The sequence below is a fragment of the Typopeltis vanoorti genome, chromosome 5 (assembly GCF_054136105.1).
Source record: "Typopeltis vanoorti isolate ZY-2024b chromosome 5, IOZ_Tvanoo_1.0, whole genome shotgun sequence".
In the NCBI taxonomy this organism is placed as follows: domain Eukaryota; kingdom Metazoa; phylum Arthropoda; class Arachnida; order Uropygi; family Thelyphonidae; genus Typopeltis; species Typopeltis vanoorti.
The window spans coordinates 64,577,655-64,681,011 of record NC_143553.1 but is presented as its reverse complement, the minus strand read 5'-3'; the positions used below and the strand labels follow the sequence as shown (position 1 = coordinate 64,681,011).

Genomic DNA, 103,357 nt, shown 5'->3' with positions numbered 1-103,357 from the left:
GAAGATTGGGATAGGGGGAAGCCGCCCTTCTCCATCACAGATAGCTTGCCCTTACCTATCAGTAATTTAAGTAGGCATGCAGAGAGAAAATATGACAGACCATTCCCTCCAACTCGTAGTTCCCAACTCTAACATTGCACGTTATTATTGTCTGAAAATAGTGTGGATACTACAGTTGATTTTTTAAGTTAAAATTAAAATCCTGATTTTTCCGAGAAAAAAAAAAAACGTATTTATGCCAAAGGTCGACTAACTCGAGAACCAGTCGAATAATAGGTTATTCTACTGGTTGAATAATAGTCGAACTTATAACGGACTTTCTTTGGGCGCGCTAGCGTTCTGGATACAAACCATTTCCACATAGCTACACAAGTCTATGAACCATTAATTCTTTTATCTTTCTTTATAGTTACTTACATTAACTATCTAATAATGACACATTATTAGTAAAGAACTGTTCTTGAATTCAAATATAAGGATTTTCAGTCTAAAATTAAGAGAGGGAGAGAAACTATTTTCTTTAGTGGCCTTCACCATTTAATGTGGGAGTTGTCATCTAGGAAAAATTCAGTATGCGAATTTTCGTTCTTCGTGTACAGTTCTTACGTGAATGACCCCAGCAATGCTTTGAGTGGAATCTCTATGTGTGATGCCATTGTTTTATGGTATAAGTACGGGTGTGGGAAAAGGAGCCGAAAACAAAAGGCCTGCTCTGACTGGGAATGACAGCTGGAATAAGATGTTGAAGTATTGTTGTAAAGTCACCAGACTTCCTGTACATATTTCAATGGTTAACGTTTCCTTTAAATTAGCATCTACACCACTCTCTTCTTTGAGTTATCACCAACGTCTAACCTGGAACTCAGTGCCTGGCTATGACCGCTTCTGTCCAAAGTAACAAGCTTCCATCAATGATATTTTCAACAATTGCCATCCGAAGTTATTTAAAGTTTTTATTTTGTTTACATTAATTTTTTGCCGCCTTTTCAACCAATGGGTATTTCTACTATTATACTACTTTTCTGCCTTTTGTTTGCAATTTGCTATAAAAGAAGGATAGGCTAAATATAATTTATATTTGGTTTTCTTTTGTTCTGATAATAAACCTTACTTTTATATTGAAGCAAGCTTTCTTTCTTTCTTTTTTTTTTTTAATTCATAATATGATTATAAAAAAAAACGAAAAAAATTGTATTTTTGAGTTAATTTTTTAGTTTTAGGTTGCAATTTTTAAAAATATTCTCATTAAGAGTTGTAGTAAGGCGCTGTTAGATATGAGATTATATAAAATTTGATAACTCAATAATTTAAAATCCTATGAATGCTCGCTTTATGCTCACTCAAAATTGAATTCGCCACTAGAGGGATACTATTACTTATCTCATGAAGTTATTCTTGTTAGGCAGTGCGATTCCCCTAATACATAACAATTATAAATGTTTTTTGTTTCATTTTCTTAAGAGTAAATATTTGTATTCAATATGAATAAGAATGGAAAATATTTATTATAACTAAGCATCGAAGTCCATTGTTTAGGATTCTATTATATATTTATAGAAGCCCCCCAAAGCAAGGATTTCAATACTATAGGTTATTTATTTCTCCACGAGGAACACGCACACACGTGAGGATGCAAAATCCATTGTATATAGGAACCGTGAGCAGGCATAGGCATTAGTATTGCTTTGTTTGAAATACCATTCTTACATTTCCTGTGGAAGGTAACGTGCTTTTTTAGAACGTTTTCGCTTTATTATTATCATTTGCATTGTTTTAATGTATTTCTAGAATTCTCCCTCTCGAATCAATAATTTTAGTGTGACTTTTTAAATATAAATAAATTTAAGGAATTTTTTTCGCCCCATTTCAGGTGTTTGTCGTGGTATCTCTGTTTATAATGGAGTTATACTTGTTACGTACTCTCATGCAGGAAAGTACTCGTTGATCAATCTTTCTTCTAAACCCTTAGCTCTACCCGCGTTCTTGACGCGAGCACCACGCCTGCTGCGCGTTGTTCTCTCGTCCAATCAGCACTCGACGAGAGTTCATGCGTAGATGATGTTGACTACGGACCCTCGTTTCACTTAGGTGCACTGTAATCCGTGAATTACTGAGGCTGTTTACGCTCGGCGTCTGCAGAACAGCCCAGTTTGTTTACTATGGTCCGTACGTCCTGAGGACCAGTTGAACTACCTCGCTTCCCCTCCTAACTTCCCTTTACCTTTCATCAGCTTGGCCGTCTTCCTTCATATTTACTATTTTACTTGCCTTTCATCTTTCTATAGTACGGTAACACCAGCATTGTAATAATGGCCGACGACAAGAAATACTCTGAGTCACTACTAGACGAACAGCAGGGAACAAAGGTGGAAGGTCAAAATAATGTTGTGAAGCAAGATGACGATGTCGTTTGTCTTAAGCCAAAGATGGGACTTATGAATGGCATTACAGTTATAGTTGGCAGTATAATTGGCTCTGGCATTTTTGTTTCTCCGAAGGGAGTTTTAAAGGGAACAGGGAGTGTTGGAATGTCGCTTGTGGTGTGGGTGGTATCTGGTATCTTCTCTATGGTCGGTGCTTACTGTTATGCCGAGTTAGGATGCATGATCACCAAGACTGGAGCTGACTATGCGTATATTATGGAATCTTTCGGACCTTTTGTTGCATTTCTTCGTTTGTGGGTGGAATGCATGATTGTACGACCATGTTCCCAAGCTATTGTAGCCCTCACCTTCTCTTTTTATGTCATGAGACCTATGTATCCTGACTGTGATCCGCCTGATGAGGCCGTTCGCTTCCTGGCTTGTCTCTGCATATGTAAGTCATGTTCATTCACTGTGTATGTTATTCTGTAGCAATACTAAAACAAATTGGTTGGATGTTTGTATTGGTGTGTAAGGAAGAGAGAAATCAGATGAATATTTTTTTCCCTCAATGTTTGTTACAATTGAAAAAAAAAAGTTTTAAATTACTTTTACTTCTAAAAATGATATTAGTCAATGAATTCTTTTTTTTTTTTTTTAGCGAGTTGCCTTTTGGTATCGATCTCATTGAAATAATGATATCGAACTGGGCTGATAAATCTACCGCATAATTCTACTGTGCACGCATATTCTTTGTTATTACAGCTGTTCGGCATTAGTCTGCTGTGACCATTTTTTTTTCAACGACTGCTGTTTGCCAACACTTGAGTAATGTTCTTGGCTGCAGATTATGTGTTCTTTGGCAACTGCGGTGCATGAGCAAAAAATAAAGATGATGAAGTTGAAGTGAACAGCCGTTAAGTCATATACCTACATTTTGTTTTAAAATTTTTGAATGAATTCATCCTGTGGGTTAGGTAGGTATGTTGCAAACCATGGCTACGTCCTGGGTCCATATCCGTTTCTCCTTCTTTTTTTTTTCCCTGACGCAAGGCTCTGCTAGAATACAGTCAATTCAATAACAGTTTGACAGTTTTATTTCTTTATAAAATACAAATGATATTATATTTTGTAGACTAGAGCTATATAAAATCTATTTTATTTTCTATTTATATTCCTTAACATTAAAATTTCTTAAACAATTCCTTGATATTTAGAACGTTATGCCTCTTGAAAAGAAAAAAAAAATTACTTCGTCCCTGCTAAGCTGTGTTAATCTATTTACATGAAATTGGAATGTTGTTACTTAGAGTTTATGTTATTTAAGGAGTAAAGCCAATCTGGATGTCAAAGAGGAGTCTCCGCCTTACAATGAAGAGACCGTGAACTTGAACCCACCGTGACGACTCTGAATATGTTTGATTGGTAGATGATTTTCATTGCGTGGTGTGACATGACATGACAGTCGTCACCACTACCTGCTTACTGGACGCCCGAAGGATCAGAAAAAAAAATCATGTTCGAAACACACAATTGAGCAGATGTGTTGTTCATTTGTTTGGATCAAAAAATCTATTGATAATTAAGAATATAAGTCCAAGAGATTTGAGAGTTATCATTTCTGCAGAAAGACAGACAGACACACACCTTAAGCTCTCTGTGTGGTATTATCACCAGTATACTTCCTGATCAACAGGAAGCAGACGTGAAATAAAAGGAAAATCATTCGCATGCTTAGAAGTAGTGTGGCCACATTTGTTTTGCTTTATACGATCATCAAGCGACTGATTTTAAAATGGAGCTATAAAAGTCTAATACTTGTTTGAAGAAATCTTTTGCATTAAAACTATTCCACTTTCTGAAGTCTGTATTATAGAAAACAAAAATAAATTCCATGATGATACTTTTTCATATATTTAAAATATACAAGCAGAGCTACTGCAACAACACTATTATGAAATATGTTACATCTCGGCAACTTGTTGAGTTTTTAGGTATTTGTTCATTTATTTATTTTATATGAAACTCACCTCTGAATGGTTTTGTACATCTGTCGCACATTTACTAGCATGAATGGCCTAAGGGTTAGATAATCCAATTTTCCTGTTCTAGAGCACAAATAGAACTTTTTCAAGCCACTTCAGGTGTCCACTAAGCAAGTTGGTGGTTGTGATTTCACACACAAGGAGATGAAAATCGTCTTAAGACTTAAAGACTTTTACATATCACAGTGGGATTTGAATTTACAACCTGTTGGACAGGTTGACAGTAGATACATTATCCACTCGGTCAACAGGGACTTTTTAAAATTTTTTTTTTTAAGAATTTACAGTTCTATTACAAGTATCACTTTTTAGGATGCTTTTGACTCCATCCGAAATGCGTCGTAGCATATGAATTCTCAATTAAATATTAAATATTATTATTTTTAATTAGCACCTTATCGCTGGCAGTCTACTCATTAAAGATTTTTTTTGAAAATCGTACTTAAGAAAAATTGGAAACATAGGTATATTTTAAAGCCAGTTCTCCAGTAATTAGGGAGGTGATCTCACACTTGGTGATGTAATAACCCATAAATCTGAATCTTACATATAGATTTCTGGGTCAGTTTGACTGCCGTGAGAAAGGAAACCAGCTTCAAACTGATTTCAAAAGTCCTTGTAAGTATGGAAGGAGCACATCCAAAATGTGTTATTTTATCTATAAGTGATACATGAAATACTTGAAAGGAATCGACTTGAGTTCTATGGCAGTAGTGAAAAAGAAGAACATAAATGAAAATTACTAGTTATTGCCTCTTGAATTCATCTATCATCTATGACAATGTCTAGATTTGAAGCTTCTACGAGAGCCAAAATATTTAATTTTTAAAAAGTTTTGTAGTTTTCAAAATACCGTCCAAGACCAGTTTAAAACTGAGTGTATGTTAATTCCATATACTGACCGTGAAAACGGAAATTGTCTTTATTCCTTATCCCAAAGCAGATATATGGTCTCTCTCTCTCTCTCTCCAAATCTTTCTTAAATGATCCAATAAATAATATGTAAAGACAATAAGGTTGCTGCGGGCAATACCGTAACATTTTAATCCCTCCACGTGTACTATTACTGGTCAATAGGATACTTCTCATTTGACACATACAAAATTCGAATCCCATGTAAGACGCGAGAAAGTTTTCATGTTGTTTCAAGCGAAATAGAGAGCTAATCTGGGTTGGTGGTAGCGCGTGTTTTATCTTTTGCAAACAGGTCCTTAAATCCCAAATGAAATCACTGATACTGGCTTTAGCTTTCTGCTCTGATCTAAAATCATTAACCCGCACCTTGTCTTTTGAACACAGAAGATGATAATATAATGCGGAAGTTGTAGGTGAAGAGGAAAAACGGCTGTTATCTTTTCTATGAAAAATATTGGGAAGGAAGGGACAGCAGCATATTAAAGTTCAGCAAATTTCAAGGTCATGTTAGACTTCGGATCGTTTTTCTATCCGTTAAGCTTCTTTTAATATATTATTACTTAAGTATGTCGCCTCTTTAAGAATGCATCTTTTAATATGCACTCAACGCATATTAAAAGATAGGCGTTGAAATCCCGTATGGAATGTCAATAATCTTTAGTGGAAGTGGAAGGTCAGTTAGCCGATCTCATACCAGAGGTTCTTGCTGAAACTCTGGTTTTTCACAACCAGACAGGAGAATACATCCAATTTACGTATAAGAATATATATATATATATTTAGGTGTAGGGTTAACTATCTTATTTTTAGGATCCTGAAAATGGTTACTGAAGTCAATCGTTGTAGGGTCGTGAGCCTTAAAAGTCTGTATGCACCGCAGATTATTATTCAAATATATTGTTATGGGCATCTTTTCTATTTCATTACTTCCATATAACTATGGAAAGGAAATTTCTTCGTGATTGTGGATATAAAGTTTATTGTTTTACATAAAATGCAACAAAGGATGCTTAACTTTTTACCAATAATACATTAGCCATTTCAAAGTAATTACACACCAAATGTTTAATACGAGCCATTAAATCATAAATTTCGGTAATTTTGAATTAAACTTTTGGCCAAAAGTAAGTTTTTAACTTACTAAGTACGAAGGTACACTTGAAAGTATTCTTCTTATTATTATTTAATTATTTTAATATACGTTTTATTTGTTATGTATTGTTCATTTATTAAAACCTTGTATGCTTATCCATTTTGTTAAATTAGTTTAACAAAGTGATGGAGACTTGATCGCGTCAGCCGTTTTTGTCTGTTAGTAAGCGGAGTGTCATTTTTAAATTTTATTTTAACCTTGACAAAATACGAATTTCGGTAGCTACTTTCTTCTTCATTTGCTCGCTCTGTATATTAATCCTTTTTTCATTGATTGAAAATTCTATCTTATTTTGCTAATGAGAGAGAGAGAGAGAGAGAGAGAGAGAGAGGGATGACACATTCTTCCTGTCCTCTTTAATTAATAAACCGTGGAGTGCTCAGCATTCCAATCTTCAAGGTCATCTAACTTACATCAAAATGCCGATCTGCATGCTTATTCTGTGGATGGATGAAGGGGAGAAATGCTTGGGATTACGTCTGGGCGGTCTATGCCTTTTCATTCATTTTATTATATAATAAAATATAATAAATTTATAATACGATGTTAGTATTATAAATTTATTATATTTTATTATTGGTATTATATGTATATTTTTTTAATTGGTATTATTCAATCTAACTGATGTCACACAAGGAACAATATGAAAGGATTTCGAGTGTATGAAACAAAACAAAATCGTTCAAGGTCGAATGCTTCACTCGGCTATAGTATAGTAATCCTGATTAACAAATGCGCTATTAGAATTTCATGCTTTCTAATAGGCAGTAGATCCGCGACTTCAGGCTACTAGAAATTACTTTAAATTGCTTTAAAGTATACCTACTTTTAGTCGGGAAAGTCTGCAAAAGGTGTTACGGAGGTGAGGATATCTATAGAAGAAAGGCATGCAGTTTCACCTTTTTGTGACCAGCATATTAACATTAAAAGAATGAAAAAAAAAACTTTATACAAACAGAATTCAATTATTGATTTATTATATTATTTAAATAAATCAGTATTATTTTAAACAATTAATTTTAATAATTATTAAAATTATTAATAATTATTATTTTAAAATAATTAAATGACACCCTTTTATGGATTCATATCCGTGCCTACATTCGTACACTTCCTTCGTATACTTCAGATTAAGGTGGTGGCATTTTCTAGATATTTCTATGAACAGATACGTCAGAAGTTTCATCTAATTAATTCCTTCCCTTCTACCCTTAATCGGTTAAAACAGATAACTACTAGTCATCTGAATCGCTAAGATCACAGAAGAAAACTTTCTGTATTCGTTTAAATATCTCTGAGATAATTGTTGCACTTTCATGATTTTACATCCCTCTAATTTAGAAAAAAAAAAAAAAAACTCTTTCTCCAAATTGCTGTATTAAATTTCTAATAATTCTGCATGCCTCTCAGTAGCACACGATGACTCGAGTCATCGGCCTTTTTTTCTCCCCACCCCTACTCTCCCATCACATCCGGAGTGTTTTCAGTGGATATAGACCTTGTTTGTTAATCGGGAAGTTATATTGCTCTGATTTATTATAATATATTTATATTTGTGAACTGGAACTATTTCATTTGTAATAATGAAATTTTTTCCTGAGAAAGCTAATAGCTATATTTTTTTTACGAAAACCAGTGGTTTAGTAGAGGCCGTTTATTTATTTCTCTATTTTTTCGCTTCGATGTAATCTTGGAGGGGGAAAAAATACACTGCAATCGTAATACAGTGATTTTTAACTGCCACGCTTTACCAGGTGTCTTTCCGTTACTGGCCGGTGACCTCCAAACTGGTGTTTTTACAGCAGTTGGCGCAGTGCACATGTGCAGCGCGTGGAGCTTATCCCGGACGTGAAATGGAGTTATAACAGGAAGAGGCACAGTAGTAGTTACTATATTTCTTGTATTGGGTAAAGGATATTGCGAGGTAAAATTTATATGATGCAGAAGATATATTTAATGGTTATTGTTTTATAGTGGTTCGTGTTTGCCATTCATTCCGAGGCGCTTCCTACTGCAGTCCGGTTATTTAATGCATTTAATAGAATACTGCAAATTTCTTCGTCAAACTTTATGGAACACATCGATCAGTATATTCATCTATATACAGACACACACAGCCTCTAAAGGGGGGACGAAGATTTAAATATGTGGAATTCCCTTCAAATAAGAAGGCCATGGGAAGCCCACATGTTTAAACACGCTCATTTTTTTTTACATGTAACCCGGCTTCGCACTCCATCAATGACAACATATTTATTGATTTGTTATCGAAACGTATTTGATCAAATTGCAAGTTTTTTTTTTTTTTCAGTCACAACGAAGAAATTTAAAAGCAAACGTACATTGTAAAAAAAAAAAATCATTGCATTATAATCGGAAAAGACAAATTTACAATCCATGTTTTTTTATTATTATTATTATTAGCAGGAGACACTTCGGAGATTTAAATAAGGAGCTTGTAAATAAAATGAAAGGGGGGGGATGCTGGAGTCAGAATGAAAAATAAATATAAAACATTCCTACAAAAATTTGTTAAATATTGAAATATTTTATTTCAATTTTTAGGCCATCAAATTATTAGGAAATAAGGAAGTGAATGTCTGAAATAAGTCGTACGCATTTCATATCAATGAAAAATATCTTGCCTTGGAGAGAGAGAGAGAGAGAGAGAGAGAGAGAGAGAGAGAGAGAGAGAGAGAGAGAGATTGGTTCGGACGCAATGAAAAGATTAAATATATGCTACATCATGTCGCCAGTGGTGAAAAGAAAGACCAAAGTAGGAGAATAATAAACTTCAGATTTCTCTTCACAGCAAGAGGGAAAAGTGAATTATTGCATATAAGTTAAAACAACAACAGCAAAAAAAAAAAAAAAATTGGAGGACCACGAAAATCTGATGTTTAAAGAAGCGAAAATGGAACACATCTCGAACACATTCGGCAAATATCTGATGACCATTTCAGTTCTGAACCAACATGTTTGAGATGGAACTTCTTTCTACGAAAGGAATTGGAAGAAGAAATTCAACGAACTTTAATTTTTATGACCGAACGGAGTTTTCAATTGAAAACACCCCAAGAGTGATGCATGATTTTTAAGAAGGAACTGACTCAAATCTGCTCGAAGATCTCATTTTTAGATATTTTATTGTTTTCAAAATTGTCATGCAAATGAATCGTCGATTGTTCTTCCATTTACATCTGCGAGCTAATCTAATTTACATCTATCTCGTTCCAGCTATTTTACTTCATTGTCGCTGGCCTGAGTGGGTGACTAAATGGCTGTGTGACTAATACTGCATACTGTTTTGAAATCCCATGAAAGAGCAACATAAAACCCGATTTTCCGGGAGAAAAAAAAATCTTTCACCTCACAGTTTTGATTGAAAAGACCTGATAAAGGTTCCTCACCTTATAGACGGGACTTGGTTGGAAAGACCCATTCGAACCTGGATCTTTCCAACCAAGGATTCGTCTATATCAACTGATCTACGGAGGCTCGCTACTATACCGGAGAATTATTATAGAAAACACCCCAAGAGTGATGCATGATTTTTAAGAAGGAACTGACTCAAATCTGCTCGAAGATCTCATTTTTAGATATTTTATTGTTTTCAAAATTGTCATGCAAATGAATCGTCGATTGTTCTTCCATTTACATCTGCGAGCTAATCTAATTTACATCTATCTCGTTCCAGCTATTTTACTTCATTGTCGCTGGCCTGAGTGGGTGACTAAATGGCTGTGTGACTAATACTGCATACTGTTTTGAAATCCCATGAAAGAGCAACATAAAACCCGATTTTCCGGGAGAAAAAAAAATCTTTCACCTCACAGTTTTGATTGAAAAGACCTGATAAAGGTTCCTCACCTTATAGACGGGACTTGGTTGGAAAGACCCATTCGAACCTGGATCTTTCCAACCAAGGATTCGTCTATATCAACTGATCTACGGAGGCTCGCTACTATACCGGAGAATTATTATAGAAAACACCCCAAGAGTGATGCATGATTTTTAAGAAGGAACTGACTCAAATCTGCTCGAAGATCTCATTTTTAGATATTTTATTGTTTTCAAAATTGTCATGCAAATGAATCGTCGATTGTTCTTCCATTTACATCTGCGAGCTAATCTAATTTACATCTATCTCGTTCCAGCTATTTTACTTCATTGTCGCTGGCCTGAGTGGGTGACTAAATGGCTGTGTGACTAATACTGCATACTGTTTTGAAATCCCATGAAAGAGCAACATAAAACCCGATTTTCCGGGAGAAAAAAAAATCTTTCACCTCACAGTTTTGATTGAAAAGACCTGATAAAGGTTCCTCACCTTATAGACGGGACTTGGTTGGAAAGACTCATTCGAACCTGGATCTTTCCAACCAAGGATTCGTCTATATCAACTGATCTACGGAGGCTCGCTACTATACCGGAGAATTATTATAGAACAAATAGCTTTCCTGTTTTCTTCTCTGCCCAATGATTTTCTATGTCTGTAGATATGCGTGTTTACAGAACCGGTTTGCCTGTTTTGAGTAGAGAAAAACCAGAGTTTACAGTCGAAAACCCTCGACTTCCATGTAAGATTGGCTAACTCATTTTCTGATTGAAAAGTTCTTCGCGTCAAAGACGAGTTAGAATCTTTGTACAGGCTAGGTCTTTGTAATGAACGGGTGCCTCCAAAACCAACTGAGCTACAAAGGTTCTAATAAACGAGGCAAAAGTAAAAAAGGATGCGACATTCATAAAAGTATTGTTCCATGGCTGCTTGTAAGTATTATATTGGAGAAATGTTAATAGTAAGCAGCCGCTGGTTTATAAATGCATTAAGAATAATTATTAGGAACATATGATTTCGGTAGTTATTGATAGAGATTAGATGATATCGACTGTTGCAGAGATGATTATTATATGTAGTTAGTAATAATGTTTTACTTATTACGAATTTATACTGTATATTGAATAGTATCTAAATAAGACATCTACAATTTACTTTGAAGAGACCAAAAGCGGGACATTTGTGTCGCGTCCAAATGGCAGTCATGCTTACTGGTCTCCTGCCAAAGCTATTGGCCGTAAGTTTTGTTCAACCCGATTTTCACTTCTTTTGTACTTTTCTGACAGTACTGCATCATTAACTACATGTTTCAGCCAATTTCCTGGCTGCTTAGTTTTCCTCCATTTCTTGCACTGAAAATCTCGGTAAATACCCTCATATCAATCCAAATTTACAATATTCAATCCCTTTCATTTTTTTTCAGAAAAGATCTTTTCTAAACTAGATACCAAAAAATCTTCAGCTTCTGAAGACATTTCTTCAATTACTCTTAAGTTTGTGTTAAGGAGTAAACTCATTTTTCTTGTCTCTTTTCCTCCCCTCTCTACTATCGTATTCCACTGGTATTTTTTCTTAATCTCAGAAATTAACACATATTCAAAGGATTGTTTAAGCAAGGAACAAATCTTTATCACCAAATTACTGGGCAACTGCACTCTTTTCAATTCTTTCTAAAGTAACGAAGAAACCCATTAACACTCATCTTCTACGTTCCCAACTAAACCTCTCAACTAATAAACGATCGCAAGTAGCCATTTCCCCATTGCCATCCAGCAGGGGATCTTTTTGCTTATATTACCCACCCTTTCGACAAATGTGATGGAAATGTTTGGAAAAATCCAAATGACTCTTTTCTAAGGCATTTCATGGTCAAACCACGACTTTGCAATGAATGTTAATGCAGCCACAGATCTCTTAAACGCCCACTCTTCCTTCCAATGATCCTCTCCAGTTGAACTGCATATCTCACTATTCCAAAACTCTGTTTTGCTGATGACAGTAGATTGCACTCTTCTTTTTTATTCGAGAAACTTTGCATTAAACATTTTAAGCAAAACTTCTCGGCTCTGTTTTACGCTTACGCGTAGATTCGTATCCTTACCACGCAGATTTTGAAACCAAATTCGAAAGGATAGGATAATTAATCTTAATTGCTGTAGTGTCCTGTGTTTGTATATCGATGTTCTGTGAGATTAAAAAACCGACTTTCATGCAGAAAAATCTTGTTACTTCCTTATGAAACCGGATAATTCATCTTCAGATGAAAAGTCGTGATAAAGGCTCTTCCTTCTATTCTGGATTCGAACCCAATTCTTTTCAGTCAAAGGGCATCGTCAGAACTGACTGAGCTGCGGAAGCAACCTACTTCTATCCCTCGAAATTCTGATATGAAACTCTTCAATGCCATTCTGACATTCATTACAACTCCATTGTTTAATTTCTTGCGAAAAGAACCGTTTTCTCCAAAGATTTCTTTTGATAACACCAAAATGTGAAAAGATGAAATTTCTTTTCTTGTAATAACTCTTATCCCCCCAAAACCTAGTTTGGATATAATATATCATAAATATTTGTTTCTTCAGAATTGTAGTAGGTTTCTTCTCTGTAGCTCTAGGCGTTACTTTACCTTTTGAAAAACTATAATCTCCATATAAATCACAACTCCAACCATTGAATGCTGTTCTCACATTTGGGATGGTGTCACAAAATGCTTCATAAAATCCTCCACCTGGCATAGAAGAAAAAACGAAGCTGATTATTGATCTATCTCACAAATTAACCACTTTCATGCAGATTCACTTTCTGCTGTCTGTATTATTTATTTATTTTTTATAAGTGTTTCCATGATCACTTATTCTTTAGCACTGGCATCAGTAATTTCTCTTCAGATTATAAATCTCTTTCTCTCTCTCTCTCTCTCTCCTGAAAAAGCTTTGATTAATTGATAGCTTGAGCTCTCTATCAGTGGGATAAGAGACAGATCCACCAATCTATCTTCAGAAAGTTAGATACTACCGAAGGAGTTACTTTAGCAGTAGTGGGAATTGTTCTCATAGACATCCCTGGGTCCTCTCATGGTGAAGTTGTCTTCAGTTGTATTTGATCATAGATGATTTAATGGTTTGAAGTTGTACTTGAATGGCTTATGCAAACGTAAATATGCACAAGACAAATAAACGTGCCATGTAGAGATAATAAAATGGATGAAGAGATAATAATAAAAATATTAAAAATAAATAAGTAATACGAAAATTAATAATGAAAAAGATGCAATAAAAGTTATAAAATGAGAGAAATAGAAGGAAGATAGGTTAAGCTATGAATGTGAATTTTCCCACGGCAATCAGCCATGCTATTAAGAAGTAGGGATGGGATGGGGAGAATCCAAATTATGAAAATGTTTCGTCGGCCCACTATAGTGACAACATACAGATCTACCATTGTGTGTGTGTGTGTGTGTGTGTGTGTGTGTGTGTGTGTGTGTGTGTGTGTGTGTGTGTGTGTGTGTGTGTGTGTGTGTGTGTGTGTGTGTGTGTGTGCGCGTGTGTGTGTGTGTTAAAGCCAAAATTAATGCCGCATGTGGGCGCCACACAACACACGGGTCAACAGGTAGGATCAAGAGGAAAAGTAATATGCTGATATTCTTTTTCAGGAGTTGGAGATTGTTAGTCCTTGGGGAATACTTCATGAAGAGGGCTATATTAGAGAAAATGAAACGAATGATGAAGAGAGTAATAGTTTCGGCGGTTCAGTAAGTAATTAAGCTATAAATAGATATTGGACAGCTGTTCGCTTATTGTAAGTTTAGAAGAAATGGGGGATAAGTGGAAATATCTGTAGAAAATACATAAAGGCAGAAATAAAAATAAAAAGTAAGACTTGAATGCGAAAAGATGTTTTTTTAAGAGGATAATGCTACAGAAGTCATGTATTCCCACCAAGAAAGGAACGCCAATATTGGTAAGAAAAACTAAAGAGAGAGAGAGAGAGAGAGAGAGAGAGAGAACATCCTCCACTATTACAAGTAGTAAACAGCATGGAAAAAAATGGCAGTCCAGTTACAAAAAGTAAATGGCAGACCATAAGATCGTAATTTGTTGAGAAGTCCTAAGTGCAGTGGCATAAGCTTCTCCTTTAACATGGCATATGTGCAGAGGAGGCCAATAACTGTGTATTTTCTCTGGCTATTTGAACAGCAAGCACGTTTACTTTCTGAATGATCCCCCCCCCCCCACACACACACGAGGGAAGTTTCGAAAATAATATTTCCATTGTGATAATAACCATGCAAAAGAAATATAAAAGATGAAATAAAAATAATAGTTTGCAATCTCTACTTCATCTCTCTCTCTCTCCTTTTTCAGTATATTTCTCCAAGTTTTTCAAAGCCATTATAACAAATATCTTCTAGTTGTTAACTATTTTTTCAGATCTGCTTTGGCCTGTCTGTCGTTTTCAAAATTGATACCTTTCGGATGTGTCTTTAATTTAATTGAGGAATAACTAAAAGTCCGATAGCGCTAACTCCTGGCGGATATTTCACATTCTGAAATAATGTTCTTCAATAGTCGTTGAAGTCATCTTCGTTTTCTTCAACTTCGTTAAAAGCCTTCGACAGCTATCATAGCCGAAAGTAACCTGAAGAGTTGTACTACGATGATTTGAAAAACTTGTTACATAGTGGGGAGATTATATTGAGGAACAGTGTATAAAAATAAAATAGAGACATCAAATTATCTTTTGTCTACTGAATATATGGGATTCGCATTGCACCACAATCACTTCTAAAACACCCAGTTCTTCATATTTTCCTCCTGTTTCGTTTTCATAAATTTTCACATTCATGGTCCAATTTATTTTCACACTAAGCAAAAGAGAAGGGACTATCCCAACAATTTAGGCAAACTACTGCGAACATCAAGATCTCTATGTTAAAGAGAACTGGACAATCTGACGAACTCCGCTACGCATGAAAGCAGAAGCATCATTCTTAGCTTCAGCCAATAAACCAGATTTGTTTATATGAATCAAGAGGTACGATCCTGCAAATATTCTTCAAGAGCTACACAGGCCTTGTTTTAAAATTGCATTGAAAGATAGACTCTACTGTGGAAATGGTATTTGCATCCACAGCGCTTCCCCTTCCGAAGAAAGACTTATAAATTCAATTCTAGTCACCGACTAGAGTTTTTTAAAATCTTTCTTCTACCGGTTCCCGAGTTAGTTGATCTCTGGTACTGGCAAGTAAGGTATTCATCAGGAAATTCGAGTTTTTAGTCCGGCAAATCAAGAAACCTTAGAACTCGACCTTAGAACTCACACTATTTTCGATAATAATATATAGTATTAGGACCGCGAGATGGCGTTAGTTGTCTAATGGTGATTGACTGCCCACCAGTCTTCAAAAGTTACTTAGTTACTAAGCCTATCCTACTTCCTTTGGAGAATAAAAGGCGTTAGAGGACTTATTTTGTTTTTATTTATTTTGGTTTATAACAGAATTTTAAGCACAACTCAATGTCACCATTATTAGTTAAAATTAGAAATCTTCGTTAAATCTGCAGTCTAAAGAATTGTTGAGAAACAGTATTTATTTTCAACATTTCACAGAAAATTACATTGCTGTGAAATGTTGAAATTCGATATCCGTATCAAAAATGAAGATGGCGCATACTTTTCTTGAAGAAATCAGAAATGTTCTTCATTTGGCTTTAATTAATTTATAAACCAAAGGAGAGAAGATTCAAAATACTTTATTTTTGCACATATAGGTGAGGCGAGTTAATATAAAACGATGGGTGATTGAAGTGCTCGTTTCCTCAACTCGTTGGTATTTGAGGTATTTTTATTGCATGGGTTCTGCCATATTCGAGCATATAGGTCAATAGGGTTTCAAGACGGATGGAGAGAGAGAGACGAGACCCAAGTATGAAAAGCGGGCGAAAACTCAAGAATGGCGATCGATAAATCGTTTTGTTGTGGATGTCAGAAGCGAGGCGTGTTTTCATCTCAGGTTACGACAGGTGATTAGATACGACTGTTCAACACTTTAGAAGGGTTGTATGTCGTGAAATTTCACCAGAGGTGAGTGAGTGAGTGAGTGACTGAAGAGAACTTATGCTGCACTTAAGAAATATACTTCAGCAGAATATTCAATTGTTTTGAGTGGAAATGTGAACAATTTTCATTAACGTCATTTGAATGGCCGTGAAAACATTATGCAGATGTTCATGATATAAAGTAGAAATGCGAGAAGCCAGTTTTAGTATTCAAATTAGATTTAGTATTAGTATTGATGATTTAGTATTGATTGATTATATATATATATATATATATATATATTAAAAGCTGTTTCTTTGTGCTTATTCAAGAGGTAGTAACGATGGCACATCATATCGTTTCCCCCCACTTTCCGCATAGTTTCAATAGGATACAGTATATGCCCCTTTAACTTCAAGAAAATAATTTTATATTAAACTGGGGTCTCACATAAAACTTTTCTAAAGCATTAGACAAAAAAGTGTTATTCATTTGAAGTCAGTTTTTGTTTAATTCTCTAAAGATAGCACCAAGATGTCATTGAAAAATTCTTTCAATTTTATTGGATAATAATAGGAAAAGTAGAATTCTCATACAATTTGCTACTACTTTTTGGTTTCTTCAAAAGAAATAAAACACGCAACATTTAAATGTACAGTATGTGCATATTTTACTTATTTTGGAATTCTAGTATTTATTATGCATGTTTACATATCTTCGCTGTTTGCATTCATTTTACAAAATCTACAAAATACATATATGTTTAAAAAGTTCCATTTGTAAATTCTACTCTCGAAAATACATTGAATCTGCTTGTACATGATAATTCATTTCATTATCTTGGTTTACTGATGCTGATAATAATGATTCCTTGTCAAGTTTTAGGTTGCCTGAAAGTAGTTTTGACCTCTTTGACCACATTCTTTGGGTACACCACATGCAACTTCTTCGCAACATGTCATCTTTGAATCATATCCTATAATAATCATCACACTATAATGAGGCAGCCAAAATTTTAACTGAGCTTCTTATTTATTTAAAAGAAAAACTAGCAAAAAAACAACAACAGATCTTATCATTTGTGCTTTATCTCCAACAGAAAACGTCCTGAATAGAAAGAAGTTCATTTTAACAAAGCATCTGCTCCATTCAGAAAATTAGTCATGGAATATTAGAACTCCTCCTGCCTCGATTTCATCATTCCATTTTGATCCAACAGGATAAAGAGATTACACACATCTAAAAGCGTTCAGATCTTTTGAGTTTCATGTAAACACATTTGTGCTATTAATTAACATGATTAAGTATCTAAATTTTATATAATTAAATTTTATATCATCAAGCCGTTACATTCTTAACAATCGATTAACACATCTTAAGTCACTGAACCGACTGTTTAAGTCGGGTCAGTGACTTAAGATGTGTTAATCGATTATACAAGAGTGTAAAACGTGAACATGAACTTTGAAAACGTAAAATATTTTACAGTTATCTTACGTATGTAAAGGTTTCAAATAAAAATTCATCACTTAATTAATGGAAGGAATATGTACTTCCTATACTATGCAGTAAAATTCACTCGAGAGAAAGCTGATGCTACATTCAGCTGTGGTTGTTAATGCGTTATATACCCACTAGGTGGCCAAGGTATCATCTTACGTAGCGGAAATTTTAGACAATGCAATTCAGTTATGGTTCCTAAAGGGCAGACGAGTATTATGTTAATCGTTGTATGAAATCAAGAAAAGATAGAACAAAACCTTTCCCACTATCCTCCTTTACGTGATGCAGACACTCTTGTTTTATTGTTATTTCTGTGACCTTTTGTCTCGTGTTGTGTAATTTACTCAAAGATGAACTGACATAGGTAACCAGGCATAGCTGCTCGAATAACCTACACAATATGAGACTTTTGAGGAGGAATTTTCATGTAGATATTTATGAAGTTTTTCCTTCTGTTAATGAATATATTGCATTTAGAAAAAAATGCAGTTTTATGATGCTACAATCTTTTTAGGGCAATTAAAAAAAAAGAATGACTGATAAAAAATCTATAATAAATATGAACCTTTAAAGAAAATGTCTTTGATATTTTCTTTACCCCCCGACAGAATTTCCACTATTTATTCATCTGCTTCTGAAATGTTACGATACTTCCTTAAAATATGTAGTGGTAGTACAAATATTAAAGTTATCAGTGCATCAAATACTCTGATGAGATGATTTATATGGTCCTAATAAACAGGTATTATTATTATTAGCACATTGCTTATAAAAAATAACTTGTAGTATACACATTTGTCCGATCCCTAAAAGAACTACTTTATCATTTTTATTTCAAAAGCAGTTCGTATTTTTTTTTAATAAAGTAGACAAATCAAATGAATATAATTCAAGAGGGTAATATTAAATTATTACAACGTATAAACTTTATTTAAAAATTATGAAGAAAAGATGCCATTGTACCTTACCTTATGCATACCACCAGAAAACTTTTTTCTGGTGGAAATGCGAAAAATGACAAGTCAAGGAGCAGAAAACGATTCTTTCTAGTAATATACATGTTTAAGTAATTTAAAGTAACACTCAAATGCCAAATATATTAAGGACATCTCGTTCCTAAATGGGATCTGCCAGTAACACGCGATAGGTAAGACATAGGAGGTCACAGTAGGTACAAATAGGCAGTGGTAGTATCTGCGTTCAAGTGTAGATAATAGTAGAAAAAAGGTTGAGAGCGATTTCAAAAGGAAACTTTTTGAATGGTCACCTGCAAAAGACCTGGATATATGGTGCGATAAACGTAACAGACAGACGAAATAACAACAGGGTTATAAAGTCCAATAGATTTTCTATATTTGGTCAAAAGACTGAGTGATACAACCACTGATGGAGAGAGAGAGTATGAACTCATCATAAACCTACACTCTCAGTTGGAGTATCACAGAAGACAACCATTGAGAGTCCCACATAAGCCAACAAAACTCTTGTTTTCGTGAAGTATCTTCGGCTACAGTAGTCACAGAAATATTTCAAAACGGGGGACCGGAGATGATCACATAAACGAATGAGCCCATCAACTCTTCATTGCACATGAAATAATGTTTAATAAATTATTTTATTAATGAATGCGTCTGGGCGGTTAGCCTAGTGGCTGTGCGCTTCGCAACCATTTGCCTGGGGAAGGAGTGTCCTAGGTTCGATTCCCGTCGGTGACGTGAGGAGCTGAAGGATCTTCCTCAGCCATAGCCAAGTTAGCCGGTCTTGGGCGTGGACAGTAGGGTTTTCCCCAGTTATTCTGGGGGTTTTTCATCTCGCAAAGCAGGCAAACCGGCCTTGGGAACTCAACACTACAGGACATAGGATACACCGGGGCGTAGGGCTGACCACCTTATCCTGTGAACGGTTCCGATAATTAACAAACCCTCGACACCGCAAGGTAAAAGAGGGTAAAATGAAGATGAGATGAGATTAATGAATTCCAGTGTTTTGGTTCTGTTATTCCATTTAGATATCCCCTTGAAATATAAATCAACCTAGGTCACAAAATTCAGAATATCATTGCCTTACACTAACAATTATATCTGGTTTTCCTATCCAAACTTCAATAGCGATGGGCATAGGTTATGCCCTCCCCTCCCCCTGATTTATTCCTACAGTTAACTGTGCTGTTCACTCCTCCCTACCACAGACATAGCGTATCTTCATGCCCTGACCTCTGTAGAGTGCTGTTCAGTACTGCTATAACGGCAGTCTCCGACAAGTTCTACCGATTATTTCTGCACACCGCTTAGTCGCTATAAGAAGCCTCGCGTTGATTACTGGTGTTCGGAAAAACCAGGACAACGGAGGATATGGTTGCTATGGTAACATTTCAAGAAGTCACTAAACTGCGGAAGAGGGGGTTCTCGACTAATGGTCGTAGAAACGACGCCACACCTTAGAAAGGTTTTTAGTGCTAATAGCAGTGCGTTTAAAAGCTTTTCCTTTAACAAGCGAGCCATGGATAACTATTTTACTATTTATAGATTAAATTAAATGATTCGATTATTTCCAGAAAGTAGAATGATAAAATAGGTAAATATTATATATTTTCTCATCGTTATCTCGTAACTAACTTCCCCAAAGCAGTAAGGTTTTAGAGATGTAGCTAGTGCTAACTGCTATTTTTACTCATTTGTTTTATTTATTAAAGGTAAATTGCTTCCTTAAAGACAAATAAGCTAGTAAAATACATTATAGAAGTTTTTACGTTAACTTTTCCATCCAATGCTAACTATTCTCTTTAACGTCTCACTGGTATATAAGTGGTTAATTTCATGGTTTCTAAATAGGAAAGCATGCCGATTCATTTCTTTTTACATTCTTTTTATATAAGTAAGAGCTAAACATTTTAACTCCAGCTATATTAACAGAATATGACCGGAGTTCTTTCAGTGGACTTCGAACCATCTTACAAAGTTATTTCCAGATACAATGCCTTAACTTTAAACGTGAATCAGAAATCACGATCTGCATAATCTAATCTTTATATTAAGCCTTCAAATGTAGCTTTACATACTTCGATTATAATATTTCACGCGTTTAACTTCTCATATACCAATTACCACGGAGGAGTAAAATTCCATGATCGTATGGTTTCTGATTTCTCTCTTGTTGCGTATCATCGTACTTTTGTGTTGACCTTCGCTCAGTTAGGCATCAGTAATAGCCACATTTTTGTTCTTGGGTTCATTTATCATTTCTTTTTTTTTTTTTTTTTTTTTTTTTAATATTTGATTATATTGCAGTATGAACAGGTTTTGTTCTAGGAGATTGCAGACGCTATATAATGCAAATAAATAACACACATAAATAAATTACACATACACGTATATATAAAAGAACAAGCAATTCATCATCATCAGTTTCCTGATATGTATCCTCAAGTGGTGTACTGAGAATAAGCTCTTGTGTACTAATAATCCAACAGTTCTATGAAGCGTATCATTATTACTACTATTTTAATATAGAGTATTGTTTAACATGTTTTTTTCATATGATAGGAAAACGACAAGATTTTATAAATAGTGACACATTTGTCACCATTAAGGGCACCATGTCCTTTGAATTTTGGTACCCGATTAGAGCTAACAATTCTCGATGGAGCTATTAAGGCCCTGCCTCTGGAACTTTGATATTTCTCCCTCCGTTTGCATAATATTCGCGAGTGTCACTCTTATTATTACATCATATCTCCTGATTTAATTTCGCTCATCACCGAAGCGTGGCAATAACATTCGCAAACTGCAGTTTCGTAAACGTTTTGTTTCGTATCGGTTTTTGGATTCCATAAATGTGCTGCTGTTATCATGCCCAGCTCGACCGCTATAGCCTATTTTTAGTGAATGCTTATTTTCATATAACAAAATAATAAAACGATATATATTAGTATAATATCAGATAATTAAGTACTTACGTGATTACAACAACCTGCTATTATAATAAAAGGAATCATAATTTACACTAAAAGCAATAGGTTTCATACCTATAATGCTTATCAATTATTCACTGAGTAACGAATCACAATCACTGAGTAACAAGTAACGAATTATTAAATTAAAATTTCATCTTCTAACCTCAAGAAATTCTTTCCACTGACAATGGCGTTCATATTTTTGCAGTATCTTCAAGTTATTTTAGTTACAGTATTTCATAAGCTGAAGCATAATGTATTGTTATATCTTGGTTCTTATTCGCTTCACTCATTACCCCATTCTTTTCTCTGGCAATACAGTAATATGATCTCCTCTGAAGGCGTAACTTTTAAACGGAAAATTTTGAATTTTCCAAATTGTATTTTGATTGCTAACCAAGTATTTAAAAAAGAGCAGTAGTTATTTTTTTAATGTTCTAGAACACCTTTTGACATTTTTTAAAAAAAAATTAGTATTATTACGTTTCCTGATAGTGTTTTTATATAATATTAATACACTCGGTGACCGAAATATTAGAGACATTCCCAAGCCAAATTAAGATTTCATGTAACACATGAGGCAAGTGATTAACACCACGTAGACGGTAGGTTGCCTTTAGGAGACAGGATTACGTTCTTGTGTGTTCTCATGACTTCACATGATAGTGCAAACAAATGGGCCAGCAAGATTATCTTCGGAAATGCTGTCCAGGTGGCCATCCTAGCAGGGCAACAATTCCGAAATGTGTGATAAACAGAAATCATTAAGTAAGTGTTGTGCGTATACGGCTGAAACAACTAATCGACAAAAGAGGTAGACTAAAGATAGACAGAATCCTAATGTTCAACAGATGTCGCAAAGCTTTAGCCAGCTGGTATCATTATTATATTTTTTTTTTTGAGGGGGGGGGATTATGATATGCGTAAAATGAGATAAAAATTGCTCCGAATTCTAGTCTACGTTGCAAAGAACTTCAATTTCTGGATATAATAAATTTATGCTTTCATTTTATATCAATCATCTTGGAGAATCCTGTTTCAAATTAGTTCATCTATTTGCTATTGTATTTACATTAGTCTGTTGTAGTGGGACACCCTCTAAACTTGTGAATTTAAAAAGCCTACTATTTGTGAAAATTACATAATACAGATATGTAATTGCCTACTGGGTATATGATGGCCGCATGGTTAGCGTAGTCTCTTTCCAACAACAGGCTGTGGATTCGAATCCGACTGTAAACATGTATGTTTGGGATTGTCTTTAGATCTTCAAAATGGCCAGTGTGAGACCAACCTTCCACTCAGTGGAAGACTGAAGTGGCTTAAAAAAGTTCAGTGTTTGGTGTCTAGAACAGGGTTTCCGGACTATGCAAAAAATAAAGAAAATACAAAAAACATATATAATTAATAAAAATAGAATAAATAAAAATATATATAGAATAGAAAAAATATAATAAAAATAGAAGAATAAAAATCTTTATCCAATTTCGTGAGTGGAAATCGCATAAAAATAAATATAAACATTTGGAAACGCTTGTACAAAGGTAATCGACAAAGCTTATTGCTTTAGGATCCGAACAGTTTTCAGTCATCGAAGTTCGTTTGCAATTTCATTATAATGATTGCTTGTTTTTATGATATTATAAAGAACAAACTGGTTTTAGCATACAGAAGTACCTCCACGAAGTCTGTAAATCTATTGGGGAGTCAACTTCTTTTTTTTTTCTTCCACTTCTTTAAGTTTAAGGCTAAAGTTAAGCTGGCGATTTCCATATTAAATAAAGAATTTACATAAATCACCAGAAATAAAATTATATATTTATGGCGTAAAAAGATCATTTTATTAATTAAAAAGTGAAATGTTAACTTATTCTAGACATAAGTATTTATTAAATATTTCATTCACATAATATTGATGGACGAACTGAACTTCATTCAATCAGGTCTTCTGACTTTTGTCAACTGCTGGGATGTGAAGTGGTCGACCTGGGTTCAGGATATCTTTACGTATGGAAAGCTATTGGCTTTGGCTACTATAATTATCACTGGCATAGTGCAGCTAGGATTTGGTGAGTATTTTATTCGTTTAAACTTCACCTTTTTTCACTCTAATTTCGCTAGTGATTTGAGAATTATTATACAGCAGTTTGTAAGTGAATCCTACCACGAAAGATTGTAAACCAATCGTGCATTATTGCCATGGGTGGATCTGATTTGATCCTCAATCCACCCATGGCCCTAATGCCAGCTTATTTGTCATATATATTGTATCACAATCAACTTATAAATTTATTATAACTACATTATAAAATAAAAACTATGAATTTGAAGGCATTGTTCTTTCTTAGGAGACATCACTGGGAAAATAATCCTAAGAAGGGTTCTTAAAAAAAAAGCATGCATTCAACTTTGTAACATTAATATCGATTTTTTCAAAATCATTTTGGATGGAAAATAAAATATAAATGTATTTTGTTGTATCATCAATACTTAACGTGGTGTGCATGCTTGATATATTGAGTGTAAGGATGTTATATTATAGAATTCCATTGTTGTTCTTCTTAAATTGTAAATTGTTTTCTTATGAAACTAAAATTAGGCACATGGTTTCGCTAAATTGCGATTAGATTCTCTCTAAAATAATCCGATAAATGACAACTCTTAGAAAGAGAGAGAGCGAGAGCTGTCAATTTTGTTATCTTATAGACAACAGAACAGTAGAGTTAGTTAAAAAAAAAAAACTAACTCTACCGTTTAGTAGACTGCTCTCTTGTCTGAAAACTTTCCCAAAGTTAATTATTTGTTTTACTCCTGATGTCTTCAACTACACGATGGTTGAAGACACGTCGCGGCTGTTTTCATTTATACCGCCAGCTTCCTGAAAGTTGAGCTATAAATAAGCTACTTAATTGGCAACGGGAAACACCTACTCATGACGTCATTAAGCCCACTTCACTGATGTCCACTTCCTGATGAATCATATGAGGTCTAAGAGCATCAGCGCGTCTATTACGACTCTAAATTACAACTATTGGTGTCAGGCGAATCAATTCACGCTAGCAGTTCCAGTACGTCAGCAAAACCAGATCTGGAAAATAAGAACTAATTCATTACGTCATTTACCCCTTGAAAGCTACTTATCTGTTACGAACAAGAGTCATGCAGAGAAGAGAGATCGTTCCTAAAACAAAGCACATTTAGTTTACAAAATGAAGATCAAAATGTTTCAAAGAACTTTTTTTTTTTTAAAAAAAAAACGTATTTAATATGAAATTGTTTAAATACTTTATCTTAGAAGAATAAATAAGTTATGTAAATTTTTATAAGTTTTATGCAACTTATATTGAAGCAGCTGAGTGCATACTCTTTGTAATTGCACTGTATTATTTAAAAATTAAACGAACTATTTTTTTTTTAAGTTTAAGTGCTTTTATTGATACAACATTTTATTGTTGGCCCATGCACCAATATTCAGTATCGACAAATGCACTTTGATTGAAAACACCTATGTCCCTTCTGCATTGAGAAGAATCTTTGTAAGGGCTTTTCAACAAAAGAGGATCGATTCACCGTTGATGGATTTCCAAATTTTCCAGAAAACAATCGATGAATCATCATTTAAAGCCTCATATAGTTACTTCTGTTGTAATTCCAAATAATAATAATAATAATTCGTTCTTCTGTTACTTAAAAACATATCTAATAGTTGTTTTTTGTAAATGGTATTTTAAAATTTCTGTTACGGCTTAATACCCTTAGGCTGTATCAATCATACCAGATACAAAAGCTGGGTAGGTCAAAGAAAGCCTGAAACCATCTCATGTACAGTGGAATTTTTATAGGCATTTTAAGGCAATAAGTTACTGATGTTGGACACAGATAGAAAGGTCTTTATTGTAAAAATAACCTGAGAACACACATGTCTTAACTGCCTTAGACATAATGCTAAATAATCCCCAACAGTTTCAGCAGGGTAGACGTCGAATGTCTCTTGCAATATTAAGCTTTTAGGTTTTGCCAATGCCACGCAGTTTTCTTTCTTTTTCATATTTTCCCAAAAAAAAATGTTGGAGTTAAAGTAGTTTGCTGACTATCACTGAAACTTAATCAACATTCAAAGGCGGAGTCTGACTGTCGGCAATGCGGCACTTAGAGAGGTTATGCTAAAAGATCCGTTATAAAGTACACTGTAAATGTCGTAGAGTCACTAATATAGAACTAGTCTTAAAACATCAAGTCAGGGGAGAAATAAAACCGTAAGATATGAGTATTTAATATATTATTGTTTGTTCTCTAATTAAGAATCGCTGTAATACCTTTATTCGTTATTTAAATATCTTCCATATTTCATATATAAGGAGAAGATTATTTCAAAAATATGAAATTTCCATAAATCATTAGCCCAAATGATCAAAATCGGGATAATCAGGAATCTTCCGGAGTAAGTATGGAAAAACGGAACAACCCTTACGATAGCCAACGAGACTATTATAATGCTGTTAATGACATTATGAATTGCAAGAATTTATAAATGTTGTATTCAAGATAGAAATAGCACCTTTCTTTTAATAATATAATATGACTTGCCTTATTTTTTTATCTAAAGTTTATAAAATCATGTTCATAATGAAAACCTAGTCAGTTTTTATTTCATGTTAATCATCCTTTTTTCGTCTTTTGATCCTGAGCACTCAGTATCAGAAGGACGTAAAATTCACAAATCTATTTTAATATATGAGAAATTGGAGCATAGGCCGCTTTGTTCCAGTTTAATCATTTAAGTTTTCTTATCTTCAATATGAGTTACAAACAGGAAATCGCACGAAATTGTTTTTAACTTCAAAATATGAATATAATTGTGAACAAAAAGGAGAATCTATATAAAGAACGAATGAAAAAATCACAAATAAAAATCCAGTTACTCAGTTCATAAACAATGATATTAAAAATACTTTCCTCTTTAGATAAATTTCTCAAGAATTTTGAATCAAGTTTTTAAAAACTCGAGTATCACCGAAAGATTTTTTTTGATCCCATTTAATCAGCTTATTAATTTATGAGATGTTGCCTTCCTGGAATCTTTTGGAGAATTTCTCATTCTTATGAACTGCAAAGGATGAGTTTACCATTACTCTGTTTGTTTAGTTCTTAGTTTTATAAGACACGTTTAAAATTGATCTCCTTCCGCCTTTCCAGCAGTCACGTTTAAATGCTATTTTTGTGATAAAATTTTGTAGTGAGAAACTAGAGACAATCGAATATTTTGGTGCAGACTGTTGGCTTCGGTTCAACCCAGACAGCAAATGGAGTTCATCGATCTGCGGATCATACATTGCGTGCTCGCTTCACAAAGAGTATCTTGCTTATTTTGGTGAACTGCAAAATATTTTATATGAGCAAAAATCTCTAGGAAGAAAATTATTCTGCTACCAAGAGCTCTCAGGAGCCAGGTGTTTGAGGTCTGTGACGACACAATGTCTGTGATATGCTCTTAAGTTTTTTTTTTTTTACTCTTTAGAGATGAAAATAATTATAAACGATGTTGCTTATCTTTACTATTTAGAAAACAATCATGCAAATTTCTAATGTACAGAAATCGTTTAATGTTTATCCGAGTTCTTATAAGGCTTGAACATTAACCAAATTATTTTTATCCATCGACCAGCAATACTATCTTATTCCATTGCATATTATATATGTGTCCTGTTTACCATTAAGTATATTTGTAATAGAGAGGCCTTTATGTACAACTGCAGTATTTGAATGACATATTCATTGATTTTTCACTTTCTTTCTCTTCATCAAGAAATCTCTAGTGCTCGTGGCATATTAACAGATGCGTCAAATACTCCAAATCTATAGGACTTTTACGAGAGACAATAATTATTAATATTTAAAAAAATAATCTAGAATATAATACAGAACAAAAATATGATAACTTCACATAAAATGGTAAACTATGCTTTGTTTACATTTCTTCTTAAAATTTGCCGTCAACAACTTTAAATCACAGTAATCGTTTGTAGCCAGTTGTACAGCTGTTTACTTTTGTATAAATGCGCGTAGAACCATATTCTAATAAGAAAAATAATAAAATAAGTAGACTAATTCAAATGATACAAGAACATTGTTAAGTGTAGATCAATATTCAGACCAATAATAGCACATCAATATGTAAACGTGGACGTTCCTTCAAGTGGGTAATTTATTGGTTTGGCCTACATATTTTTACTGCTTTTTTCAAGTGAATTGTTAAATATATAACTAAACCGCTACCTTGAGGTTTTTGTCATATATTTAACACGCGTTTCATTCAGTACCTGACGCAATTTTACAGATGCGGTTCTTATCAAAGCAATTTCATCTATCAAGTGCACCGGATGACATATCATGGCGTTACTATGGTTACAGATAATGACGCAATACCAATGACGATTCGATTCCCAAACTTGGCTGTTTGCCAATGTAAGTTGTAAATTTAACTTTTAATATAAGGGAGTAGATTTCTCTTTTCACACATCAAAATGAATATTTACTGCAGAGTCGTTTAAATGATTATTATTTAAATCATGAGGAAAGTTAAAAATACATTTTGATTTACTATGTGTTTGAAATGATGCACTGCGTTTTACTTGATAATGACCTCTAAGATATTTCTAATTGTTTAGAACTTGATTATTATTTAAATTTTTGGCAAACGTATAATTCTATATCGTACCACGTGTTTACTGTAAAAACAGTCGTTTTCTGCTGACCTTAGAGAGTGTACTGTTGCTTTGAATACAATTCATTGGTTACATAAATGAATTATTTTTCATAACTGTTAGAAGAAACCATATATATATATATATATATATATATATATTTTGTATCGATTTTTCTGAGTGAGGGCATTTAAAACAGGTTTATTCTGCCAGGAAAACTCTACTTAGCTGAAATAGTGTCGTTAAAAATATAGAAATCACGTTTTCAACTGTGCAACATTCTTGTTTTCCAGTATAGCTGCACTAATGAATCCATATTTCCATTTAACTGCTTTACATGTCGTCAAAATTTGACATTTTAACAACATTCATACAGAGCGCATACATACAGCATTACCCACTTATTCAACATCATGATTGTCACATAAATGCTTTAGTTCATGGTGGGGAGGGGATTTTATTCACTCTAAACTATTTGCGCAATTACTTTCACTTGTTAAAACAAGAAGGCAGATGGACATACTCTGCATAAAGTTTTGTTTTTCCCTTCGTAATATCCTTTCTACTTTATTATAGTATTTTTCTGCAATCAGTTGACATCACTGTCATGATCCTTTTAGCTTAAACAGTTTTCCACTTGAATGAGTCGACTGCAACCTTGCAATATATCTGTCACAATTGCCTTGCCCAATCATTGGTTTGGCAAGGCAGTGTGACATTTGTATTTCTTTTATTGCGTTCATAGTTCTTTCTGTACTGGATGAGGAAGCAATCAACCAGAGGGTTAAAAGAAAAAAAAAAGAAAAAAAAATATGCCATCACTATCACCAGTTGACATAATTTCTGGTTGATTCTGTTTAGCAAACAAACAAAAATAATAATAAATGTTTCTTCCATCACCTAGATCCTTTTCCCAGTTATGTAACTTAAAGAAAATGATGTATAGTGAGCTTATTAATACATTGAATTGGTTCAATGTATTAATAAGCTCACTATACATCATTGGTTCAATGTATCAATGTATTAATATACATTCAATTTACTATACACACTTAGGTGACTGCATGTAGCACTCATTTTACTCTAGAAAAGCCTTAACTACTGGGACATGGACTCCACAAGGTGTCAAAAACTTTCTACATGAATATTTTATCAGGTGAATTCAACTACATCCTTCAACTCCTTCAGGATTGCTGCGGATCCTTATTATGAAAACTTTCTTATCCCACAGACGAGGCAGAGGATCCCCCCCATGATCAAAAAACCTTTACCTTCACACTCCTGGTACTTTTTCTGAAAGATCTGTGTCTTCAGATATGACGTAACCATTACGAAATGAAAAAAAAAAAGAACAGTGATTGGCAACAGAACTTAGTAGGAATAGCATACATTTATTATACCAACATTAAATTATGTGGCATCAAACGTTTGTCTGCAAACGTTCCCCATAACACCATCTGTAGCATTGACAGTCAGCGCGATGTGCCCATTAATCCATTCTCTGTACTTTCTTTTCAATTGGCACAAGAGGAACGTAGTGTATTTCGATATACTCCTTTGCAGGTCACTATGTCACTGCACCACTACCATTTGTCGGATGGTGGTCCGTCTATTATGTTCTTTTAACCCTCCTTCGTCTTCTCACATTACCACCATGGCAAACTATTTTCTGTACACCCCACACACTGTTGGGCACGAACGATAGACAATGAAGGCGCTTTCCATTATACTTACACCGACATGTCCGAAGACGATCGGGTTGTGGTCCGTATACCATTTTTTTCCTCATTATTACATTGAACGCGAACGTATACAATTCTTCAGGATTTACCTACCTGTTTTATATAGTATGAATGTACCCGCGACACCGTCTTACAAAACAGTTGATCCCAGGGATTACGGTGATATATCTAATAAACTGGAGCCTCTGCAATGCAGTCGGTTGACATTTGCCCTGCTGATGGAAAGACATGAGTTCGAATCCTGTCTGGCACACGAGTAACCTTTATAAGGTCTTTTACAGCTGAAGGTGAATTGCGGGTCTCATGTGGAAGTGGCTGGGTTATTCCTTCGAGAAGGCCAATTTTTCATCTCGCGAAACAGAAAAACCAGCCAGTAAATATATGCAGTTAACAGACTGATCTCATATCTTAGTGTCAGCCAAACCAGGTGGGTCTATAACTGACAGTATTATGAATATTATGGATCATCACGAATAATACGCATGCGTGTGTTACTTAGTATACACTCTTGACATTCGAATGTGAAATTTTATTATTGTTATGTGAGAAGATCTTAAAAAGAAAACGGATATCTTATAGTAGACACGATTAAGTTTCAATAGACATTTTTAAAACTGATGACCAGGTTCATTTTAAGTCCAACGAGAGATTAATGGTTTCTATTTTAGGAACTTCTTCCGTCTCAGCGAACATTCTCTTCTCTTCTCTGATGACTTGCAGCTGACAATGGATGAAAATTTGTTTTCCAAACATTCAATGACAGCTTTCTCCAATCTTCTACTAGCCAGAATCGTAACCAACGTTCTATCTGACGTCATTTCTTAGTGCGTTACCCTTGACGGAGTATGTTGCGTCATTTAAATCTAGCCATGTTTATTGGCTCAAGGTTCAGTTCTGTTCCATGACGTCAAAGTTACCTCCATGAAAAAGATGATGACATAAAGAGAGACGAGGAGAGTCTGGATCATTATTTGGCATTCTGCCAAAATATTTGCGTCTTCTTCGTACTTGTAAATAAAAATCGACTATTCATAGACAATACTTACAGAAAAAAAGTAAAGAAATGAAAGGTATTTTTATTATAATTTATAGGCCAATGTAAATTTCGAAGATCAAACTAAAATTTTCTGCTGTTTTAAATGCAGAATTAAAAAAATGTAACTATACTCATTATTTCAGAATTCAATTTTTAAAATTAAACCAAAATTTATTTTAAACATTGTCACTTTTTGCTTCAATTTTACCTCTTTCTGACAATACCGGTTCTTCGAAATTTCGTCTTCTCTTTTCATTTGATCTTCGAAAGTCTGCAGACTTTAGACCATCAAAGTTGATTTTTTTTTTATTTAATTTAAAATCTGGAGTTTTTTGATCGTCAAAAAATTAGGAAATGATCTGATTATACAAGAAAATATATTTGATTAAAGTATTAAACACACACACACACACACACACACACACACACAAATGCAGAGAACAACGAAGAAAGCAAATACAAAATCTCAAAATATTAATGATAAGAATAATAACAGGAATGGTGAGTACATAATTGTCTTCTTCAATAAGTCGCTTTCGACTTGCGTGGGTCGACTGTACATTAGATGTCTATTTATGTGCACTAGCCAGTAGGATCGGAGATGTCACCGGAATACTTATTTATTGCGTCTGCAAGGCTGTGTGTTTTGGGATAGATGTACGTGTGGTTGCCGTATAAAGTGGCGCCTTCAATGACACTCTTGACGAAATGACTCCACCAAGAATACATATTTAATAATGATCAATGATTAAGAAACAATTACGAATTTTTACAAAATTCATCACGAATGATCAGAATAAGTCATCAAAAGGTATTTTAAATAATGGAATTAGTATGCAGTGATGTCATCATTATCACAATTGAACATTGATTTTTGTGCGTGTGTGTGTGTGTGTTGCTCTTGTAAAATGCTTAAGCATCTATTACATTTGTCTTGTTGCGATCAAGGCAGTAACGGGGGGGGTGAATAGCGTTTTTAGAATCACAACTAATGTTTATCTGACGCAATTCCTCAGCATATTACAGTGTTGTGTGATCACGTGAATATCGCACTTCGGTTAAAGCTGTTGTAACGAAGGTAGTATACCCATCAATTATACTAGACAACGTTGCAGTAGTGACGTCATATAAAAATGATGAAATCGCAGAAGCAATTTAGTCATATTTAAATCGGAATGGAATTTTGATTCTTGAATTATTAGTTGTATAAAATAATTCATTACATGTAGCTAATAAACAGGAGTACTATAGCACAGTAGATATGTAGTAGTTAAGAAAAAAAATCCATCTCACGTTTGGTTTGTGTGGATATCACGAAAAAGAAAATAAATAAAAGTTAATAAATAACTTGATGCTAAAATTTACTTACTAATAGAAATGGATTCGCTGTTAATATTCTTTATATACTGAAAGTGCTAGTCTGTACTTCAAATATTATATATATATATATTTGAAGTACAGACTATATATATATATATAATTAAAAACAAACAAATGTTAATGAGTATTATTGAGGATAATGGCAATTTATGGTTCTCATCTAGCTGTATTGACAATGTTTTTGTTTTACAGGACACTACGAACATTTCAACTTTGATGACTCAGAAACCGACATTACGAAGATCGCATTATCTTTCTACTCGGGGTTGTTTGCTTATAATGGGTGGTAAGTACTCCTAGTCATTCACAAAGAAAAGTTTTTGACTACTAGTCCGAAACACGTCATTCTTCAACCATTAATGTCATTCCCAGACATTAATGGTTAACAGCTTTCATTATTAGCTTGATTAATTTCGTATGTTACTCAAGAACTTAAATGACCACGTGACACGTCATCAATCCGAGATTGGCTGTACAACCAATGACCACAGTTTGTCTCCTGATGTCAATAGTACCTAATGTTTATTAAATAGGTTAATAATAATTGTTTGTAATTTGAACAGCGGAGTTTAGCTAGTCATTCTTATGTGTCGCTGCTATTACGGCATAATAAAAATTCGTTTACGAAATTTTTTACGTGCAAGAGTGAACTGGCCATAAATTAAGGCCATATTGATTCATAGTACAAATTTGTACCATCTAGATCGCTTTCCTAATTATTTAATACAATTTTTCTTTTAATTTCATTTAGTCTTAGTTAAGCCATTGTAATTGTAGTTTTCATCTCCTTTTACTGGAATTTCTCTAAGAAATAGACAGTCTGTTTACGAAATAACAATCTGAATACACCAAAAATATATCAATCTGCTAAAGTGCGCATTTTATTAAATGCCTTCGTTTATCGATTGTTCTGCGAGAAGACGGACTGTTTCTTATAGCAGAAATGCTGAAAACCTTTCTGAAAATTTTGAATAGTTTAAAATTCAATCATATGAATGGGATCGTTTATATTGTATAAAAACAAGGCACTACTTCTGTACAAACACATTATCAGCGTCTTCGGAGACTATGGGCTGCTGTTGGATCAAAATGTCGCTCCCCTGACGATGTTTCACAACTCCTTATTTACTGCATTCGCTTCCGTGGTGAAGTCAACCCTGTTTACGCGCTTCCTCCCGCGTGGGCGAATATCAATACACGACCTTTGATGTTGGCACGATGATAGAATTGAGAAGCGGGGGATGTTTTGCCCAGATTGACCGCTTGTGTTTGATACTTGTGCGTGGTCGTTGTGATTTATGCTTTTTCATTTATCGTCAAAGAATTCTATTAAAATGAAATGAAGTTCCACGTTTGTTGGCTCATCTTTTCCAAAAAAATTATGCGCATATATCACTCTATATAGGAATTTTCAGGGCTTTTTAAATAAAGTTAAAATTAGGGTGCCTAAAATGCTTACTTTGAAATATTGTGTAAGTATCATTACATTGCTAAGCTGAGACACATTTCAGAAAGCCAGGTATTAACTATTTTTCATCGACACACACACACACACACACACACACACACACACACACACACACACACACACACACACACACACACACACACACACACACACACACACACACACACACAAATGCCTAGTATTCCCCTCGATAAACAGATTCTTCCCATTGGCTGTTTTAAGAGACAGAATTGTTCGTACTAAGGGCTTTTGAGAATTAACTTGAAAAGATACCAGTAATTGAATTCCAGTGCTAAGTTTAATCTACGTAATTAAACTCTCATTCCTCTGGTTAAGTGACAATTCTGGTTGCTTAGATGATTAAAACTGTCTGTTAAGAGGAGAAGGGAAAAGGCGTTCTAGAGATATCTTTGATTTCAGTACGAGACAGATGATTTATTATTGATGTTGCTATGGATACGTTAGCGCCAGAGATATCATTTTGGGTCAACGGAAACAGATAGTTTTGGTGCGATTTATTCCCTCTGACGCATGCTGTCTCGTGTGTTTATTCGCTCGCTCGCCTACGTCCTCCCTAGGTAAGTAGTGTCAGATGAATAGTAAGCTTTCAATTTGCCCATATCTAGAGAGAGGCCTCAAGTTAGAGATGCAGAGAAAGTCAATTAATGAGACAATAATTCGATGTGTCTTCTTCAGAACAGAACTAGAATACTTGATGATGGCACAACGGGTTTCTTCTTATGACCTTACAAGCAATGGATTTTATTTCATTAGTAGTCGTTTTCTCTTTTTACTTAGGTGGCTTGTTTTTATTTTTGTACATGCTGGACAGGCGGTTGTCATGAAATAATTTCTTTGGGGAACAGGAAACTGATAATCTTGGCGCTTCTTATCGTCTAAGTGTTTGTCGTATTCCCTTTATGGATAACTAAACGAATTATTTGTTATAGAAGCCAAGGAAGTGACTAATGTGAATAAAAGTGTCTAAACTTTGAAAGAACTAAAGAATCATGTACTAAAGGCTAATACCGGTAACTTTTTTTTTGGGGGGGGGGATTTACATAAAAAATAATAAACAATAAATAAAAGAAATATTTGAAAAATGCTAAAGATGACTGCCACTTCTCTTGAATTTTTATTCTACAGAACTTTCTAGATACATGACCGAAATAAATATTAAATGTTTGCATTAAAATAAAATGCAATGTTAATATGAGTATTTGATTTAATTGACGTCATTTGAACATTATTTACAATAACACCTAAATAGATATGAAGGTGTGATTATGTTTTGAATTTTTTTTCCCTGTTTATCCTTCTTAGTATAAGAGCTGCAAATTGGGCGGAGGGAATACTTTGGGGAAGTAGTCAAGAAAAAATAGTTGATATTCATTAACAGAAAGTGAAAATAAGTTAGCATATCTGAAATGAGACCAGAAGATCTAGATGCTGGAATTATCTAAAATAAATACATGGTAAAAGGGAAAAAAACGAAGACATGATTTTAAAAAATAAGAAAATAAACGTTCATCTATAGTATCCATACTCACAAAATGTTTTATTGAAATAAAAATTGTTTTGTTCAAATTTTAATAAGTTGGAATATTCGATTAGCTTTCAAATAACAATATTATGGATTGCTTTAATCTACCATGACGTAATTATAAAATATTACTACCTCCAACTCTAAGACAGAACGTGTTCTAACATCTGAACTCATGAGTGCTTCTACCAGCAAGTTAAATTTTTTACTGTTTATTTGCTTTACTAAAAATACTTCACACTTGTTATTTATGCTTGAAGACCAACACTACGAACATCCGGTACTCCTGACATCGGATATACCGTTGTGTATAAACCTTTAGGAAACCTCCAGTATTAATGATCTGGAGGCTTCGCTTAAGTTTCACATGCTATTCACTTCTACTTTTCAGAAGTTGAACCATAGGAATACTGATATAATCTCATCCAATGCTGAAATTATTAAAATATTTTCGCGCAGAGAATTTATCATTTTTCATAAATTTATCAAAAAAATATAAATTTCTCGAAATGTAACATTGAAGTTAAGATAGTTTATTCATTTCTTTTGGCAAATAATTTTCTCTCTGTATTTTCATTCAATATTTTTGGGGTAAATGATTTTGTATATTGTTATTATTTTTTTATATTTTTTTATAGGAACTATTTAAACTTCGTTATTGAGGAACTTAAAGACCCTCACAGGTAAGTGCATATTCAGGACTTGTAATTAGAACAAAATTCATTTATCTGACATTCTATAATGCATGAAATATAATCCCTTCCTCTATCTCTCTCTCTCCACCACCCCCTTTCTCTCTCCAGATGTACGCATGAAATATTTTAGACTCTCCATGATAATTTTTTTACTTTAATATTTATTTTTATTTTAAAAAGAACTCAATTTCTATTTTCCTTTTTACGTAAATTCAAAAATTTCAATTACTTTTGGGGAATTTTAGGAAAAGTCAGATTTGGGAACTGACTGGAGTCGGTTCCCAAATCTGTTAAGGTTGTATACTCGTAAAGATAGACTAGATCGTGTAACATAAAAGAAAACAAAAAAAAAGAATAATCTATTATTATGTGTAATGTCAAAATTTTTCCCTTTTTCAGAAATTTGCCAAGAGCCATATTTATTTCGTGTGTCCTCGTAACAGTTGTGTACACGATGACTATCGTAGCATTCCATACAACTCTTTCGGTTCAAGAAGTGCTCGGAGCCGAAGCTGTGGCTGTGGTAAGTAGTTGTTTAGATATCTTTTGATACTTTTTTTCCTCCTAGTGGATGACATTTTCATCCGCTAAAAATTAGCTGAAGGAACAATTCTCCATATTTACGATAGGATCTGTATATATTTATTATACGTAACTGTCATTGTTAGCGTTGATTATTTCACAAATATGGCGAATCTTCCTTGCTGTTAATGTTCAGAAAATAATCATCCGCAAAGGTTTTCTTTTACTTTACTCCACAATGTTACGATGTTTTTTTTTTTCGTGCTGTATTTTATATTGTGTTAAAGTTAAGCCTTATTTTTTATTTTGCGAATCGACTAAAACTTATATTATGAACTGTAAATTCAGATTTGAAATTAAGTACTTAATATAATAATTGAAATGTAATTAAAAAATAATTTAAGTGCTTAAGTTAAATTAAGCTGCAATGAATATTTAGATAATTCTCACAGAATTAACAAATCTCCAAAGTAAATGGATAACAAACTAAGAATATATAATTTTTATATATTCCTATTAATCTTATATATTGTTAGTCAATGCACACACACACACACACACATTAAATCAACATTATTATATGGCTGAAGCGTGGACAGTAAGAGAAAGAGATAAGAAAAGTATCACTGCCTTAGAAATGAAATAGATGAGAAGAGCCCCAGGTTATTCAAGACTAGATAAAAAAGAGAAATGAAGGCATATTGAGAGAACTGAATCAAACACCAATAATGGAAACCATAGAGAAATACAGAACCAAATGGAAAGAGCATCTAGAACGAATGGCATATGATGGAATACCCAGGAAGATGATGAACTACAAATCAAAGGGTCGAAGAGACAAAGTCAGAACCGATGAAACGCTCGGCCGAGACAGAAACAGGCTACCTGGCCTAGATTCGTGAAAGGAGGAAGATAATTTAAATGTTTTATGTTAAGACTAGTGTATTTTGACTGTAAAGAGTCAAAATACACGAGAGTCACTGCAGTAAACAGATATTACTTTCAGTTTTTTTTATGTTGCTCCCCCCCACCTACCCCACGAAAGGTTGTTTGCAAACCTATAGTACGTTTTGTGCCGTGAGTGAGCTAAGGATTCCCCCCCCTATTTTTTTTATCAAGTTTATATATTTCTATTTTTTAAATTTATTTCTTACAAGTCCTAACCTTTATTTCTAACCTTGCTCTAAAGACCAAACATGTAGCTCTTTCAAGCCTTTAATATACTGGTCGGTGGCCTCACATCAGGCGATGAAATTCATCTCCCACTTAAAGACATCACAAACATCCATTCTCATGGCGGTATTCGAACCCCAATCTATTGTAGAAGAGTGGATACGCTAACTACTTGGCCAGTTGATCATTACGAGCCTGTGATTTCAGATTTTGTTGGCTTCAATACCACTGATAACAGATGATTTTTTGTTCCTTCCCTTGTATGCCAGTTAATTGATTTGAATAATTATTATGACATTAGATAGAATATATTTTATTTTCTCTATTTGAAATCATTATCCTCTTATAAGTATTATTTTCGTCATAGGTGTTTCATTAAAAACTCGGAACCTTATTAATGTTTTCTTCAAACAGATATTTGCAGAACGTCTCTACGGATGGATGGCATGGATCGTACCTGTCTTTGTAGCCATGTCAACCTTTGGCGGTGTTAATGGAATTCTTTTTACTTCTTCACGGTAAGTTCAATGTTAGACAACGATTCAGCAAAACGAGATAAAATTTCTTAATCTTAATTACTTATTAATATTAAATTCACCTTCTTTCCTAATTTCAAAATATTTTAGCGGATTAGAAGTGCCTTCGTAAAGGCCTGTGCGATTCCAAATGATTATAAGTTTAATAGTATTTCCGGAGGGGCAACAAATCAATCGACTCATGGCAGAAGATAAACTTCTCCAATTCACTTTGTAGCTACAGACTGATGCAGTATCTCTGAGTTAAGTTTAAAGATTTTCGCCACGTTAAGGAGATTTCAGTTTAGCAAACTGGCTTCTCAGTTTGTTATGGTTGATTCTGAAACAATACTTCAAATTTGATTTCATTGCAATCCACAATCTGTTGTTATCCACGCAATCAAAAGCTTTCTTATAATGAGTAAAACAGATGAATATTTCCTTCTCAAATTCTCTTGTTCTTTCCAAAATCCATCTCATTTTGCTACCTGGTCTCTAGTTCTTTTACCTCTCCTAAAGCCTGCCGTGGAATTTCTCTATTCATATATGGCTCCAGCCTTTGCTGGAATCACTTTCAGCATAACTTTACTTGCAAGTGAAATTAAATTGATGATTTAATAAGAATTATAGTAATTCTTACAATATCTGGGATTAGATTATTTTAGAAATTGGGATGAATATTGATGTTTTCCAATCTCTAGGTCAGTATGTTTTCTATCAAATCTGTTGACAAATTTCAGTTAATATATTCACTATTTCATCCGCAGCTGCTCTCAACAATTCTAATGACACTCCATCAGCTTCAAGAACTTTTTCTTTTGGCAGCAGTTTCTATTGCTGATATCACTCACTTCGTTTTTTTATTATTATGGGTTACTCACAAATTCTCCTTCAGCATTATTATCTTTTTTATACAAATCCTCTACATACTCTTTCCATCTTTTTTTTTTTTTAGAAAATACTTTTTTAATAGTTCGCTGACATATTATCATTCAAACTTATCTTCTACCATATTTTAACAACTCATGCTGGTATTTTGTCCCTTCCACTGTTTTTCTAAGTTTTTTTTTAATGTTTTCTATTTTTTCTGTTTCTATATCTTCATTTACTTTCAAATTTTCAGAAGTTGTTTTTTCTTCAACCTTTTACTCTTTAGTGAATTGCTCTTCTCAGCATTTTTTTTTTGTTTAATTAAAGGAAGATTTTTATACTCACATAATTGTTGTTGGATTTCTAATCAATGTATTTGCTTTTCCTTTTATTTCTTTGTATCTTAAAATCGTATTCGAGCTGTTTTGAATAATCATCTCATAATTCTCATTTTATTTCACAGATGTTACTGGACTCGTTAGAACTTTTATATCTCTTATTCTTTTGTGTTACACTTTTCTTCAGAGCATAATTCATTATTTTCAAATGTGAAGGCTAATTTAGTTAATTTTCACTTCCGATAAATTTCAATTGCTTACTACAATAGAAGACAACGTTAATTGCTTCTAATTTGTAGCAAATGAATGTCCATTACTACTATGAGAATATTGACATCTTATTATAAGAATAAGAATTTTAATTATTTTCATAGTCTCCGTCAAGAGAATTAATTAAAATACATCGACCCTTTACTAAGAAGTATTTCAAGAACATTTCGGAGTTTGGATTTCATACTGAACTTTAAAATCAGCATCGAAACTTTCAAAAGATTTCATCAGAACTTTAAAATTACAGATTACTGTCTTAATTTCAACTAAGTAATCAATCGCTCCTTGATTAGTCCAGTTCACACTTTCTGATGAGACAATACACGCATTAGTCCATCAGCCAGCATGATCTGCGCATTTGGAAGAAAGAGTAATAGTTTGGAGTCTAATAATGGAATAGCGTTTCTAGAAATCAATGATTGGTAAGTTTTTTAGAAAGTCACATGACACGCATACATTTACTGGCTTTCCATTTTGAATGAAAAAAAAAAAGTAATGTATTTTCCTTTCTTCGATATAAAGTAGTTTCGATGTCTGTGTTGGAAAAAGAAAAGTATTCATAGGTGAATGGTATCCTAAACAGAATTTCTTTATTTCTTTAATGTCCATTAACTTTTTCAGTGACTGCTCTTTCTATATTATGCCGTTAGAGAAAGTACTTGCTTGTACATTATGCTTCATTAGTCTGCAAGAGTTCTCTATTGAAACTTCAAAACATATAACCTGACAATTATTTGAACTCTACTTTGTCTCTTGACTTCAGTACTTTAATTTTTATGAGGGTACCACCGGAAAAAAAATCCTGTCTTATCCTTGAAATGAACCTGAAATTATGTGATCATAAATGCAGTCTTAAGTTCTTTAAAACGATGCTAGAAGTTATAAAATGGCGTTGGAAGTTATAATATTGTGCCTGGAAGATGGAAAACATGCTCATTATGTGTTCATTCTTGTCTTTAAATGTCAAAAGGATCCCTTGAGCTTAAGCTCCTTGCTTGGATGTGATACTCCACCGAGGCTAATAATTAAATAGAAAATGAGACGAAATGAGCTGCACAAAAATTTCTTAAATGTTTCCTGCATGGCAATTTCCTTTATTATTTTAACTCTAGAATTCATGCTCAGCTTTTATGAAATCTTTATTAAAATAGTTTACATATGAAATAATGTAATTATTTATTTTCGATTATCGGTAACGAATTTAATTCATTACCGATAATCAATAATGATTATCGATTATCGGTAATGAATTTAGTTTACATTATTTTCCTGTATCGTTTCCACTTATTTATTAATTACAGTCAAACAGAAAAAAAAAGAAACATTTCATTAAAATTCAAATAGAAAGTTAACATAGAAAATTGCCTTTTCTATATTAATCTGTTTTTTATATTTTATGTTCTGATACGTCTTCATACTCATGATTTGCAAAATCTAAAAAATAGTTCACTCATAATTTTAATAATTTTACAAAATAAGAAAATATTCATATTTTATTATATTCTGCATTGGTTTGTTTAATTTGTTGATAATCAGTGTTCAAGTGAAGGATGTGTGTGTGTGTGTGTGTGTGTGTGTGTGTGTGTGTGTGTGTGTGTGTGTGTGTGTGTGTGTGTGTGTGGGACGGGAGGGTTCCTCAATCTAGTGGTTGGTGACGTAGCAATGCTGCTTTACTAGGGGAATTATTGTAAAATAAAGTGGTTTCACGTTGCTTTCCTTGTCCAATAGCATTCTACGTCTGCTAATGTGTGTTTTGAGGGATCTGATTCGCTGAGGTACGAAAAACCCGAATTTCCGGGAGGAAAAAACCTTACAACTTTCGTATGAGACCAGTTAATTCATCTTTGATTGAAAAAGCCCTGATAAAGGTTTTTGGCGCCATAGATGGGGGTTTGAACGCAGGTTTTTCCAACGAAAGGGCCCTGTCAAAACCAACAGACACTCTAAGTGAAGGATCGTTCCTCATATTAATCATGGCTTCCAAACGGTGGACTTCGTAAAAAAGGACGACTAGCATATTATTCAGCACTTCAAAATAAATGAAGAAATATTTGGCAGTGGCGCTTCAAGCGCCCCCCCCCCTCTTCAAGAAAAAGTTAAATGTAGTACACAGTTATATACTTAAAAGATATATATACTTAATGCTGTTTCCTACTACATTGTGGAAAAGGCTTTCTTCTTTTATATAAAATCAAGATACAGAAACCATCTGGACGCGGAACCTGGTTTAAAGCTATGAGTAATTCAACATGAATTCACACTAATCCTGTTACTAAGATGTAAAATGCTTGAAAAGATTATGTGTTCTATTTTCTTGTTGCATCGCTTAACTTATTTTTTGTAATAGTTCTTCAACTGTTTTTCAATATGTTGACAAAAGTTATTTTCCTGATTATTATTATTTTATTCGTAATCTTAGTGCTAAAAGAAAAACAAACGTTTCAAATAAAGTCTTCATTTATCTCTGCGTTAAAAGATCAAGGGTTACGGCAGTAACTAAACCAAATGCTGTAGCGAGTCATTCCTATTCCGACCATTATTCAGGCCAATCGATTTGCTGTGACTGAAGTTCTAAGTTGAATATTATCGGTCTGCCACTTTTATTCAACAGAGGTATCCAGTGTTAATTGTTTCTCCTGTTACTGAAAGGTGCCTTAAGAAAATTAGCTTCATCGGACTAAAATAAAGAGGATGCTTCTAATTAAGGGTGCGTTTTGTCCTTCGACTAAATTCTGAATATGCTTATTTCTTGCGTTGTTTATGTTCCTACGGAATTTCAGCCCCATCGGACAAAAACGAAGGGGATAAATGTAAGGGCAGGGAGGGGATCGCATTTTTCTTGACACCCTTCTGAAAATTTCTACCAGATTTGGAATACAGCGGTTTCTGACATGTCTTAAGGTCCACCGTAAAATTCAACCCAGTCGGACCAAATGTGAACGGAGTTGTTAGGAGAAGAGATGAAGAGTTCTCGTCCTTTCTAGACATGTCTGCAGCTTTAATACTTCAACCGATTTTGACTAATTTTGGAATATAGTTGTTTCTTACATTGCTGAAAGCCCATCCCTCCCCCTATAATCTTAGAGTCTAAGTCTTAGACCAAAATGAATGGAAAGAGAGAGAAAGGGGGGGGGGAAGTAAAATGCCACAAACACCTCAACAAGCCGCATCACTCAATCTATTATGTAGACCAGTTATCCCTGTTTTACTTAATTTATCTAAAATATATAAGTGACATTTCATGTGTAAAGCGAATACTGAAAAAAAATCAGTGGGATGGCTATTATACTAACAGATAAACAACAGTGATGTAATAATTATGTAAAAATAATGTTAATAAAACATCCATTTTTACACTTCAATCAACCGCCTGCTGTTTTCAGTATACTTGGCTCACTTTTTTTTAGGTGTGAGATCACTTTATGAGATCATTTATAAACGTATATGGAAAAACAATATTTACTTATTCACTTCAGCCCTTTAAGAAACGTAGAAAGAACATTCTATATTCAAAGTGTTAAACAAGTCACTTTTATTAATATATTATCCCGATGAGCACGCACGCACACATACACGCGCGCGCAAATAATTGCTAATACAACTGCATCTTGATTTTTAATGTATAAATATAGCTTTTATTACAATAATATTGCTGGTATTCCGTATATGTTATATTTAATATATCACCTCTTGCTGTAAATTATTTCTTACTATTATACACGTGTAGGTTATTCTATGCTGGAGCAGAACAAGGTCAAATGCCAGAAATATTAGCCATGATTCAAGTGTCCCACATGACCCCAGCACCTGCAGTTCTGTTTGTGGTAAGTACTAACTAAATAAGTTGTTTCCTTTATAGCACGGGTGGCCAAACTTTTAGACGTTGGGGGGGGGGGGGGGGGGGCTACTTACCTAGTGAAAATATCTCTGCGGGCGATATTATAAGGCAATAAATATAACAAAAAAAAGAGAAAATTTATTGTTTATAACTTTATTAAAAAAATAATAACAATAAAAATACAAAAAAACTAAATAAAATTATACAAACAAAATTGAATATTTTAACTTAATTGGACGATATCTGACATTGCATAGATGCAGCTAAGCGATCATAATCTGGATCGTACGAACTTAAAGAAATTCGTAAACACGATTCCAGATGTTGATCACTTAACTGCGATCTATGCTTTGTCTTAATAGCATTCATACATGAGAATGCCGATTCGCACAAATAAGTTGATCCAAAAAATGCGCTAAAATAAGCGGCGATTCTCCAAATATTTGGATATTTACTTTTGTGGATCAACTTCCAAAAACTATTATTTGAAGCAATTGATTTGAGGTGGATATCGCATTTCATTTTCATAATTTCTTCTTCCAAATCTACTCTATTTGTGTCGAGAAATTCATTCAATTTTGAAGCTGTATTCTCAACATTAATATTTTCATTTGAAGGGATATGATAAAAAAGTAGCGATATCATCGAGCTTACTGATTCCTACAAATCTTACCTCAAATTCGATTAAAAAGTCTTATGCTTTCAGCGTGTTAAAGGTGACGTTTTGTATATCCCTTGATTGGTCGGCCAAATTTTTAAAATGTTTCAATTCGTACCACATTAATTGTATTTCAAGCATGTTTAATTTTCCCTTGAATGATTTTAAGGAGCTTATCATATCAATGATTGTTTTATTTTTTCCTTGTAATTCTAAGTTTAGGTTATTTAATTCTTCTGTAATGTCACAGAAAAAGGCGAGGTCAAGGCCATTCTTTATCATTTAATTTTGGATGTGAATCATCTCTGTTTTTCGAAAACGAATTTATTTCTGGAAGAAGTTATCTGAATCTTGCTAAAAATGTGGTGTGGCTTAACCATCTTAGGTCAGTATATAACAATAATTCACTATGCTCACTCTCGCATTCTTTTAGCAAGCCCGAAATTGACGACGCAGCAAGCTATTTGATCTTATTGAATTAACAATTTTGAAAGCAACATTCATAACATGATTGAATTTCAGTACTTTTGAACACAAGGCCTGCTGATGGATGATGCAATGATAGTCCACAAAACTTGGTATATCTTCATCGTTTTTACAAAGAGTGACGAAACCGATTTTATTACCTACCATTACAGGCGCTCCGTCCGTAGTTATCGACACTAACAAATTGGAAAACTTGTACGTACAATGTAATTCTTAAATAAATCATAGATATATTGACCTCTTGTTCGTCCTTGAATTGGAATAATGGCTAATAATTCTTCTGTGGCCAACATATCCTCAAAAACCATTCGAATAAAAATAGATAATTGTGCAGTACCAGCGTAATCAGTACATTCGTCAAACTGTAGTGACAAAAAATTGCACTTGCTTATGTTTTCATGCAGAATCTCTTCAAGGTTCCGGCTGGTTTCTTCTGCTCTACGCATGATTGTGTTTCGTGATAATGACATATTGTTAATAGCAGTTATTATTTCTGATTTATTCTTAAAATTTTGAAATAATATTTCACCAGCTTTGATGAAGGCTTCCTTCCATAATTCTCCATCTTGAAACGGCTTATTACGTTTAATTAAAGTTTCAGCAACTTTGAATGACGCAATTGTAGCAGCCTTTTCGTCTGTATTGTACTTGACGAAAATATTTTGTTGTGCTGTCAGTAGTGTCTTCATTTGATGTACCTTTGCTTTTCTTAAAGCCCCTGTGGATAATCTTCTTCGTAGTTTTTATGAACAGTTCGATAGTGTTTTTCAACGTTTGCTTTTTTCGGTAAAGCCACATTCGCGTTGCAAATTATACATACGCATTTGTCTTTCATCATAATAAAGAAAAAATCTTCTCCCCATTCTTTTGATAGTGATAAGTTTTTATTTTTTTCACACTTGTTCTTGGCTTACTCATTGTTATACTTAATTGTTTTTTTTTTATTTTTTAACAATACTAATTACTTGCAGGCGTAGACTTCTGTGGCTAATTGGTTCAAAAGATATATTTCGGTAATTACACCACATTTTTTTTTATTATTCAGTTATATAAACACTGAAATAATAGTTCCCGACAAGTTTCGTAAATCGTAGGATTTACATCTTCAGGGTGTAAATAGTATAACTTAAAGTTTAAACAAGAGAATTAATAAATACAAATCATAACCGTCTAGCTATTCATAAAACTCAAATAACAGAATGCAGATATAAAACGTTATTGACGTTGAACAATACTCGACGATGTCACGTGTTCTTGTTCTCGTTCATACAGTCCGAGCTCAGATTGAGGTAGATTTTTTATTAGACTGACCACACTTGATGGAGAATTAAACCTTGATTTTTATTGCATTGGGTTGGGTTTTTTAGCGTATTAGCAGCTTCTTTAAATTTTCTTATATAACTGTTGTTTTTTATGTATGACATCGTCGTTTTTTGCCACAGTACATCGTGTCCAGTGGAAGTGGTATGGAAAGCAAGACCAGTTTTTTGTTCTCTTTTGTATTGTATGTCTTTTTGGTGTTCAGCCATGCGTATTTCTCCAAATTTTCCTGTCTGTCCTACATAGCAAATCCCGCAAGAGCAATGGATTTTGTAGACTCCTGGTTTTTTAAGAGGATGATGAGGTGGTTTTAAAAATTTAAAGAAGCTGCTAATATACTAAAAAACCCAACCCAATGCAATAAAAATCAAGGTTTAATTCTCCATCAAGTGTGGTCAGCTCTAATAAAAAATCTACCTCAATCTGAGCTCGGACTGTATGAACGAGAACAAGAACACGTGACATCGTCCAGTACTGTACTGGCGCAAAACAAGAAGTTGTGCGCCAGTTTTTCTTGGCAAATAAGACAAGTTGGAAGACCATCTGAGTTCGAGATAAACGCGAAAGATCCAGTCCATTCAGTTTTAAAGTCACGATGCTCATCTGCTGATTTTCTTTAGTTTTTTCTTCATAGCCATGTTGAAAAGCACCCTAAACAATATATTTTATTTAACACGTTATATAAATACATTATATAAAAAGAAAATAAAAAGAACTAAGTGATTATTCAAAATAATAAATGACAATAATTCGAAAATATAATAAAAATAAATCTCACCAGTAACACGCTTTATTCTAACAGTTGCACGTGAAATAAAATACCCCGCGGTAAATCGCGACCGTCAACGTATTTAAATATAATAAAACCAATATTATATAAAAAAATCAGCTAACACCTTTTTATTCCCGTATATAGGGAGTAGGCGAGGCCATTTAGCCCTATCTAACTTTTGGAGACTGAGTGGGCAGTTCAATCTCCACTGGCAGCAATCAGAGATAGCTGGCCCAAAGCTATCACTAATTAAGCGGCACGCAGTAAAGAGAGACGGCTCAACAAGTGCCGCCATCTCGTGGTCCTTAACCCTAACACAATATATTTAATGTCTGAAATAATGTGGGTTCTACGGTCGATTTTCTTGAGTTTACGGGACGAAAAATACGAGTTACCGGGAGAAAAAACCCGCTTGCCCGTGCCAGAGGTCAACTAACTCGGGAACCGGTCGAAAAAAAGGCTTAGAAAAATTTCCTCTAGTAGACGACTAGATTCCAAACAAAGTCTTCCTTTGTGTGGTCAAGCGCCGTGGTATGCAAACGTCACGGCGCTTGACCACACAAAGGAAGACTTTGTTTGGAATCTAGTCGTCTACTAGAGGTATATATATAATAATAATTTCCTTTATAATAATAGTAATAATAATAATAATAATAATAATAATAATTGCCAGGCACCATAATGCAGTTTCTGGATGCACCCAGCCAAAAGAGAATACTAAGTTGCAGAAACAGCAAAGCGACACGGACTCCGCTTTCACATTTCGCCATTGCCAACGTTGCCTTGCCCGGTAGAGGGCGCCCGTACTCTCGCTTATTAGTCACTTTGTTGCTCTGCAAATGACCTCAGATGTCGAGGCATCCTAAAACCTAATCATAATTAGTCACTTTGTTTGGCTGCCCTGCCTACCATGTTCTCAAGCATCCTCTCCACTCCCTCTGTATACCCCCTCCACGCTCGCTTTCCCCTCTCTGACATCGCTCATCTTGGTGCCACGAAGTTTCGCGAGACCTATAAAACAAATGAAATCACCATTATGCGAATAAGATCCTTTAAAAATTTCATAAATGAAACTATGATAGTTTTATTTTCATTTTCAATTTTACTTCAGAGACATATGTACGTACTTAAAGAGCCGCATGTGGCTCGCGAGCCGCAGTTTATCGAACCCTGGTCTAGCCTATTAAATACTGATAATAACATGGCGGTAGAAATAATACTCTGTACTTTCTCTGCTGAAGCTAACTTAATATCTCGTAAAATTCTTAAACATATTCTCCCATCAGTAATTCTGCCATTAACCTAAATTAATTGAGGTGCTTCGAACGTATTTGTAAGTACTGAATCCAAATCTGCTATCCAAAAAATTCAATATAAGGATGTTCAGATATGTGCACTTTTGGAATATATTTTTAAAAAATGTTAGTGGTAATACCAACATTTTAAAATTATCGTTAAATTATTATTATTATTATTATTATTATTATTATTACTCATCAGTGGTACAAATAGACCTTGATGATCTATGACTGGCTAAATGTCATTGGCTTTCCTAACTTTAATTTATTAAGATTTTTAAGATTGTTAGTTCAATGCCTATTGAATATGGTGTTTTCTCTGTAAACTGCGCTTATTCTCATGGCTGGTTTGTCTGCTTGTGAAAAACCTGATTTTCCTAGAGAGAATAATCCGAAACTTCCGTTATGAGACCGAGATTTATTATTATGAAATAACATCTAATTATTAGTAATTGATTACAATGAATTAATTATTGCATTGCCTATATAGCTGTTGTGACTGTTCAGACATATAGTTGGAATTTGATAATGAATGGAGGCATCGCTTGAACGTGTATAAACAACGTATTACATCTTGGAATTCTAAAGCATAAACTTAGTTTGTTAAAATTATCACTGGCACTCAATCTTCTTTCAATTTCTCGTTTCTTTAATTCCTTATTGCGTCGCATTTAAAAGTTACGGAGTCCGTAACTTTGTCATGGGAGTAAGTTGTTTACAAGTGTTAAGAATGACACAAGGACATTAGTCACAATGTAAGAATTTCAGAGCTACGTGGATGAGAAATAGGGATCCAAAATAAAAGGTGAGCTTCTCATTATTTCTACACATCTTGTAAAGTTTATTTGACTCAATGGACTCAGAGATTAGGAAAGAACCAAACGATCCTCTAAATAGATTGTTATTTCTACTTAACTAATGTGTCCGGATTCAGCCTAACAAATAATGCTGATTCAACAATCCACAGCTGAATGGACCGGTGCCAAAACAACCAAGTGAAACATCATAAACATTGAATTCCATTCTTTTAAAAGAAATACGCCATGCAAGTGCACTCGCACTGTGTAGCGTGACTCATCAGCCCAATGGTACTTTTCGCCATTGCTGCAATCATTGTATTCATGCTTTTCACTATGCTAGCATTTATTGGAGATGATAGGAGACGACAGTACAGTCTTATGAATGACTTCTCAAGCATTCATACTTATGTAGTGGCTTTGATTGTCATCGGTTCATCAGCGTGAGTCCACATATTGCTCTACGAATCCCTATTTAGTCCTATATATTATTGATCCCTATTCATTTTTATATATGCAAGTTAATTCAGAGGTTTCTCTTATAGAATTAAACGAAACATGATTGCCATTATGATCAGTTGCTTATTCTGCATTTTTATTTGATTTTTTTTTTTATTTGCAGTATTTCTCAACATATCTAATATCAGCAAGTAATATTCTATGATATTCTATTCTCTCTGTACGTGTCTATGAAATCCAATGAATGAATTCAGAAGTATTTAGATATTTGTTGCGCTTGTAGCTGCTATCAGGAACATACTTTCCTCAACAGTAGGAACTATTCATTTACAACAGTTGCTATGACAACTCAAGTTAATTTTAATTATGCTTGCTTCGGTTTAAATGAACTACTAAAGTGGGGTTTTCTTTTACTTAATGATGTGCAGTAGGCAGTTGCAGTTTATTTTGTGAAGCCTGTTCTTGATTGCAACTGCACGTGAAGACATAATTTCTTCATTGATTTGTTTGATTCGAAATTAAATAGAGTACTTCGAATCACTAGAAAATGAATTATTATTATTTTTTCATGCAGTTCATTTGTACAATAGTATTTTCAACAAATATTCATTTATTTGTTTGATTTATAGCGTACTCAGAATCAACAGAAAACGAATTACTTCCCCCCCCCCCCCCGATAACAGCGTTATTGTTACCATGGATGGTTTTGGTTTAATAGTTTCGTATCGACAACACTGGCATTATTCCTTTGCAATGATTCATGACTACAATTTTTGTTGCTAACATTAAGCAAGAGAGCAGAACCGATCCTACAAACTCAGTCTATTCATTCTTAAGGCTGATGTCTCAAAGCCAGAGTCATTCCCGAAATGTTAGTGGAAGGTTATGGCTATTTGAAATTACGCAAGCAACCAAAACTATGCAGTCAGTGTGTTTTGTCTGCTAACTGTATGTGTTCTTCTATCTGGTTTGCTATTCTATGGGAGGAAAAATCCTGTTACATTTGCATGAGATCGACCAACTCAAGGTTAACCGAGACAATGAGAGTTTTGTTGGCATGTATAGATAGGGAGATTGCCTCGCTTCACTAATACGTGAAGCGAGGCAATCTCCCTATCTATACATATTAATTAATCTGTTACTAGTAAATAACAGATTAATTAATCAGATGATTTCCATTAGTGCATCTCATTTTCTTAAAACCTTACTGGATAAAGTATAACTCAGAAACACTCATAAGCTGATATGTAGAAATTTTACTATTAATGTAATCTTCTGATCCATGTTAAAACTGGAAAAATGGTTAAACTATGAAATGATCAGAAAAGTAAAGGATACTTAGAATGTGTTCATATTGTGACGTGGATAAGAACTGTTCTTTCATGAAGTTCGGAGTTATACAACTTAAGACAAGTGCTAACCGAATGGACCAAAGGAAAAAGGGAATCTAAAAATCAAATCAAGTGGAATTCTCTGAAATAGGAAAATGATCCAATTATATCCACATGTATTATATTTATGCAATCTAAATGTTAATCGAAAATAAATATTAAAAACTACTTCATTATTAGTTGAATAAGTATAAATAACTTCGTGTGCTAAATGCTGAAATCATTTTATTGAATAAGATTTGAGGTAAGATGTCCTGCAGCTATACAGTGCCGTTTTCATACTTAAATTATTATTTTTTAGTGTAATAATTGTTTAGGAAGATAATTCCGTCTTAGATTTTGATACTTTTCTCCCCTTCATCAAACCATGAAAAAGAAGAGACTCAAGAAAAAAAAGAAAAGAAAAACGTGATTCTTTAAACTCGTGTTGCAATTCAGTACTTTATGTGCTACAAGAGTATAAACAAGTTCTGTGACTTAAGATTTTTGTTTGCCTTTATAGCATTCTACATTATTGTTTTACAGCCCATTGCCCATTGATAATGTTTGACAATGTTTATTATTCTCATCACATATACATAATATTTTAAATATACAATTCAAGTATACCATCAACGTTTTCTGTTGGTTTTTACATTTATTTTGGTTGATTGTTTGTTATAAACAAATAAAAATACTTTCCTTATATATATAAATAGGGTAAATTACATTATCAGATAGTTTTTTTTTCAATGTCTACACAAATGTTTAAAATAAGTTAGTGAGTTTTTACAATATTTTATTTTATTTTATTTTATTTATGTGTAACCAAAGGCCGTAGCCATACTGGTTACTAGAAAATTAAATTTGCGTGATACAGTCACTGCAAAATCCAGTGACTGTATCTATGAGGCTCACATAACATAATATATATTTGTCGTAATATATTGGAATCATAATTGGACATGATATATAAGTTATATTTATCTCTTGTAATATACGTTTAAAATAAATGTCAGCATTATTCAGTCCCATGACATAGTCTTTCAATCTTTTTCTGAAAGCATATTCTCAGGCTATTGATTTGATTTCATTTGGAAGTTTTTGTAGCTGCTTGTTGCTAGGTGTTCAAAGGATTCATGAAAAATTTCTTTTTTTGCCTTGGGTACTACCAGCAAGTTCCAGCCAAAGCGTAAACCATAGTCTATCTTATATACTGAAAAGCTTACAGCGTTCTTTCTTACATATAATATATAATCATAGAGATAGTTTCTGTAATAGCAAAATATTATGAATGGCAAACAAATCGTTGGTTGAATGTGCGAAATCAGTAATGGCTATAGCTGTAATTATTCTGTTTTATATTCATATCAAATATTATTGTAGCAATCTCCACACCGACAAGTGATACCGCCATCAAAAAAAAAAAAAAAAATCAGCTAACGCCTTTTTTTATTCCCGTATACGGGAGTAGGCGAGGCCATTTAGCCCTATCTAACTTTTGGAGACTGAGTGGGCAGTTCAATCTCCACTGGTACCCAATCAGAGACAGATGGCCCAAGGCTATCACTAATTAAGCGGTACGCAGTGAAGAGAGACGGCTCAAATGTGCCGCCATCTCGTGGTCTCTAACCCTAACACAATATATTTAATGTCTGAAATAATGTGGGTTCTACGGTCGATTTTCTTGAGTTTACAGGACGAAAAACCCGAGTTTCCGGGAGGAAAAACCTGCTTGCCCGTGCCAGAGATCGACTAACTCGGGAACCGGTCGAAAAAAGGCTTAGAAAAATTTCCTCTAGTCGCCGACTAGACTCGAAACCAAGTCTTCCTTCGTGCGGCCAAGCGCGGCGGTGTGCAAACGCCACATCCGCTGAGCTACACAGGCTCCACTGAGCTACACAGGCTCCGGCATATATTCCATAAATTCCATAGTGAGGAATTTACCGAAGAATAGCATAAGCATCTTAAGAATGTTGCATTTACAAATTTTTTAACATAATATATTCTGTTAATTACGAACCTCAACTAATTTGTTAAAAATGGGATGTTGGAGTTCCATTTCAGATTTTTATCGATATGGAGACCCAAACATTTGACTGATTTTGTGTTTTTGACTAAGCTATAGTAGTTACAATTGTAGATATCACTATATTTTGTAAAGTGCATCTCGTTTTATCGGTATTAATTTTAAGACCTTCTTGTTAAACCACTTATTTAGTTTCAGCATGAATGATATATGCACGTAAACACAAGAAAGATATTTAATTAACCAAATATTTCGGTCTGGAAATAGCAGACGATCCTCAGTGGTATTATAAGAACAATTTTAAAAAAATACAAGCTAAAATACTAACAATAGATCGTTAAAAATAGAACACGCCGCGTGATGTTATATCACTAAGTATGAAACGGAATATTTTGAAGTAGAGACATGATTGGGGAAAAAAATTAATGAGTAATCTTGATTACACTTTCCCAGATTTTTGATATAGATATACAGTCATTACGATACAGGTTGGGACGATGGAGCAGGGCCTCCACGCTTTCCTTGAACAAACGTTCGAACCTATAACGGGATCTATGTAAGAGGCGAGTCAGTTTCAATCCCGTGTTGAGCCAATCCAGACTTTTCAGGTTTGTTGTGAATGATTTTCTATATCCTCAAGGGTCGTTTCGGTGTATACTAATGCTGTATCATTAGCAAACGATATCATTTTGCCAAAAAGTTTGTATTTACACAGATCATTAACATATATTACAAATAGGATGGTCGAAGCAACGAACCTTGCTGGACTCCGTATTTTATTAATTAAAAGAAACACACTTATTAACCACAGTGAAAATTATTTAATTGTAAATATTTCATCCTAAGTATCTTAGGACATCATCAGTACAGTAGTTTAAAACAATAATAGGAATAACATACAGTTAGGGCGCATGATTACAATAGAATCTCATTAAACGTGAGTAACGTATTACAGAAGTAAAAAAAAAAAAATATATATATATATATATAGCCGAGAAGAGGACATGACTGGAAAGGGCGCTCGCTCGTGTTCTACTGTAAGATTGATTGGGAACGCACTACTAATTTATATATATGCAAGGATGAATTTGAAAGAAGAATCATCAAATCAAAAGAAATAGTTCTGGACCCTTCACACTTGAACAACAATCTAAGCTAAAATTTGCCTGATTCCCATAGCGCAGTAATCCAGTACTGGCGCTCTAAAATTAGCTGTCGCACATATTCAACTCATGCCAACGGTAGCACGCGGTCACCTATTCAAATATGACTGTTACTATTCTACTTCTTTTTATTAAGCTGGAAAGCCCATGTTTTTTACCTTGTTATTTTTATAAGTCTTATGTTATTTCTTTCTCACCTGAAGAAGTCGGAGCACCGATGAAACTAGTCGTGATTTATTAAAGGTTTTTGTTATACTTTCTTGGGTTCTAGTCAGTTAAATTAATTTTATAAATGTAGACATCCCGAGTAAATCCTAATTTCAATAATATATATATATATATATATATATATATATATATATATATATTTAACACAATTTTGTATGACAATTTCCCATACTTTAGGAATAGTAAGAACGTCGTGTTGCGGTTTAAGTTTGGTCTGTGTAGTAGGGCTTCAGAACTTTCTTTGTATAAACGTTCATGTTTATATAAAGATCTATGTAAAAGTTTAGACTTTTCCCAATGGATCCTATGGTTTGGATTTTCAATTTCGTGTTGAGAGAGGCCAGATTTCTGCGGTTTAAAAAGTGTGTTTCATAATTAAAAGAAACGTGTGTTTCTTTTAATTATGATCTCACCACAGGTTTCGTTATTTAAAAAAGTTTTATTCCGTATTTTATTATTTTTATTGCGCTATTGAATGTGCCGTAGCTGGTATATTATTTTCTATTATTCAGATAGATAATTGAATTTTTTATTTTATTTATTTATTCGTATGGAGTTTCCTTCCCCCCCGTCCCTAGTGGGACGAGTTGAGCCCCCTCATGGGAGGTTAAGTATTTATTACTGTAGATCCGTGTGTGTTCACGAGGCGAGTTTGCCTGCTTGCTGGATGAAAAACCCCAGATAAACTGGAGAGAAAAACCCTGCTGTCCACGCCCAAGACTGGCTAACTTGGCTATGGCTGAGGAAGATCCTTAAGCTCCTCACGTCGTCGACGAGAATCGAACCTAGGACACTCCTTCCCCAGGCATATGGTTGCGAAGCCACTAGGCTAACCGCACGGAAAGTTAATTAAAATGAAGGAGTGATTGCTAATCTTCCTTCAATTCAATACACAGAACATATGTCATCTTCCTCAGCTGAAATGTTATAATTTAGAGTGATGATCACGTTGAAGTCAGCATTAACAACTACATACAGAACGTGTATATAGAATTTCCCTGTTCAGATAATCGATGAAATCTGAAGAAATGAGATAAGATTTTGAAACATCTGTTAGGAGTATTTCAATATCTGAAGTGGATGTTCACCGTACATATTGACAACGACATCAAATATTTACTAAGCCGTTAAATTATCTTAATAATATGTGTTTGTTGGTAGAAAAGTTTTGGTTTTTATATACAAAGATGACTTCATAATCTTAGAGGGAAATCACAGTACTGCAATCTGAATTCGAGTGTGTGTGTGTGTGTGTGTGTGTGTGTGTGTGTGTGTGTGTGTGTGTGTGTGTGTGTGTGTGTGTGTGTGTGTGTGTGTGTGTGTGTAAGAAAAGTAAACAACTCTGCTAATCAATAATATGTTTGTGATTTTAGATCTTATCTTGAAGTTTATCTTATCTTACATATGCCATTGTGTACCAGAGAAAAAGAGTCCTATCTAAACTCGATTTCGCTCTCTCTGTGGTCGTACCATGTAATCAGAAACATTCTCCAACCGCATTATCGATATCGATACGGTTGGAGAATGTTCCTGCTCCAATACTACATTATCACATGATGATAATCTTGTGACTACTACAAATATGGTTATCACGTGGTGATAAACATGTTTGTAGATCCATGTTCCTGTAGAGCCAAGGTAGAGGACATTGAGGAGACCAGCGGGGAGTGCTGTACCAATCTGGCACCGAGGTGAAATGTAGTCCTTTTCTTGATGCATTTGACGATCGAATGCCTACAACATCCAATGTAAAAATGCCAGCCAGGTTAGAGTGGTTAACGTACCAGCTCTTCAACCAACCAAACATCCCTGCCGTACGGGTACGGATGTTTTGTGATTGTCTTTAGGTGGAAGACAAATTTAACCCACTTATGAGAGCACCCTAGCTTATTGGAAATGGCTTGAAAAGTTCCATGTTTGATCTCTTGATCAGGGTTTTAGGACTATGTAAAATTATATTTATTTTGCGTTTAATGAAACATACAAATTTCTTGGACTGCCCAATGTACTAATGCATCATACTATAAACACTTCATTGGCCTGTTGAAACATTTCATCTAATTTCCAAATAAATATTTATGGACTAATTCAGAATAAAAGGCTATTACTTCCTTTATCCCATATTTGAAAGATGCAGTGAAAGAGAAGACGAAATCAATTTATGTCAAGAAGCAAACAAAGTTTTCCCCATTAAACTTAAAATAGTTTCGTAGTTTCGGTAATATGCGGGAAATCATAATCATTAACACGATCTCTTTCATTACTTTGTATCTCTTAAGAATGATGTTCCTTTCTAGTATGATAATAAAGACATTTAAAAATTCCATTCTTTGTTTACTTAATAAAGTTATATTTTTCTGTCATAATTGTTGACACTTATGACTAAAGCAACGAATCCAGTTGCTTGTAAAGCAACTGGATTCGTTCTGTAGTATTTTACTGATAATTTTTTATTATAACAGACTCATTACATTTCCGTGAAATGGAATAAATGGTGGATAACTATAATATATATTGATACAAAGATAATTACTTTTGGATTTTGTTTTTCTTCCCTTGTAGGCATTACTTTCCCTCATCTACTTGTGCTCTAGTGATATTTATGCCCTCATTAACTACGTTGGGTTCGCTACGTGGCTAGCGATAGGCCTGGCAGTAGCATGTTTACCATATTTTAGGTGGAAACGGCCAGATCTTCCACGTCCTATTAAGGTAAGCTAACTAATCTCCATGATCTGAGATATATAAATAACGAGACTTAAAAATGAGTTGATTCACTTTATCTGCTTCTTTGTTTACAGCTGCACAGTAAATTCGTATATTTATCCTAGAAATAATTCTCGACAGTTTGAGCGCCATCTATCGGACAGCTAGCAAAGCATAATGGAAAATAAAATATATTAATATTTCTCTTAGTGTAGATTGCTGGTTTATTATTATTATTATTATTATTATTATTATTATTATTATTATTATTATTATTATTATTATTATTATTATTATTAAGGTGTACAGTTTTGATATCATCATAATGCTAAATATTTTAATTTTAAATGAAATTTATCTAGTATGTTTTTACTTGTAATTAGAAAAAAATACAAGAATAATAAGAAACGATATGCTATTATATTGTTAATGTATTGTACACAATGACGCGTTACAGTGAACTACTCAGGCGATTTAAAACCATTTGTGGTATTATTTGAACAGTGGAGTCGGAAATGCTCGGAATTAAATCATTCTTTAGGGGGAAAACATGTGAAGATTAATTCACTCATTAATGATAAGAAAACCCAAGGGGGAGAGTCCTCGGATACCACTTGATGCATCTGTATATGTGTCCCTGACCAGGAAAATAGAAATCTCGCATCCAGTATGGTTTCCGTATCCTTAATAACAACTTGATCCCAAGTGACTTGGGTTTTAATTATGCGCGAAAGACAGCTGGAAAATCTGAAGCCAATACCAGGGCAATAATGGCGTCATATGTTTTAGTGTTAAGAATTAGGTTAGGGGAATTAGGGTACCGTGGATGTCAGATAATCCTGTAGTCGTGCTTTATAGACCCAACATAAAACTTTTTAAAACCACTTCAGACCCCCCAGTAAGCCAAGTAGTGGTCTCATGTTGAGCGATGAAATTTATCACAATCATCTTCCTCCCACCGAGTTCGAGCCGACACTTGAAAACCGGAGTGGAAGAATAATAGGTACATTATCTTGATAGCAACGGTTTTGTGCACGAATAGAAATGTAACATATGTATGTGACTGACTTATTACTTAAAATACATACATCTCCCGATATCAGTGGACTAAGTCTATTATACTGTAATACTCTCGTTTCTGCTCCCCCCCACCATCATATTGTTCCATTCTCTTTCATAATTCGTACAAGTGATATCGCTTTTTTAGTTTTATTTGAATTACAAGGACGACATCTGTTGACGATTATATATTAGACATCGATGAAATGAGTTTGAATACGAATTAATTCTCGGTATTTTGAGCGGCATCAGACAGCTAGAAAAGCATAATGGAAAATGAATCAGTTTTAGAATTCCAGTCATAATTCATCACAACATGAAAAAAAAAAATTATGACTGAAATTCTGAAACTGAAGGCATGCATTTTTCTTATCGTCGTGTATTTGAATTCTATTACAGTAATTAATTATACAGAGCATAATTGTGGATCAGCCGTGATTTTTATATCTAATATTAGTTTACTTCAATATTGTTTATTTATTCCAAATCTTTAAGAATGTTAGTCTCTCTCTCTCTCTCTCTCTATCTCTCTCTCCGATACTTAAATATGAAGAAAACAAGGAAGTTACTATTAAATAATGAATTTTACGAAAATAATGAATTATTAATTTCATCGTCCGGTGTAAGACCACCACCCGCTTATGGGAGACCTGAAGTGGCTCGAAAAAGTTCCTTTAAATAAATTTTTAAAAAAATACAAAAAATATATAAAATTGATAAAAATGAAAAAGAAACCCTTATTCTAAACCCACGGTACAAAAACGCACTTTAGATTTGCAAATAACCTTTCGTGAGTGGGAGCAACATAAAAAAAATTACTTTGTTTCAAAGAAGCCACTGTAGGTCATTAACTGTTTATTCTTTTCCCAGTGAAATGCTTATCTGATGATTCCCAAATATTACTTATTATTTTTCTTAATGATAATTTTATGCGATACGTCAGGAGGAGTTTGGACATGCCATAAACAAGAATTGCTTTATTATGATAGTTGATCTCGGTGTTTTTTCGTAACCGTGGACTATTAATGGTTTCAATGTTTATTAGATTTTCTCTTCAGAACAATTCTGTTTTCTAGACGCATATAAAAAGAGTGTTTATACATCTAAAATTATATATGTAATGCTTTCGTATAACCAAGGAATTATTTTGTATTCTAAACAGTGGTCAAAGTAAAAGTTTGTCTCTTTTGATATTTAGATTGATCCTCTAGCAAGACTGAAGTTTAATCTCTCATACCTCTGTGTTTTCCATATTCTTCAGTGCATTAAAGTGCATAGCAATTAAAACTTACAAACTATTCGTACTCATTACCGTTTTCTATTTTTATCGTCATCATCTTCATCAAATTGCTGATATGTACCCTTATGAGTATTCGGGATATTATGATAGTACTATATGAAAAGTTTGCACCGTTAGTAACTTCCGATCGAAAGTTTTTTCCTCCGTCAGCAACCCGATAATGTCAGATCTTATATTTCGGTGTTCGAAGGAACTTTCTAACTGCATCAATCCATTGAAAGTTTGGCTGTTCTCTGGATCGTTTTCCCGGCATCTTGTTAGCAAAGTTAGCAAAACACTTGTTTTGCTAATCTTTCCTTTCCCATTCTGCTTAACTGATAGCTCTGCTAACACATTCCTGAAGGCTAACAGTGTCAAGTTCTTTCCTAATATCCCTCGTTTTGATATGATACTGGAATTGTTTCCAGCTGTTCGCTCCTTTAATCCTTTTCAGAGCTTTCATATCTGTGGTTTATAGCTTTTAACCTAGTGTTTTATTTCTAACCCACCTCCCAGATCCATCAATTAAAATTAGCTTGTATTGTCTTGTTTATAACTAGTTTAGCGTTTTAACTAATTTCTCTCTCATTCCACATAAATTTATTCACCTGACTTCCTAGCATGCCAGCTTTGTTAATTTTGTTGTCTATTTCCATATTTAATTTGCCATCTTCACTAAAAATAGCGACTAAATAGCACAATTGCTTTATTTGCTCTGTAGGTATTCATGATACATCTGATGTTTTCAATATTCCTGCCCATTTTCTTAATCTTTGTCTTTTCATCGCTGATTTTCACACCAAATTTATCACAGCAGTTATTCAATTTAGTTAAAGAATCTTACAGATTTGTACTGGATGTTTTGGGTATATAGATTGCATAAAGTAAACAGCAGAGATTAATATCTTCAACTTTGATCAAATTCCTGTACCTTCTCAACTCTTAACTACTGACTTACGACTCAAAAATAGACTATGTGTTGTTCAATGTATTGTCTCGTTAACACCATATTGTGGCATTTTGAAGACTTTTCTTTGGGCCTTTTGTCATATACTTTTCTAGATCAGAACTTAAAGTGAAAATCGGATTCTGACAACCTTTATTCGGCTAGAATCCAACTTGTTCTTCTCCGTTTCCCTTCCACAATTTTTATTAGCTTCTTCTGAAGTTTACATAAATCTTACTTGGAACACTCACTAGAGAAATTTCATCGCAGTTCTTACATTCATTTTATCCCCCTTTTTGTAAATGGGTACTATGAGTTCTACTCCAGTGATCTTCTGAGTTATGCAGTGAAGCTGCTGTAAAACTTTTTATCTCCATATTTGCAATTCTGGTCGAATAGTGTCTAGGCCAGCTTCCTTTTATTTCAAATTTCAGGTTTTTTTCTATATCAAATATTGATATGTAATCCCGACTGCATTCTTCTTGAATATTTTCTACCAGTGTACAATCACTACTTGTTTCATTTTACAATCTTTGAAAATAATTACTCCAGATATGTAAAATATCTTCTATAAGTTAAGTGGATATTAAATCCAACATCATATCAAAACCGAATACAGAAACTAATTTTTTTTTCACAAAAAACTTTTATAGTTTCTGTATTGCTTTGAAATGATGTTGGATTTAATATCCACTTAATTTATATAATTTTGCATCGCTGAAATGAAGCCTTTTGGCTCTTTATTTTAGTAAAATATCTTCATATCCAAAGATACTTCTTCCTTTCTCTGAATTATTATCTCCCGACTATAACACCTTGCAAATAATTTTGAAGAATCTTACTTACGTTTGTTTTTTCCCCCGTAATTATGTCGATGTGGTACTTCATTAATTATTCTGCCAGTTTCGTTTATTTTCCGTTTGATACATTGATTGTGCTTATCTTCAATTCTGCTGATGTTTATTTGTAGTTTGTATTTTTACTAAATTCTCAAAGAGTGTGTGTTAACACGAAAAAAGATTAAGTTCATATAATTATTTCTTAGTTTGTGTTTAATATTTCGCTACTTCTGCCAAGAATGTTTCGACCAATACTCGTGTGGTTTCACCCCTTCATACCTGCAGGGAGAACTCGCAGTTAAGTTAACACATTCCATTGATTCAAAAATCAGTAAACGATAAATCAACGGAATGTGTTAACTTAATTGACATCAGCTCATTATACTCTAAGGCGTTTACTGAAGAGTATCTCTTGTCCCCTGATCTCTCTCTCTCTCTCTCTCTCTCTCTCGGAACAACCACAACGCGCTGAGATAGTGACTCTCCTGCTGGTTTTTGATGAGATAACAGGACTACCACATCCCTGACACTCTCCAACGTATCACGAATTCTGATATGAGGGAACTGCCATTTTACATTATATTTGTCAATTAGACCGCCTGATTCTTGTACTTTCTCACGTAAAAAAATCCCTCTCTAGGCACATGGAACTGTCGCCTTGGAGCGTTTCGCTCCAGGATGTGGAATGCTTCAATTCCCGTGATATTTGCTATTGCAAATATCACGATCGTTTTTAGAATTGTAATATCGTTCTTCTTTGGCTGCGGTTTCTTGCTTTTCAGTATAATTCAGTCAATAATGAGTTATACCCTACCAATTGAGTGAAACATCTTCATCGTATAGTAATAAAGGATAAAAATAACGAATAAAAGTAAAAGCCAAGGAAAGAACCTCCATCTCATCTTCTAAAAGAAAGTTTTAAACTCTAGCTGAGTTATCCGGTCTCGGGCGCAGGTGAACTCATTTTTTCTAATTAAAAATCAATTATTTTCTCTGCAAAATATAAATATCTCCCAGGAGGATCTGCAGTTGATGTATTTATATAGCTACCTGTCTATAAGATATATATGGTCTTCTATATATATTCTAAATAATCCATTTGAATCTGTGTGTATTTTATATATTTAGTGTTATCCAAATACACACAAAGTTTACCCTATGATTTATCTAAACAATTAAGGTGTTTAGAATTGTTTGAAACAATTTTACTCTACTTAATACGTTATTACAAAGTATAGTAAAGGTTTTTGTCTTACCCTGCAGGTGAACCTATTTTTTCCCATCATCTACATCCTGGCTTCTATATTTATCACTGTTGTGCCAATGATTGCTGATCCTGTCGGGACAGGTAAGTGCATTATTCGCCTTCATACCGACAGAAAATTTTTAAAATTCTCATTTGTTTATTGTTCATATTGAGATTCACTGCATTATTCAAGGATTATAGGAGGCGTGCTAAAAAATATTTTGCATTGTATTATTTTTTTGAAGACAATAGTATTTACCTGATGCTTCCTTACTGCTTGTAGAGAAAATCGTACCATTATTGGAACAATTTGCAATAATTTTTGAACTTGACAGTAAAAGTTAGGACTTATTTATATTTTGAACTGTAATGATGTCATGAAATGTTCTTCTCCTCAGTACTGTCTTGCATCCCGCCGCTGAGGAAGACATAAGGTGAAAGATCGTGGGTTTTACGATGGTGCAGAACAACACCAGTGCTGTTTTAAGTCAGAAATTCTTGTCCACACATACACACATACACAGAATGAACGCTAGTGCTCCACGTCTCATATAAAGCAATGGAAATCAGAAGAGAACAACACACTTGACATGACATTACTACTAAACAACTCAAGTCACAACTTTAAAAAATGGCGAAGAACCCAGTAGATTATTCTATTCCAGTGCTTCCCAAACTTCTGGATGTCAGGGCCCCCTTTGGAAAAATTAAAATATTTCACTGCCCCCCCCTCGAAAAAAAAATCGTAATATAGACATATATTATTAATATTTATTATATTTATATTCAATACAAAACATCAAATGCAAATATTACATTTTTAGCATCTTACATGAACATTTGACATGGCACATTATCTCATATTTTTATATAGATAGATATATTGTTATTGTATATTTGCAGTAAATTTTTTTTATCACGCCTCACAAGTAAAATTGCCGTTTGTTTCCTATAAGGCACTTATATAATTTCTAAATGAAACATTTGACTTTTTCACATAAGATGAATGTGGCATATTCACTGAATTTCATAATTATTAATTTCAAAGTTTTTTTGCGCAATGCTGAATTTAGTCTTTTGTTAAGAATGCATTTATGTAACGCTTGCTTTAATTAAAAGAATAATATCGAACCAGACATTTCAAAACTTATTTTATATAAATTAGTCGGAAATTTCAACACCTTTCCGTCAATAGAATTAACATTGACTGATAAAGTTTATAATATTAATTTTAAATTGAGATAGTATTAAGATATATTTTTAGCCAATAATTATATTCAGGCAAATGAGAATTTTCAAATTTTTTCGAAGATATTTTCTGTAGCAACAGCAGTAATGAATGAGCCGCAAATACACCGGATATAACTATTTTATCAACACGTTTTCTATGGAAAAACTGTAAACCTGTTCTTGAAATCTACTAATTTATTTTGCAAGGGAAAATACACTACAATAAAGTTCCTCCCCGCCTCTAAAATGTTATTTTCACTCAGAAATTGTAACAATATCTAAAAGAGATCTGGCGTCAGATCTCTTTTAGATATTGTTCGTAACATACATAAGCGCGTATTAGATCCGTTTTCTCCATAACCATGTAATTTTGATTTTAAATTTTGGTGTAATTTTGGTCACATCAGTTTTGGTTTCAATCGGAAATTCTATGACAAAATTTGGCGAAATGGTAAAACAAATATGTGTTATAAATGACAATAAATCAGCTCCCAAATACACAAACAAAAAACGAATGCAATTGATAAATTTACTATTCCATGATTTGTTACTTTCTTCTGAAAAATATGAACGTTTTCATTCTATCATCATCAATCGAATAGGCTTCCCAGATATTAACATATATGGAACTGAGGGATCTGTTAGAGATTTTCTTCTATGTTTTATTTTTTGAAGTGTACTAAACATAAACTGTTTGAACTATATTTTACAGGATTTGGAGTCCTAATAATCGCTACTGGAGTGCCTGTCTATTTCATATTTATCTTCTGGAAAGATAAACCAAAGCCTATACAAAATATCATAGGTAAGACTTTTGCCATTTGCATAAATATTAAATACTTCAGATTCATAAATAGGAAAATAATCCAATTCATCTCTGTTTTTATTTGTAAATTTTATTTAGTTTCTATTTATTTATTTATTTTGAATGTGAATTTCAAACTTCGCTTCGCAAAACAAAGCATTTATAATTAAGGTTGTCTATCTAGAGATAAGTAAATACCCACTGGTTCTAATGTGTGTGTGTGTGTGTGTGTCCTGGTGGAAATTCGACTCTAAAACCTTAGCATGCGTCTCTGTGAAAGCAACTTCACTGAAGCCATAGAAAAACTACTTCTGACTCTTCCTAACGTAACATTAACAGTAACAACTCAAAAATAGTGCTCTCGGGTCACTCACTATCAAACCTAGGCTATTGCAGTGTTCAGAAAAAAGAACCAGAAAACATCTCACGTCAGTTACTGTGACGAAAATTATTTGTAGGTTTTCTTTCTTTTGGTGTAAACAGTTCCCAGGGCGTGAGTTGGGCGAAGAATAACTTTTAGGTTTTCTTCGGAGTCATTATCTCTTTGATCGTCAGTCGACTACAACGAAGATCAAGTGTCGGATCGTTACTCTCTTGAATGAGACACGCATTTTTGATGTAAATGTGGATTGACACGAGGAGACTTTATTCCACCTATTAATTCGCATAACAACTTTCCTTACTGATCCTATTTCTGCAGAAATATGAAATGTTAGTAAGCCAATCACATGTATGTTGATTAAAGTTCACAAAGACAACCAACAGTCATAATAATGATGAAGTCTATCTACATCGCTGTCATAGTTGTGAATGTAGTGGAATGAAAATATTATTTTTTTTATAGTAGCAGAAAAAGCTCATCCGTATAAAAAAACTTCGACATCTCCAGACACTTGAAAACTTTAAGGAAACATTTCAAAACTAAATTTAAATTGGAATGTGTTCTAAAGTAAACACATTCCAATTCAAATTGCAGTTAAAATTCTTTTAGTCGATGACATCTAGTCGCCGACGAAAAGAATTAGCAAACGTTTTTCTAAACCTTTTTCTAATTCTTTGTTCGACTGGTTCCCGTGTTAGGCGATCTCTGGCGTGAACAATTAAGATTTTTCTCTCTCAGAGACTTTTTTTTTGTTTTTTTTTTACATCCAACAACTCAAGAAAATCGACCGCAGAATTCACATTATTTCGACAATAATATACACTACTTGGAAAGAAGTCAACGGACACCCCCATGGGCAAAGTGCATCATGGCACGTAACGAGTCACATATTTGTAGCTGGTGATGATGCTCCCAAGTCAGTGCAATTGTGTCCGGGTGAAATGGCTGCAAGAAGGGAACTGATGGAGTTTGAAAGAGGTGCTGTAATAGGATGTCAGTTGCAGGCCTATCTGTTTGGCAAATTGTTGAAAAATTAGGCCATCCCAGGTCAACAATCAGTGATACCATACTGAGATGGAAACGCAGGGAGTCAACTGCAAGTGCCACCCACTGTGGATGACACTGAACCAACATGCAGCGTCGCCTTTAATGATGCAAAGAGAATGAAGAACATGGAAGCTTGGATAGCTGTGTCATGGAATGAGGAATCACACTACACCCTCTATCGAGCAGATGCACTGGTGAAGGTGTGGTAGTTTCTCAGTGAACGTCTCTTACCAGAGTGCATAACCCCAACTATGAAATTCGGAGTTGGCAGTGTGATTGTATGGTCCTGTTATTTCCTAGTTTGGCCTAGGACCCCAGTTTATGGTGTCACGAACACCAAACTCCATGAGGATTTCTTCCTACTTTGTGGCGTTTCTATGAAACTGACCATTATTTCTTTCAACAAGACAATGCACCGTGTCATAAGGCTGCTGCTTTAACTGCATGGTTTATGGACATGAAAGTCACTACACTTGACTGTCCTCCACAGAGACCTGATCTCAACCGTATTGAACAACTGTGAGATGAATTGGAGCATAGGGTGATGTCAAGGGATATCCTTCCACAATAGCAATCGACCTCATTGCATGCCTACAGGAAGAATAGTCAAAAATTCCCATTGATCGCTATCGTATGATTGTCGAAAATATAATCCATAGAACTACTGCAGTCATCGCAGCGGAAATGAGGTCCTGCATCTTATTAAGGTGGGTACCGTGGATGTTTGTTCCTCACACCATGTCGTCCATTGACTTTTTTCCAAGCGGTGTGTAATGTTAGGGTTAGGAAGTAGAGATGGCGGTAGTTGGCTGCCATACTCTCCTCCTGGGATGTCAATTAAAATCGCTGATAGTCTTAGGCTACCTATACCTGATTAGCTAAGAGTGGAGGTTGGTTCCCCCACGCCAGTTTTGAAAATTTAGGGTTAAACGGTCTCTACTATTCCTTCTGGACAATAAAATGTAGTAGCACATTATTTATTTATTATTTAAGTGTTCAAATAGTTTTCATCCGTTATTCTTGTGCAACTACACAATAGTACTGTCTATGCTTTGAATCTTGCTAAGTAGCAACTGCTGCAATAATCTAAGACAATTCTTGCATAAAAAAGGTTATTCTTGCATATAATCTAAGATTGCTTTTATGCTTCATCAGAAGAGCCAAATGAGCACACAGAAATTCAACATATTAAGCAATGTCTGTGACACAGAATGCGGCCTATATATTCAGTGTTACAAAGTTAAATTGTTAGTTTTATATAAATTGATTTTTATCTTTGACTTTTATATCCTCTGAATTTTTTCTAATTCTTTATCGTTTTTTAAAAATTTCCAGATTCCTCTACTCACATCCTACAGAAGTTACTGCTTGTAGTTCCTTCTGAAAAGCCTGAAGACATCTGAAGTGTTAAACTAGAGACATTCATCTGGAATAAGTGATAACATATACAACAATACATTTCTTTGCAAAGTGGGTGGTGGGAAGGAATTTCTTTTCAAAGAACACTCACTGCGAAATAAATGTTGTGATTGTTCTTCGTATATCCAAGATAGACTGTTTTGAAAGAAATAAGAACGAGCGATGTAGATTTAATGAAAGTGCCACAAAAAATGGTGGTTCTGAGTAATTGTTATCTTCAACTGTATTGAATGTTGGTTTTATGTACAGTGTATGTATGTATGTATATACACGCTTCAGAAGTACATTAATATTTCGTGTCGTATAGTAAAGGAGAGTTATGATAGTAGTTAATGGACAGGATAGACTTAAAACCAAGTTTTATTTCAACTTTTTGGACCATGAAGATTACGTAAAAGTTACTTTGGCGTGATTAATGGCAAGTGTATATTTTTTTAGGTAATGATTTCCTTACAACAAATATTAAACTTCCAGCTGGGGAAATTTCCATACCATAACCCCCCAGTAAAGGCAAAAACAATGCTGTGATGAGAAATGCCATGAGTGGTCTCCATTTTTTGCAAATCCTAGAAGTTTTATTGCATTGCCTTAAAGATAGATTTCGATATATTTTTGTAGTTAATTCAAAACAGAGAGGAAAAACGAGGATGGAAATTCAATGTAAAATGTCTTTTTATTGTTATTAGAACTGTGATTGCATGTTGAGAATAGAGGAGAGAAAGATGGTTGTTGCATTTTGAATATGTCTGTGGATATGCTTCACTTTATGATATGTTGTGTATATATTTGAATGGAAGATCATGACTGTTAAATAATTTCGAAACTAAATGTATATTTATATCGTACCAACCTCATTTTTCTGGATAATTAATGTAAGCGTTAACGACGAAGTAGATATTAGCAGTAATGCCTTTATTTTAACGACAAGGAAAGCATAAAAAGTGACAGCTAAGATAATTTGTCCACAATAAAGTAACAAACTCGGTTACCGGATATTGTGTTTTTGTTTTAATCTTAAATAATGTTTAATTTGACGTTCTTCGCATACTCAGGAATGTTTAAAGCGGTAACAAGAAAACTTTACATGCGCAGTTGTCAAACCGATGTTCAGTTTCCGCTCATTACACGTAATAACTTAAAAATGTAAAGGTAGGTGAGTGTTGTTATATCTAAGAAAATATGAAAACAAGTCAGTTATTATTATTATTATTATTATATTTTTTGTCGGCTTGATCATTTTGATCGTAAAATTTCTTAAACGAAGCTTTTGTTAATATAAGGTTAATGCGCTTCGAACAGAGGATGCTGAAACTTGATCTTTAATAATCCTAAGAATCAACTTCAAAGTCACGAATAATAATAATAATTTATTATTATTATTATTATTATTATTATTATTATTATTATTATTATTCATGGCACTTGTAACATTCCAACTCCACTCTGGTAGTATTGATAAAGCTGTCACCAAATCATGCATCGGAACTAATCAAACAGTGCTAAAAATGGTAACAAATGGAAAAGAAAAATTACACAAATACAGACAAAGGCTTTCGAAAATATTCAAGTGATCTCTCTCTTGGAAAATTATGGATAAAATTTATAATTTTTTTAAGTTCGTGAAACAGACATTGTATAAACCTTTCTCAAAATCGCTTATTTTAGGAATAACAAAAATTATGTTGCACGGTTATTTATTTTCACACATTAACTGCATGCTTTCTGCTGGAAGATACGCAAAAAAAAAACTATATTTCCCTAAGGAAGTGTCATTATTATCTATCGAAACTATCTTACCAGTTGAGTAATTCCTGTTCTGTTAGCACACCCTAGAACAATAGCACGCAAACGTCAAACACCCTCTTACAAGTTTCATTTTTTATATTTACTAGTGTTCACTTCACTTCTGAGTGCTGTGTTCCCACCTTTCTTCTATTTACATACCCTGAATCGGATGCTTTTATGTCTACAAGAATTACCTTGTTATTATCGAATGTGCAACCGTATAATGTCATGACTCTACATTCCATTGGCTTTTAAATCCATCCTATTACTGGCACGGCTACTTGGAATTTGATTAATTAAATATATACACATATACCCACACAGAGAACTCTTTTTTGCATTCGTCTTTCTTTTGGTATTTTACCATTTTGGAACCTCACTGTCCTCAGGAAACTGTTCTACACTTTGCGCACTCCTCTACTGGAAGGATGTATTAAATGACACTCACTCGATGTATGCATTTACTCGCTGTAACTGTATAGATGTGATATTGTCCTTGTCTTCCACTGGCAAATAGCAAATAGATGACAGTAAATCGATTGTAATATTTCAGGAATGAAAACGTTTTAGAATAGAAGTCAGTAGCGAATGATATGGCAGATTAGCACTGTAAAGTCTTACATTGTTCGGATATGTTTTCATATATATCCACATATCTCTATTGGCTGTCATATCATTTTTTTGACGTTCTGCAAAATCGGAATGTTCAGTCAATATGGAATCTGATAATGGATAAGAATCTTGCAATGTGGTGATCCTGGCGCATTCTGTACTTTGATAAGAACTGTAAATCGTTTATATTATCCGATTTATAGATTTGTACGTTTTCATATACAAAGAAGAAAGATTCATTTATAAATCTGGGATAATAGGATGTGCTCTAATTTTCTTTTGGCCATCACATGCTGCCTCTAGTAAAAAAATCAATGAAAAATATACATTTGTAACTATAGATAATTAGAAGAACGTTATCTGGGAATAAATTGAAGTGTTTTGCATGGTTGAACAAAAATGTATCCCGGTATTGATCTTATGTAAGAAGGTGGAATATTATCACTGACTGAATTGCATTTTTGAACAGAAACTCATCTTTTAAAAACTCTTTCTATTTCACTCTCTCTCTCTTTGGTATAAACGAATATGAGACTAAACTGTAGTTGAAATCAAAAGGCTAAAACCCAATGAAGATCATTTTCTGTCTATTCATGAGCTCTGACAGAAAAGATTATTTGATTATTTTCATTTGAATACACTTATTTTAAGGTTATCGGCCAATGAATATCAGGGTGATGCTATTTTAAGGGATTTCTAATAACTTCCTGGGTGCTTTCAACAGCCATTCTTGGGCAGCCTTCACTTTTATATGTATCGAGATGTTTTCTATACACAATAGCAAACCTTTTTTCTTGTAAGTCCGGATTGATATGGCTTACAAAGAAACCTATACGTCTACCCATATAAAACCAAGAGTTTGTATGTAACGTGATATACAAACCGTATAAATAGCATAGATCCAATATAGTCACACACATCTGAATAAATGGTTATCCGTTAGTGCCCTTCTGTCTTGTAACAATCGCCGATTAAGGGGTTGAAAATATCAGGAAGTTGAATAATCAGAATGAGTGCGACGAGCCTGGAATTGGGATAAGACCATATGGCTACACACATATACACACACGCATGCACATGGGAATTAGTATCTCCTGCATGACTGTTCAACACGTATATTTTTCATTTCTATTTTGTCACCGAATTAACGCGAACAGCTTTCTCACTGAAGACCAAAGGAAAAAATATTTCCACTGCTCTCGGTACATGATATTCTCCGTCATACAGTTAAACATAATTTAGACTAGCAAGAAATCTATCCTTATAAACAAAATTATGTCAAAGTAAAATTGGACATAAATTAGAAATTTTCACAAAAAATAAATTTCTCGGTATTAACCGGGCTAATTGCATTAGAATTAAAATTGAATGTCTAGTGTGTATGTCGTGTTTTTTTGTTACCAGGTGAAAGTGCATCGTTTGCATTTTCCTATTTTATGTTCTCATTGTAGTGCATCAACTGCGCCAGCAAAATCTCCAGAAAATGAGGTGCTCTTATGGTGTTAATGAGTGCATTTTCGAAACTGTACTGGTGTAACTTTCAACAGAGTTTTTTTTTCGTGAAAATAAAAACTGTAAATTTGAGAGAGACAGAAAAAAAAGTGTTGTCATTTCATCTTCATCTTTTTGTAGAGCTAATTTCATCTTGTTTTTATTTCACTCACTGCTTCTCAAATAGTCAAAGTAAAATTACTTCTTTATAACACTGACACTTACAGAGATAAATTCTCAACTTGACGATCTTCGTAGTAAAACTAATGACGTATATACTGAATACATTGTGTTGCATTTTATCTCATTTATTTTGTTAATGTTATTACTAAATGAGGCAATTTCTGAAAGACTTTATAAAACACTCGTCTAATATCTTAATTTAAAGAAAACTGTCGTTGTTGGTCGTCTGTCAATCCATTTATGAGTGCAAGCGATGACCTAGAATGTAATGACTTTTATTAATCTTTATAGCCAACAGAGATTAGTCTGGAGATTAACAAATTTGTGCATTGCAAACAAATAAATAAATAATCTCACATTCAATATTTCCTCGAAATCTCTGGCGGATTAATTGTTCTGAAATAAAATGAACTCCAACATTCTTTTAAATATTTATTCATAGTGTTTTCAAGTTTACAGTTAAATCATAGTATTTCTAATCAAAGCGGTCACGTGTATATAATTGCGTTTACCGAGAATGTGTTGTTATTACCTTTATTAGATGGATAAGGTGTGGATCTCTGGAGTGAAGATGTACATTGTGAGAAAAGACTCAGGTATTGGAGACAACAATTGAGAATAATACACATCAATACATCCATTTAAGTTCGAAGCAATGTACTCGTGCTCTAGAGGACAAGTAGGGGTTGGAGATCAATTACAGTTGAGGAAACAACTGAAATAGATCAACTGCAAACGAGTTTGCTGCTCTTAATAAAAATTATTCAAACTGATGTGCTCCTTTAAATAAAAATCAGTTTTTGCGTATGCGTTGTTATTAATGATGTAGCCGGTCTAGTTTTATAGTTTTAATACAATTATATAAAAGCTAAGTAAAAATTTGGCTTATTACCAATGATCAATGTCACTCCTCTCAACTTTTGTTAATATAAAACGCCTTCTGAAGTTCACTTCTCTTCTAAGAGAAGTCACAAATCTCTCTCTCTCTCTCTCTCTTTATCTGTTGCTGCTAGCATCACTACAAAGCAATAAACAGTTCTTTGCTTACCAACAACTGTATCAAATGATGCTAACTGACCTAACTGACTGATTTCTGAAATAATATTTCTGCAATTAATTAATGCTCATTGTTGCCAAGGCTGCTAATGCAACGCCATCCTTACACCAGTTTACTTTTCACTGCTACTGTAGATGGAATCTGTTGTCATGAAAATCCATTTTTTTTTTACTTTCTTTCTGTCTTTGCTAATTTGAACTATCTTTTCTGACTATATATATATATATATTCTGGGATGTACGGTTTATTTAACTTTAGTTATAATGCGTGATTAAAGGTTTGTAATGTGTGGGAAATTCAAGTCGAAATGGTACACCCCTCCCTTCTTCCCAATAAATAGTGCAAATAGTGCATAGTGATGATATAATTAGTTGTATAAGCGTGTCCTAGAAATTCCATCGTTTGTAGTGAACAAACTCGTTCTCCAATGCTGATTTCTTGATTATCTTGTTTGTTGTTGGGTACACACGCAGGGCCAAACCATTAATCTATCATTATTTTGTGTAACGCCGCCATGTAGTATGGCGGAAATTGTCGCAAAGACGAACATCCCAGGTTTAGAATCTTCACCGGAACATGTTCATTTTCTCATCCAGATTAACAAGTTTTATATTTTTTAGTCAAACACACCATCCCACTAAAATTTCCAAATATCAAATCCATCTATCTTTAGATTACCGTTCACATATTTCGGATTGTGTACACAAAACATTCCTAAGAATTCTTGATGCTGTCTAGAGGAGAGCGATTGGGCTGATAGATGACACCCTCTCTCTGACTCACTTCAACTGTTATTTCAGATGCAATGTTTCAGCTCTTTTTTGCAGATCTTTCCATCGCGTCTGCGTAGTAACAGCCAATCAGTATTCCATCTCTTCCTGTTGGGTCTGATAAAATAAGATTAGAAGTTTCCCCACATCCCTTTTCAGTACAAATGCAAACAAACTGAGCCCTTTTCTCTTCTTGCTTATTATTTCCATCATCCTCCAACGAGTTTCTTCTTTTTCAGTCCTCACATGCATCCCACACACGGCGCTTATATTATTATTGGTTCTTCTAACTTTCTTATATGGAATCGAAATTCAAAAAAGAGGAAGGAATAACACGGCGATCTTGGTACCAACGAACATGGCTCCATGAGAGAACCTCGATAAACAACAACAAAAAAAAAATTGTGAATGCAAGCACAATACGAAAGACATTTTTAACAGTACTCAAAATTACAGTTAAAAGGTGCACTAATGGAATGGCTGGAAATGGAACAAATGAATTAGTTCATACGGATGGGGCATTGAAAGAATTAATCCCTAAACTGTGTGAGTATAACATTTAATTTCTTGCAGTTTCCGTCTTAATAACTTTGATCAGATCCTCTTCATCTAATGACCGGACTGTTTACAACTAAACATACCTAATTTTTTTTCGTGGATTATTTTTTCCTAGTTCGTTTTTTCAAATTTAACCGCTATTTTTCAAACAGAAAATAGCTGAAATTGGTAAAAATGTTGTAAAAAAGGAAGGATGCAAAAATTCACAAAGATTCGATTAGACATTTTTTATTAACAAACTTATCTACATTTATCAAATGAAGTGATCAATGTTTCGAAATATCAATAACTTTACAGATTTCTTCTTTCTTTCGGTATTAACAAGAAACTCGTCTTCAATACAAACATTCAACAACAAACTTCTTTTAAAAAATGGAAATAATTTGATGATAGAATGAAGGGCAGTTGTTGTCAATAAACGCCAGTGTTCGTTTATTAATATCTCGTCGTTGTTGAAGAAAGAACAAGAGGCGTATTTTAATGAAATGACACTATAAATACTCAGTGGCTATTTTTATCAAGAACACTACACTAGATTGAACTTTTCCACGATGTTTCCTCGCCACCGAAAAGGCCGAATCAAAAACACACATCAGTAGTTGAAGTACTGTTTACTTACCAATGAAAAATGGGTAAAAACCACAATTTTAAAATGTGATGTCATGGTTCAAATATCGAAATCTAGTTGAAGTGAAAACAGTTAATGGCAGAGGCAGAAACGGTGGAAGACAATATCATATCGGTTCAAAACGGTCTCATTACAGCTGTAGTCAGCCATCTAATATACTGGATCGTATTGTGGGTCGTACTTTACCTTCATTTCAGCCTTAGTATACAGTTAGCATTGCTTTGTACTTGTTATGCTTAAACGAATGCTAAATAGTTTGGGGGGAAGGGGAAGATACCAACACACTAACAAAAACAAAATAGTCTTCTGATCTGATGGATTTCGATTCTAGTTTTTCCTTATTGTTGGATAACGAAGTTATGGAAAAAATAGCCTATGTATGAATCCAACATTTCAGACTGTGGAATCTCGTATAATGTAAAGGTCTCATATAATGAGCCCACATTTTCTTCTAACAAGCCCACACTAGTCAATGACCATATTATCCACAAATATTGCTGAAGATATTTCTGAATCAATGTGAAAGTAAAAGCGAAGCCTACACGATATTTTACGATGTTCCTGATAAAATAACCACTGAGTGTATAGAATAATTAATTTCTTCAAATTCATCTCGTAAGAGGGCGTTGTCATCAAACTGCACATAATTTATTGTATGAGCAGCAGAGAGGGCGCTGTACAATTTTTTTTAGCAACAATGGAAAATGTAGTAATGTAGGTTTCAATCAAAAATATTCATTGAAAGACTGAGTTATGTTTACAAAAAATGCTGAAGAAGGAAGTCTATTTTGAAGTTTTAAATGGCTATTCAGATCTACTATTTCGTCAGTTTATGTATAAAGGTAAGTAATACAAATGAATTCGAAGTATTTTCAATTAATACTTCGAATTCGGTTTTAGTGCAAGCTGTATAGTATGTCGTTTCTTTGTCTGTCCAGTTTGTTTTCAAATATGATACTGTATATGACTCCTACCAATGAAAGCATATAAACCAATAGCACATTAATGCTCTGAATGGGTTAAGAGTTTTGTTTTCTGCATTTTTGTTCATTAATTTTATATATTTTTGTATTTTTAGATTATTTTTTACATAATACGGAAATTGTGCTGTACAGACAAACATGAGTCTTTTTCAAGCTAGTTCAGGCTTCCAATAAGCGGGTCGGTGGTCTCACGCTGGACGATGAAATTTATTTCTCATCTAAAGACATTCATACACATCCATAGCTACAGCGGAATTCGTACCTGCAGCCTGTTGGTTGTTTGTCAAGCAGATACGCTAGGCATCAACCAACTAAGCCGGGGAGTATTATTTGTCATTCTGGTTTTGTGTTATATAACATAACATAACATAAGATATCTCGCTTATATAACATAAACTAGATATCTGATTATATTAAGTGGATGTACTGTATATATGTTAAAGACGTCATGAACTAAGGTTCATATTTTATTTGCTCAAACGTTTTAAATAGTGAAGTTTATTTTTGAAAATCTGTATTCGTATGTAACACCATCATAGCTAACAGGCACTCTCTTTGTGTGTGTGTGTGTGTGTATGGGGGGGGGGGATGCTTCTACGATTCAAGTGCAGTCTGATGAGATGATTGCTTTATAAAAAAAGCATCTACATGATTACATCTTCAACTTTTACAACTTCATACCCGTAATATGGCTAATTAAATCTTCATTGTTTACGTCTATCTAAAACAATGTATTGAATTAAGTAAAAATGTAACCTAATAACTAACAGACATAACACGACCATTCTATCGAAGTTATGATATTTTAATTTGCTATTAAACATTGAGAAAAAATAAACTTTTAAAAACCAACCAGTAAAGATACTCGATTAGCAAAGTAATGTTTAGCATTGAAACAAATACCTTTAAGTAAATCGGAATATGTTTATAATTTCGTTATTGCAGTTTCTCCTGATGTTGATTGAATGAATTGAAACAGATTCATCCTTAAGGATAAACAATATTTCAGATTTATCTGCTCCCTTCTCGCACTTTGATAAATTCTCCAATGAAGTATAAAAAAAGGCAGTTAACTTTTAATGGCACTTTCTTTTCCCCCTTAGGTGGAGGAGTAACTCTTATACAAGGGATGTAGCAGATAAGAGATATCCAACAACAAAAAAAGTTTTACGACTCTTTTTTCAAGTTATGAACATCATCCATGCTTCTGGTTGCAGCTTTAGCATACCTCAATCCCAGAGTGGTAGCAGAGTTCCTCATTCTGGGTACGAAGCCTTGGTAACCAGGGATGGGATGGTTTTTGTCCTCGTCATAGGTAGATTGACGGCGGCTTCCATAATAGTCATTACCACGTGGATCTCGCGATTTTCCCTCTGATTCTTCTGTCAGATATCTTTCTCCAACTTCCGAAACTCCTTCTGGAGAAGAATTCACTTCACGTTCATCTTCAGGCCACGAATCTGCAGCTTGATCATCATTGATACTGTCCTGGGTGGTCAGAGGAGGTTCGGTCCCGGGTCTCTGGTGATAGATTTTGTTTTGAGAGCTTACAGTCGGTGCTGTTTCCGCTAAAGATCGTTGCAGTTTCTTGTTTTTACCGTGTAGCTCCTCGATGCTCTTTGTGGCGGCTTTGGCATAACGAACCCCAATGGCTGAGGTTGCTTCTTTAATGCGTGGAACGAACCCTTGGTATCCAGGGATTCTAACAGATCCCTTGTTTTGATAGATGGAAGGAGGGCGGCTGTAGTATTCCTTTATCTTCTGTTCAGTTGTGCTCTCTCGTTTTGCTAAATAAGATTTGTTTTGCTGTTCTGAGTACCGTTGTTGTTGTTGTTGGTAGTCATTCTTGTACTGTCTGTTCATATTGGATATCCCATTTCTGTACTGACTGTTTGGTTTCTCGACCAATGTGCGCCGATCATCTTCGTAATGATGTTCTCTGTCACTATGATGATTATTTTCGGTCTGCTGTTCCAATTTCGACGAATCCTTCCATGATTTATTTTGCTCCCTTGTAGGATTCTCTTCTTGTCTCCGATCTGTTTCATAGCGTTGGTTATAGTGTTGCTTATCGCTGTTATCCTTAACGCGATCTACATTTTCTATATTTTGTAAATCTCCTTGAGAGAAGCGAACCCCTGAGTTGGGATCTTTCACCTGAGGTAAAAATCCTGAATAACCTATGGAACGTGGATCGGAACTATTTTTTCTGCTGTAACTGGGAGACGGCGATCGATAATCGTAATAATACTTCTCTGCTCTTTGGGATCCTTTACTGAAGTAGCGATTATATTCCAGTCTGTGTAGATCGGGATGACGAGATTTGGGATTGATATGTGGAGCTGAGATGAACTTCTTGATGCAGTCATTCATGACTTGATGAAATGTTTTGCCACTTATAAATTGACGACCTGGCATGTGACCTGAAGGAAAACAACATGAATTAATCCAAACAGATTACGCCAATGGAATTCAAATATTGTTTCACCAAATATTAGAAAAATTAACTTGAGCTGCAGGACTCACTCTAATGAAACTAAAGTTGTAAAATATCCTTAAGTTGTGTCTGTTAGTTGTGAGTTTATATATGATTAATGGGAGTTTATGTTGATAACAGGGATACCAAAAATTATCAAAGAAAATTGCATGATTAATAAAGTTCTTACCGGGGTGATTTCTTTTATCTAGAGATATTTATGGAATTGCAGCGTCAGGCAAGCATCTTCATGAAAAGTATATGAACGCTTTTTTTCATTTGTTTACATTATGAAAGCAGTCCTGTTTGAGAACGGTTGACAGAATTGATATCGTAGAAAAAAAGATAATTTCAAAAATGTTTAAACGCCTCGTTATATAAGCATACTTATCTTATAAATTAAATATTGTTCTATCATATAAACGATTCTTTGTGATTTTATGATACTTGTCCTTAATCTTTTCGTTTTCTATCGCAGTATTTTAAGATAAGTCAAATTTTAAGCAAGGAAAAATAATCTTTCCGAAATCAGGTGGCACATCAATTCACTAGTTATTGAAAATATACTGTTGTATTCTTAAAACTTAATGTTTTATGTTTTTTTTAGTCCCCTACCTGAAAGGCTGCACTACCTGTGATAAATTGATACTAGGTATAGGACAGCGGTGGAAGGGAAAGAAAAAAATGTATTTTATGCCCTTTTAGAAGAAAAACGCGGGTCATAATGCATTAAAACACTACGTAAGGAAGGAAATAATAGATATAGGATGGCGAGTAAGCTAGAAGAAGAGAAGCTAGTTCGGTGGATTTGAGTTGAACCATGTATGAATGTCGATCTATCACCTATAGAATTTTGTTTACAGGAATGTTGGATGCCACTTCAGCAAAACCATTCCCATCGAAGGCACCAATCTCTCAAAACTATTTCATATATAAAACAAACAAACAAACAAAAAAGCCAAGTATGTGAGAGAGCAGAAGAAAATCTACAATTTGGAATCGATTATTTGGCTAGCCACTAAGCAATAGGAACTGATGGGATATCAGCACGTGTGCTAAAAGAGTGTTCAGCTGAACTGGCTATTCCTTCCTTTGACCAGGCTGTTTAGTATGAGTCTCTCAGAACAGGGAAGATTCCGCAGGAATGGAAATAATGAATGGTAATTCCATTGCACAAGGGTGGTGCAAAGAACGAATGTATCCATCTATCGACCAATTAGTATCTCAGCACTGGCTGTGAAGATTTTTGAAAAATTGGTTAGGACTCGCATTTAGAAATGGGTTGACCTGAATCTCTACTTTGCAATGAGCCACTTCAAATGGTTCACTAAAGATGCTGACTGACAGATATCAAAAAGTGGTCTAAAGGGGATGTAAGTCTGCAAGATTTAAGGTAACCAGTGTGTACCACAGGGATCAGTGCTTGGTCCACTATGATTCAATCTGAACATTAATGATATTGGGAAGGAATTGACAAGCGACATGCAGCTATTTGCTGATGATGCAAAGATAGGGAGGGTAATCAGATATGCTGTACTTGCAGAATGTTTTCAATAGGCTGGAATTGTGGGCATTGGAAAATCGATATCAGTTCAATGTCAGTAAATGTAAAATCATTCACTTCGCATGATTAGATATCCAATGTCGTATTATATTAGTGGGATCAGGCTAGAAGAAACTATGAGGCTAGGAATCTTGCAGTGTTAGTAGATAGGAAGTAGAAGTTCAGGGATCATGTAGCGAAGATTGCAAATACAACTCGAAAGATAATTGCAATGCTGAAACGAACTTTCGCATGAAGATAAGGATGTCATTTTGCCTCTTTACGAGGCCTTGATAAGACCTAACTTGGACTATTGGGCGCAGGTCTAGTCTCTTAGTTTCCGTTGTGATTCTCGTATATTGGAGTGAGTACAAAGGAGAGTGTTAAAAATGATATCAGGATTGTGGAATACTGATTATGAAGACAGATTGAGTATTTGTAGATTGCAGAACTAGCAAACAGGAGAAAGAGGGGTGATATGATTGAGACTTACAAGCTTCTGAAAGGGTCATACAGGATTTCAGTTCATGGAAATTTTTAATTTATGGAGAGTGGGGAAAGGCCGAAAGGGAATCCTTGAAAGCTGAGAATGAAGGCCGCCAAGAAGGGGACGAGGGCTAGATTTTTCTCTCATAGCGTAGTTGGAATGGATTGCCTGTTGGATGTGCAAGCAGTGTGAATGAATTCAAGCATAAGTATGATAGCTGGTGCGTGTAGTATCCGGCCTTCCTCAATGAGTCCCTGAGTCCCTGGAGGTCTCTCTTAATAATAATAATAATAATAATAATAATAATAATAATAATAATAATAATAATAATAATAATAAATATGAAGCAAGATAAACCAATATGTACAAAATATGCAATTTCGACAGAACCAACGTCAGTTCTTTCAGTCTCTCCAGAGAAATACAAATCCAAACCATCATTCACTCGGAAAAGAAGAAACACTCAAATTTTGGAAGTCAATCTAGAATAATCCTATTGAACACAATAAAGATGCTTCATGGATTAAGGAAATAGAATCAGAAATGAAACAAAAACAAATGCAAAAGGTCATTATCACTAAAGAAATGGTCAGCGCTCAAGCTAGAAAATTAAAAAACTGGAGTGCACCTGGCAAAGACGAACCATCTGGATTTTGTTTAAAACATCCACCAGTCTACATGGTCAAAACTTGGATATGAAATTCCTAAATGTAATATTAAAATTTCCCATCTGTTGTATATGGATGACTTGAAGCTATATGGAAAATCGGCCCAGCAAATAGATTCTTTATTGAAGACAGTTCGTATTTTAAGTCAGGACATCAAAATGGAATTTCGTTTAGATAAACGCGCAATTTTATCTATTAAACGAGGGAAAAGTTAATGACGCTAGCAATTTTATGTTGAAAAACGTTTAATTTTCTTGACTTTTTTAATTTTCAAAAAGCTCTGGAATGACTTTTAATGGGAGTATATTGATCAAGTACATATAAGAAACAACTATGTTATACCAACTAGTTTCACCAACTAAGGCTGTTGGCATCTTTAGGGTAAAAACTGATGTAAGGCACTAAAAAGTAAAAAACTGTTACAAACTATAATCAACCGATTCCAATTATATTAAACAAAGAACATAGCGCGTACAATACATGCATAGAGCGTGCATGATCTCACTTGTTGTTATTTAGGAACGTACTATAGTTGACACTGTAATTCAGTTCTGGTGAGTTAAGAGATCTAATAAGGGTCTTCCAGATCACGGGCAACATTAGTCCTTGGTTCCTGTTAAGGTTTTGTATACAGCGGGAAACTGTTGTGGCCTCTTTAAAAATTACAATAACTATGTAAGTAATTGTGCTTCTATCCCACTCTATGTCTGGTTCATTCTTGAGAAATGAAAAGCTAACCCCGATTTTTCTTTTCTGTTATTATTGACGTCACCTATGTGTTCTTTTTGCCTAATTTCAAGGCTCCTTGAAGTTTGGCCGATGTAATTCAAGCCGCACGAGCAGGGTATGTTATAAACTCCAGCATATTTGGAGAAAGGATGGCTATCTTTTGGAGATCTTAAGAATTGTCTAATCGTTTTTGTAGGTTTAAAGGCCACTCTTATTTTATGTGGTCTAAGGAATCTAGCAGTCTTATTGGAAACTGTCCCTAAGTATGGAATGACGATGCTAGAAATATAACGTATATCATCTCGTTGTCTTTGTCGGGGTTCAGAGAAAAGTATCTTGTGGACGAGTCTTCGAGGAAATTCATTCATGGCAACGTTGGTAGATATCAGGGATAGTTCTACCTGGAGGTCTTGTTGATCTATTGTAAGGAGAGAGGCACGGTTCTTCAGCATGTGTACAATACTAAGTTTCTGAGAAATTTGGTGGTAGGAAGTGAAATGTAAATAACGTCCTGTATTGGTAGGTTTGCGGGAAACTGAGAGGTTCATACCACCATTCGGAAGCTTCTTAATTAAAGTGTCCAGAAATGATAATTGGTTATCTTTTTCAAGTTCTAGAGTGAATTTGATTGTGTGGTGTAGAGAGTTGATTTTGTTAAGAATATCGAACAGGTCCTTTTTTGTGTGGTTCCAAACAATAAAGATATCGTCCACGTATTTCCACCATACTGTGGGTTTAGGGTCTGTTTGAGATAAGATTTTACTTTCAAAATCCTCCATAAACAGATCAGCACAAGATGGAGAGAGGGGACTACCCATTGCAAGGCCAGTCAATTGCTGATATATGGTTTTATTCCATAAGAAAAAGTCTGATGTTAAACAATGACGGAACAGAGAAGTAATGTCTTGTGGGAGCAAACTTCCTAAAATGTTGATGACTTCCTCCACAGGGATGTTATTGAATAGAGATGTAACATCCAGGCTGGTGAGTAGATCCGTATTGGAGATAGAGATGTTTTTCAGTTTCTCAACGAAACGTTGCGAATTTCGTATATAAGTATCCGAATTATGGATGTGTGGTTTGTGGAGGCCTGCCAGGTGTTTAGATAACAGATAAGTTGGCGAATTGATTCCATCTACAATCGGGCGTAATGGTATTCCGTTTTTGTATACCTTAGGAGCACCATATAGTCTTGGTGTTAGTGGATTCATGGATTTCAATCTTCGTTTTAAGTCTAAAGTTTAGTGTTGGATCTGTGACTAGGACACGGTAGGTTGATGTATCCGACAGTAAGCTGTTAATCTTATCTTCGTAATCACTGGTGTTTTAAAATCACTGTTGATTTCCCCTTATCTGCCTTCAATATGATAATGTCTTTCTTTTTCTTAAAACTATACAATGTTCTTTTTTCCGGAGTAGTGATAGATATTTTTGTTAGGATTTCTGGAAGATGAGAGGATGATACTACTTTTTAATCTAATATCATTAGCTATGGGTTCCGGTAATTTGTAATATAGAAAAGGCAGTCTCGTTGTTACCGGAACCCATAGCTAATGATATTAGATTAAAAAAGTAGTATCATCCTCTCATCTTCCAGAAATCCTAACAAAAATATCTAGAGATATTACCAAAATATTTGCATATATAAATGTAAATAAAAACATAAGCAATGTATGCATTTTAAGAATAAAATGTGCATTTAAATTACGTTAATAAAATAATCATCCAAAATATGTGAACAAAGATATAGAATGAAGAAAGATATGTATAACGAATTGTACATATGCAACAATAAGGAAAATAGAAATTGAGCATGTGATGTTGTATCTTATTTAAACAGTGATTGTAAAACAGGTGTCATAAGTATATTGTAGCGAGTAAATGAAAATGCCTAATAGAATTAGCAGCCTATGTATAAATTGTAAATAGCTGTATATATATTTATTTTTAAATGTACACAGCTGCTGTTGTTGATACAAATAAACTCAGTAGAAGTGGCGTTTGCACTCTACAGTGCTTGATCGCACGAAGAAAGAGGCTTGTGTTCAAATCCAGTCGCCGACTAGAGGAATATTTTCTAAGCCTTTTTTCCGGAGTGAGTCGATCTCTGGTACGGGCAAGCGGGTTTTTTCTCCCGGAAAATCAGGTTTTTCGTCCCGTAAACTCAAGAAAATCGGCCGTTTAAATCACACTATTTTCAGACATTAAAAATATTGTGTTAGGGACCATAAGATGGCGGCACTTGTTAGCCACCTTCTTCACTGTGTACCGATTAATCAGTGATAGCCTTAGGCTAGCTATGATTGGCTACCAGTAGAGATTGAACTTCCCACTCAGTCTCCAAAAGTTAGATAGGGCTAAACGGCCTCGCCTACTCCCTATATGGGGTCAAAAAGGCGTTAGCTGATTTTTTTGTTATAAATTCAGTCACATCCTATGCAAGTAACCTACAGAGTCAAATTCGAAAAATAAATAAATAAAGTACTTTTTCGAAACAATTAAAACCAGAAAATTACGAAGTTATAAACAATATTTAACATATGTATCCAAATTAAGGAATGAGAAAATTGAATGGTGAACTGGAACGGTGTAATAGGCTTTGGCGTCATGATTACATTGTCATGATAAAGATGCTTACTTTACCAATATCTTTATCTTAAGTTATTTATTTCTCTGGAAAAGAGCAACATAATATAAATGTCATCAACATTATCATCTGATTTTTAAAAAATAACATTTGCTGTTATTCAGCCAAAATGTTTATCGTTATTTAGCCAAAATAGTTTTCATGGTTTTGTTCGAAGCAACTGCGATTTCAACAAAACAACGCTATTTGTTCTCCAACCCTGTATTGTCTATCACTTTTTTATAATTTCGAGATCGTCCATTGAAATTAGAAACAATAGCAAAAATAATTCACAAAGGTTTGAGATTGACAGAAATTTTTGTCAGACCGACCTAATTAACACATTAGATCCACTGAAACATCTCCTTTTAAGAGCAGCAATCACTATCTTAAAAAAAAAAAAAAAAGATAACATAAACTGACAAATATTACAATTTTGAATATTCTACTCGAGATCCCTCCCAAGACTCGGGTGTTTTCATCCTATAAAACAAGATAATCAAACCGGTTAGAACCGGCTGTATTGTGAGTATACTGCATGCATTGGTGCAGTATATTCACAGAAGCAATTCGATTTTATAACATTTTCAAGAGTTGCAATATTTGCAACTCTAGAAGAAGAATAAGTTAGTTAGAAATGATGTGTATGGTGGCTCCATCTATGAGAGAAATACAAAAGTACATTTTAAATAGTACAACACAGTGTTGTTATCATTAAGGTTATTACGGGATAACTGTGCGTGCTCGGAAATACACAGATGGCTATATAAAGGCGGGAATAATGGGAAAAAAATGAGAACCAATATTAAAAATCTTAAAATCTCAAATATCCTTCATACCGATGGATAAGAAAAATTAAAATAATTATGTTATTTTAAAATTTACAAAATTATATAATAATAAAATTATAATTAATTTTTATATTCAGGTTAATATATATATAATGTAAAATTCCAGTAGTTTATCATTAACTAACCTTGGAACCGTTTTGGGGTATGTAGTATAGGAATATAATTTTATTTTGTCTAATTTTATCATTACGAATGGTCCAGTTAAAGCCAAAGTTGAAATAACTTGACAAATTTTAATAGAAATAGAAATAATAAATTTAAATCTCAAAATTAAAATTGGGATTAAATTAATCTCAAATTAAATGTCAGTATGGAAATGTATGGAAATTATTATCAGTTCGGAATGTATTGGTACATTTTACTAATAAAAATGGACTGATTAAAATTAAAACTGAACTACGATGACATATTCTAGAGTGCATTCTAAATATTAAATTCTAGAGCAGAGTTATTGGAATAGAGAATTTCAACACTTTGTCCCTTTGTGCTCTTGCTAATGGTCTGATTAACACAGAAATTCGAGTGGTTCGACACAATTTTGTAGAGATTCCACGTGTATAATAGCAGTTAAAGCTAGGCCCCAGAGTTCTCAAATATCTTGCATACGGACGGACAAAAATATAATAGGCGCTTATAGAATTTAAGAAAATACCTCTAAACGAAAAATGATCAAAATTGGGAGGAGAAATGGGACAATCATTCCTTAAACAGGATATGCTAAAAACACGCCGTTATAATTATTTGTCAGCCTTCTTCTTAAAAACAAGAAAAACTCAGTTCTGAATTTTTCACTGCTTCTGTTAAACTCTATTTATTTATGTCACCCCTACAGTGGCGCTATTGTGTTATGAACGGGCGAATGATTATGGACAAAAAGTAATAAGCCTAAAAGGCAATTTATTTACTGTTTGGGAAACTAAATTATGTGAAACCAACACTCAGAGCTAAATAATCAAAAATGTCGGCATGGTCAACGGAATTACGAGATTAGATGAGATCATAAAGTGGGAAAACGGGGGTTAATAATCTCTAGGAAATGAGTGTGTTTCACCCTTGTTGTGTAAGAAATCACGCAGAATGTAGAATGTATTATTCAGGATAGCTAGGATGAACTTAGTTGTAGAGGATGTCAGGTTGATTTCGTAAGGAAGAATACGTCAGGTTTAGATGCATGCAAGTGGCGTACATACATCATGAATGTCTATGTTGAGGTACAGAAAGTTAGCGAAGCGAATGTGATGGGAATGCAGTTTTGTTCTTTATGAAATCCCATGTTGAGTTTTTGATAATTTTTTCATCGAGGTTTCAATATTTGTGAGAGAAATGTCAGAAAGAGATGGTCTGATGTCAGAAAGAACGGGGAGATGCTTCAAGGCGATTAAAGACTCGTGGACATGATTTCCACACAGGAAATGCACAGATTTCATTTCAAGGGTTGTCTCAATAGTCTTCCCTGCAAATGTTCTACTCGGTCTCTCTACCGACATGATCTGGCAATGTAGTCGTAGGATTATTCGTCATGTGATCGGAAAGCCTCGTGAAGCATCGCCATTGGGTTAGGGTCAGTGTAGTATGTAGCAACCTGTCGGAGAAAATCGTTTGATTGCTGTACCTCCTCGATTGTAGGAGAGATATTGGCTCCCTAATTTTTTTTATTAATTCTTGATCAATAATGGAGTATACAGAAAATATGTAATTATTCATGATTTGGTTTTTATACAAAAGTTCTTTACAATCGTGATTATCTATCAACCAAGGGTTAATTAATTCTCGATTATAAAACGAGTTGAAAGTTGAATATAGCAAATTTTTTATATAAGAGCATAAAATAGCGAAGTACTATACCATGAAAGTTATGTGTCATGAAGCCTAAATAAACGTATGACGTGAAGCTATCAGGACATTCCATAGTGTAGCCACAACATATTGAAGGGTTGCGTGCTTGCATTGCTTCCGGAACATGTCTAGTCCGGAACTGATCAATTTATTTATACAAACTTACATTTCACTTCTTTCTGCCCTTTATATTGACACACTGACCAACATAATTATCCAACATACTAAAATAAAACCTTGCGTGATACAAGGCAGTGTAGCCAAAACGAACAAGGCAGTAAGGCGCGTTGAATTTGGGTCGATAGGATGAATATTTTGCAGACCAATATTCCCATGAGGAGGTGTGTGCAGAAATTTCGATACAAATGACCACTAAAAACCAATAAGATTTTCTCGTCTAGTTTTCTGAATGAAGAGCGTCTCCGAAATTCAGCCAATAGGCTGAAAGTTCGAATTCCACTGAGAGTAAGGATGTTTGTGAAGGCGTTTAGTTGGTAGATAAATTTTATTGTCCGGTGGTGAAACAACCACCCTTGTTATTGGAGACCTGAAGTGGCTTGAAAAAGTTCAATGCTTGGTCTCTTGATTTCCTTTGTATTACATTTGATTTTTCTTTGCATGTTTTCAGTTAACTTAGATAGTTTCACCTGTTTTTTTACATGATCGATGATGGATGGAACTAAAGTTTATTTTTTGTTTTAAGTAAAGCGTAAAGTGTTTCCACCTGGACTTTTCATTCTTTGCAGACAACACAGAGATACATTCACCAGAAAAACATTTTGACGACCCACCGAGTAGCCTGTTGAGCTTCTTTTCCTTTGGTCGAGATAATCGCTTGCACCCGTATTGGAGTTGAATCCGCTGGATCACGGAAGGTATCTGAGGTATCCTCGACCAACTAGACACCCGCAGGTCAGTAACTGAGCGAGGAACTGGCGAGCGGAACACAAGGAATGCTTGGATATGTTCTTCGAACGATGCTCGTGCAATGCGAGCCTTGTGACTTGATGTTGTCTTGTTGGAAAAGTTCAGATCTATCGGGCCACTTCATCATATAGGATCTCTAAGACGTAGCAGTCAAGGTGTGTTCAGTGGGAATTAGAATCCAGTGATGTTCATGAATACAATCAATGACGGTGATACCACCATCATCGGCCTGTTTCTGCCAACCTTGCAGTTTGGTTGGACGAAAACAGACTGGATGGACACGATGCTTTGGCCCATGAATGTATGATATGATATATGATAGTTACATTTGTTTAAACCATCTGAAATGACCGATGATCTCGGTCTGAAAGATAGTTAGAATAAATTAGACACTTCCTGACAATAATCCTTCTTGATCATTAGGTGATGGTATGAGTTGTGCTGCCTTATGCCACGCTGTATACACTTCACAGATTCTGGACTGGATTGCGATATGTGAATAATTTCTTCATGTTTCAAATAAGTCTGATACGATACACAGGTTTTTATTGTTATGAAAATATATTTTTAGAGGGGAAATTTTATTATGTAAATTGTATGTGTTTGAAACAGTGCAAACGTATTGTTCATTCTGATGAAAAAAATTTCCCACCCATGATCTGCACTTTGTAAAGCTGTAGAGAAACCGAAAGTGTCTATTTCCTCATGTGGTTTCCTTTGCATATCTCTACGGTCCCGAGGTTTGTGAAGAAACAGTGTAACTCTGAAATAATAATAATAATAAAACAGAAAATTAAAAAACCCAAGGAACTTTACACGCTCTTGTGATAAATAAGCAGGGACATTTACCAACTGAGCTACTTATGTGAGCAGTCTATATTCATTGGGCCACAGTACATTTTTGTCTAGCGTCTCCGTACTGCATTCAGTAGCGACAACTCCTTTGACGGGAAAGAACTCGTTCAAGAAGTGAAAAACCTGTTTTTCGGATGAAGATGAGTTAGTTGGTCTCTCATATGGCGATGACAATTTTTTTTTCTCAGTAAGTAGGTTTCTTCATCAAGCAAAAAACAGACAAACCGGCCTGTAGAACACACTCAGATAATAGGCATATCAGATTCTACATACATAACATCAATCACTCTTTCATATTATTTAATTATCTTTCTACACAACTAAAGTCATACGCTGTGAAAATCCAGTGAGCCTAAGACTTTAAGGGGAGGGCAAGATCAGAAAGCTCATATGCACAGATTTTGTAATAAGGCGCAAGAATTGCGATATGCATAAATTATTTCCTACCTGTGTAGCCAGGAATTGATTTAAGAGGAATTAATTCGTCACGCGGTGGTGTCCACTTGGTTATCGTATTCACCTTTCTGGTCTGATTGACACCTTCGTGCGATTCATTTGGAGCAGTCCATCGAGTTGCTACATTTTGATTGCGTATATCTGATTCAGACCACTGGGTGGCAGCACTAACGTTTATTCGGAAATCATTTTCTCTCCACTGCGTGGAAGCATTAGATACTTTTTTGAGTACCCCTTTGTTTCGGTTGTATTGGTCCACTAATTTCTGCCTTGTCCCATCACTCTCTTCTGCGCCAGCTGTAGAATATTCTTTGCTATGATTCTGATCCGGAGCATAGCACTTTCCATACTGCTAAATAGAAAAATAATGGAAACTTTACAATGCATAAACTGAGAATAAATATTGGGATTGCAAGGATGACAATTTTGGTATTATTTTCTAGTCTCTGGTTAAATTTATTGAATGAAAATCATATATTAAAGAAAATCTTTTTGGAATTTGGGATTTAAAATCTTACCTCTGCTGTCTGCTTGTTGAGAGATCTGACGAAAGATGGGCGCATTTCGATCGATGGACCTGGTTGCCTGACAGAACACATAAAGAGAAATGTTAGTGTTGGTACAAACCTGTATACGATGATACTATGATAACAAATGATTTGCGCAGTTCGAACAAATTATATATATATATATATATATATATATATATATATATATATATATATATATATATATATATATATATATATATATATATATATATATATATATATATATATATATATATATATATATATATATATATATATATATAATGTAGTGATCAGGTAAGTCTTTGCTTAAAACTATTCACAACGCAGTTGTGAGCTTGTTATGATCAGGGGGTGAAGATAGCACATACCAGTGATAATCTAGAGGTTAGGGCATTATCGGAATAGCCAAACGGTCAAGGCAGAGAAGCCCTTTAATCGTTGTCTTTTTAAGAGAGAAACGTCTTATAGTGTATCGGAGATCATGTCCCAAAAGAAGTTCACCTTCTGACTATTCCTGATTTCCGCATGTTGGAACAGCATGCCTCTTCGCCGTTACAATGAAAATAATTATTGCCACCTTGTCGAAACACATTTGGAACAGAGAAGTTTCATTTTCACTTACAAATTATATCATAATTCATATGATGACACAATCTTGTCATGCACTAAGACAAGATTATGACAAGACTGCGTCACAAATGCATAACAGTACTTTGCCATTTATCCCACACTCTTCAGAAGCTTACATATCGACTGCAGTAGATTGCAATTCATGATTGGGTTGATTTGGAGGACTGTGAAAAATGATCACCGAACAATAACTGTTTCTCCCTTGTAACCTGACTGTCTGAAGTTTTGTTTATGTAGGTGTGAGAAATAAAATTTCAGATTCCTCAAGTTGAAACTGAAATTGTTCGTGGTAATTTCAGTTTGATTAGTAAATGGAGAATTTTATGAAACTTCCTCAGAAGACCAAGTTGATCAGGGGGTGAAGATTTTATGATTAAACTTAAGCATTCAAATTATTTCTCAGGTACATTAGCCCCCTTACTACCCTGAACTTGGTGAGAACGGATGAAACTATATCACTGCTCTCAAATGCAATCAAACTTCCTGAAGTTCTTTCGAGAATGCAAGTTTATTTTTGTGTGATATTTTAATTTTTATTATTATCATTCTCGGAATCTTACATATTGATTGCAGTGCATGGCTAAGTTGATTTGAAGTGCTGTGAAGACTGGATCATCAAACCATAACTGTTTCTCTATTGTAATTATACTAATTACATATTGGACAACTAATTATATCATATAAATATAATAATCACTACGGAATGACCACTCGGTGCTTCTACATTCCAGATATGCTAAACAATCCACATTTTGAAAACAGAAACGATACAAATTAGGACCCCTTTTTCGACTACTATGAACGAGAGATACGCAACCAACATACTACACAGATTTAATGAGATGCAATATACGAGTATAAGTTCAGGCTTTTCAGTTCTATAAGGTGTCAATATATTCCTCATTATCGTGACTTTGTGTGTGTGTGTGAGAGAGAGAGAATTTCTTATACAACGGCTGTGGTAAATATCAAATATATCATGTCAGTCTACTTCAAAGCAATAACTAACCGGTGTCATCCTCAGATAAGCCGAATAAAAGAACTTCGGGGATGCAAGTTGAAACATTACACCTCAACTGGGATCAACACGGAAAAAATCCATTTATTTCAACTATAGCATTAAATGCATTAAAGATAAATAAATAAACTTTAATACAAAATTGTAAAAAATTGTATACAACTAATATATGTGTATTATAAAGAAATTAGAATAATTATTATTGTATATATAATGCATATATATGTTACGGATAATGTAATAAATCTGGTTATTATTAATAGTTACCTGCCATTATTAATACAAACCAAATAACGAAGTTAAAGTAAATAATTTACGAGAATTAATCGCATGAACCGATAATTATTAATAATTCCTAGAGGAGTCTGGTAAATGTAATAAAAACATGTTTTATAAAAAACTATTCTATTTAATAGCAGAAAAATAGGAGATGAATACCTTATTATATGATTATATTGTTGTCCGGTTAAAAACAAATTACTCATTTTTGCAGGAAAGACCTCCGTAGCACTTGGAATTACAAACGATTTCTGACTTTTTACATTTGCAGCGATTTGAGTTACAATGGCTGTACAATTGCAATATTGGAAACCTTGACCACCTAAATTAGAATTCTTGCGGGCACATTCTCTTAGACTTATCTCAATATCTGGAACTTCATTAACTGAAATAAAAGTTTCCTTACAAAGTAAATTCGTTCCTCGAATAGAGTTGGTTTTAAATACCATATTTTGTACCTAATTTATACAGGTTTTCATTCTCAATAGAAATTATAGCAGCTATAATATTCCGGTTATCGGTCTTAGCCCTATCTACGTCTGGAATTCTTATCCGAACATTTTCTCCTACATTTGCAATTGAAAATTGAGTCATTGAGAGCCGTAACATTTTTTTCAGCTTGCTTCTTAAGTGACTGCTTAGCAGAGTTTCGAGATTCTTGAATTTTTTCTGTGATTTCATTGAGTGCAAAAGAAGTACTTTCCTAACTTTTTTCATTATTTTCTAATTCAGCATTAGTTATATTTTTTATTTTGTCTTCCTTGTCGATCGTTCCTGCTTCAAAAGAATGTTGTTTTCCTTCGATTTGGCTAACACTCTTATTTGTGATTTTGTTTGGATCTCCAACAGATAAGTCTTCACTCGTGTCATCTATTTCCACTTCCACATTGTCACCATTCTCTGTCCTAATACCGCTTTCCCTCTCTGAGATTATCTTCTGACATTCAACATCCTGATTAGTTTGATCTTTTAATATCATCTGAAGATCTTCTTCACTGGTGATTTCTGACAAGGTATCGAAATAAAAACCTGGTGCGTATGTTTTCAAACCCATCTTAGCTTTACAGCCAAGCTTCATGCGGGACTGTGATCTATCCCATAGTGATGTGCTCTGTTTGCTTTTTTAACCGAGCCTTGTGATTGGCTTTGTTATGGTTTTCCATGAACAATCGTAAGCTCATTCCACATTCCGCAGACTTCTTCAATAATTTTATTAGCGAATTCCCGGCTATTGTCACCTTGCAAGATGCATGGGACTCTACATATTGTGTAAATACATCCAATAGATGATATGCAACTTCTTCAGCTCGTTTTGTTTTCAAAGTTCTAAGTTGAACAAATTTTGTAAGATGGCCTTGATAAACCATTATAAATTTATAATCACCATCAGCTTGTGACTGCATATCAATTAAATCAATCTGACATCTAGAATTAAATTCGCTGCTTTTCATTGGTTTTAAAATGAGCCATTTTTTCAATTTCTTTTGGAAGGGTTCACAAAGATTCAAATATATCATAACAATTTCAACTGTGATGTTCTTATACTTCTATTTAAGCTCTTTGATCATTCTCTTTCGTCCTCCATGGTCGATGGCAATAAGAGCGTCATGAATTAACTGAAAATTTTCCTCCATGAAAGTGTAATACATAATCGGGTCTCTTTCATTTTTAACAGGTAAGACGAGTTTTTCTATATTTCCAATTTTTACAATATCATATCTTGATAACCATTGATAATCTTCTGGTGTTTTGCCGGAAACCTTGTCTTTGTTCTTTTTAACTTTCGCAAAAACGAATAATACTCTTCTCTTGTGAATAACTGATTATTTTTCCGTTTTCTCAATCTCAATATCATTGAGATTGAAAACATTATTTCTAAATCTCCCATTATTCTTATAGGTACGTAAAATCAATGACAATTGGAGAAATGTACGTACTTATTAGCCACTGACGTAAATTAGAAAAAGCAACCTCTCCCATTAACGTAGTAATCAGTACTGAGCTTCTTACAGGGCAGGGTGATGAGGAGATGAAGCCGGGTGTCACGTGTAATTTTCTCTGAAAACTAATTTCATAATTTCATAATGAAATTATGAAATGATGTTTTAATTAGTAAGAATTTCATAATGGAAACAGCCAATCAATAGAGCGGGCTCACAAAATTATGAACACGTGTCCAGCTGACAATTAACGAACTTGTCAATTATGGTTATCTACCTAAAAGCAAATCCATTATGAAGAGGTATCTGTAACGCTTCTTCATTAGCACTTTCGACAAAAAAAAGAAGGAAAAAAGAACCTGTTACGTGAAATTGCACGAGTTTTTACTTAAGCAAAGCATAATTGGATTAATTGCTCACAATGTTCATCGTGGGTTTAAGTGTACATCAAAAACCAACAGAAATAAATTTCCAAAGCCGGGAGTCACGTGGAACTCCCCCCCCCCCAAACTTAGCGTATTGAAAATTATTACATTTACCATCAATAGTTGGGAAGTATTAATAATTACCCGTTCATGTGATTAATTCTCGTAAATTATTTACTTTAACCTCGTTATTTAGTTTGTATTAATAATAGCCGGTATTAATATAAACCGATTAATTACTTGGACCGTAACATATATATATAATTTATATAATTATTACTATGATAATATGGCCTAGTTGGTTGAGTGGTTAGCGTATCCGCTCTTCAGCCAAAAGGCGTTGAGTTCTAATCCAGTCGTGGGCGTAGATGTTTGTGATTGTCTGTGAAAATAGTGGTGGGCGGTAGATGGCGTTGGTGTAGTTGCAGTTCGTTGTGGTTGGTGAATTAAGTGGTGGAGACGAAGAGTTGTAGAGTAGATGTCCTCCATCGATGAGTCTTTGGACTCCCTGGAGGTGTCGCGTAATAATAATAATACTATTATTATATGTTGTAAATACATGATATGTACAGTACGAGGTCATATATATATATATATATATATATATATTTGTTTATATATCTTTTTTTTTAGGACTACACAGGGGTGTAGTCCTAAAAGAAATAGTGCCAGGGCTCTACCATGGGAACAAAAATCCAGAGCACGAAGTGCGGCATTATTATTATTGCGACGGCCATAAGGCAGAGTAGTGGGCCTGGATCTGAGAGGAGAAGAAGGCTTGTGGTACGCCCTACGAGATGAGAGAGATCGTGTGGTTAAGGCCCAACCCAACTGGATGGGATAATCTGACAGACTAACAGAGAATAACAAAAAAATAACAGAATAACAGTGGGCAAAGGATTACCCTAAACACATGGTTAACCAGAACCCAGACAGTACCGTACACAAACAAAAATTATTATTAGTAGTAGTATGCAAAATTACACCATGCCATTATGTAATTCTTTCATTGTTTTCATGGGAATAATTTTAATCATCCAACAGCCTGCATTGATGGTCATTTGCACTGTCTTAATCATCGTTTGGAGTTGACTGTATTGCTAATATGAATTCCATTAATCATTTCAGAAGTTTCATTGACACTATTTATGCCTTATTTAGTCAACCACCAAAAATTATGACAGAGTTGCAAACAGTCGTCTCAAGCTTGAGTGTCCAATTAACTAAAATTGGAAGAGTCGTAGATTGTCGTTGGGTTGCTAGTAGTTTCAGATCTGTGTCTGCAGTATGGAATGCATATATAGCATTAATTGTTTATTTCAAAGAAGCAGTCATTTAGGTGTTACTTCAATTAAAATTAAAATTATAAATAATACACTATTAACATTTAGGCTTAACTTGTCAAAATAATTTCCAAATTTCCCTTCTCTCACCTTTCTTCTGTGCTACATGTCGCGATTGTCGATCTTCAGCTGAGCGGTAATGCACTAGCCATGACTTGACGTAAGGAAGCGCATTCCATGTGGAAAGTGGTTGTCCATTAAGCTTGATGAACAACGCAGCAGAAACGTTTTTCATTAAGAGTTTTGCGCGTGACTTTGTAATTATAACGTTCATAGCACTAAATCCTCGTTCACACTCAGCCGTGCTGCATGGTATAGTTGTAACTGCATTTGACAAAGGGGTCAAAGCAACGGGCATCTTCTTCTTCCCTCCTTCGTCGAAATACTCTCGAAATCCATGTAAAATGGATCGCACATTTTCAAGGCGGAATCTTGTGCACATTCTTCTAATATTGTCTTCGCCATATCGTAAGTTTGTTTTTTCATCTTCAGGCCATGTGTTAGGATTTGAAATTTCAAAGTCAGCCAGCATTTGCTTATAACTTTCAGTTTCATAGTTGCCATCTTTACTTTTTCGATGTGATGCAACAGTGGTAAAGCAACGTCTTTCAAGATTATTAATAATGCTTGTAAGGAACTGAAGTCTATCAATACTTATTATTCTTTTATTATTCGTCAAAGAGATCCCAAGATAATTCATGCTCTCTGATGCTTTCTCGGCTTCTGTTTCCTTTTCTCCTGGCTTTTCCTTCAGTGATCCTATATACTGAATTGTTCTTTTGATCAATTTGTCTGCACGACTTATGATGCAGGTTCTCTCTTCAGGTTGCAGAGACAAATTTTTCAGTTCTCCCAAAACATCATGCATTAATGCTAATAATTAATGCTGAGTCCTTCAGGAACTCGATAGACTCCGTGAGTTTATAAAGCCCAGCGAATTTTTTTCTTTCATTGGCTGTTCGTATAGAATCAGAAGCTGCTTCTTTGAAATAAACAATTAATGCTATATATGCATTCCATACTGCAGACACAGATCTGAAACTACTAGCAACCCAACGACAATCTACGACTCTTCCAATTTTAGTTAACTGGACACTCAAGCTTGAGACTACTGTTTGCAACTCTGTCATAATTTTTGGTGGTTGACTAAATAAGGCATAAATAGTGTCAATGAAACTTCTGAAATGATTAATGACATTCATATTAGCAATACAGTCAACTCCAAACGATGATTAAGACAGTGCCAAATAATAATATTGGGTTGTTGCAGTTTATTCTGAAGCAATTTCCCAACACCAGAGGTTCTACCAACTAGGACACTTGCACCGTCACATACAAAGCAAATCAGTTTTCTCTTCAGGTAATACTCAATGAAACCGTATGAGCAAAGGCATTTAAGAAGTTCGTTAGTGATTGTTTCAGCATTTTGATTTGCAAGAGTAATTAAGTCAAGAAATATAATTTCATCTTTGCCATGTATGAAAGTTTTAATATAGACTATTAAAGCAGATTGCTTGCCTAATGTTGTTGACTCATCTATTAAAATGGAAATTTTATGATCAGCACCTGTAAGTTCTGATATCAGTCTCTTTTTAAATTCTGATGCAATATGTTTGATTACTTCGGCTGCACTGTAACGTGAATGAAGAGTTATCCCAACATCAAGTCCGTTTTTCTTTTGCAATTGAATTAGATCTTCATGGTCGCTGAATGGTCGATCATTCTTAACCAAGTGATAAGCAGTGTTAAAATCTTTTTTTTTTTCTGTTGCACTGATATGATGCTCTTTTTGTTGTAATGTTAAACTTTCTAACTGAGATGTTTTAGATTCGGCTAAAATTGACTCGCATTTTTTGTGTGCTATAGATGCCTGATGGGCAGAAATTTTGGTTCTTAGGGATTTCAATTGCTGAGTTTTTTCTGTACCGTTAAATGTAATTGTGCAATTCACCCATTCGTAACTGAGAGATAACCTCTGAGTTTTGTGAAGACCTAAATACCCTACTGATGAACAATCACTACAACCTAAATATCCATTCTTTGCTATGAGCCACTTACGTTTGTCCTTGCGTTCAAGCCACTGTTACTCTGACCATACTGCCGGGTATTATACATTTATAGAATTAGTGTCAATTGCATTACCTGCATGTTCTTGATGTCCTGTGATAGCTGAAGATGCACTCGCAACATTGCGAGTGCATCAACCAGAAACATGCTCGCCCTCATTGTTCTTAATTTTCGGCAGAAATTTTGCATCGTATTCCGAACTCGTACTAGAATTTTCATTCTTTTCAATTTTTGAGAAGTAATGGGTTAATTTGTTTTCATTGGTTCTCTTCATATTGTTGATACACTATTACACTTTTCTTCTTAAAATACTTTCTCCAACACCATATAGCAAACTATAGCGAGGACACGGTTACACAGAGCACAATATAGTAGGCCCACAGATTCGAGAACCTTCGACACTTCTGCGCATGTCAGAAGAAGGAGAATCCATTCCGATAATAGAGTAATCAATCCGTCTTGTGGAATGATATTACTACACGTCAGAAAATTACCTTCTCTTTTATGATTATTGTAGTTTTTAAAGCGATAACTATTTTGCTTGTATAACAGTTGGAAACCTTTACGTATAAAGCACGTAAATTCGCGTGTTGGTGATCAATTCGTACATCGCCTCATTTCTTTCTTCCCTTAAACATGAATGGACTCTTCTTGGCAGCTTGCCAACGACTATACTGTGGTCGGATTATACACGTTTTAACTTGTCAGGTCCATTGAGCTTGTTAGGCGTGTAGGGATGACAAACGACCGACTGTGATGTAGCATTGGGTGGGGGTGCAGTATTGTCAGTTTCCCAGGGCGTCGCCCTGGTGCGCCCTGGCCCGACTACTCCCCTGGGTGCGACACCTTTCGTCCACTTGTATATGAAAATATGGCTTCAGCATTACTTCAACCTTGGTATTACCTCAGGGTCCAGTTCCCACTGATGAGGCACCAATAAAGGTCGAAACCGGTCTGGGTATGGTCTTTTTCATAATGCATACCATTATACATGTCCTTAAGGACATGCGCGTTCCATTATGGGATACCAAAGCAATTGATGTGAAGTCACGAGCCTCTATATATGAGTTGTCCAGTTGCAGAGTTACTTAATGCGCAAATTTTGTTTGCTTACACTTGGATAAAGGATTTAAACCAAGAATATAATTTCTTGGCATCTTTAATTTACAGTATATATATATACATACATACATACATATAACGTATGCTTTGTATGTTCTTGTATGCAGATACGTACAGATGTATATAATGTAAATAGAATTTCAAAATTATTATTATATTATTAGTAAGTATTATGTTAATTAATTAAGTATTCATTTATTAATAAAATCAATTATTATTAAATTAATATTAAATAATAATAATAACAGATGAGGAGACTGAGAGATTACAGAAACTACAGTTGCTGGATTTAGTCACAGATATATTGTAAAAATAAACTACATCACTACATGTATTGTTGTCTACTAACAGCTTGGACAGGAAGATAAACGTACTAGAAAATAGGCAAAACACCGCAGAACTCTAATAGTAGTTTTCTTGAAATACGAGTATATAACACTAATAATAGTATTGAGTCATTCGCGTCATTTACCACATTAAGAGTAAAACATTCATTGTTGTGCGATCTTCATAATGGAAGTCCGATAAGTTACGTAAATGTATAAGGGACTTCCAAATATCATCACGCATGAGCACTTGGTTCATGTTTATAGCTCACTTTAATCATACCACTTCAGGAAATTTCTTCAACTTTCCTAAAACAGATTATTGTTTAGGTATGTCATCGAGGCAGATGACCACAATTCCATGATATTTTGATAAAAAGTGTGCATTTAGGTCACCTTATCTTTCTTTTTTATATTCAACGTTGCTCAGGTGTTATTTATTACGGATTTCAAAGCCTTCTTCCAGTCTGTCAGATGTAAACGTTTTAGCAAGCAGAAGAACTATTATATATTCCACAGGATATTTTTTTCAAAAAGAGATTTTTTTTTGGGTTAATTTATAAAAGTGTATAGATTGTGAAGAGCTTTAAATTTACATCTGCAGGATATTCTACGTTTACCAAACGGCAGCATTCCTGTTCAAAACTAAATTAGGGTATACGAGATTTCATGTACTTCGGTTAACACGTATGTCGGACAGACCGGAAGAAGTTTTGAAATTCGTATGAAAGAATACCTGAGCAACGTTGAATATAAAAGTGATCTCACTTCACACGTTTTCTTAGAACATCATGAAATGGATTGGTCCTTTGACTCGATGCGTTTTCTTGAAAAATGTCTTTTAAGAGAAGTTAAAGTAAAGGAATCTTCAGAAGACGTACGATCACATGATACCTTAAACTGGAAACAGGGCCTCATAATTCAAGACATTTAGAAGTATCTTATAGGTTTATCAGACATGTGTTATGCTGGAAACTATCTAAAGGAGTCCTTGCACTACATTATGCTCTCTTGATGCTTCGAATTATGCGCGTGATGACTAACTTACGTTATAGTTAATGTTATACGTTTCAAACAAACTGCTATTAGAAGTTCTGAGGTATTTGGTATATCTCTAGTATATTCGTCTTCCTGACCAAGTTGTTAGTCAGCAGTCAGCAAATCATATAGAAATTTTGTTTATTTTTACAATATGCCTACCAGTAAATTCAGCAATTGCTGTTTTGATATATGTTCAACTTCTCGTGTATCTTTATTGTTATTGTTAGTATGTTAAGTGAATAATTTCACCTTATACATCAAGAGTATTGTATTTGTTTTCAGCAATATTTATTATAAAAACTATTATTAATATTGTTCTTTAAAAACGTATACAAAGATAAATGAAAGATAAAAACATAGCTGTAAAATATCAATACAAAAGTAAATGAACTTCATTATTATTTCGCCCATTATCCTGAAATGAGCAATTGCTGCATTATTCTCCCCACTCTTCATCAGTTATTGGACCTGATCAGTCTCTGAATAGATTTTAGAAGTAATCAATTTTCATGTTATCTCAAACACACTTCAACAGTCTAGAAATTCAAATCTAAAATGAAAATTCTGTTCAATCTTCCAATAAATTATCATACTGAATGTTATGTGGACAAAAGAATTGGTAATTATCTGTAGAACAATGGTTCATTTACCTACAGATAAGACTACTATTTTAATTATTTTTAATCACAAAATAAATTGCAACAAAGTGTGTAAACCAATAAAAGAACATAAAGGAATTAGGAAACTACTGGTCAACACAATCTATAGTAATGAATACAGTGTACTTACGTGCAGCACAAGTGCTTCTAAAATCCATACAAAGAATGGATTGCTATAATGATAAGATAAGCCACACTAGTTCACTAAACGTATACAAAGATAAATGAAAGATAAATGGCTTTGTCTTTCGTACTAGAGTACATTTTTTACTATGTTTAATTGGTAATGAACTTACCATCTGTTTAGATAAATATCTTCTCTCACTGACACCATTTTCTTGGAGGATGTCTTTTTATGTTAAGGCCAGATGAATCCAGCGATGATACAATGTACTTCTTGAGAATATCCTGAAGTTCGAGATGTATTGCCAGTTCATCTTCATGGTTCCCAAACCTCCATGTACTTCCAGAGATTAGTGTTTTCTGGCATCAACTTTTTCTCTAATTGAAGAGATAGAATTTTGACAATTTGTAGAAAAAATTATCATCCTGTTTTTTCTATTGTTTTGTCTAGTTTATGTATTATTGCATACATTCTTTCAGTGATATTTTATTATTAATAATTAAATAAAATTTCCAAAATAATTGCACTGTTATTGAATAATATAGTTACATATTATATTACTTATATGGTGATAACCTCTGTTAACGCACGTTGTGATCATACCTTATAATATTGCAGTTTCCAGAGATGCAGTTAATTCCTACATTATAATGCCTTTGTAAATAATATTATATATTGTATAGACAACTTCTGTTAATGCAATAGACATGCGTTATGCAATGTTACTATCAGCTATCAATAGTGTTTCGATTTACTGAATTATAAAATTCTTTCGCATTCTGTTATTTAGGCATCCGTATTTCTTCTCTTTATTATACAGGCTTATGTGTAAGTGTAGGCAAACGAATGTAAACCTTATAAAAAACAACAGTTGAACTGTTGTTTTTTTATAATGTTGAAATTTTATAAGTTGAAAATTATATAAAAACAGTCACATTTGGTGGATACAGAGGAAAAAGAACAGTTACTTTTTAAATATTATGCAAAATAATTTAAGAAAAAGACTATTAAGCTTTAAAATACCGATGAAATATTTCAATTAAGTCAAATAGAACTGAGATATATCAAAACAATATTGCTTGCTGGGTACTTAATCATATTAGGTATACATCAACTATAATAACTATATACTGGATATAAAACTGGGAACTGTGTGTGGGGATATTTTCAGTAGGGAACAAAGAGATCGCTTAAAATCTAAAGAGATCTTTTTTGTTACTTGTTTTAGGGCATGTGTTTGTATATAAAACTACTCCCAAATTTTCTCGCACGCAGCACTGGCGCGTTATGTCTTGAGACCTATTCGTGTGTGGGATTCATATAAAAAATATGAGCACGTAAAGTCGCTACAAAAAATGATTGATTGTGTGACTGAAGCAACCTGATAGCACTTATACAAGCAAACGCTTTTTCCTGGATTAATTGCCATGCTAAATATTCAATAGTAACCTTACAACAACAACAACAATAAAAAGACTATTTGTAATGCCATGCGGTTTCAAGTATTGTTCCATTAATAGTTTCTCTTTTGTTTTGTTTTTTTTTTTCTATTTTTTCACGAGCTTACCAGATTCAAAAAGTATCCTGGGAATTCTGCATGTACTTAGTCGAAGGTGTTTGCGTGATTTCTGCCCTTCGCATTCGACTGCTAGACATGACTCAGAAATAAGGTCTGTTATTTGTCCTCCTACGTTGTCATGGCTAGCACGAAACTGCTTGCATTGCTAAGTGTTTGTCGCAAAAAGTGCTGTGGAGACGAGGATTTGAATTACCTGCTGTCACAAAAAGGAACAAACTACTTTATCCACATTGCTCTACTAAGGTTTTATAACAATGAAAGTCCCCGGAGAACTCATAAACAACTTAAAGATCAAGTCAAATGAGAGATAACAGAAGTCCTAGAACTTGACGTATTCAGGGATAGTCAACTCGCAGAACTACCGAGTCAATGAGCACAATGCCTGTCCTATCGCTTTTGTTTCCCATTCTCCTTTTAACACGGTCTACACCCCGTCAGTATGATGCTGCTCTTTCCGATAAAGTGCACAATTAGCCTGTTGTCCTAAAGAAAGTTGCTTCCATCCCCTTTCTTTCCCCTTCCACCCACTACACACCTACCTACCTGATGACTATCTTCTTTTCCTTAGACTTCTTCGTGTTTGCTATCAAAAGGAAATTCCCTAGTGACGCAATTTTCACCTACATTTTGCAGGCCAACGGTAACTAAGCAACCACAAGCGAAGTTGCTAAGACACCTAAGTTACCATGGCAGCAAACGTAAACACCTGCTGGCCAGAACCGCCATACTTCTGAACAGCTCTGTAATCGTCGACAGGATTGTTAAAATTTTGACCCTTCTTTCGTTATCACCTTGGCGTGTGATTTGACGGTCGTGACATTAACGTGATAGCCGGACCAATGAAGCGATTAAGGAAGTCCCACAGCACCTCCCAGTGAGTATGGTTAAATTCTATTGGTCATTTTTATAATGGCACCTTCTTACTCTTCACTACTTCTCAGGAATGTTTCACGTGACCTGTTCATACCCCCCTCCCTATTTCCCCACTCGACACGCGACTTTTGGCAGCGTGACAGTAACGGAATGCAGTCCGTCCTACTACGCGATGAACACCACGGTTGGATTTTTGCGTCACTTATTTCGGTACAAGTCGTCTTCCTGACCTTTAGCCTTCCATTTGTGTTTGCTTCAGGGAATTTACATATTTGGTGACGCATCTCAACGACAACCACTACAGGATAATCACCTCTCCATTGATGTTCCGCTGATGATCTATTACGTATCTGTCAAGGAATTTGACTTCAATATTTCAGGAATGAGAAACGGTACATTCCTGGGTTAGAAATGCTCTTTCTTGAGAGTTCTTCAGA

General features: G+C 34.3%; 1 protein-coding gene across 1 annotated transcript; it reads left to right on the top strand.

Moving 5' to 3' along the window:
• The first annotated feature begins 1,817 nt into the window (after positions 1–1,817).
• LOC150106479 (Y+L amino acid transporter 2-like) lies at positions 1,818–68,433 on the top strand. Its single transcript, XM_090393146.1, has 11 exons — positions 1,818–2,817; positions 23,752–23,877; positions 32,863–32,956; positions 36,320–36,364; positions 36,776–36,899; positions 38,486–38,589; positions 43,792–43,888; positions 57,045–57,194; positions 62,575–62,659; positions 64,500–64,592; positions 67,357–68,433. Exons 1-11 carry the CDS (start codon positions 2,310–2,312, stop codon positions 67,422–67,424), a joined length of 1,494 nt encoding a protein of 497 aa, XP_090249272.1. The 5' UTR covers positions 1,818–2,309; the 3' UTR covers positions 67,425–68,433.
• Positions 68,434–103,357: the final 34,924 nt, after the last annotated feature.

Bases quoted from the DNA above. Each gene is read 5' to 3' on its own strand.
- LOC150106479 (XM_090393146.1), top strand. From the start codon at position 2,310: ATGGCCGACGACAAGAAATACTCTGAGTCACTACTAGACGAACAGCAG. The intron at 36,365-36,775 runs GTAAGTGCATAT...TCCCTTTTTCAG, and splicing joins GAACTTAAAGACCCTCACAG to AAATTTGCCAAGAGCCATAT. The intron at 64,593-67,356 runs GTAAGACTTTTG...AAAAATTTCCAG, and splicing joins GCCTATACAAAATATCATAG to ATTCCTCTACTCACATCCTA.